Below are 140,967 nucleotides of genomic sequence, written 5' to 3' on the forward strand. Positions count from 1 at the left end.
CTAGCTGATCAGGAGGCAACGAGCATAGGGAATAGCGAAGAATTGGAACTTTATTAGATGAGGACTGGTCTGCGCCGCCAGGGACCTTCCCTGCCGTCTCCAGATCGAAGAAGTGCAGCCCTACACGGGAAACAGTTTGTCCTTCGATAACCCCTCCTGATACAAGCTCTGGCCTTTATAAGATTAGGCCTCTTTCCTAATCAAACTCTCGAATTAACTCACAACATTTAAGGAAAAACAATATCTCTTTCCTAAAGTCTATTTCCCAGGTGCAGGAGACTTCCTGACTCTTTCTTGCGCCTGCTGAATACCTTGCCCACAAATGCATCGGTAACATTTCCCCCCTCGTCAAGAAACAGCGCGTCCTCGAGCTGAACTTCAAGGTAAGCTGCAACAAAAGTCGGCAAGGACTCCCAAGTAGCATCCGCAGCATTGCAACCTTTCCAATGGACCAGCAACTCCCACACACCCCAGTTGAGACAAGCACGAAAAATGTGCTCCGGAACTGGCACTACGCGGCCGCGAGTAATAGGGGGAAGATGCACCACTTCTGACGGAGGAGTCCCTACAAACTTCTTGAGAAGACTGACATGGAAGACATCATGAATCTTGGCACTCGCTGGAAGATGGAGGCGATAAGTGTTATCGCCATAAATTAACAGGGTTAATTAATGGGCCGAGAGCAAGTTGGGCTTAGTGCGGAAATTAAAGAAGGCTTGTGAATCGGCTGTGTTACCACCAGAATTTGGTCGAGAAGGATATGGGCCGAAGCTGCCGATGGGCCTATACAGATTGTCCAGGGAAGAGGCGATTGTGGTCCATGCCAAGAGCCGATGGGCTCTTCTTATCTGTGTGCGTCGGGAGCCAATGGGCTCTCTTTATCTGTAATCATTAGAGATAGATTAGTTTTCGTATTGGACTAGGTTTTGTTTAACTTGGTCGTCAAGTCTACAAGACTATAAATATGTACCCTCTGACATTCGTAAAAGGGAGAACGACATCACGTCTCGCAACAACAATTCTCGGCGCACCGCCACCCCTAATCTTAGGGTTTCATCCAAGTAAGCGCCATGCTGCCCTGATCACTTCTTGTGATCAGGGCGGCATTGTTCTTGCTTTTACCTTGGTATTACTCGTACTGAAGCGTTTTTGATGGCGAGTAGTGCTAGTTGTCCTGATGTTCGTAGCATGACCTTTAGTAGATCTATCATGCTCTTGTTGTTTATCATCTACGAATATCATGTTATCTCTGCGTGACCACGTATTAATCTTACGCTAATTCTCGTTGCATAGAGTTAGTCGTGTAGAGATATCACCCTACTTCTTTTCTATCTAGTAGATCTAATATGTTATGGTTTGTTCTTATACTTAAGAATCGGTTTAATATCTGATAGGTTAGGCCTTGCAATGTATTAGATGCTTTGGTTTGATCTTAATAGGGATTGATTCGGGAATTGGCTTTCGCTTATTCTTAGGCCTCTTTTTTGGTGAAGGTTTGGTTATCTATTACGCTCGTTAGGCCTAATTACGCGTAGGATGTTCCGATCTAACAGTGAAGCTTTTACCGTCGTGGATTGGATTAACTAGATCTAACTGAAGCAGTTTTTATAGTTATTTGCCTTATCTATTAACATCCAGATATGCAGATATGATCTGACACCGGGACTCGATCGGCTCTTTAAAGCCGATGCAAGAGTCGTCCCGGGGAGCCAACCATGGCTTGGACTAATGTTTACACGTGTTTGTGCATGTAGGCAAATCGTCGAAAGCACGTTTGCACCTTCCTGGTCGGGTATAGGTCAGGTGGCACACCCTGCATCTCCAAAAGCATCGGCGTGTGCTAGGATATGGGCCGTTGACCGAGGGACTGGTGCTAGCCAGTGCCCCGGCAGCCTCTCGGCTCTTCGTGTTGCCTGTCGCTACTCGCCGGTGGGTTTTGACCGACAACACATTCTGGCACACCCGGTGGGACCTTCATCTGCAACAACGTCCACCGCCGGGATGACTGGACCTCAGAATCAAGCGCCGGTTCCGCCGACCACCAACCCTGTCACGTATGAAGAGCTGACCCCCGAACACCAGCAGAAGTATGATGAGGTCAAAGCTCAGTTCGAAGCCGATCTCATCGGCTTTTTCAAGAGGACCCGCAACCACGGCATCAGGTGGAAGGGGTTCTCACACGAAGGCGCTCTTGACAACGTCGACCTGTCCGTACCATCAGAGGAGCGCACCAGAGCCCTGCGCCAGGAGATGAACTACATGGTGGCTCACTCGCTTCATCGGCACTCAGAAAGCCTGGTGAACGAGCTCGAGCGTGTGGCACATCGCGTCGTCCAGGAGGTGATCAGGAACCAGTACACCCCATCAGGACCAATCCTGGGGAGTCACAGGGGAGAAGCCCCACTTCAATCTAGGCCGCCATTGCCATACTCGCTCACAACTCCAGGGCCATAGAGTTCACCGATCTACGTCGTCTACAAGATCGGCGGAGATCCCGGGGAGGGCCAGTTCCTGAGCGATCCGCCTAAGGAGATCCCACATGGCTACACGTGCGTATACATACCTGACAACATCAACCCAACACGCGCGGGACAGTTGGTGAGTATAGGAGCTTCAGGGACAGATGCGGAGAAACAAGCATGGCTAGCGAAGTACGCTACCGGGCCGAATTCTGAGCCCTCGGCCCCAGGAGTTCTTAGTGTGGAGCAGATCAGCCCAATACTAAGGGACCAGTTCGGCATTCTGCCCAACAAAAAGGCAATCGGCTATTCCAAGCCGTACCCAAGCGACTACGACTTGATCCCGTTGCCACCCAAGTATCGGCTCCCGGAGTTCACCAAGTTCAGCGGGTCAGAAGGGGCCAGCTCCATCGAGCATGTGAGCCGATACCTAACGCAGCTCGGGATGATTTTAGTATCGGATCCTCTGAGGGTCCGATTCTTCTGCCAGTCTCTCACGGGCTCAGCCTTTGGATGGTACACATCATTGGCCCCAGATTCGATCCGCACTTGGAGGCAGCTGGAAGATCAGTTCCACACCCAGTATCACTCAGAGGCTGCTGAAGCCGGGATTGCCGACCTCGCCCAAGTCAAGCAGAAGCGAGGGGAAAGTGTGTCGGAGTACGTGCAGCGCTTCAGAGAGGTTAAGAATCGATGCTACTCATCGCGCATCACAGAAAAGGAGGCAGTCGATTTGGCAGTTCTGGGGCTCGCTAAGCTGATCAAGGATCTGGCTTTTCAGTTAGAATTCACCTCTCTGGCGCACATGGTACAGAAGCTCACGACGTATGAACACTATCACCCTGAGCTGTACCAGGAAAAATTCAAGTGCCATGTGAATATGGCCCAAGCAGATTATTCTGATGATTCTAGCGGGAAACAAGAAGTGGCTGTGGCAGAATGGACCCGGGGGGCAAATTCCATCCCGTGCAAGTGGGTCAAACAGAAGGGGCTTGTGAAGGGCTTTGACTTTGACGTGGCCAAGGCAGAGTAGATATTTGACTTACTGCTCAAGGAAAAGCTGTTGAAGCTCCCAGAGAATCACAAGCTGCCAACGACGCAAGAGCTACAGGGGAGGCCGTACTGCAAATGGCACCACTTGTTCACCCATGCCACGAATGACTGCAAGGAGCTGCGTTGGCAGATACAATCGGCTATTGAGCAAGGCCGATTAATTCTGGCCCAACACACGATGAAGGTTGACAGTCAACCGTTCCCACAGGCTAACGTGGTGGAGCTGTCGGATCTTAGACCTGAGGGCCAGAATTGTGCATTCCAGATTAACATGGCGGGACCCATACGCCGCCGTGACGAGCAGAGGTTTAGAGAGGCCGATTCTGGCAAACGGCCCCAGGATGAAGATGAGTCGGAGCAGCAACATATTACTGAAGAACAAGTGCATCACATCCGCAATCAACTCCCAGCTTCCAATCGGCTTCTTGAAAAATATGAGTATCAGTACAGGCTGCGTCGCCGGTATGAATCGGAAGAGGAGGAGTACGAGCACCGCACGGGGAGAACGCTGGGGAGGCGCCAGGCTGTGCGCGACCACTGGCATTGCCCGTTCTTCAGGTACTGTTGGAATTCCGGCATGAGCCGATTGCCTACTATTGATGATTGCCTGGAGTGCAGGCCTCGGAGACGCCAATCAGGCGAGACGTTGGTGTTCCGGCGCTTGGGGCCCAAAGCACGTCACGATGACCATGTTGAGCGGCCATCCAGGGATGATCTTGAGCTCGAAGGAGAGGGTAAGTATCATCATCCACGATGGTGTCCTGATGGACTCAGTCACTCGCAGAAGCGCAGAGTGCAGCGCTTACGCAATCTCGAAGAGGCGGAAGTAAGGTACCTCGACGTGCTGAGGAAGGCGAGTCTGGATCTCGCGGAGCAAGTCAGGCACCCGTGAAGGGTGGAAAGGCGCCCTCCAATGAGGGAGTGGTGCCCCCAAGCAGCCAAAAGCCGATGAGAAGCCATCGGCTGATGTGAATATGGTGTTCGTGCTCCCATCAGAGTTTCGGGCGCCCCAACCGGAGGAATTGGCCGTCGCACAGCTCGATCTTGGCCCCCAGCCGATCATCTTCGAGAAGCCCAAGGAGAAAAGCTACAAACACATGAAGGGGTTATATCTCAAGGGCCTCATCGACGGCAAGCCTGTGAACAGGATGTTGGTCGATACTGGTGCCGTAGTTAATTTGATGCCGTATTCAGTGCTGCGCTGATTGGGTCGTTCTGCTGCTGACCTTATCATAACCAACATAATGCTCAATGATTTCAATGGGCAGCCATCGGAGGCAAAGGGTGTCCTCAATGTGGAGTTGACAGTTGGCCGCAAGACTGTCCCAACTTCGTTCTTCATCGTCAACAGTAAGAGTACGTACACAGTGTTGCTTGGGTGGGATTGAATTTACGCTAATTGTTGTGTTCCTTCCACAATGCACCAGTGTTTGGTTCAATGGGATGGCGACAAAGTGGAGGTGGTCCGTGCAGATGACTCCAGCGAGGTTTCGCTTGCAGACATGAACGCCTGGGACGCGGAAGGACAAGAGCCGATCTCAGGGATTGTGCTAGAAGACTGTGATTGGATCGAAGTGACAAAAAACAGATTGAGGCTGGTCTTATCCACTGGCCTCACAGAATAAACACATCCTGGCACGCTATGGAATTCAGCTGGTTTAGAGAGGCTGGTCCCAGCAACCGGCCCCAAAAAGTAGATAATTCTTATTTGGAGTTGAAACTGTTGCATTATGAACAAACAATAGCCTGCTCTGGCAGTTGGTTAGTTGATGAGCATTCAGTTTCAAATGGTAATACAGAAACAGCCAGCCCATGCGGTCGGCCGAAAAATTTCTTTTGTTATCTCTCCGTGTTTGCTGTCGATGTGGTAGGTGACGACGAGTTGCCTACATGCACAGTTGATTTTATAGGCGATGGCAAGTTGGGGTATGGGTTTACATCAGCTGACGAGTTGGAGGAAGTTGATATCGGTCCCGGGGATAAGCCGCGACCAACATTTATCAGCAAAAAGTTAGACTCGAGCCTGCGTGAGCCGATGATAGCACTATTGAGAGAATACCGGGACTGTTTCGCGTGGGATTATACTGAAATGCCTGGTCTGGATAGAAGTATCGTCGAACATCGGCTCCCGCTTAAGAAAGGATTTCGGCCGTTTCAACAACGAGCACGAGAGATGAAGGCCGAAATCCTGGAGGAGGTTAAGAAAGAGGTGCAAAAGATGTTGGATGCAGGGTTCATCAGGCCATGTCGGTATGCAGAATGGATCTCCAGTGTGGTCCCTGTACAAAAGAAGGATGGCCGATGGCGAGTCTGCGTGGACTTCAGAGACCTCAACAGAGCAATGCCAAAGGACGAGTATCCGATGCCCGTCACGGAAACATTGATCAACGCAGCTGCCTGTCACAAAATGCTGAGCTTTATGGATGGTAATGCCGGCTACAACCAGATCTTCATGGCCCCAGAGGATATATGCAAGACCGCGTTCAGAGTACCAGGCGCGGTCGGCTTGTTCGAGTACTTGGTTATGACCTTTGGATTGAAAAATGCCGGTTCGACATATCAACGCACCATGAATTACATTTTTCATGATCTCATCGGCAAACTGGTAGAAATCTACATTGATGATGTCGTGGTCAAGTCCACATCGGCTTGGGGACATCTGGAAGATTTGCGTAAGGTATTGGAGCGGACTCGGAGGTTTGGGCTCAGAATGAATCCGAAGAAATGAGCCTTTGGTGTATCGGCCGGTCAGTTCTTAGGATTCCTGGTACATGAGCGAGGGATCGAGATCGGCCTAAAAAGTCAAGAAGCTGTAAGGACGATGAGGCCGCCTACTACGAAGAAGGAGTTGCAGAAGCTCATCGACAAAATCAACTTTGTCAGACGATTCATCTCCAATCTGTCTGGACATATCGAGCCATTCATGGATCTCGTGAAAATCAAGTCCGATGATGAATTTCACTGGGGGCAGAGCAGTAGCAAGCTTTTGACGAAATCATGGAATACTTGTCGAAGCTTCCAGTTTTGGTTCCTCCACAGCAAGACAGGCCCTTCTACGTATACTTATCCGTAGGCGACACCTCCATCGCCTCGGTGCTGGTTCAGAAGCATGACGGACAGGAAAGGGTTGTGTTCTACCTTAGTAGGCGCATGTTGGACGCTGAGACCAGGTACCCTAAGATTGAAAAGCTTTGTCTCTGTTTATTCTTTACATGTACAAAGCTTCGTCATATTTTGCTCTCGACGGAAACAATCGTTATTTGCAAATCGGATGTCATAAAGTATATGTTGTCGGCTCCTGTTCTGAAAGGCCGACTCGGAAAGTGGATGTTCGCGCTATCAGAGTTCGATATCCGATATCAACCAGCAAAGGCAGTCAAGGGATAGGCACTGGCGGATCTCATTGCAGACAGGATCAGCACTGATGTGGCTGCACTTTTCATACGTCCATGGGCCATGTTTTTCGACGGATCGACGTGTGATGATGGGTGTGGTGTAGGAATTCTTTGGGTATCGCCTCGAGGGGTGACTTATTCCTTTTCCATCAGGGTGACTACTCCATGCACCAATAATTTAGTAGAATATGAGGCTGTTCGCAAAGGGATGGAATTACTCCTGGAAGCTGGTGCAGAAGCGGTGGAAATATTTGAGGATTCAAAGCTGTTGATTTCTCAGCTCACGGAAGAATATAGATGTGAGAGCGAGGCTCTTTTTCCGATATGGATGCAGTGCCGTGAGTTGATGTCACGATTTAGGTACATTAATTTCCACTGGATACGCATGACTTTGAACAATGAAGCCAATGACTTGGCATAGATGGCTTCCGGATATAAGGAAACAGCCGATTGGGTCGATGTAGAGGTTCAGTTTCTAGAACCTGGAGATTGGAGAGCCGATATCTTCAATTATTTGAAGGATTCGGCTCGGGGGGCACCCAGAAGGATAAGACTCAAAGCTATGAAGTATGTTCTGATAGGGGACGATATATTCTACAGGACTTTGGAAGGACTACTGCTTAAATGTCTGGGGCCTTCGGAGTTGAATCGGCTCATGCATGAGGTTCATGAGGGAGCCTGCGGTACTCATCAATTGGCTCATAAGATGAAGTGGCTGATTAGGCGATCGGGATATTACTGGCCTACCATGCTTGAGGACTGCTTTAAATATTACAAGGGGTGTCAGGCATGTTAGAGATTCGGCAAGATTCAGATGGTGCCGGCATCAGTAATGAATCCTATCATTAAGTCATGGCCGTTCAGGGGTTGGGCCATGGATATGATTGGCCAGATCAACCCGCCATCCAGCAAAGGTCACCAATGGGTGTTGGCTGTCACGGATTATTTCACGAAATGGGTGGAGGCGGTACCCATGAGGTCGGTGGCATCGAAAGATGTGATCAGTTTCGTTAAAGAGCACATCATTCATAGGTTCGGGATTCCCAGACCATTACGACCGATGGAGGATCGGTCTTTATATCGGAGGAATTTAGGAAGTTCGCTGATGACACAGGGTTCAAGCTGATCAGATCATCCCCATATTATGCCCAGGCTAATGGACAGGCTAAAGCATCCAACCAGAGCCTTATCAAGCTGATCAAAAGGAAGATCTATGAATATCCTAGGCGCTGGCACGAGGTGTTGTCAGAGGCTTTGTGGGCATATCGTATTTCGTGTCACGGATCCATCAAGACATCACCATACCATCTGGTCTACGATCAAGACGCTGTGTTGCCATGGGAGATCACAGCCGGATCGAGGCATGTTGAGTTCCAGAATGATCTGTCGACTGAGGAGTATGCAGCCTTGATGAGCGACAATGTGGAGGATCTCACGGAGCTAAGACTTTGGTCACTTGAGAAGATCAAGAAAAACAAGGCTAAAGTCGCTCGTGCATACAACAGAAAGGTCAAGCCAAAAGATTTCCAGGTCGGAGACCTGGTTTGGGAGGCAGTGCTACCATTGGGAACTAAAGATAGGAAGTATGGTAAATGGTCTCCAACTTGGCATGGGCCGTACAAGGTTGATCAGGTCCTGCCTGGAAATGTGTACATGCTTGAAGAATTAGACGGTGTCAAGTTTCCTGTAGCCGTCAATGGCTAACACCTCAAGAAATATTTCCCGAGCATGTGGGAAGGTGAATAACAAGAGCCGATGAAATCCATCTGGCTGTATTATAAAAGGCGAATAACAAGAGCCGATGAAATCCATCACCTCCAGGAACAGTGTGGGGAGCTGATATGTTGCCATCGCCTCAAGGGATAGTGAGGAAAGCCGATGTGTTGCCATCACCTCCAGGAATAGTAACATTAAGGAAAGCCGATGCATTGCATCACCTCCAGCATATAAAAAAAGAGCAGGATCTATTCTATCGACCAATTGTTGAGAGCATCGGGAAGCTACAGGAGATCACCAACAAATTGCCGATGCCGCCAACACTACTGAATACTGGTATGACGAGCAAACTTTATTTCTTACTGCAAAATACTTGGGAATTTTGAATTTAAATAGCTTAGCTCCTCAGTGGTATGCTAAATTCCTACCAGAGCCATATATACACATTTAAAACCTTTATACATATGCTGCTTGTATTTGCATTGAGCATTGTCAAATTCTTTGTGATCCTTGTGAGATTCGCTTCATATTTTTAAGATCAAGATCACGTACACTCCATGTACTCAACCACTCATATGCTGACTTCTACACTGGAAGTTACGCAAGTATATGCCTTCCATCCATAAAAATGCTCCATTCCTTTTTTGACAGAACTCTTTATATTCATCATGTAGAAAGATTTGGGCTATGTAAAAAAAAGAAGAGAAAAAATATAAATGTTCATGCCCCAAAAAGCATGAGAAGAAAAAAAAGAAGAAATAAAAATGAAAGATAGCTCATATCTCAGCAAAAGATAAAAGGGAGAGTTCTGCAAAAGGGGGATGCGAGTTCCAGCCAAAAAAATTCCACACACATGCACATCTTGATCTGATTGTAAGACTTGCTTTCTCTATTGGATCCGGTCTTTGACTTTACAACATGTGCGGCCCGAGTATGCTACCTCTTCATTCCCTACCCTGAACTCCACAAAAAGCCATACTAGAGATAGGGAGAAAGGAGGCAATATAATGCTTTGGTGAGGAATCATACACATTGAGCGATTTGAGAGAATCATTTGAGGAGTAAAGTTATTTTCTGTTCAAAAGATCCAAGTTATTTAGTAGGAGGAGTAAAGTCGATTCGTCTCTTTGCGTCGGCTATCAGTAAAGCATCAGCTATCAGAAGAGCAGCATCAGAAGAGCCGAGGCGCTGAGTCTATCATGCAGATTGAGGCGTCGACTATACAAAGTTTCAAAGCATTCATACTTTGAAACTTGGGGGGCATGTGTTATCACCATAAATTAACAGGTTTAATTAATGGGCCGAGAGCAAGTTGGGCTTAGTGCAGAAATTAAAGAAGGCTTGTGAATCGGCTGTGTTACCACCAGAATTTGGTCGAGAAGGATATGGGCCGAAGCTGCCGATGGGCCTATACAGATTGTCCAGGGAAGAGGCGATTGTGGTCCATGCCAAGAGCCGATGGGCTCTTCTTATCTGTGTGCGTCGGGAGCCAATGGGCTCTCTTTATCTGTAATCATTAGAGATAGATTAGTTTTCGTATTGGACTAGGTTTTGTTTAACTTGGTCGTCAAGTCTACAAGACTATAAATATGTACCCTCTGACATTCGTAAAAGGGAGAACGACATCACGTCTCGCAACAACAATTCTCGGCGCACCGCCACCCCTAATCTTAGGGTTTCATCCAAGTAAGCGCCATGCTGCCCTGATCACTTCTTGTGATCAGGGCGGCATTGTTCTTGCTTTTACCTTGGTATTACTCGTACTGAAGCGTTTTTCATGGCGAGTAGTGCTAGTTATCCTGATGTTCGTAGCATGACCTTTAGTAGATCTATCATGCTCTTGTTGTTTATCATCTACGAATATCAAGTTATCTCTGCATGACCACGTATTAATCTTACGCTAATTCTCGTTGCATAGAGTTAGTCGCGTAGAGATATCACCCTACTTCTTTTCTATCTAGTAGATCTAATCTGTTATGGTTTGTTCTTATACTTAAGAATCGGCTTAATATCTGCTAGGTTAGGCCTTGCAAACGGGTTGGATGATCCGACGACGTATTAGATGCTTATTCTTAGGCCTCTTTTCTGGTTAAGGTTTGGTTATCTATTACGCTCGTTAGGCCTAATTACGCGTAGGATGTTCTGATCTAGCAGTGAAGCTTTTACCGTCGTGGATTGGATTAACTAGATCTAATTGAAGCAGTTTTTGCAGTTATTTGCCTTATCTATTAACATCCAGATATGAAGATCTGATCTGACACCGGGTTTGTGCATGTAGGCAAATCGTCGAAAGCACGTTTGCACCTTCCTGATCGGGTATAGGTCAGGTGGCACGCCCTGCATCTCCGGAAACATCGGCGTGTGCCAGGATCTGGGCCGTTGACCGAGGGACCGGTGCCAGCCAGCGCCCCGGCAGCCTCCCGGCTCTTCGTGTTGCCTGTCGCTACTCGCCGGTGGGTTTTGACCGACAACAATAAGCCACAACACCAACCGCGCGGTCACCTGAAATGGCCCATAGAAACGAGGTGCCAACTTGGATGGGGAGGACTGAGTAATGCCAGCAGCAGAACGGTGATATAACCTGAGCCAAACCCAATCATCAACAGCAAATTCTTGCGCACGCCGAGACTGATCCTGGTAATCTTTCATCAATTCCTGAGCCAACTGGAGACGTTCTCGCACTTTGGCCAGAAATTCATCCCGATCTTGGAGCTGATGATCAACAACGGCAACACGAGCTGAAATAGACCGGGTTCTCGAAAGGTGAACTCGACCCTCTATATCGTCGTGATAGTCCCTGGATCAGTAGCTATCACATACAGAACTCATTTCAATTGGACATCACAGACATGACTCACGTTTACAACATCACATGGGTTTATTTATTACATAATCCAAAGGATTGTAATACGAATCTCAGAGTACAAGCCCTTTGGTCTAAAAGAAAACAAACAGAAAGTGGAAACGATATCTAGTCTTCTGGGCAAACTTTGTCTTCACGAATCTTCTCGATCCTTCTCCACAGGCAGCTCGGAGTGTAGCTCGGGCCATCCTTAACTCCTTCCACATTTGTCGTCCTGTCGACTCCTTCTCTCGGATCCTGCATCTATCAGGCTATCCCCAAGGATGGGATAGGTTCACGTCACCATCCGTATGCAAGCTTTATGTGGATGCAGACGGTATAAAAGTAATGCCAAGGATAGGCTATGTCTTCCTATGCAAGCAGTATATGTATAAGTCATCCAAACACCTTTCAACACGGGCAGCTCCGGCAACCCGGACTCCCGGTCTCCTATCTTCCTCTACCAAGTGTCTCAACCCTGTTTCGGTGCGGGAACTCCCTCTCCCCGCACCTCAGCTGCTATTCAAGCAGGAAAAGTAGACTAGAGGGAGGTAGAAAAGTATATGTGGTTCTACCTACATTTGTGGGGCCAGATCCAGAGTTGTACATGACCGAGTACGCAGCTATACGTATAGTTTTCACCCTGCAGGGGTTGTACACCTGTACCCACTCGCCCCATCGCTAGCCGGGGATCAGCCGACCAACTCCGAGGCACCAGTCAACGAAACTAACGGCTACGGCACCATCCTACTCCCGGTCTGGGGTGCGTCCTCCCGCAGTAGGTCGCCCGGGGCTGTGAAGCTATCTAGAATGAAATCTCCATGGATCCTGCGATCGGAGGTGATAGCGTCCTGCCCTCTCCCCCTGACACTGAAACACTATCCTCCTGCAGTAATGGTGCCGCGCATAGCTAGCTCGGGCTGGGTCCCCGCTCATAAAGGATAAGTGGTGTGCACGTTTGACATAGTTCCGTCACTAGGGCCACAAAGTCAAGTCCTTCATCCAGCCGAGGCGAGCATCTTCATCCAAGTTGGCATTCCATCAACACGGTCTGCAATCAATACCCATTACAAGTATCTCCTCCAAAACTACACCTCTACTATGTTCCCACAGGAACGGTCTAGCACCCGCCACAGGTGCCCGTCACCCATTACAGGTGCTCACAGGATCGTGCCCAACACACAATCCCCGGCTCTCGATCCGAAGATCAGAGAAAAGGGTCCGCTCGCCCCCGCTGTAACCTAATCACCAACTCCCATATATGTGGAGGCAACTTCCAGCAAACAAGGACTATCATATCATATATTCCCATACCCCAAATCTCACTCATAGTAGCAATAGCATACATCAATCAAAGCTAAGTATGGGAAACAAGGAATACGGAAAGTAAATGGCCATGCAAGCTCATCTCATCACACTCAATTTGGGAGCGTAGCGTATCTAGCAAGCAATGCCTAATAGGTATTCAATCTCGAATGGGTGTGAACCTGATAGGTCTTCGTAGTCTTCCTGGTCCTCCGGGGGCTTCTTGTAACATCCCGAAAACTCACTAAATTAAATCATGCTCTAAAACCATTTTTCGTCGTTGAGCTCGACTCCCCCTTGAACCCTGAACCCTAGTCCCAGAATTTCTCCTGAACAACCCGACACCCGAATTCAATTCGCGTCCCATCTTTTCCCATCCAACGCGACGCGTCGCGTCCGGCCGCCGCGAATCTCACCCCCTCTTTTTCCCTCTCTCCTTTTTCCTCCCTCCCCTCCTGGCCGCGTGCCCCATCCCCCATGGCCCGCACTCTCGTGGCGATGCCATGCGTGGCCGACCGCGGCCGCGGTCGTCGCTGGCGCGCACCGCCCCCTTCCTTTTCCTTTCCCTCTTTCCCCTTTTTCCCCATTTTCTTTTTCTTTATTCCTTTTTTCTATTTTCTTTTTTTTCTTCCCTCACCCCTCTTCTTTTCTTTCTTTTCCTTTCTTCCTTCTCCTCTCTTCCTTCTTCCCCATCGCGCGCATGAGCCGCTCCCAGCCCGACCCGCCTGCCCCGCGCGCACGCCCGCGCACACGCCTCGGCTCGCCGCCTGGCCGCGCTCGCGCGCGCCCGCGCCGGCCGCACCACGCAGCCCCGGCCCCGGCCTCACCCAGCTCGCTCGCCCCGCCCCTATGCGCGCGCCTGCCCATGCGCACGCGCACGCGCGCACACACGCGGCGCCCGGCGTCCGGGCCAACCGCGCCACGCCGCGGCCGCCTGCCAGCGCCGGCCCTGCTCCTCGCCCCGCTGCCCCGCACGCCGCGACACCAGCCTTGCCAAGCCGCCGCCCACTCGCACGCCCGCACGCGCCTGCTCCCACCGCGCGCTGCGCGCATCCACGCGGCCGCCATCACCGCCGCGCCGCTCGCCGAGCCGCGTCCCGCCTTCGCCGCTTGCGCCGATGCCCTGTGCCCGCATAGCACCCCTGGGGCCCTCCACGTGCACGCTCTCCTCCTGCACACTGTGCCGCTGCCCGAGCCTTCGTTTTGCCCCAGCCTCGCCGTCCGCGCCACCGCCGCGTCGCGACGCCGGGCGCCATTAAAGAGCCCCGTGCCGCTCGCCGGCCTCCTCACCGACCCGCACCGCCCACGACCCTCCCCACCGACCTACATCGGCTATAAAAGGATGCCCAGCGCCGCTCCTCCGCTCCACGACCGCTTCCACCACAGGCCGCACCTCCTCCCAAGCTCCAGTGCCGCCGCCGCACACAACCTTGGCCGCCGCTCGCCGGCCACCGCGGAGCCGCCTACTCGCTCCACCTCCGCCCAAGGTGAGGGGAGCAATAGCTTCCCCTAACTCTCCTCCCCGTTTCCCCCTTCTCCTTGGCCACCGCCAAGTCCCGCAGCGCCGCCGCTGCGCCGGTCAGAGCCGGCCGCCGCCCCCGCCTTGGTGCCGCCCCTCCAGGACACCTCCACCCGAATCGAGAGGGGGAATCACTTCCTCACGTCACCCTCTCTTTTCCCCCCTCCTCCCGGCCGCCGCCGCGCCCTGGCTCGCCGGCGCAGGACACCACCGCCGCCCCCTCCCCCTTCCTCTGTTTTGGCCACGGGAGAGGGGAGGGAGGAAGACCATTTTACCTTTAGCCCCCCTCTCCTCCCATTTTAGTAAAGACACCTTTCCCCCTTTTTGCCATCTTACAAAAAGAACCCTGCCCTTTGTTCTAATTTCAAGTAAACCCTTCCACATAAAAACATAATTCTAAGTATACCCTTGACCCTTCCAGTTTAGTCCAAAGGTTTCTAGAAATTGCAAATAGGCCCCTGCCTTCTCGAGAAATAGTTACAACTAGGCCCCTGACCCCTTATCCGATCCCCGAACCTTTACTAAACCTATTATTTCATACACTAAACGAACTCTGACCGACCCAAAACTTTACCACGCCTCTTATAACTTAGTTTCAGCCATGCCATTAGAAAACCACTCGAAAATATTACTCTGTACTCTATATTTTATGTGTTTCCATTTCGAGCTCAACGATAAATCTTTAAGTTTTGTGTCTTGATTGAGTACTTGTTTGTGTGCGCTGTAGACCACGGAGTGAACGAAGGAGAGCCCGTCAACGAGCAGTACTGTGAGCAGGAGAACGAGGACCCGTTCCGCGACCCCGAGCCCGAAGGACAGGACCTCCCAGAAGGCTTTGAAGATGGCAAGTTCAATCCCATCCTTTGATGCATGTTTCTGTCCTAGTTTTTATAAACACATCCCAATGGTCTGCTTTATAAAATTGCATATGTTTTGCTTGCATGAAAACACGGTTGGATAGCCACCCCTTGATTTGTGATAACCGTTCCTTGACCACCTAGATTAATGTCTGATTTTGCTTGGACGTTAATCGATATTAGAACGCTTAGGACTTTACTCATAATACTATTTATTTTATAAAGAAAATGTGTGCTTATGGGATGGGATAAATGTGGTGTTTTTTTTGTAAAGAAAGTTTAGACGGGATGGATGGCATTTCTATGGATTTGCCATTTGGTGTGCTCGCGCCAATGTGGCAGGGCAGAGAAGGGAGATATCCATCTTGTCATGTCTAAGGACCGAGTTGGTGTGTCATCTCACCTAACTCCACTATCGTGCAAACCACTCGACCGTTGAATGGGCAACGGCGTAGCATAAATTCCACTAGTTGGTGTGATAGCCATCAGGAGGGCTGAGAGCAACGGGTGACCAAGGAGAAGGGATATGCTCAGTGTGACTTATATCCCGGTTATACCTCAGAGTTGGGTCGACGACCCCTTGGTGAATCCCGTGATGGCTAGTCAGGCTTAGCTAAGGTGGGTAATGGCTATGTTGGGATCTACACCGACACGACGGTGTTCGAGTTGTGGTATCCTACTTGTGGGTAAAGTTGCACACCTCTGCAGAGTTAAAAACTATTCGAATAGCCGTGCCCACGGTATTGGGCGAGTTACGGTGTGGTCACATAACTAGTGTTTCATTGGGATGGGTTGGTGTGAGTTGTTTTGGAATTGTGTCCAGCAGTTGTGCCGTGTGCTACGACGGACGGGGAGTCCGGCAGCAGTTTTAAACTTGAACTCCGTGTTACTAAAAAAATGTTTTTTTTTCTAAAAAGGTTTTCTGTTAAATGAACCCCTGCATAAAGTATCGTTTTACTGTAAATTAAAACCGTAACCTTATCCTTGATTTACCTATGCATATTATTCTGATATAACCCCCTCCGTGGGTGTGGTTGGACTTGCTGAGTACGTTTGTACTCACCCCACTCTTACTTTTTACAGAAGAAGACCCAGACTTCGTGCCAGACGACGCTGAGTAGGGTTATCGTTCTACACCCAACCTTGCCTGTGGAATCGGCCCTGTTCGAGATGCCTTCACTGTCGCAATACTCTGAGCCCGTGCTAAACCCCATGTGGTTTGCGGTCTGGTGTTATGTCGTAGCTTGGTTACTTATTATTATTATCTGTATCGAGTGTCCTCCAAGGTTTATACGGTTTTGAACCATCTGATGTAATAAATGTGACATCAGCCTCCTGGGACTGGTGTTTTGTATCACATTTAAGTCTTCTCTTATGAGGGGACGCTTCACTTCTGGTCTCAAGGTACGTCCTTCTGGGTCCTCCGGGTGTCGGGGTAGTCCTTCTGGATCTTCTGGTCGTCCGGGACGTCGGTCAACTCCTCCACATCAGGACCTAATTGTAATTACATATAAATACAGGGGCCAAAGTGCAAGAATGCACAAAATAGGTTCAAAAGAGATCCAACTCACAACAAAACCTATTCTAACATGTAGATCATGATTTTAGAAGAATTATGAAACTGGTTTCATATTTTCCAGAGCTCCAGTTGAATTACTATGATTTTTCTAAGAATAAAGCATTTTCTGGAATTAATAAATAATTATCGAAAAGGAAAAACACAGAGGTGACATGTGGCAGCACCAGAGCATGCCACGTGGCACGATGACGTCAGCATGACGTCATCATGACGTCACCTTGGGGTCAGCTCTGCTGACGTTAGCAGTGGGCCCTGCTGACGTCAGCGTTGACCAAGTCAATGTTGACCATTGACTGGTCAACCGGGTTAGCGGGTCCGCAAGTCAGTGGGGCCACGGGTCAGTCTCTCACCAGAGGCTTACATGTGGGGCCCGCGTGTCAGGTTAAACCAGAAAAAGGAAAAGGAAAATGGTCCAAGGTTTGCTGGGCCGGAAGTCAAACAGGTGGCCCAACAAGGGTTGGCTCGGGCTCGCGGATCGGCTTGGGCGTTGGCTTGCAGGCCGGCTCGGCCTTCGGCTCCGGCTTGACGGGCTGGTTCGGCATCGGCTCGACAGACTTGGGCTGATAGGGCAGTGGCTGCCCAATCCTCCTTTCTTCTTTTCTTGTCTTTCTCTTTTCTTCTTTCTTTACTGTCTGACGGAACTGGCCCACCCGTCAGTGTCTCCTCCCTTCCTTTCCCTTCTCTTTTCCTCCTCTGCTCTATCTCATCGGCGGACGAGTTCGCCGGCTCGGTGTCGACGGCGAGGCTGCTCGGGGTGGCTTGGCAGAGCTCCAACGGCGGCAAGGCGATGACGATTCGGGCAGAGGTCCCCAGCGAGCTTCACGGCGGAGGAGTGCAGCTCACCTTGGCGGCGACGAGCTTCTTCCAGGGCGGTGGCAGCACGAAGAAAAGGACGGAGGCAAGGGCGACAAGACAGGGCTGCAAACGGCTCAAGCCCACGGCGACGAGGCCGGCGTGGCGGTCTCGCGTCCCGCGGCGAGGACAGGGGCGAAGCAAGGCGGCGGCAGAGGTTTGGGCGGCTAGGGCCGCGGCAGCGGAACGGAGAAGCTTGGTCGCGGCGAGATGTGTGGGCGCGTGTGGCACGGGCAGGTGCACATGTGCGTCGAACTTGCGAAGCAGAACAGGGGCGGCGACGGCGACCTGGTTCCTGGGACAAGGCAAGGCGAGGTCGAGGATTTGGCGTCGAGGAAGGGCAAAGGTCCTCCTTTGAGCGCTAGTGCGTGCGTCCGCTTGCGGCGCATGCATGGCGTGAGCCAAAGGGCTCGGCCTTCCGGCTGGCAGGGTGTCCGCGCGCGCGGTACGCGGCGCGTGCGTGTGTACCAGTGCGGCACGACTCTCTGGTGGTCAAGGCAGAGCCAGGCTCGTGCGTGCCAAGGTTTGGCGCTGGGGCTCGGCCTAGGGCAGGCCGGTGCACAGGTCAGGGTGTCCAGGTGGGCTATGGTGCACGCTCGCAGGTGGAACGCGGGAGTTCCTGGCCGCGGTCGTGCGACGGGGTCGACAGTGATGCAAAACAGGGCCAGAATACGGCAAGGGTCACAAGGCGGGGGTGGAACGCGACGGCGGCATGGCGAAAGCCAACAGCGTCGAGCGAGGTGTCTGTGAAAGAGGCTTAGCGACCGCCCACAAAGTGCTTGGCAGAATGCCAGCGGTATTCGTGGACACTCGGCCGCGACAGGGAAGATCGGTGCGCGTGCAGCAGCACCAGGACGGCATTCCAGGTGATAGTTCACAGCGACGTGCGCTCGTGTGCGTGTAAGGGCTCAGAAGGTGTATGCCCAGCGACTGCTCGATGAAATGCCCGAAAGGACTGGTCATGGGCGAACACTGCGACGTGGCTGGGTTTGTGCCCAAGCGAGGTAGCAGCGTGGCGTGTGTGTGAAGGGGACAGAAAAACACAGGCTTTAGGAGCTGGGTAAGCGCACGTGCAAGGTCAAGTAGCGGCACGGCGAGGCGAGGCCAAGGCTTTGGTCTGGCAGCCGGCCGAGAGGGCGACGACGGTTTGCAAGGTGCAGAACGCGGCGCGTCGGGCTACTGTAGGAAACGGGGACAGGGGGGACCTATGGCTTGCTACACTGAGGTTTCATCGACAGCGAACGCGCTCGTCGAACAGCAAGGAGGGTGAACGGGAGCGGGTCACCGGCACTCACTGTGGGTCGACGGTGTAGGCGTGGCTGGCGCGGTGAGGACTCGCGGATCGGCGACGACGACAGCATTGATGGCCGGCACACAGTTCCTCCTTCCTCGTGTGCACGGCGTCGCGTCCTCCTCCTGGTTCGGCGGCGCGTCCTCCTCCTAGTTCGGCGGCGCCTCAGGTTTGGGCGACGTTTCGGGGTAGCAGCTCCTTCACCGCGGCGCGGAGGCGACGTCGAGGCCGGTGGCTACGGTGCTCCTCCTTCCCGGCGCCCTCCCCTTCCTTTCCTCCTCCTCCTTCTTCCTCTTCCCTTGGCTCTCTCTCTCTCTCCTTCTCTGCTACATGGTGGCGGCGCGCAGGGGGAGAGCCCCTAGGGTTTGCTAGGGTTGCGGCGGCTGTAGGGTGGTTTTATAGGTGAGGCGCGGCTAGGGTTCCGAGGGCACAGACATCAGAAATCGACTGGGCTGGCTCGGCGCGGGCATCCAGGGCGCGTGGCGGCATCACAGCGGCTGCGGGGCTAGGATGCGCGCGCGGTGGTCAAAAGCGAGAAAAGGAGGCGCGGCGGGGCAGAGCGCGGGTGGCCGTTTCGTCGATTTGTCGCGAAGCGGGGGCGGAGAGGGAGGGCACGTGCGGCGCTGGCAAAAAAGCAGAGCAGAGCGGTGCGTGAGGGGTGGCGTCGCTGGGAAGGGGAAAGGGGAATAGGAGCGCCTGACAGGGCGGCCCCACTCGTCGGTGGCACAAAGGAAAGGTGGGGGGTGGAGTGGTGCTGGGCTGGGGAACTAGGCCGCGTGTTCATGTTGGCGGGCCGGGGCGTGGAGCAGGCTGGCAGGGTTGGTAAGGGTGATGGGTTAGGCCGGAAAGAAAGGGGCAAGCTGGGCTGGTCCAAGTTGGATTGGGTTAACAGGCTAGATGGCTAGCTGAGGTTCAACTGGGTTTAGGTGGGTTTGGGCCAGGCTGAGCTGGGTCGGATCTGGGCCAAGGTTTGGAGCTTGGGTTACGGGCTGGACTGAGTCAACGGGTCTGGTCCGGGTTAGGGTTAGAGTTTGGATTTAATTTGAATGGCTCAATTCAAATTAAATCCCACACGAGTGTTAGCGGGTGAAATTAAATTGAGGGGCACACCTCGATTTAATTTCCACACAAGTTCACACATTAAAATAAATCCAAATCTAATTCGAATTAAACAAGGTGGAGCCAAATAAAATCCAATAACTCCAAATATTTTCAAACTAGCAAAAATAATTCCTTAATTCAAATCAAAGTTTTAAGTTACTAGGAATCTAGAGAGGTAGAATTCCTACTTAGATGAATTATTTACAGCACCAACAAAAAAAAATTGAAATCCACATTTTTCGACTTTATAACATTCCGGAAAAATCCGGGATGTTACACGAGCTGTCCCAAACATATAGCGCAGCAAGGTGGGAGGATGGCGACCATAGACCACTCTGAAGGGGTATCCTTGAGAGAAGTCTGGTATGATGTATTGAAGCAAAATTCCGCCCAGGGCAGCCACTGTAACCATGAGCGAGGACGGTCACCCACCAAGCAACGGAGATACATAACAATAATCCGGTTACTGACCTCAGATTGGCCATCCGTTTGGGGATGAAAGGCTGAACTCATCAACAATTTCAATCCTGCCAATCGGAACAATTCTGACCAAAAATTACTAGTGAAGATCGGGTCACGATCACTCACAATAGAACAGGGAAAACCATGAAGCCGAACAATATTCTCGAAGAAAGCTCGAGCCACAGAACTTGCTAAGTAAGGGTGACTGAGAGGAATGAAGTGAGAAAACTTCGAGAACCGATCAACCACTGTGAGAATAACTAACTTGCCACCAACTTTAGGGAGCCCCTCCACAAAATCCATAGATATATCACTCCAAACACCCTGAGGAACCGGTAGGGGTTGCAGTAGCCCCGCTGGATGTAGATGTTCTGATTTATGTCGCTGACAAGTCGAACATCCCTTAACAAATTCTCGCACCCGACGAGTCATATGTGCATTGTAGAAGGATGCGTGCAATCGATGCAGTGTTTTCTCCACGCCTTCATGCCCCATCTCATGAGCATCAGCCAACACTTGTGACCAGTACGCTGAGTCATCAGGGAGAAACACCCAACCCTGGAATAAAAGCAGCCCATCGACCTCCGACCAACCTGTCGGCGCTGCACCCGCCTGTAGCTGTTCCCGCAGCCCTTGATCCTTTGGATGGACTGCCATTTCTGCGCGAAGATCATCAAATAGAGAAAACTAAGGAACTAAAAGAGCATGGACTGCCAATACTTCTTCATCTCGGCGGGAAAGTGCATCTGCTGCGACATTTTGTTTACCTGGCTGATATTCCACAGAGAAATCATACCCAAAGAGCTTGCTGACCCACGTATGTTGAGGTATGGTAGTCAAGCGCTGATCTAGTAGGAATTTGAGGCTCCAATGATCAGTGCGCACAGCAAAAGAGTGCCCCCACAAGTATGGACACCAGTGGCGCACGACCTTGACCAACCCAATTAAATCCCTCTCATAAGCTGGAAGCTTTGCATGATGAGGAGCTACTACCCGGCTGAAGAAAGCAATAGCCCCATCACCTTGATGAAGAACCACCCCGAAGCCTGAACCGGAAGCATCACAGTCCACCACAAAACGCTGAGAAAAATTTGGAAGTTGTAATACAGGGGCTGTCATGAGGGCGCGTTTGAGATCCAGAAAGGCGCGCTCTGCCGCTTCGGACCAAGAGAAAGCCTCCTTCTTCAAGAGAGCGGTCAGGGGCCCTGCCACTGCACCATAGGATGCAATAAATTTTCGATAGTAACCTGTCAACCCCAAAAATCCTCGGAGGGCACGCACGGTGCGAGGCCGAGGCCAAGAATCAACAGTGGACACCTTAGAAGGGTCCAGCGCCACACCTTCAGCAGAAATAACATGGCCGAGGTACGCCACCGATGGGGCACCAAAGAAGCATTTTGAGCGCTTCACACTCAACTTATGTTGGCGAAGGAGCTGGAATACTGCCTTAACATGTTTCAAATGGTCAGCCCAAGAAGTGCTATATATGAGTATGTCATCGAAAAATACCAACACAAATCTGCAAAGAAACGGACCCAAGACCTCATTCATAAGCGCCTGAAATGTAGCAGGGGCATTTGTGAGACCAAAGGGCATTACCAGAAATTCAAAGAGCCCTCGATGAGTGCGAAAAGCTGTTTTAGCAATGTCATCCACATGCATCCACACTTGATGATACCCGCTACGAAGATCAATCTTGGTAAAAAATTTGGCCCCTTTTAATTCATCCAAGAGCTCATCAACCACCGGGATCGGGAACTTGTCCTTGATGGTTTGATCATTTAAAGCCCGGTAATCCACACAAAAATGTCGAGTCTCATCTGGCTTCTTGATAAGGAGGACCGGTGAAGGAAAAGGGGAAGTGGAGGGGCGTATAATGCCCTGGGACAGCATATCCGCACACTGTTTTTCCAACTCATCCTTGAGTAATTGGGGGTAACGATAAGGACGAGCTGCTGCAGGCACCAAATTCGGAAAGAGATGGATGCGGTGGTCATGCCTGCGCTGTGGGGGGAGGCCGCGGGACGCAGCAAGCAAATCTGCAAATTCAGTCAATAAAACCTCCATCAAGTTTTCAGTTGTGGCTGTTGTAATACTGGGCTGCTCTGGACTACCAATACCGTGCCAACAAATAGGCTTCCTGTCCCTCCAGAAAGCCATCCAACGATCCCCCAAAATCAAAGCTAACATGGCCAAGGGTCTTCAGCCATTTCATACCTAAGACCATATCAAATCCATCCAAGCTGAGGGCGAAACAGTCCACCACAAAGGTGTCCTTGCCAACCTGTAGAGGAGTGGCACAGCAGACACCCGGACTCGTCACGCGTTCCCCATTGGCCACCTTAACTGAGAGGCTGGGCCGATGGGTGAGGGGTAGTCCAAGCTTGCGAGCAAGATCATCATGTATGAAAGTGTGTGTGGAGCCGGTATCTACTAAAGCATGCAACTGAACACCTTGGACATTCACCTGCAGCCGCAGCGTGTCATCTGTATTGATCCCAGTGAGTGCAGACAGAGATATGCCAATCTCGTCATCGGTTGGTTCAGCATCATCATTCTCATCCATAGCCAATAAGAAAACCCCCTTTGTGGCGCATTTGTGGTCTTTAGAGAATTTCTCCGAATAGAAGTAACACTGGCCATTAGCTCTTTTCTCTGCAATCTCCTCCGGTGTGAGGCGACGAAAGCGAGGGTGGGGTAACCCATCTGCTTTGGCACCGTCGGCTGCAGGGCCAGCCGGTGCTCCCACGGTTACTGCAGATGGTACGCTGTACAGGCCACACCGGCTGTTCAGTTGCCTTGTAGCGGTGCTCATACGCCCGAGCGAGGTTCATGGCCGCCTGCAAGGTAGATGGTCGCTGCATCTCAACATCAGAAGCCAAAGGCTGACCCAGTCCTGTAGTAAACAAATCAATCTAGTGTTGGGGGTACAAGTCTTCACAGCGGCACAACAAAGCCGAGAAACGGCGCTGGTATTCCTCCACAGATGCAGTCTTCTTCAATTCTTTCAATTCACCCAAGGAGTTGGAGCGAATTGGTGGCCCAAAGCGCAAGTTCAAGAAGTGGCCAAACCTTGCCCATGAGACAATGCCATGCTCCTTTTCCAGCTGGAAGTACCACTCGGCCGCCACCCCATCCAGGTGGAGTGACGTTGTCCGGACCTTCTCTTCCTCCATGGTGCTGGCACCGCGGAAGTACAAATCACACTTGTTCAGCCATGTGATTGGATCAGACTCACCATCATAGTAGGGGAAGGACAACTTGGGCCATCGTGGGCGCTTCCAGTAGGTGTCCTCGTGGTGATCATGGCGATCACGGTAGTAGCCGCCGCCGCCAAATCCATCGCCACTGCCACCACCGCCGCCCCTGCAGGCACCGCCGCCGCCGCCATAGTAACGACGATTGCGCTGGTCGTGAGGGAAACCGCCGCCACCATAAGTGCCGCCATAACCATCACCATAGCCGCCGCCGCCGCCATAATCACCACCCAAGCCGCCGCCACCGCGCTCATTCTGCGGGGGTTCCTCCACATAGCCGTCTTTGAGATCTGAGCCAGCCTGGAACTTCTCCGTGCGGGCAATGCGTCGGTCATGGAGTCCAGCCGGTTGTTGACGGTAGAAAGTTGGCCGAGCACGCGATCCAGTTTGGCGCCAAGGTCCTGCATGCCGGCGCCCAGTTCACACAGTGTGGGCTCAGGATCTTGGGGGCCGGTCATGGTCGCCGATGACGATGACGATGCCCCAGCAGCTGTCCTTGATACCAAATTGATACTGCCTCGCCTTGGATGATGGGGAGTGCGCATTGGAGAAACTAGTACTTGCGGATCAGGAGGCAACGAGCGTAGGGAATAGCGAGGAATTGGAACTTTATTAGATGGGGACTGATCTGCGCCGCCAGGGACCTTCCCTGCCATCGCCAGATCGAAGAAGTGTAGTCCTACACGGGAAACCTTTGTCCTTCGATAACCCCTCCTGATACAATCTCTGGCCTTTATAAGATTATGCCTCTTTCCTGAACAAACTCTCGAATTGACTCACAATATTTAAGGAAAACAATATCTCTTTCCTAAAGTCTATTTCCCAGGCGCAGGAGACTTCCTAGACTCCTTCTTGCGCCTGCTGAATACCTTGCCCACAAATGCATCGGTAACAGTCCAAATCTGGACAATCAGGGACAGCGCCCAAACAAAAATCAATAACTGATGATATACTCCACCAAAAAATGTGCAATTTTGACCGCAACTAGATCTAATAAGCCTATACAAATTTTGTATAATCCACCTTTGGAGGAAAAATCGTTTAGATTGACAAAACTGCAAGAACAACACCACTACCTGAGCTATAGAACAACAGACCTCAGATCGGCCTTCAAACTGTGTTTTCCCCACTAATCCACTAATCCCCGTGACCAAGAACCATCTAAAAACAATAATTAGCATGGATAAAAATGGATTCGCCTCACCTTGATCGTTCCTCAAACCTAGGGCTGCGGGATCGGGGTGGGAAAGAGCAAGTCTACTCCAAAGATGCACCACATCTTGATCCTCCTGTGATATCCCAACCAAGAGCTTAATAGGATTAATAGGATACTTATACAAACAAGTTGTAACTTTTTTTCCGGAAGCCGATCTCCAAAGAACACCGAGGTTAAGCGTGCTTGGCCCGGAGCAATTTGGGGAAGGGTGACCAATCGGGAAGTTCTTCCCGGGTGCGCACGAGTGAGGACAAAGTGTTTAGAAAAGACATGTGTTGGTCTGTGAGGGCAGTCTATGTCCTAGTTAAGCTGCCAGATGTAAATGGGCCCGGCCTTGGGGAGCCAGGATGTTACAGAATGGTATCAGAACCGACTCTCGCGGTTTCACGGGCACGTACAGACGTAAGTGCGCGGGCATGAGCACCGGCGCGTGGGGGTGTAGATGCCACCAGCATGTGGACGGGCGTGTGGCGGGTCAGTGCGCGGGCATCTGGGATGCGCCGTTGGCATTGGACGCGCGGACGTGGTGGCATGTGGACGGGCGTGTGGCGGGTCAGTGCGCGGGCATCTGGGATGCGCCGTTGGCATTGGACGCGCGGACGTGGCACAGGAACCGTTGGCACTGGACGCACGGACGTGGCACATGGGCCGTTGGCACTAGACGTACGGGACGTGGCCAAGAGAGGACGTTCCTAGCTTAGGATTGACCGACGAGGACGTCGGTCTCTAAGGGGGTGAGTATGCGACATCCCGACCCAGGGCTTAATATGATTAATAGGATACTCATACCAACAAGTTGCAACTTCTTTTCCAGAAACCGACCTCCAAAGAATTCTGAGGTTAAGCGTGCTTGGCCCGGAGCAATTTGAGGATGGGTGACCGACTGGGAAGTTCTTTCCGGGTGCGCACGAGTGAGGACGAAGTGTGCAAAAAAGACATGTGTTGGTCTGTGAGGGCAGTCTATGTCCTAGTTAAGCTGCCAGATGTAAGCGGGCCTGGCCTCGGGAGGCGGGACGTTACACCTCCCCTCTTCCTCAATCCATTTTTCTCCTTTTCCCTTGCTTATTGCTGCTGTCGTGGAGGTTTTAGATAGGAGGGAGGTACTGAGGAGAGGGAGAGAGGCGTTACTTGAGGAAGAACAACAAAAGGGGGAGGAGACGGCGCTGGGAAGGGGCTCGGCCCCCCTAAGGTTATGGGGAAAAGGGTTTGGACTTGGGCCAAGGAGTGGGCTGGTTGGATGGCTCTTGGCCCAATTTAGTTTGAACCTCTACTAAGTTTTTTTTTCTCTTCAAAATATTTTGGTATTACACATATGCTCCCCTTCTTTAGGTTTAACTTATTTCCCAAAAGCAAAGTTAGAGAAAGTTGTCATATTAATTTTATAATCCCCTAATTGATCATGATGTTGCTCAACAAAAGAAAAATTCAGATTTGTACAAATATAAGCTCGATGTACCATAAATTGTCATTTGTTGTCATATTTACCAATAACATGATATGTGTGTCTACAAAATCAAGACAAATCAGCATATCGAACAAGTCTATCTTTCAAACTATTTAGATTATAGAAAACCTCTAATTCAATGTAACCCAAAGAATTTAAAGAAGACAACAGTTTGAGCTCATCACTTGCACTAGCAATAGAAATAACATGTTTATTAATTTCAGAACAAGCGTGTGGTTTTAAAGCATATATAGCAGAAGCATTATCACGCAATCATCTTTATCACAAGAAACGTCGAGCAAGTCGTCTTGTGATAATGGGAGATCAAGAGTCAGTTTCACTAATAGTACTCTATAAAAGCATGACTGGTGGAAAAACTTAGCACATCAAGAGAAGTCTCACCATCCGTGAGTGTAGTTTTGCTCTCATTACCTTTGCTCTCATTTTCAACAAGAGTAATAGGTGCGGTATGAAAGGATAATTCTGAATTTTGACATAAAGTTGTGAGCTCCTCATTTTCTTTCACGTCATCCTCTCTCTTATGTATATTATCCTAGAAAAGGTTAGTCATAGAAAGTGGAATAACAACATATTCTTCCTCATATGATGCACCTAATCATTTGAATTAATTACAAGAGATGGATTAATAAAATTTTCTCTCATAACAATTTTCATGTCATCCCAAGTTTGAGGTTTATCTAATGGACTTAAGCTCTTCCATCAAATTAAAGCAGAAAGTCGTAATACATTAGCTGCATTGTTTACCTTTCTCCTTGGGCACATAAAATGATTTGCATATATGTTGTCTATTATAATTTTTCACTCAATGTACTCATCAGCCCTGATGCCATCATAAATTGGTGGATATGAAGAACCTGTCATCATTAGAAGATAGTAAAAGACAACACAAAAGTACTATCCCTATCAACTAGTAACTACCAGGATAGGAAGGTGGAAAAATATATTGCAATATCTCAAGCGGCTGACCACCGTCATACAAGTGTTCTTACCAAAGCTAACAGGGTGGTACAATCTGTTGTCAAGTTTGAGTGTAACAGTTACAAGATGAACCTGTGCTGATAGAAGTATATGTGTAGCTTTGGGTAAGCATAATATGGTAGCAAGGAATACAATTCTTCAAATCAGAATTGCAAGACTGAAAAGTTGTCCCAAGATGGTCTATGTCGCCAGCCTAAACTCGTCATGTACCTAGTTCAAGCAAGCAACAATACAACTCACCAAGAGAACACAAAATGATGCAAGCACTTCTAATTTTTTTTCGTCATTGTCTTTTCTTTCTTTTTTTCTTATTGGGCGGCCTTTTCTTTTATTTTTTGAGCACCTCTCTGCCTTTTTCTTTATGTTTTTTTAGAATTACGGTAAGACACAAAAATATATCTATTGCATGGAACTTTTTGTTTTGTCTATGATGAACAAAGCAAACCAAATACAAATGATTCAAACTGTCCTTCTCTCCAATAAATGCAGCGAACAAATCTGGTGGTGGGAAACAAATTCTTTTCTCTCACCCTTAGTAACTTCTGTTGTGTAACAATCACATGCACCAGCAAACCGAAAACAAGAGTTGACACTAAAGACCAAGAACAAGATCTATACATGACGAACACAACGACACAACGAGGGACTAAGATTCAGCAAAGCAAAGTAAACTGAAAAATTGTAGGGCACAAAGGGGTTATAGGACAGCGGAAAGTGTAATTTTTTTGAGTTCTTTGTGGACTCTAGGTAAAGGAACCAGATGAGTATAAAGGGGAATCTGATAATATACTTCATGGTAAACTTGAAGCTCTGATACCATTTGACAGTAACGTGGCCCGATCTTTCGAGAGGTAGGGGTAAATTTATTTGGTGGAGACTCTATATTGGCGATTTGGGCTTCTAATCAGACACGATTCGAAGTCCTACAAACATTATACCACTGCTTTGTTGGTTATCAACCAAGCACAACTTGATTGGCCTCGCCAAAAAGGCTTTTTCTGTAAGCGAATCGAAGAACACAAGCAATAAAGCGTAAACACGCAATCTGAAATTGCAGATGTTTATGAAGCAAAGATGAATATGGGGTTCAAGCTTTAAACACAAAAGTACTAATCGCCACAGTGGTGTAGAACAAGAACGAGAACCCTATATCACTGTAAAAGGACTAATCGACCCAGTTACAATGAACGATTCAGTTTCTCGATAAAAACTAAACTTAAACAAAACCATAACCCTAATATGGTGACGGCTACTGATTATATGAGGGTTGGGGGCGTGCATAACCCCCTAGCCACATCCATAATATTAATGGATCCCAACTCGATACACGGGACACGGCCCAACAGCCCAAAAGATAGTGTCGCAGCACCGTGACAGATTCTAGACGTCTCATTATTTCGATGATTCTTGTCGACTCCGAATGAATTTTGACCCGAAACGGACTCCGTGTGTGACCTAGGTGTTGTTTTCGGCGCAGGCTGCTTCTGGACTCCGAGGTGGACTCGAACTTAAGTTATTTTTTGCCTCCATCTTGGCGACTCGAACTGAATTAATCTTGGAGCTCTTTCATGACTTGGACATCCTTGTCGGACTCTTTTTCTGTGCCATGCACCAATCATGGTCATATGCATGGGTATAATGTTCTCATCATGTCCGCCCCAGAAGCCCAGCTTTGAGGCCCATGTACATGACATTCCCCACTCCTTAAAAGGCAGCTTACCCTCAAGCTGATGTATGGAACCACCTAGATCCCATGGTCCTTTGACACCTCTGATCATGGTTGTTGCCATATCAATGTAACTGATGCTGAGCTCCAAGCAACATGCCAGAGAAGTAAATGAGGCTTCTCCAAAAGCATGCACCCAATTGGAAATCTTCAACACCTTTATATCTGAATGTCTTGATCTTTGTTTGTCGCACCCACATTGATTTGAATCTTGTGACTCCACAAAATCGAAGTCACCTTGAGGCCAAGACATATCAGCTCTAGGACTACTCATGCCATTAACAAAATATGTGCAGACGAATTTGCAGAAAGTAGCTTCAAAACATTGCATGAAATTACTTCTGACCACAATAGCAATTTCTCTGAATTTCTCCATAACCAGTGAGCATTCAATGCTTGTTCAAATGCATCAAGAGGACTAGAGATGACTGCACATACCTTCATAAGTTTTGCATATAGGATGGCAAAATGCATGATTTGAGTGCTGACCAATGAACTGGTAGGAGCTGAAATACTAGTAAGAGCTGAAATGTGCTTGATTTGTAAAGAATTCTGAAGCACAATATCAAATGCCAGTTATAATCATAGATGCCTACTCTCCATAAGTATGTTGCCATATTGTCAGATACCCAGCCAACGATTTGCATAATCAAAAAGATTTTCATCAGCTTCATATGAGAGCAATGCTTCCTTTTATAAGTTGTGCTTGACCATTTCACTTCACTTAATTTGATTGCTTTTGTAATCAAATTGTTGCTCTTCAGTTTGATATTAGGTAACTCAAGACTTTGATGTGAATTTTCTTTCATCCACAGTAAGCAACTTGAAATAATATGAATGACTTGTAACAGAAATCTTGACAGCAAGCTGAAACTTATCAACATCATTTCTCTGGTTCAAATCATTAATTTGCAGACCTCCAGACGAAGTGAACTTCACAATAGAATCTGAGTAGTAAGTGAGGTCTCTCCAAAAGCATTCACCCCAAAGACCTTGACATATCAGCTCACTAGGCTTCATATTGTGTGATGCTGCAGTTTTCACACCTTACAAAACTCAAAGGATGGCCATGGTATTGGCCGCAGATTAGCTCCTTTTCTAGCAATCTTTACCAACATTGGTGGGGGCCATGGTACCGGTATCATATCAAGTCCACAAACTGCAAGATCAGAGTGTACAAATGGATACCAAGGATTTTGAGTGACTCTGCTGCCCATAGATTTCAGATGTACTCCTAATGCATAGCACCAAGGGAACAACCTCAATAATTTCCACGGCAATGCAACGGACAAGTCAAGCCCATAACACTCTGCCTAGGTGACTGAATGCACAACAGTTGCTTAACCTTTTTCTTGTCTAGTGTTTCCACAAACACTTCACGTGCAAAAAAACCCTCGAATCTATCATCACCATTAGTGGAGAATTTTGTGCTAACTTCTCACTGATGAAACTATTGTGACTGTAGGTGTTAAGCACAGAGTGATGAGTGAAGCGCTTGAACTTGTTAAGGTATTTGGGGCGCTTTGCTGATGACTTGTCGATGCAGACGTCTCGGACGCGCAAGAAAGCCCGCAACATGCAGTTGTCCTTTTCTACTATGTTCCCGGACACCATAGAGGTAGCAGGGGTGGATGTCACAGTGATGTGGTCATGCTCCGTGGTGTCAAGAACACTAGCAATGGCCACTTGCTGTTGAGGCGCCATTTCATCAAACACTTTATGCGCGCTAGGGGATGAGTTGGGTGTCTTGCTGGAGACCGCAACAGTGCTTGCTAAGGGCGCACTCTGAGATGGAGAGGATGTCGGCGGGGTCACCGTAGACTTGCAGTAGGACGTGTTGGTTCTTGAGGTCAACTAGCCCATGGCATGGCCTGTGTCAGCCAAGGCGGTGGATGGTGTCGGTGAGGGTGAGTTGATGCCGATGGCGTTGCTGGTCGTAGCGGCCGTGGGTGTAGGCCCCGTGATGCTTGCTACAGGCTTGCAAGTAATTGCCTCAAACATCCGAACATCGCGTTAAGACAGTGCCGTGATAGATGGCCACATCCCGAGATGCCCACAAGAGGAGACCCCGAGTGGACTGAGGTCCCGAAGTAGCATAAAAGCTATCCCGGAGTCCCACATGGGACGACCACGAGAGACGTTAGGCCTGCCCCATAGGCCAGGCCTATCCGCCCAGTCTGCCTGATAGATTTGGGCCCTAGGAGCTGACACAGGTAACAACGCCCACCTCACGGGGCGCTGAGTTCACACCTGAGGCGGTAGAGGAGCCTTCCGCCAAAGCCCCACGGGGAGGCCATAAATAGAGAGGAAGGGCAATATGTAAAGGATCGACTCTTTTTGAGGACCTATATCACTAAGACGAGAAGCCCATCTCTATATCTAAACCAGATAACACGCAAGACGTAGGGTGTTATACTTCCGAGCGGTCCGAACCTGTCTGGATCACCATGTCCACTGAACCCTGCCAAGAACAGGTTTCTATTGCGTATTACATTCTTGGTTGAATATTTAAATAGGGATTCTCACGAATCCCTGCCAGTGGTACTCACCCACCGTCAGTGGCCGGCCGGCGATAGCCAGCAGTGAGAGCTGAAAGCCTGGGCAGAGGTGGCCGGTCGGCGTAGGAGCTAGACCGCGGGTCTTAGGCAAAGGTGGCCGACTGGCGAAGGAGTTTGAAGCGATGGGGACGTGCCGGCTGGTAGTAGGAGCTCGACGCGGGGGCCGAAGGTGGCCGGTCACGGCGTAAGCGTGATGCTCGGGTAGGGGCGGCCGGCCAGCGCGAGAGCTCGAGGTCGCGGCGTGTGAGATCAAGGCGTGCGGTGGACTGCTGGAGCTCGAGGCGGTAGCGGGAATGGGTGCAGGCTCTCGCAACAGTGGCTTGGAGCTCGAGATGGTCGGAGAGAGAGAGTTGCGACGAGAGAGGCAAGTAGTGCTCAATGCTATGCAAAACAGTTTTAGCTCCATTAGAGAAGCCGCTCCACAAGAGAAGCCAGAGTCATTTTTGAGGGAGAACGTATCAGGTGCAAACCAACCTCTCCGTGTAAACTATAGAAACTTCAATCTGAGTCATTGGATCAACATCTAAGAGGTATGGGAGATTGTGTAATTTTACAACCTGAACCCGCTCTTGGATTGGATAATCATATTTTTGCAAATCTCCCCTCCCACCTCTCTGCGCCCCTCTCCTTGGATGTTGATCTGATAGCTCAAATTGAAGTTTCCATAGTTTGCACGAAGAGGTTGGTTTGCACCCGATATGTTCCTTTATTTAGAGCCTGGCTATGCGAAAAGGTCACAGTGTCAAATGTGAAAAGACCATTTTACCCTTCTCCTCACCCGTCCCATTTCCCAAACGCTTCATCTCGTCTCTCTCCCCCACCACCATTGTTCCTCCTCTCCTCGAAACCCTAGATCGAGTTTCAGCGGCGGTGGCTGCGGCGGTGCACGGCCACGCTCGGCCTGCGTTGCGCGGCATAAGAGACGGCTGGCGACGTGCTGGCCCCCCGCGGGACCGGCGGAAGCACAGCCCCTGCGCGACGGGCGGCGGCGCAGGCGCGGCCTCCCCGCGCTACGGGCGGCGGTGTTGGGAGCTCCGGCGAACAGGAGGAGTTCGACGGAGAATTCGGAATCGATTCGATCGACTCTGTGATTTGGATCAGGTAAGTTCCCTTGGGCCTTCACCTATTGGCTGCTGCTCAGCTGCCTCGGAAACACCACCAGACCAGCCGGCAGCCGCACATCATCTTCTTTCTCACGCCCGCAGCTCGCTTGTCCTCGGCAATCCATGGTGGCGCCTGATGCCTGTGGCTCAGCAGAAACGGAGGGGCAGGGGCTGCCGGAGCATGAGGTGCGAGCACGCCGGTAGGTCCTGTCTAATGGTGGCTCTGCCCCTGAGGTCTTATTTGGAAGCAAGGGAAGCTAAACCCAGGGAAGGAAAACCTCCCATCGAGAACTAAGTTTTATTCAAATGACATGCCCATGGATTGCTCACCCTGGGAAAAGTCAGGGATCCCAAAGGGATTTGAGTTTCCAAACTAGCCCCGAGACTGAGAGTAGGCAGCTGGAGCGTTCGCCAGCGGCGGTGGCGAACAACTCTGACTCGTCGGGCGGTGGACCGCTGCGAAATTTTATTTTGCGGATGGACCCCTCGTTTGGATAGCGCTATCTGCTTGCTGTTTTTACTTCATCAAAATATATCTTGTTCATTGTCTTGTTGGTGCGGCAGTAGGGATTTTGGAAATCGCTTTCAGAATCCTCTTCGAAATTGGTCTAATACACTATAGATTCTTGGGGACGTCTATTCCTAACGCGCGCGACTAGCGGCGCTGCCATCGCAGAAGCCTCTTGGCCGCTGCGCCCCCGCCTTCCCCCGCCTCCCCCGGCTCCGGCGCCGCCGCTGGCGCCTCCGCCGCCGCCCTCCGCCGCCGCCGACACTAATCAGCTCGAATCCGCGCTCCCCCGCCCGGTGCCTGGCCCACCACTTGTCTCCCCGCCGCCCCCGGCCGGCGGCGTCCCCGCCGCCGACCGCCACCGCCCGCAACCCGCCTCCGCCGCCTGGCTTCCCTACCACCCCACCCCCTCTTCTAAGGTCGGTGGTGACCACCGGACCCCGGCAACCCGGACCCCGAAGGCCCAACCTCCGGCCGCCGCCGCAGCCTGCTCGAGGAAGATGAACAACGGCCTTCTTCTGCGACCCGAGCGATCCTATTCACGCGCGCGATAAATAGATTCCCCGTAGATTCTTCCCCCTAAGAAGTAAAATGTTTCAGTAGGCAAAAGGTTCCCAGATTTTCGTCGCAATTGTTTAACCTTTTCTATTTCATTCCATATGTTTCTGATATGTCTTGTTCATTATCTGTGCTGTTGCAATAGTATACTGGGTTTGCCTCTGTTTCCAACTTTTTTGTAAGTTTCAAAATTTTAGGTAACATTTGATTCCCTTTGCACAGGGTTTGGAATCTTCTTGTATGCTCACGTGTTCGGCGCTGATTGTTGCAAATAGTTTGGGTGCTCCGAGGACCGAAATTCTGTGAATCAATTGTAAAAAGGTGTGGCTATTTGTACTATCTGAGGTGCGAAGAAATGGAATGCAACAGGGATGAGGCCCAAAGGGCAAAGGATATTGCAAAGAAGAAGTTTGAAATGAGGGACCTCCCAGGTGCCATGAAATTCGCTCTCAAGGCTCGGGCGCTCTTTCCTGATCTTGAAGGCATTGCTCAGATGATTGCCACCTTTGATATCTATCTTGCTTCGGAGGTGAAGGTTGCTGGGGAGAAGGACTGGTACTCTATCCTCTCTGTTGCCACGTCAGCAGATGATGAAGTGATCAAGAAACAGTACAGGAGGTTGGTTCTTCAGCTCCACCCTGACAAGAACAAGCAAGTGGGTGCTGAGGGTGCTTTTCAGATGGTCCAAGAGGCATATACACTGCTATCCGATAAAGCCAAGAGAGCAGTATACGACCAAAAGAGGAATGTAAGGGTATTCCAACAGAGGACGGCTCAATCAAGTAAGGCAAGTGTGGCTTCTGGTGTATCTAATGGCTTCTATAATTTCGCTGCCAGTGCTGCTGCCACCTCCAAGCCGACAGTAAAAAAGCAAACAGTGGGGCCAACAGCACCTGCCGTGCGCCCACCTCAACCTCCACCGCCATCTGCCACGCCCCCTCATGCATCATCCCCTCCTATACCTGCACCTGGGTCAAAACCTCCTACATTTTGGACCTCATGCAACAAATGCAAGATGAACTATGAGTACCTCAGGGTGTATCTGAACCACCATCTTCGTTGCTCTAGCTGCCGTGAGCCATTCCTAGCAAAAGAGGTACCAATACCGCCAAATAAGACTGTGGGACAGGATTCAAACATTGGTGGTGCAAAACAAAATACAAGCACTATGCAGTGGGGTCCATTTTCAAGGGCTGCTGGTGCAGCTAGCGCCACTGCATCGTCTGCTGCTGCTGCTCAAGCTGCTAATGTAGTTCACCAGACTTATGAAAAAGTTAAGAGGGAGAGGGAGGAGGCACAAGCAGCGGCAAGAAGGGAAGAGGCTCTTCGGCGGAAGTACAATCCTCTAAAAAGTTATGCAAGCATGAACATTAATCTTGGAACAGGTGATGTTGCATCTGGAAAGAAGATGAAGACTATGGTTAAAGATGCTGGAGTTGGTTCTTCATCGGTCATATCAGGTCCTGGAGCAAATTGTTTTAGAGTGCCTGGTGTGAATATATCTTTTTCAAGCAACATTGGGCCCTATGAGTTTCAAGGTGTTAATGGTGGACCCAATTGGAAATCCAAGCCTCCAATCCACATAAGTTTAGCCAAAACCTTCTCCCAGTTGGATGTTAGGGGTCTTTTGCTGGAAAAAGCGAAAAGTGATCTGAAAAACAAGCTAACAGAAATGAAAAGTAAAACATCCCAAGTTGTTGCTAGTGGAAAAACAACCAAAAAACATGTGGTTAAGGAAAATGGAGGGGATAATGAAGCTGCAGCATCAGATGATCCTACTACCAATAAAGATGTTCATGCTGATCCAAATGCGATTGATTCAAATACTAGCTCAGATGCTGAAAATGAAGATGATGACCCCTTGTCATATAATGTTCCTGATCCTGATTTCCATGATTTTGACAAGGATCGCACTGAGGAATCTTTTCAAATTGATCAAATTTGGGCTACATATGATGATGAGGATGGTATGCCTCGTTATTATGCATTTATTCAGAAAGTTTTCTCTTTGAAACCATTCAAGCTCAAAATAAGCTATCTCGAAACAAAGACAAATAGTGAATTTGGGCCTTTGAATTGGGTTTCTTCTGGCTTCACAAAGACATGTGGCGATTTCAGAACTGGTAAATCTGAAACTTGTGATATAGTCAACATGTTCTCTCACCAGATGAAATGGGAGAAAGGGCTGCGTGGGATTATCAAAATTTATCCACAAAAAGGTGACATCTGGGCTATTTATCGAAATTGGTCCCCTGAATGGAATGAAGACACTCCAGATAATGTGCTCCATGTCTATGATGTGGTTGAGGTACTAGATGGTTATGATGAAAATGATGGCATCTCCGTTATTCCCTTAGTTAAAGTTTCCGGGTTTCGAACAGTATTTGAGCACCATCAGGATGTGAATGCTGCCATGAAGATTCCCAAAGAAGAGATGTTTCGGTTTTCACATCAAGTGCCTTTTTACAAGATGTCAGGCAAAGAAGCTCCAAATGTCCCCAAAGATAGCTATGAGCTTGACCCAGCTGCTATTTCTAAAGAACTTCTTCAAGAGACCACAGAAACAGTGGAGGCAAATGGAACCTCCTAATGTTGATTAAGACAGTTAACAATGGTCTGCCTTGTTTGACCTTCCATTTTGATGCAATAGTTCTCCCCAATCACCATGATGATAGTATGCTTTTGACAAGTGTTCCTTCTTATGGTACCTGTTATCCTTCCTGAATCCTGTGTGCATATGTGATTATTTCAAATTATCAAATCACACACCTGCATCTACTATGATAAATAGCCTGTTCTTTGATCCATAGTTTTATATTATGGCATTATGCAGTCAAAGAGTGGATGTCTGTACTACTACCATTGGCTTTTGAACGGAAAGTTTGCATAATAACTAACATGGGTGCAAGTTAGGTGTTGCTCACTGTAGTGTAACTTATCACGAGTAACTTGTGTTTTTCTTTTTCACTTCTTTTCTCTGTTTTTTCCTGTTGTGTTAGTGGATTTTTTGGAGCACAGAAAGAACTACTGAACCTGGCTTCTATTTTGGGGCTGGAGATAACAGTAGCTGTAGCTTATGAATCATCCTTTAAAACTCAAGGTTGCTATATCTCTGTGCTGCTTAAAAATTATGATTGGTTTATCTACAATGTAGATATCAACAATCAAGATCAGACTGGTATCTAAAAAACCATTGTGGCCACTAGTTTCACTTGTATGGCTGAAAGGTCCAAGTTAGAAAACGTAACAGTCAGTGTGTTCTGTGAGCAAAATGTAAATAGTCATTATTGCGGTAGGAGACAGTAGAGAATTTGGATTACTTCAAGTATTGTAGTCTGGGCTATGTATGTGACCAAGGCCCCATTTGGCCTATGTATGTTGATATATTTGTATATCCATGAGTACAGAAAGATCGTGATTTGAAACCGAAAACATCCTAAAAAAGATGGAGAGCATAAATGAAATCTGCAGCATTGTGATTTACTGATTTTAATTGCTTTGATCAAATGAGAGTTGCACATCTAAACCAAAGTACATGGATTGCACACACAGTAGCAAGCCAATCTCATTAGCAACCAACCAAACCTAGACCTAGAGTTAGGTATTCCATGAATATGAACAACTCATATGCCGCTTGATACAACTATGTGTTACGATATTGTACCCACATGTTACCTTGTCACTTCACATTAATAATACTGATATAGTAATGAGTTACTATTAAGTATGCTTGTAACCACTTTCCAGTAAAGTACAAAATCAGTGAGCTTATGCCTGGTATTTATTTTTCTGAGTGAGTTTGTGCCACCTAGGCCCGATCTAGCATTCATCCACTGATATCGCACCAACATGATTTTACACGGTGCCCCTCACGTTGCTGGAGTTTCGGCAGAAGGGTTAAATTTGAGCCCTTATTTAGTATCAAGTGCATAGGGAGAGGACAGAGGAGGCATGAAAGACTTATTTTTGACATGTATTAGGATTGTGGGGGGGGGGATGGTTTGTGACGTGCACCGTGGTAGAGGATATTATGTCCTGTGGATTAGGTGGCCGGATATGATGCCGCCAGGTGTTGTGACGAAAAATCTTGTGACAACGTTAGACTTAGGTTAACCAAGAGTGGTTCTTGCTGAGTGGTTGAAAGATATTCATGAAGCGATATCAGGGCGACCTTTGTGGGTGCGTCTGTAGCCACATGACTGCTCATGGATAAATTTCATGGACCTAAAAATGCACTTTCTGAATTAAATGATACAAATTACAAGTTTATGGACCAAAAATGCACTATTAGAGTTTATGGACCTATGTTTTCAAGTTTATGGGCGTAAGTGACAAATCACAAGTGATGGACCTAAAAATGCACTTTTCGGGTTCATTGACCTAAATGTCACACCCTTACAGGTTGGTGGACATCTGGTGCATTTTACTCTTTATTTTATCTTACTGTTTCCTTCATCTGTTTTGGCTATTTTGAGCTTTTTATTAGTACCTTTTGGTTGCCTTGTTTTTATGCCTGCATTTTTTTTCAGACATTTTAATAAGTGAACAGATTTTGGGATTTATAACCTTTATTAACTGTTTCCTTTTGTATGTGATGTAGGGAAGAAGCACATACCTGGGGTCAACATCCATTGTACATTGCTTGGGAAACTATAAGCCACTTGTGTTGTCATTACTTCTTGTGTTGCTGATGCTGTGCTCTTCCTAGCACCTATGGTACGATGTTCATGCTTTTATAGCTCTTATGTTTGCTAATAGTGATGTTCTTTGTTGTTTGATACTCTTAATGTGCGATGAACCTGGATAAATTTGTATGCTGAGATATAAGGCTACCTTTAACTTTCTTGGTCCATGAGTTATATGACTTGATTTCAGTTGGTGATAATCTCAAATTTCTTCGGACAGACTGTCTTATTCATTGAACAAGGGCCATTTGTGTATCAACTTATTTATTTAGGTGGGAATAAGTGGTCAGTGTGAACTTTACATGTTTTTTCAGGAAAGTGGATGGAAAGGCTGGGCCGCTGGGGTGAAAAATCTTATGGGGGGCATCAATGTTTAAAGCAAGCTCAAGCAACAGAATGGCTTGTAAGTTAAGGAAGTAGTGTTGACCTGCTATTTCTTTCATCTCAAGTCCTCTTAAGCAAAGTGACGAATAGATTGTTTCTATTTAAACCTTTTCATCTGACATTAGGTTAGGTTGTAGATGGGTGAAAGATATCCTGACATCGATGAAAAAATTGTTTCATACATCATGGGCTATGATAGTTTGAAAGCTATAGGAAGTGATAAGGATAGTTACTCGTCCAAGCAAGTAATAGATGCTAGACTTCGGATGGATGTGGCCTCTTTGAGCTTGAAGAGCATGCTGTTCAGTTTGTTGAAGAATTTATTGCACAATATACAAGTGGTCCAGCTGGTGGTGGTGGCATCAGGTATTGACAAGTAATTTTGGTGCTCCTTTTGTTTAGCAATCCAAACTGTTGTGGCTAATTATTATACAGATGATAACCTGCGTTATTTTTTTTTTTTTGCATTTATAGTAAAGTCAGGACTGGTGTCAATTCCAATGAACTATGACACATGGTATTTCATTATTTCGTCCAATGAAAGATATATGCATGCATTCTTGATTCTGGGGTCACTTTGCCTGTTTAATGCATCTGTTGGACACTTGCAGCACTGGACAGAGGAAAAGATGCTGGTATGGATGATCATGACGAATCATCCCGTGAGTGATTGGAACATATTTTGCTTTTTGTGACATGTGGACAGGTTGACAGGGAAAACATCTTATGGTGAGCTCATTGCAAAGAAGGCAAGCATTCCTTGGCTGCAGAATCAGGCCACGGATTCTGAAATGTTTCAGATGCATGTTTTAAAATCACAAAAGAACCCAATAAATCGCGCAATGGGCAGCCAGCACATTGAGACAAGCATGGGACACAACCATCCCCTGTTCGTGCTTCACCTTGGAAAAAGATTGCCTTTTACCATATAGCCTACAGCAGAGTGAATGATATTATCATCATTCACTCCCCTGGTGAGTGGTTACACTGGTCGGCTCAGGGCTGGCGTGCTTCATTCCTCGCATACGCGGGCGCATCTTTCCATCCGTGCTGCCCTCAAACATGCTTTGCCTTCCGTCCCAAGCTGTCGTGTTGGCGGTGCCACCGCCTTTGTAGTAGCTACTCCAGTTGGGTTGGTGAGTGGAGGGACGGTAACCACTGGTTGGCTTACCTGACGCGCCATTCCTTTTCCTTGCGCCTCCCATGTTTTGCCGTCTTCCCAGCTGCCGTGCGGGACAGGATTTGTACAAAAGCCTTGTAGCGTACCCGATGACACTTGACATTTGAACATCCGCAGGTCCAACTCGTTTCGAGCATGATCCATGATTTTTTACGAAATAAATAATCGCTTTATTCGCTCACACTCCTATCTCCCTAGCAGTATTAGCTTAAACAGGAAATGCTAAGCAATCGGTTGTCTACCATTTAGCTATTTATTCAGATTAAATGGTCGTTAAACAGACACGGCTGATTAAACATGGCTAAACGGCCGTGTAGATCAATAGTGCTCTCCCGTGAATATCATCAAAAATTTGCAGCTTGCTGGGTAAAGAAGTTGACCATCAGCAGTGGTGGGCCTGCAGCCTATGCCGCTCAAAAGCATGCCCTCCGTGTACATATGATCGTCCAACAAACGAGAAAAATTTTCTATTTGGCACTACTAAATTGCTAATTCCTTTCCTTCCTTGATCTTCTAATGTTCAAAATTTTCTACTATTTGATACTAGTTTAAAGTTTCATTCCTAAATTGATTCTACCGTCTACTCTATCAGTATTGTTCTCTTAACATGTGAGTCAATCTTGTAGTTTTTATGTAAACAGACTAAATTGCCCTTGGTGGCAGAAGAGGAAAAGACGCCCGTGCCTATCCCCTCATTCCCTCCCTATCGTTATCCTCCTCTCCCCCAGTCCCGTACTTTCCCCTTCCCGAACTTTAGATCAGGTGCGGCAGCGGCGGCTCCAGGCGCACACGCAGGGGCGGCGGCCTCGCACGGTGCGTCCCCGCCATTGATCGGCTCGACTGGCAGCTGATGCTCCCGTTCCAACTACCAGCAGCGGCAGCAGCTTGACCAGCCCCGGCAGCGACACCAAACCAGCATAGAGAATGGGAAGGGAAGGGGAAGGAGAAGGAGAAGGGTGAGGTCAAAGCAGCTATTAATACCACCACTAGCAGCCCTGCGCTTTCTTTTCGTTTTCGTTTTTTTTATCAAGAAAAAACACTGTTACGGCAGCGGCAGCCTGCAATTACTTTTCGTTTTTTTTCCACTAATTAGATTTTGGGGTAAAATGGTCTTTCCATATGCCACCTAACACTGTTTCAAAGAACGGTAAGGGTTGTTCCGTTGATTTAAAAGCCGGCTGATTTAATAATATTATATAAAAAAAATAAACTAAAATAAGCCGAAATAAATCCGAAAAGAAAAGCGAACAAAAAGCCTGCTTCGACTCGTGTCGCTTCTGACACTCGGATCCCATTCCCACTGACGGAGCTACTCCTACGTGGCAACCCGAGCTCGAGCACTCGGGGGCCGACGGCTTCGCTCCCGTGCTCCTCCTCCGCCCCCAAAACAGCCGCGTCTGCCGGCGATCCGCCCAGCCTCCTGTCCGGCCGGGGACTTCTTCGTGGGGGCGGCTACCTTCTTAAGGGGTACGTCAGCCGCACACCATCCCGCGAGCCCAATCGATTAGGGCGCCACCGCGCTTCCCCACGCCGCGGAATTTGCGGCCCCGCGAGGGATTCACGCCCTCTCCGATACTGCTACTATCCGCCTGCTGTGTTTACTAAATCCATGGCTGTAGCGTTGTAGGTAGTTGGTGCGGCAGTAGGGAATTTGGAAATCGCTTCCAAAATCCTCTTCAAATTGGCCTAATACACTATAGCTTTCCGCACTAAGAAGTGAAATATTTCAGTAGGCAAAAGGTTCTCAGCGTTTCATCACAATTATTGAAGAAAAACCTTCTCTATTTCGTTCCATATGTTGCCAATATGTCTGGTTCATTGTCTATGACGTGCAAAACTGGTGAATTGGAAGTGACCAACTTGAACCTTTGCCTGCAGATACTCTAGTGTTGTGAGTTGAAATATCTAAAATTAGTGCAGAGCTGCTGGTTTCCATGTGATACCCGCTTCTACCGATCGTCTTTGTGCTGAAAGCTGAATAATTGAACGAAGCGGTAACAATGGAAGAGGTTCAAAACTGTGTGGTGAAGCTGGTTAGTACATTGTGGAACTTATTAATTCATATCTGAAATACAACTTGGTGAAACGAGGGCTTCCATCTGATTACCACTACTTTAACTGGACAGCGGAGCAATCCTAGGCGGCACAAGGATAAAGTGTATGTTGGCTGTGGGGCTGGATTTGGAGGAGACAGGCCAATGGCTGCTTTAAAATTACTGCAGAGAGTCAAGGAGCTTAACTACCTAGTGCTCGAGTGTTTGGCAGAGCGGACTCTTGCAGATCGTTTCCGAATTATGGTGTCGGGAGGCAAAGGATATGATCCTCGAGGTATGCTTTTGAGAAGTATCCCTTCTTATGGTACCTGCTATCTTCTTGAGTGCATACATGATTATTTCAAATTATCAAATCACACACCTGTTTTACTTGTAATGGTGATTTCTCTCCCTAAAATTTATGCACTTTTCTTTATGCTTTCCTGCATCTACTATGATAAATAAGCTGTTCTTTGATCCATAGTTTCATTTTATGGCATTATGCAGTCAAAGAGTGGATGTCTGTACTACTACCATTGGCTTTTGAACGGAAAGTTTGCATAATAACTAACATGGGTGCAAGTAAGACGCTGCTGACTGTAGTGTAACTTATTGCAAGTAACTTGAGTTTTTCTTTTTCACTTCTTTTGCCTGTTTCTTCCTGTTATGTTAGTGGATCCTCTTGGAGCACAGAAAGAAGTACTGAACCTGGCATCTATTTTGGGACTGGAGATAACAGTAGCTGTAGCTTATGAATCATCCTTTAAAACTCAAGGTGCTATATCTCTGTGCTGCTTGAAAATCATGATCGGTTGAAAATCAAGAGTTGTTGTATTCTTACTGCTATTCTTAATTTTGCCTATTTTTGTAGGAATCCCTCTATCATCTGATGAATCAACAGGTGCTGGTGGGGTAATTTATTGATCACTTGAGACCTCTCAACAGCGATTACCATTCACATGTCTTCCTTCAATTTAATCTAATTCAAGGACTATTCTTAACCCCCCCCCCCCCCCAATCAGAGAAATATCTCTATGCTGTTGTCCTGATTCTGAAAAAAAAAGCTGTCTTGTTTTTAAAACCATTGTGGCCACTAGTTTCACTTGTTCTGCTGAAAGGTCCAAGTTAGAAAATGTAGCAGTCAATGTGTTTTTTTGAGCAAAATGCAATGGTCATTGTTGCAGACTTGCAGTATGAGATAATGTTGCAGTAGGAGACAGTAGAGAATTTGAATTATGTATGTGACTAAGGCCCCATTTGGCCCATGCATGTTGATATATTTGTATATCCATGAGGAGTAGAGAAGGATCTTGATTCCAAACCCAAAATATCCTAAACAAATGGACAGCATAAATGAAATCTGCAGGATTGCAGTAGCGGAACCAGGATTTCAGCTTAGGGTAGTCCTAACTAGTATATGTGTCCATATGGTCTTTATTTTGTGCTAAAGTTTATTAAATTGTTCATTAGTGAAAGAGAAAATCACAAAACTTTGGGTAGTCCAAGGCATATAGTGCTACCTAGCTGGTTCCGCCACTGGCAGGATTGTGATTTTATTTGCTTCAAACAAATGAGTTCTGCACCTAAACCTATGTACATGGATTCCACACACAATAGCAACCAAACTGATTAGCAACCAACCAAACCTTGACCTAGAGTTAGGTACTCACGAATGTGAACTACTCATATGACACTTGATACAACTATTTGTTACCATATTGTACCCACATGTTACCTTGTCACTTCACATTAATAATACTGATATAGTAATGTGGTACTAATAAGTATGCCTGTAACCACTTTCCAGTGAAGTACAAATGAGTAAGCTTTGTTACTCGATGCCTGGTATCTGTTTTTCTAAGTGAGGTTTTTCCAAGGCAAAATTGGCTGGCGGACACTGTTCGAAGCTGGCTTTTGCCACAAGACACTAAAAAATGATGTCTTTGCTGGAAGACACCACACAAGAGTGGTTATTTGCTGTAGAACATTGGACCAATTATTGATGTGAGGTGTTCAAATACATAGTTATTACAGTAGTATGTAACCTACTTTGCATTCCGTATTCCGATTTGCTATTGCTGTTCTGCTGTTCCATTCCTATTCTTTTCTTCCAAATCCTAATCCTGGAAACAACATCAAATAAAAATTGTCTCAAGAAAGGATCAAATGAAGATCTAATTACATGTCAGGGCTCTGGACAAGCTATTGTACCTCATTTATGACTAGTTTGATCTTTTTATGAATACTTCTTGGTCGCTTTGTTTTGATAGCCTGAATTTTTCCAGACATTTTACTAAGCACACAATTTTTGGGATTTATAACCTACGCTATTTTATCTTACTGTTTCCTTCATCTGTTATGGCTATTTTGAGCTTTTTATTAGTACCTTTTGGTTGCCTTGTTTTGATGCCTACATTTTTTCAGACAGTTTACTAAGTGAACAGAATTTGGGATTGATAACCTTTGTTAAATCTGACTGATTTCTTTTGTATGTGATGTAGGGAAGAAGCACATACCTTGGGGCAGCATCCATTGTACATTGTTTGGAAAACTATAAGCCACATGTTGTCATTACTTCTCGTGTTGCTGATGCTGCGCTCTTCCTAGCACCTATGGTACGATATTCATACTTCATAGATCTTAGGTTTGGCTGTTTGCTATTGGTGTGATGTCCTTTGCTGTTTGATACTCTTAATGTGTGATGAACTTGGATAAATTTGTGTGATGAGATATAAGGCTACCTTTAACTTTCTTGGTTTGTTTGTCATGAGTTACCTTTTCGCCCCTCATCTTTTGATTTATTGACTTCTGCTCAATGTTCTGAGCATGTACTGTTTAAGGATCATATGCATATTTGTACTAGCAAAGCTCGATGAGATGATATAACTGCAGGATGTACCCAAATATCTGTTTTATATGTCTGCATTAGAAGTTAAGTGACTAGGCAATCGTTGAGCCATACTTATTAGCATGCTTAATTTGCTGTCTTCCTGATTCTTTGCAAAACAATCATTTGCTTGCTAAGAATATCCAGCTCATATTATATCACTTTTGATTGTCAGAATTAGATGTGTTAGGTTGGAACATGTACTCAAACTCAAATTTGTACTACTTCTATTATTAACAGCTTTGGGATATTATTGTTGTTTCTATTGATTGCACACTATAATGAAGTTCATCCAGAATGTCCTGACAATTTTTTCCTATGGTAGTTCATGATTTATCCTTTGCTTTCAAAATAGATCTATGAATTAGGTTGGAACTGGAATGACATGGAGGAGTTGGCACAAGGGACATTAGCTAGCCATCTTTTAGAATGTGGCTGCCAACTCACTGGAGGATATTTCATGCACCCTGGTACATTTCTTTATTTTCCTTTCAAAATAAATTAGGGCATTTTTTTAGCTGTAAGAGTAATTTTATTTTTTATGTGGTTTATTTGTGACGTCATAATGAGCAGGAGATGAGTATAGGGATTTTTCTTTTGAACAACTTGTGGATTTGTCCCTTCCATATGCCGAAGTTAGTTATGGAGGAGAAGTTATTGTCGGTAAGGCAGTTGGCAGCGGTGGTCTTTTGAGCCACAGTACTTGTTCAGAACAGCTTCTTTATGAAGTTGGAGACCCAGCAAACTACATTACTCCTGATCTGGTGAAGCAAAAAGCAAAATACAGTTAAAATTATAGCCTGCTGATTCAAACATTTATTATATTTTTGTGGAGCAGGTTGTAGATTTCTGTAATGTGCAGTTTCACCAAATATCAAAAGACAAGGTCCAATGTGAAGGGGCGAAACCATCTGATGCTTGTCGCCCTGAGAAACTCCTCCAGTTATCTCCTACTGTATGTAAATTAATGTACTAAGTTGATAATCTCAACTTTCTTCAGACAGATACAGTGTCTTATTCGTTGAACAAGGGCCGTTTGTGTATCAACTTATTTATTTAGGTGGGAATAAGTTCTGATCAGTGTGAACTTTACATGTTTTTTCAGGAAGGTGGATGGAAAGGCTGGGGTGAAATATCTTATGGGGGGCATCAATGCTTAAAGCGAGCTCAAGCCGCAGAATACCTTGTAAGTTAAGGAAGTAGTGTTGACCTGCTATTTCTTTCATCTCAAGTCCTCTTAAACAAAGTAATGAAAAGATTGTTTCTATTTAAATCTTTTCATCTGACATTAGGTTAGGTCGTGGATGGGTGAAACATATGCTGACATTGATGAAAAAATTGTTTCATACATCATGGGCTATGATAGTTTGAAAGCTATAGGAAGTGATAAGGATAGTTACTTGTGCAAGCAAGTAATAGATGCTAGACTTCGGATGGATGGCCTCTTTGAGCTTGAAGAGCATGCTGTTCAGTTTGTTGAAGAATTTATTGCACTATATACAAATGGTCCAGCTGGTGGTGGCGGCATCAGGTATTCACAAGTAATTTTGGTGCTCCTTTTGTTTTAACAATCCAAACTGTTGGCGCTGAGGCATTATATTATACAGATGATAACCTGTGTCAGTTTTTTGTTTGCATTTATAGTAAAGTCAGGACTGGTATTAATTCCAATGAACCAATGAACTATGACACATGGTATTTTTATTATTTCGTCCAATGAAAGATACATGCAGCATTCTTGGTTCTGGGGTCACCTTACCCATTTAATGCATCTGTTTGACACTTACAGCACTGGACAGAGGAAGGAACTAATTCTACAAAAGATGCTGGTATGGATAATCACGATGAATCATCCCATGAGTGATTGCCTGATTGGAACATACGTAGCTTTCAATGACATGTGGTGGTTTGGACAGGTTGACAGGGAAAACATCTTCTGGCAAGCGCATGCAAAGAAGGCTAGCATTCGTTGCCTGCAGAATCAGGCCATGGATTCTGAAACGGTTCAGATGCATATCTTACAGACACAAAAGAACCCAACAAGTCGCGCAATGTGCAGTCAACACATTAACACAAGCATGGGGACACAACCATCCCCTGTCCGCGCTTCACCTGGGAAAAAGATCGCCCTTTACCATATAGCCCACAGCAGAGTTGGTGATAAAGGGAATGATATTAACTTTTCTATCATTCCTCACTTCCCTGGTGACATTGGTCGGCTTAGGGCAGTGATTACTCCGGATTGGGTGAAGAATGTTGTTTCACCTCTACTTGATTTGTCGTCTTTTCCTGATGACCGAGTGATTCAGCGTCGAATCAATCTGCTTGAGCTTGTGAGCGTTGAGATTTACGACGTCCCAGGCATAAGCTCTATGAATGTTGTGGTGAGGAACATCCTGGATGGTGGCGTGAACTGTTCGAGAAGGATTGATCGGCATGGAAAGACCCTGTCAGATCTCATATTATGCCAAGAAGTTGTCTTACCCCCATGATTGAGTGCCCCACCTGATATAGACTCGTGTGAAGACTTTTAGACCTTGTGAAATAAACTTAGAATACTAGTGGCACAGGTGAGGCCGATCAATGCAGTTGTTTTACTTATTCGTGTATTGATTTGATGACATGCGATAAATCAACTCATAAACTAAAGTTTGACCTAGCTTCTCTAATCAATATTCAGCTGGATCTCAGCAGCTTGGTTGAACCTTTTAGTACAGATGAAATTGATCTGATAATCAGGCAACTCCTGTCAGATAAAAGCCCCTGGAACTGATGGTTTTAATGGATGCTTTCTAAAAAAATGTTGGCTTTAATCAAATCTGAGTTCTATGGTCTTTGTGCTGAATTTTACAGCTGTGAACTTAATCTAGAGAGCATCAATAATTCTTATATCACTCTGGTTGCAACAATTAACAACCCAGAAGGTGCGAGCAGCGGCGCACCTTGCAGCGCCGCAGCACCAGTGTTCTACAGCAAGGCATTGGTTCCACCTCGCCAATCAATTTCATCACTGGTGCATGAGTAAGCTAAGCAAGCCTTGGGATAGTGGGCAGGTAGCTATTCTTGAGCTCGTCCTTTGGGTATACTACAAAACACTAGACTAGTCATCGAATTCGTGAGGTTGGTGGATCAATGGTTGGACCAACAGGCTAACCTGTTCAATATCGGTTCAAATTGATTGTATACAACGTCAGTTCACACAAAAAAACGCAGATGAGGTAGCTAGTGCGTGCAATCTCAACCTTCTGAATGGTTCGAATCACCTCTCTCCCCTTGGTTTATTTTACACTTCGGGCCTACACTTGCTATATTTAGTTAGGACAACACTTCCGGTGTTTTCAATCCAAGTTTCTATGAATTTTCTTAAACTCTTCCCATGAATGTGAAATTCGATCAGTTTATGTTGTGTACTGCCGGTAAGGTATCTTTCAATTCCTACTTTCATCCCTACACGTAGCGACATTATGTTGCACCCACACATTATTTTTCTTCTTCTAGAATACTTTTCCTGTGTGAAACATTTTTCCCTTCTGCTAGAATAAGTAACTGTAAGAACCGCGAAATGTATTCTACCCTAGTGATGGTTGATATTTGATAATAATTGAGCAAGTGATGTTTGTTCTGCTCGTCCAAAAAAAAGTGGTCTGCTAGTGAAAAGTTTGATTTCACTCATGGGCCTTCACCTTTTATAGGCAACACATAGTCATGCCCTAAACTTGGCTTTTTTAATTGCTCACCTCGAGAAGATCCACAACTTTTATATAAACACATTGGTTGGAGCTTCTTGGCCTGCCTTTCTTCAATTCGAGTACTGAAGCCACTAGATGAAAGCATGATATGCTTAGGCCACTCCCAATGGAGGTTTCATGAGAGTTTTATGCACATTTAATAGGATGTCATGTCACCATTTTAAATGATGTGGCACTAGATTAATGAGGAGAGAGATGAGATGAGTTTCATCTAGATGAAACTATGTATGCACGGTTACCAACTGTTGATGAGTCTTGGAATTATGTGATGAGAGCCTATGAAATATCAAATATGAAACAATGCATTGTGGAGTGAGTTTCATCCATGGTTTCATTTGTGTTTTGGTGACATAGCATTCTTGGAAACAACAAAATGAAACTGCCCATTGGGACTAGCCTTAGGGAACTTGTCCCGACCCTTCACCTAGAAGAAATCCCAGCGTACATAGATTTGTATAACATGTATAAATACATCTCGATCATCTAAATAAGGGGATGGGAAATTCTACCAAACCATAGCCATCATAAGATAGGAGACAGAGAGAATAGATTATATAACCACAAGAACTAATGCCGGTGACCTCAAGAAGGTAGAGAACCACCTTATGCCAATCAACAAACGGCTTCCGACCTCCCCCTCACTTCTATCTTTGGTGATGATATTCTTCGAAGTTTGAAATGTCGTATTTGTATCAATACGCGTAAGATCGCGAAGTATATATATTGTTCTTCCCTATGATTTGGGGGGGGGGGGGGGTTCTTGATCTTTTATGTTGTTGTGGTTGTTCTATATGCTTATGATCATCTTATGAATCTCGGTATGGTTATCTTAATCTCTATGGATGCATCATTATAGTGCCAATGAGCGAGGTGATTGATTACCATTGTGTTGTAGTGCCCAGTGGGGAAAAAGGAACGAGTGAGTACGTAGCCAATGCATAATGCTTAGGACATATCCATTTGTGTGTGGAAGAGGATTTGAGTCGACCTACATCCTTGAGAAGAGTGTCGTTCATTCTATCATTTGACAAACCTTGGGAGAATACTCCTAGAAAAATCTACAACTGCACCATGTGCTTGTGGTGTACAAATTACTCCTCTGCTGAAGCCGCCCTCGCTTCCCGAACCCTACACCGCCTCTGCCAGAGCTACCCGAAACCAAAAAGGGGCTGAGCGAGAAGCTGCGGCATCCCGTGAGGCCGGGTCAAGGGCACTCCGGTGGGCCCAACCGACAGGCGAGGCAAGGCGGTGCGGCACGCCGGCGGACGCGCCGTCCCGCGAAGGTTTTTTTTGGGGGGTGGGGGGCCGGCGGTGCCGTTCCGCTGCAGTCGCGGCACGTGGGCGCTACAAAACCATGGGCCGCGTCGCGCGTCTCTCTTCACGGACGGTCTCACCTTTTCAACGCAGCAGGGGCACGTGGCGGTCCAGGGGTGGCCGGTTCCTCACAAGCATCCCTCTCCACGGTGTATAGTATTTAGAGTATGTGCATTTGAGGCATCAACACCTAGATTCTCACTACTATAAAAACACCACCATGTTGGATTCTAACCCTCATCTGTACCCTTTCAAGGATGATAGTGACTTAATGACGCGGATAAGAGCTATCCATGCCATTGCCAGCACAGATAGTTAGCATATATATATATCAATACTAGCCCTAATAGCCATAGTAGGATAATAGCGTTATAGTTGTTCAACTAGCCATGCAACACAATATTTGTCAAAAGGAAAACGGAAAACCTATGGTTTCATAAGAGATACAACTATTTCAAATAATAGCTCTGTGGGGACAATGTAACACATGTAACATGGGATTCAGTTTTGTATAACCTCACGGATGGTGTGACATGACCTCAAAAAGCTGCTTTTCTATCAGTAGAAGATATGCCACCAACTAGATGACAATTTACATAAGCACCCCTATTTTTAGATTTATTACATGAGTCCAATCTCTTCTCCAAAATAAATGGTTGCCTTGGGCTATGAGAAGTGGGAATTCTCCATCCTATTGTAGAGAAATTTATTTCTTCACTTCTCTTGACATTTCGGCTGCTTTGCGGATCCAATCGAATATCAAGTTCTAGCACTTGATCCTTTTTTTCCTTCATCCTTAAGGAATCCAACTCATAAGTTTGCGCGCCTAGGGCTCGTTGCTATGGCGTCCGCCATGACCTAATTCGAAACTCGAGCAATCTTGCTCTGATATATCGGCGCATCTGTTTGGTAAGTAACAGCTTCTTCACTTTTTCATGTATAGATGTGTGATAATGTTTATTACAAGCAATAGCAACGCAGGCGGTTCGGAGAGTTGAAAATAGCAGATCTAGGTGCTAGTGGGGACAGCCCATTTGAGCACTATATTTGTGGGTCTAGGTTACTAGTAATTTTGGAAGGGAAAGCGATAGATGGGAACTTGAGGAAGAAGGTAAAAAGAGACGTCCTTTTCTTTTCTTTTTATAATTCGCTTGGTGAGAACATGGGTCCAATTGCTGTTCCCTACACTGTGCATCTCATGTGTGGTCGAGTGAGGATGGGATGGGTTAATAATCCTGTGCGTTAAGCTAGCAATGTGTTGTCATCGTGATTCCAGAAGTTCAAGAGCCCTGCTAGAATTGGATGTGCACAGCCAGCATGTTTATTGGGTATATATTTCCCATCATTTATGAGGAATTATTTCCTTTGTTTGCACAAGTTCTAATGTTTTTGTGCATTGTTGTTTCTATCTAATTATTAGAAATAACTCATCCACTAAATTGGTATCTGATAATGGTCAGCTTGCTCTGATAGTTTTGTTAATCTGTACATCCTTATTAGCAATGTTCTTATTGCTGCATTCTTTTACCTGTTACTATGATAGCATTGATCCTTGGAGTCGATTTTATTTTAAGTTTCATAAAATTGATGACTATGAAAATAACGCCATAATATTGCTTGTCAAAACTGAAAATTGTTAGTTATCATAATCATGGCATTTATGGTAGTGTAAATTAGATGCCATGTTATCATAATCATGCCATTTTACTACTCCCTTTACCGTGAAAAACTATGCCAGATTTCTGCATTGACTATATCTGCAAAATGTAGCTCTGGCAAAAAAAATCATATTTTTGCTACTTATAAAACATAACGATTTCAAAAAGTATGTATTTGAGAAAAATCTTTACATTTTGTTGTGCTGGAACTAGAAGTTTATCATACTGTTTTGTAATTTAATTTCCTCTTTACATTGTATTATATCGCTTCCTTTACTTTGTAGTGAAGATTTGAAATAAGCTGCTGAAAACAAAGAACAATGAAGGTTCGAAGTGGTTGGGGAAGGAATTTCTTGGAAAAATTCTACACAGGAGGTTAGTATACTGAAAGAACCTTTTTTTTTGAAAGGCTGCAAAAGAACCCATGTCTCCAGCCCGAGTCATCGTCAAATCTTTTCTATCCTAGGAACGCCTAAGGCCACTAGGGTCATAACCCTAGGCGTTGGGCTGGATTTTATATACTGTAGATGCAGATGCTCAGTTCATCTAGCCCATCATCTCTACTGAGTGGCCTTAGACTTTGCCAGGCCCAGCTACGCCCCTGTATCCCATGATATCATGTGCCTATATTTCTTTAATTGTGAAATAATAGTTTCTTTCACTATAAAAAAAATAATAGTTTCTTTCTGTTTGTGAATAAGAGGATAATATATGTTTATCTGAAACGGCAGTTTTTGCATTTCTTATCTATGTTTAAGGTCGATCACTGCCACGGATTTCTATCTAGGTGTGTACCTCTAGATTTACATGAACCCATTTTGTCAGCATACCTTTTCTGCATGTGACCTCTTTTTTTCTGGCAGGAGCAGTGAAAGGCTCTGAATCTGATGCGAATCTAACACCAGCCACAAAAGTATCTAGCGGGCCTGTAGAATCAGCAAATAAATCGGTTCAGACAGCTCCTAGATGCTCGTCAGAGCGGTTGAGTCAAGAAACCGCAGACAGCATTTTGAGCGAGAAATCAGACAAGCAGAAAGAAAATGAGGTGGACATGGAAACTGCAGGTGCCTATTCACTGGGAGCAGAAATAGACATCACCAACATTTTGCACTCCATGGAACGCCGTAAGCGTTCAGCCCGACCAATGGTAAAGAGTTCTGAACCATGGGCACAGCAGCTTGAGGCTTTAAACTCCCGAGTAAACGTGGCAAGAGATCGCCGGAATTATCAGGGTGTTGGTTCAAAGAAGATGAAAAGAACTCGTAGAGGCCGGGGTCGCAGGACGACGGCGCGCCGCGCGACGCCGGCGGCCAAGGGAAAGAAGCATGTTGCAGGTGAAGCCGATGCGAGCAACCAGCCCATTGCAGCTAGTTCAGACGAGGCAAAGGGCCGTGCAGCAGATGCAGATGCTGCGCCCAAATCTGATCCATCATCCGTGTCTAAGGAGCAGTGTGGTACAGATGCGGATGCTTCTAAGCTGACAGGTGTCCCGACGGCTCACGTATCATCTGAACTCAAAGATAGCAATGGCCCGAGTGAGATCTCCATTGGGCAGGCTGCCATCCTCATGGACAACACTTTTCTTGGCTTCACGAAGAGCAAAGGTGCAGCTGCCGATGACCTCATGGCGACAACCGATGTTATCAGCCTGTACCAGGACAGGGAGAAGCGTGCTAGGTTTGGCCCTGCAATCATCCCAGGCTTGGATCTGAGCCATGGGGCTGAAAAATTCGACACCTCGACGGCAGAGTCTGCTCTGGCATCGCTCTGCTCGCTCTGTGCCGCCCCCGTGCCGGACCCGTGCGTCGAGTTCGCCGTCAAGGTCCTAAAGGACGAAACACCACTGCCAGCAGAAGCTTCACAAGTTTTGAGGGGATCTTCCGGCAAATGACGTGCCGTCGGAGGAGTTTTCTACAACTAAAAGGCCTTCACAGTCTTCTCAGACCAGGAAGGTCTGAAAGAGCAGGTGGCATCCGCTCAGGTAAGGGAACCTGATAAGAGGTGGCAGTTTGGTGTCTACAGACCATCAATAATGTAAACTGTTTGCCATTAGAGTGAAAAACTTTGCTATTTGGGGATGAACAACATTTCGTGATGTTTCTAAACCGTACCGTTTCTTTCTTCTCTCTCTTTTTCTAGAAAATCTTTTTTTAGATAAGAGAAAACCGGCCTCAGCTACCACAAATTGGTAGCAAGCAGACATAAGTTTGAAAATAAAAGCAGCACATACTCTGCAGCACGTCACACGCATTACAAAAGACAAACAGACTGGAAATAGGATAGTAGACTATCCACTAATCCTATTTCTAATCTTCCATCCAAAGTTGTTGAAAAACTCCATGACGGTGATCTCCGGTTGCTAGAAGACCTGATCCAATATGTCGCCCTGAAGATTACCCACAAAGGAGAGTTAGTGGTGAAGTTTCTGAGAATCAAATTGTTCCGACTAATCCATAGGGCACAGCAAAGAGCTGAGGCGGCAACCAAGATTGTTTTTTTTTTTTAAACTGTGAGGGGAAACTCCTCCTGCATGAACCAAACAAATCAGCCACACAGGTAGGAGGGTTAATACCAAAGGCAAAGCAAAGAGTATTCCACATGAGCTTAGCAACGTGACATTCAAAGAAAAGGTGCTGAATACACTCTTCTAAACATAAGAAATAGCACCTAGTACATCCCTTCCAGTTTCTTTTAGCCAGGTTATTTTTAGTTAAAATGACTCTTCTTAAGTTCCATACTATAAGATTATATATATGAGAAGTGATTTTCTAAGAACTTAAGAAGCTAGCTGCCCTGAAATTCTGAAAATCTCCCGTACCATGTTTCTCAATCCGCTTACGGCTTACACGCCACGTATCTTGAGGCCCTCAAGTTGAGGGGCTAGGCCCACATATAGATCAGGCGCTCAGGAGTCAGGAGGCTCCAAGCCTCCAACGAGGGGACTCCGGTGCACGCGACATCGAGGGATGCTCCTCGTTGCGTCAACCGCAGCTTCCCGTCCGCTCCCACTCCTCGCCAGAAGCGGAGGCCGAGGAGCTCCTCCTTGTATCCGCACGGCTAGACGCGAAGCTCTGACCGCGCTGCAGCTGCGCTCTTCGTCCTCCACTCTCAGCTGCGCCTGCTCTCCGTCTCCGTCCCCCGCTCCCTCTCCTGGGGACGGTGGCAAGGGCAGCGCCCGCCACCTGTTCGACGTAACTTCTTTAATAGCACGTTCTGTTGCGATCCAAGAAAAGAATCTTTTGCCCTTCCCTCCGTCCATCCTGAAATGTGTTAAGGCGTTTTTGCTTATTCTAAGTCAAAGTAGTCTAAATTTGACCAAATTTATAGAGAATAATATTAACATTTAACACAGCAAATAAGTAAATTATGAAATATATTTCATAATGGATCTAATCATTCTCATTTGACATTCAAAAGATTATTACTCTTTTGTATAAATTTGGTCAAACTTCAAACATTTGACTTAGGACAAACAAAAATACATTATATTTCGAGATGGAGGGAGTGGTTGCTTTAATTCCGATACCAACCTTACATACTGCTCCAATATTTAACACAAAGTTGCTCATTTACCAAGCTCATTGTAAATTGGCGTATATCCTATCAAAGATTTCGGATTTCCCCGACTATTCCTATGTCGAATTGGCTAGTACAGTTGCTGTTTTCAAGATTTTGTGGTGCAAGTTGAATCCTTCGCCTACCTTGTTTTCAGTTCTAATTATCCATGACGGCTACCAAATCTTCGGTTCTAATTTGGTGTTTTGTATTGACAAACAGGACTTCTCCATTCTCTCCCCTGTTGTTCCATGGGAGCCTGATGATATATGGAGAATATACGCAGGGTATTTCTTCGTCTTGCATATCCCCTTGAGCTTTGGAGGGCTTGGTGCGGTGGCCAAAGTGCTAAAATGCTCCTCACTCGACCCAATGACAACAGTAGTGACGAATTTTTGTTAAATAATCATTCCAATTCACTATGCAAGTGTACCTTTTTCTATGGACAATAAAATGGCATAATCTGTCAATGCAATGCAGGTTATTTCTACAGTCTTGCTTCAACTAGTGGAGCTCTCTTTGGCCTTAGCACTACTTCAGTACACTGCAATGGCAGGCAATGATGTTCAGGCTTTCTTTGCCAGTAAGGTTTCTACACGGAATTGGATAAAAGAAACCATAATAGGCTTCACGGTTTTGATGATCTTGGTATGGATCACATCTATCTTGGCTGACAAGCTGGTAGGATCTGAGGTAAGATGGCTATCCCACTTTATCCCGCTTATACTGCACATCGGTCTTGCTCTATCACAGTTTTAGTTTTAGTTTTTTTTAAGGGGATTCAGTTTTTAATTTTCAGTGACTAGGGCCCAAATTCTTCGTCATTCAATTTGAAATTTTGCAGGATGCATATGATCCTATATTGAAAGGAATCCTTTCTGACAGTCCAACTTCTAAGCTACTGTGTTTCTTTCTCTACTGTGTTATTGCTCCACTGTCGGAAGAAACAATCTACCGTGGGTTCCTTCTAACAGCCCTGTCTTCTTCCATGAAATGGCGGGATGCTGTCGTGATGAGTTCACTTGCCTTCAGTGTAGCACACCTCTCCGGTGAAAGTTTCGTTCAGCTGTTTGTCATAGGGTGCATTACTGGGTTAACTTATTGTCGAACTGGAACTTTGGTGGCTTCTTTCACTATCCATTCTCTGTACAATGCGGTCACATTGTATATGGCTTTAGCATCATGAACATTGCGGGCTAAATGAAAATGCAGATTTCTTTTACAACAGCTTCATGGAGTTTCATTGCAACGTGCTAAGCTTTCAAAGAATTTTAGGTTCCCTGTAGTCCATGTATATGTAAAATTATCACCAAGCACAAACCAGAAGTTCACGAATCAAATAGAGGGAACTGGTTTCATAGTGCTGGTTTGTCTTCATATCAGGAAGCATCAAGAGTGAGACTGACTCTTGAGCAGTTATAGAAGGCTGAAACAACCAATTCTGAGCACTTGCCCATATTAAGCACATTCTAGAATTTCAGAAGATCATGTGAGCATGAACGCTTCAGAGAGGGAATACCAATTTGTGTAAATGACTGTAGTCATTTCATCAGCGGGTGGAGCAGGAACACAAAAAAAGTCACATGATTTTTGGACGGGATGAATCAGCACCAGCTTCGAGACGCCATAATAAAACACTGGGACCATAGAAAAAGAAAAACTGCAAATATGAACTGCTCCTAAAGCGTATCTTTCTTGTCCAAGTAATTCAGAAATCTCGACATACAAAGCCAGAATGTTTCTGGAATCTTGTAACTGGAATGGCTTGCCAGGGACAAAAACACATCAAGAACAAATTTTTGTGATTCAGGTTTCAACAAGGTACGGATTAGCATGGCACTCCAAGCATCTGGAGCTAAATTGATGGCTTGACGGAATGATTGAACAGCATTCACCAGCCTCCTGATCATCTTGCTTCTCTGCATGGTGAAGGAAACCTTCAGCATTACAAGCTAAAGCGGCAATAACATGTAAAACAGCACCATGTGCTAAACTCCTGCACACAACTTGTGTGATACAGCTCTGAGGATCATCATCCTTCTTTTGGAAGAATGGGGAGGGACAAAAACGGACTAAATGACAGCTATGTTATGGTAAAACTTAACAATCTGTGGTGCCAGTGCACATGTTTGAGTACCCTGTGGCTCAAAGGACTATCTTTTTTGAGGGGACAGACAAAATGCACCATTAAATTTCATTACGAATAAGGTTCTGAAAGAAACAACCAGCTTGAATGATCAATGATCATGTCCAATTTGTTTAACCAACCTGTGGTATCACCTACACCCTCTGGTCTAGATATCTGTCTGTCTTTTTGGGCAGCTGTTTTTTGCTAGGAACTAGAGGTCATCGTGTTGTACTGTTGTTTGAAAGGAACACTTTCTACCAGGCATTGATTTCTTGTTTTTATCTTGATTTCTTGAATATCAGTGTTTGGCAATGGATTACAGGAGTGGGCACCCAGTGGTGTCAGGGGATGAGGATTTCTAGACAGCCTTACCCTTGCAAAATTTGCAAAGAGGCTGGTTGGAACCCAGGACCTCCAACACAAGTGAAGGGACACTAGCAGACTGCACCAGGCCCGCTCTCAAATAGGGAAGCTATACCAAATACCAAGGTATTAACTCTGCCATTGTTATGTATAGATGAGTAGAATAAGTAACTCAAGACTGGTGGAAGTAATGCAGTAATGCACAATTAAAAGGAATTGAGGCACCAAACTCCTCTTTTTTCCCCCCAGAAATTACAAATTGCAGAGAAAAGGATACCGTGGGACATAATTATAGCAGGTGAATGTCCTACGTTGTCGATATCTGGTAATTGGAAATGGATAAAGAACATGTGCCTCTGATAGAGAGTAAAACCATTCGCATGCCTGTAACTACATTATGAACAAATTTGCTTCGAAAGCCAAATGAAAGCACTATTTGAGAGTCCTCAGAAACATATGCAGTACTCAAAAAATAAAAAAAGAGGGATGCAAATCTAAAATGAAGGAAGATTTTTGTTGGGGAAGCTAACATGGGATACAACTGCACATTACTGTCATCAAGCCATCACAAGCAAATGTATGGGAAGTGATGATGAACATCAACTAACCTCTGGATTTAGCTCTCCCATCTTTCCCTCCTTGTCAAATATATATGGGAATGTTGCTTCTTGGAGGAACGCGTCTGAAGCTTTAATGATGTCCTGAACAAGGAAAACACGAACCTGCCATCCTTTCCTCGATAAAATGAAGTCAAAAAGGTCTTCTGTAGCTGCAACTACTGAATGCATATCAAATGATCTCCACTTAGAACTTCCATTGGCATCCTCAGCAGAGCCAGCTCCAGATGCATTTGAAGACTCTGCGGATTGTGCAGATATAGCTGCAATCTGAACACCAAATGGTATTAGAAGGAACAAATAAGAAAAACTAGATTACACAAGATCAAACAGATATCTGCCAAATTGTTCATGGCACCCATACAAAAGAAACACCAGAGTTGAAGACACTCACTACACAAGAGAGACTGATACCAGTTTTCAGAAAAGATCGCCTGATCAATACGTTAAATTTTTTAGAATATTGAATAATTTTTTCTATTACAAGACTATTACCAAATTAGCTAAGATATAATTTCACACATTAAAACGCTTTGCACCTATCAATAAACTACATTGGTCCTAGAACAGTTTCAAAAAACTATAGCTCTTTGCTCCCCTAGTAAGACAGGAACTGCAACTTTTTCAACACCGTAGTATTGACAGCAAGAAAGGTCAGTTTATGTGCTTGTCTGGCTAATGGGTGGGACCAATCACATTAGGGTGGTGAAAAAGTTGTTGGTTTGTGTTAATAGTGGTACAGATAGTTGAGAGTTCTATTAAACTGATCCTATAAGTTGTAATGTTCTTATAGTTGGCACAAATAGTTGTAGTTTCGTGAAATCTACTCAAGTGAACTAAAAAGGGGCTCACAGCATGAACAATTTTAGGTACCAGACCTGGACCTGGCTGGTTGCTTTGGTTTTGCCTGAGCAATGCTACAGCACCGGCTGAAAATAAACTGCAGGACTCGCCCAAACATAAGATGGCCAGCACTAAAAGTTGTCCATAATTCCACATTTATGTAACAAGAGGGCTACCAAATTAGTAATAACCTTAAATGGAAAGAATAGATCCATTAATTTGCTGCCATGTGTTGCGTACAATAAGAAATCAAGACTGTACATCCTACCATCCTAACAAACAAAGCCCCCCAGCATGTGCTTGTTAGAGTTCTGATACTTCTATGACAGAATCACGGTACCCCTTTTGTACGAAATTATAAAAGAAACAGCAAGAAAGTGCATAAAAAGTTCAGAACTCTGTACCAGCCTCTCCAGCCGATTCCATCGGATGGATCCATCATCGCATATAAGAAGCTCCCTCAATATTTTCCTCATATCTGGGCTGGGGTCTGCCAGGAGTCTCCCAATGACAAATGGGTATGCACTCTCAATAACTTTAAAATCAGGATCCAGTGCTTTTGCAGTCCCTTCTAGAGAACCCAGAGCTCTTATCACCAGTGCATAATCAGGAGGGAGAGAGAAATTGAACTCGAACTCATACATGACATCATACAGATGGTTCATTAGGCCCTGTGAGGTAAGGAAAGAATGAACTCAGAATGATTACAATTTGAAATGATACTATATTGGTGAGATCAGGCACAAGAAAATAGCAGCAGGCAGACAAGAGCAAATGTCATACACAGCATAAGAAATTTGAGCCAAAATAATGATGATTTTGAGTAGGAGAAACAAGATAGAAAACCAAGTCAACCAAGAGTGTAAATGCCAGACATCAGAACCCGATTAGATTTGATGGGAGGGCAGGGGCATGGCTATCATTTGGGAATTACGCTAATAGAATATATTTTCAGAAATAAATCAGAAAACTATCCTGTGAAACATAAATCTTGACTGTATCCATCATTGAAGTGTCACCTTCAGATCTGTTTCAGCATTTACTAAGTTTTGTAACAATGATTTGGTTGTGCCATTTTGTTTGTTAGCCCATGTTAATGCTAGCCACTGCAAACCTTAATTGCATCTAACATGTTAGCATTTGCAGATTTTGAATCCACTCTAGAAAAGAACAATCACCCTAAATAGCACATGCACTGGAAAGGAAAATATCAACAAACCTGAAAATCATTCGATTGCCTCCTGGCATCACCAAAAGAAAGGCGCAATGTATCTGCAACAGCATGTAAATCTGTTCCTTCAGGGACAAATCCTAGTGAATGGAAGTCGTTTGCCAAGCCCAAGGAGTCACGATTAACATAGTGTACAAGCTGAAAAAATACACTCAGTTCGTCATAAATCAGTTTCTTGATTGGAACCAAATAACATCAATGAAACCAACATAGAGTAGACAACCATGAAAAATGAAGTTGCTATGCTACTCATTTCACAAAAGGAAGTTTACAGTTACATGCTTGTATGGTAATAGAAGATTATTTTTAGCACAAATTTCATACATCAAAAAAAAGTAATCCAACAATGCTCACAAACATGGGTGAACAAGGCTACAAGTATAATTTTTCATAACACTGATGGTAAAACAGGACTATTTTGTATTTTTTTGTGACTCACGTATCAAAGTTCTGTGTTGTTTATCCGAAACCGCTAGTGTTGTGAACAGTACGGTCCTTCAGCAAACTACTCCTTGATGCACTTCCTATTTAAGTTTCTACACAATGTGATTTGGAGCAGGAAATAAGACTAGTCACATTTAACCAACTAATGAAAATCAAGGGCCAGCATTGCTATCATAACTTTGTTGCACTCAGAGGACCACATCAATAGTGCTTAGCCTGTTAAAACTGAAATTACCGAAATAGAGAACTAAGCAGAGTCTAATACTTCACAGTAGCAGTGAAAAATCAACACTATTTGTAAGTCAGCTGAATGTAGAACAAACATGTAAAATTCCACATCAGCTGAATGTAGAACAAACAAAGAACAGAGTCACATGTACCATTTGTATAAGCCCCACACGATAATGCCTTGGAATATCTCCCATCATACCGAAGTCAAAATATGCTAGAGATCCACCTTCAGTTGCAACTAGATTACCAGGATGAGGGTCTGCATGGAAAAAGCCTTCTTCAAGCAGCTGTCTCAATGAGCAATAGAGACCCTGTGAAGTTTGTGTTGAAAATTAGTAAACAAAAGCAATAGATTACCAGGATTCTCTACTAAGCAAGAGCAAGAACATATACTCATTACCTAACACAGTAAAACATCTTCACAGAGGGGTTTCAATTTTGCTCTAACCAAAAATCTCAAGCTAGTAGTTTTTTAAGAAAAGGATAAAACAGGATATGGTCATACAAATTTCAATTAGAATCATAAGAGAGACAAGGACAGTGTAGAAGACAATCTAAATAAAACTAACACTAGTATCCAATTTACAGCTACGCAACAATTTAGCAATACCTCATCAATCATCCTTTTCCTGTTCAAGTTGGCTTTGCTGATGCCCTCAGCATCAGTTAGCTTAATTCCATCAATCCATTCGAGTGTCAATATGCTTTTACGTGTATAACTCCAATATACTTTGGGGACCTTGATACTTGTACTGCCTTCAGAAGTATCCCCACCTGAACATCCCAGAAAATCAACAGTGTTTATGAGTTGTCAGCATGCAAAAGGTCCATATGCTTGAGAGGAACAAGTATTGTAAGACCACATCTGAGGGAAGAGATGGTATGGAGATGCTTGGGAGGTGGAGTGTGCAGGGGGGAGAAACAAGCAAAAGAGCAGATTGAGAGGATGAACGGATGGGATGGCGAAACGCTGGACGTGGACTGCCCTTGCCGGCAGCAAGATGCGCAAGAGCGATCGAGGAACAGACCCAGTCCGGGACTCTATTCCTTCGATAACCTGTTTACAAGTTCCTAAGCTGCCTTTATAGATCAGGCGCCTAACAATCTCTTCTTTCCTTTAACTAATACAATTATCAGGAATTGAATAAAAGAAGTGTTTCAAAACTCACCATGAGAATAAAGAGTAGCAAATCTTTCAGCATTTTTTCCTTCTAAAACATAATCAATTTCATCAAACATGTGCCTGACCTGTTGAACCAAAGATAAAATAAAATGCACAGAATGATCAGAAATTTAAAGTAGAGCATGACAATGGCAAAAAGAAAAGATCATAAGAAAATGCTACTACAGCTACCATTACGGTCATGTGTTTAACCTTTTATATAGCTTCATTTTCTGGAAACAGGCATCTCTGAAGCCATAAAGATGTGTGCGTGTGCATGTGGTGGTAATTTCTAGACAGCCTTGCCCTTGCTTAATTGCGTGAGGGCCGGCCATCTAGAACAAGCATTAACCTAAACCAAAAGTACTGTAATCACAATAATTGCTATGTAGAGGGTAGGGCCATAACAACGAGGCAGGAACCGCCCAATAGCAGCATGCAATTTTTTAGACAGCTATAAACATAGTACAGTCCTGCCAATTAAACACTTCTAAAATTATATGCAACAACAGCCAGCACATGGTCCAAAGACAATCCACCATGCATTGTGTGTACTGAGGAAAATAGTAAAAATAGGATTTACTCATGTTATGATTGCATACGAAGCTAATGATAATATGGTGTGGAAAACATTATAGTCCATTCTGATTGAGATGTTAATAAATTATAGTAGACAGTGGGCAACAGCAAAGGTAATTAGTTCCCTCTGTTTGAATGTATGGTGGTTTATGACAAGTTAATTAGCTCAAATGATATGATTAGCTTGTCCTAAACATCATGCATTTAAAAACGGAGGGAGTATAAGAGCAAGAAATCAGATCAGAGCATCATGTTGAAATCAACAAGTTTGGTTCAGAAAGTAGAAGCTCACAATCTCATTCACTGCCACCAGTAGATCTTTACGAGCCTTAGCAAACCGTTTCAGTTGCCCTCCAATCATATGAAACAAAAGTGCGTCTAGAGTCAGCAAGGGCGCCATTCCAGGCCTTTGAACTTTGACTGCGACAAGCTCTCCTGAGCGTAGATGAGCTGCATGACTTGAAGTATCAAAGAAATGCATTTCAACTTGGAGAACTCAGGTCTGAAATATATGCTAAGGTAAATAACAATTAGTACAGAAGTATAATCACCAGTTATTAGCAAAAGTCTTATCAGACGTGTCTAACCTTTGTAAACTTGACCCAGTGATGCTGCTGCAATCGGCTCGGGGCTGATATCCACAAACAAATCAGAAATTCGGGAACCCAACTGAGACTCGATGGTCTTGAGGGCAATGCGGGTTGGAAATGGTGGTATTTGATCCTAGAATAGAAGTAGTCAGCAAAAACACTAAAATGTAATAAAAAATAGTGAATACTTTAGTACAAGTTCCTCGGACTTTAGATTTTGAACGGAGCATTACTAATGGCTGAAGCACCCATTTTGGGCCCAACTTTGACCTTGATCCCTTCTACAAGTTCTTATATCTAACAGTTCGTTTTCACCATTAAGAAAAAGCATACAATGCACAAGAGTTACCTGTAGCTTTGCAAGCTCTTGACAGTATGCACTGGGAAGTATATCAGGACGTGTGCTCAGTGCCTGTCCAAGCTGCAAGGTGCAAGATGGCAAAGGAACATATTACACCTAAGGCAAGATTAAATAATGAAGTATTGTAATTCAAAAACAAGATGTGGACATAAGGGCATATTAAGATGCAGTTGGCACATCCACCACCTTTATTTTGTCTGAATGCTTTAAGGTTGATACTAATCATGTTACTAAGCCATAGTAATAATTGTAGTAATCCTGACAATCATAAGACATTTTACAATGATGTAGTTTCCAAATTACCTAGGAGATATTCACCATATTAAAATGTTGTGCCAAAAATTATTAATCGAATAGATTGGTGTCACATTCTACAGATCTATAGATGCCAATTCTTAAGGTACTATATGGCATACCTTGATGTAAAAAGGACCCAATCGTATCAAGGTCTCTCGGAACTGAAATAAGGAAAATGATAATCAGACACATGATGCTCATTTCCTCCACCAGCAACGAACAAGAAAACTACCTTTTCTGCCCTTTTGCGCATGTCGTTCAGCAATAAATGCCAAATAGTGAGCTTCACAACATGAAAAGAGATAGTAGCAGCCCTGTAAAGCGCGAGGAATGGACCAAAGCCTCGGTCAGCAAAGAGCCTGCGCGAACTTGACCCCAAGATTCTTCCAAACTGGGTTTCTAGTGATTCCTTTCTGATCTTTGCATATTCTGATGATGGCCTCTCTCCATGCACACTGGTGAATGCATTTGAGTAGCTACAAAATAGAAAATGAACCATATGAACATAATGTCTATAGCCAAGTAACACTCGAATCATTCAACCTACATGCACGGAGAAACCTTTGCAAAATTCATGGAACTAAATAGTTTCTCCAAAATTATCCAATATCATAGACAAGTTAGGTCGTATTATCCGAATAGCTTTCTAACTAGACAGTATGAATAATTTCAGCAAGATTAGTTCAGTACTGGGGAGAAGTTTATTTTGCAGCATTGATTAAGCCAGGCATTGTCCTTTCAAAGATATGCATGAAACCCTATACCATGGTAGGCACACTTAGGCCGACCTGGCCTTGTATGCTGTTCTCTCAGATCATAAACCTTCTTCGCCTTCACAGTTGATAATTGAGATAAGTGAATGAGTAGCACAACTGCAAAATTTTTCACTCCAATCGCATATCCTCTAAATCTTAAAGTGGCGAACACGGCACTAATCCAATCCCAGCATTCCTTCTCGAGTGCTGAGACGAGCCATGCTGACTCGGAATTTCCCGTAAAAGTAAAACGGAACAGCGACCTAGGGATACGATACGACGCGGTGACCGTAGCTGAGATAGGCCAGTCGATACCATACCTCCTCACCGGGCTTGAGGCTGGGAGGCGAGGCGGCGGCGCCGTCGGAGAGGGCGCCCACGCCGCGGCCGCGGCGTGGACGGCGCGGGGGAGGAGCAGGGGCAGGCTTCTACATCGGTCGGCGCGGCGTGCGAGGAGGAGCAGCCGCGAGGTGGGGCCCGCCATGGCCGCGATCTCATGAGCTTCCGACCCGCCCGCGTCGGGAGGAAGCGATGCGGACGGGATCAGGGTGCGGCCGGCGGCGGGGTTTAGGGGAGGAGAGAGATGCGCTCGCTCGCTCCTCGGGAAGCGGAGAGGGAGAGTCGGAGAGGGAGGGAGGGAGGAAGCGGCGCCGCGTGGCTGGGGCCGGGTGCGAGCTGGCGCTCGAGCCCGCGCGGCACGCATGCGCGGTGGGGCGGCGTAGCTCGGCACTGCGCTGCCATCCCCGCCGCCACCCAGAGACTGGGCCCTGCACATGTACGGCCCACTACTTTTTGGCCCATCTCAGTGACGATGGGAGTGAGTCTTTTTTTTTTTTTAAGATTTGAGACCAAGAGCCGATGGGAATGACCGAATGAGCCTTGAAATGTTAATCGAACATTATTTATTATAGTCCCACCATATCAAATTATAATTCATTTGACTTTTATAACCTCAAATTTGACCACTTTTATTAATTAAACACTTTATTATACAGCCACATCACATAAATGGACATCATTCTTTCTTTTTACCCACACAAGATATGGACATTTGCTCTTACTAGGCCCTGTTTAGTTTCCAAAAAAAATTCTGCAGTACCCGTCACATCGAATTTTTGGACACATGTATATAGCATTAAATGCAGTTGAAATAAATAACTAATTACAAAGTATAGCTGATTAGGACGAGATGAATCTTTTAAGTCTAATTAGTCCATAATTAGATATTAATTGTCAAATAACAACGAAATGTACTACTGTACCAAAATCCAAACCTTTTCGCGAACTAAACTCAACCATACAACAAATAATTGGTGAGCCCTGAGCGCTTCCTTCATCCACAGAACCTCACTCGAGCTTCGACTTTGTGCCGTGCCCTGCCATTTTCTCGTTGGAGTGCAGCCAAATAGTTGGCGGGAGAAGCAAACAGAAGCCAGAGTGTATTGGCATAAATTTTGAAAGAGTTCATCTGGGCAACAAATCAAATGTGCCCTCAATAGTATGTTGGACGAGTTATACAGTTGGTGTCCACGCCTGATACTAAGGTTCAAAGTGAAGTGCAAAGCAAATCTTTTTGAGGTGATGCACCACGTCATCGTATAATTCCAACTTGATTAGTATAGATTCTTAAGATCAAGAATAGTGCCCTGGTGGCCTAGTCCATTTTGCAAATAGATTCTGCCTTTGTGATCCACCAATTATCACATAATAGCATGTACAATTTTGTCTTCCAAAAGGTACTCAAAAATTAGGGGCGAACAAAAAAAGTTGTAATCCTCATGTCAAGGAAAAAAAAACTTGTGCACATTAATTCGAAGTCGATTACGGTGGCATCAAGAAGTTCTCGTCGCCTGCTACTCACACCTCTTCTAGTGCACCCTTTCGCCTGCCCTCACCTTGATCTTATTTCACCCATCCACCTGATACCAGGTGGCTCATCTCCAAATCGAGTCTTTTAGGGCTTAGATCGAGCTTCTTCCGTACTAGTTGGCCACTTGATCAGGGCAAGCGGCACCCTCGCTGCTAAGCCAATTTATAAGAACAAAAAGGACAAATATGTTGACTTAGGGATGCAAGTTCTACCTCATCGCTACGAGATATGCTATCTTTTCACAGTTTTGTACTAGTATAATTTGCTGACTTTCGTTTATTAAATCTCCGATTACATAAATTTCCCAAAAAAAACCATTTTCACTAATTATGAAAGATAGTTATCTCGATATATCGAAAAATGAAAATTGCTAGAAAATATCTTATAGGTCAACCTAAAATAAATGTAGAGAAGAGAAACGAAGTAAAACAGCATGCATTTTAACGATTTCACATAATACTTCCATTCTCTCAACAGGTAGTTCCATTTTCTTGTTTTCAAGAGTGTCACATCACTAAAACTCAAATAAAACCATAAATAAAACTCACTCCAAAATGTACTGTTTCATGTTTGCTATTTCATATGCTTTCGTCACATTTAATTTTAAAACTCATTAAAAATTGACAATCATGCACCAAACCTTGTTTAACATGCACCAAACCTCCACTGGAGTGGTATAAGAATGACATCCGACGTGATAAAGTGCGTGCACCTAACACCTTTATCCAAATTAACGAAAGGTGAAAGGTTGATTGATCCGTGACACGCCTGTCAAAGACCAGCGGGGATCCCACGTGCAACTGTTGATTCTTTTCGCTCCGCCCCCTCTGCGCGGTGGGCCCGCTTCGCCGTCGTCACATCCTCCCCCACGCATCGAGCCCGCACATGGGCGTACGAGAGGCACAACAGCACAGCACAGGGCACCGCAACCCCAGCGGCGCTGTGACATCGCCTTGTTTGGGTGTGAGTTTTCTAGCACGCACACTTCTCGAAAAAAGAATCTCGCATGCATGAAGTACTAAATGAAGTCTGTTTGCAAATTTTTTTAGGGATGAGTATAACTGTTCGCGACGAATCTAATGACGGTAATTAATCGATGATTTGCTACAGTGATGCTACAGTAACCATCCTCTAAATCGCGCGGTCAAAGACCTCACTAGATTATTCAGGTCACTAGCGCGGGGTTCTGAAGTTGATTTTGTAAACTGATTTTGTTTGACATCATAATTAGTGGTCAAAATTGTTTACTATTCACTAGTGCTACTTTTCTTACCAAACCAAACCAGGCCCAGCTGAGCTCGCTCGCTCGCTCCCTGGGGGGCGGGCCAGCGCCGCTCGTGGTCCTCCCGCGTTCCTCCCGGAAAGCCGCCGAATCGACGGCGGCCGGGCCGGGCCGGCCGGCCAGCGCCGCGCACCGCCCGGAGGCCGGAGCGCGGAGAGACCACCCATCCCCGTCCCACTTGTGGCCTCTCGCGCCGCCCGCGGCACATCCTCCGCCAGTCCGCCTGAGGCGATGGTGGCCGCCACGTCCGAAGCCGTCGCTGCCGCCACGTCCTTCTCCTCCTCCTCCCTGCCCAAGTGCCCCACGGGGACGCAGGCACACCCACCGACACCCGGGCCCCGCCCGCCTCCTCCTCGGCCCCGCCACGTCAGGCTCAGCCACCAGCCAGCCCCGATGCCGCCCGCCCGGGCCCGCGAGCAGCTGCTCCCCCGCTCCACGCGCCTGGTGGGTGGCGGGCGGAGGCGCACGCTGCGCTGGTGGATGGATACACTTGCGGCGGCACCTGCCCGGCCCGGCCGCCATCACTCGCGTCGCGTCCCTCTCTTTCCCTCTCCTCCATACCCTTCGCGTGCGCAGAAGAATTCCCTTGGTGCTAGAGGGCGCGGCTGCTCTCCTCCCTCTCCTCTCGCCTTCGTCTTCGTCTTCCCCCTTTCGGCTCCCCCCGCGGCGTAGCTTTTCGAGTCTCCGTTCGTCCGTCCGTGCGCGTGAGATCGCGTGCGAGCGCACGCACGCGTGCGCGCCGATTTTCGAAGAGTTCGGGGGGCAAGGAATCCCCCGAATAGGAAAGATTCCCCGCTCCCACGCCTCAAATCCCATCCCCTGATCCCCCCACCACGACCGCCCTCGATTCGCTTCCGGTTGCTGCTGCCGAGGTCGGGATTGGTGCTGGAATTCGGTGCGGGGGAGCTGTTCGGCGCCCGGCCCCCTCCGCGCGATTCGATTCGATTCGATTCGATTGGTTCCCACCGGGGCTTGCTGCTTCCGCCGCCGGGGTGCTCCGAGCTGCTCGAGCTGGGCGGCGGAGTCTCCGGGTGATACCCTCCGCTGCTCGATCTAATTCGGTCCCCAGTCGCCGCAGCTCCCCCGCCGCCGCCGCCGCTGATTCCGGCGCCATTTCGATCCGCGCGGCCGGATCCTTGGATGATTCCGATCGATCCGGGACCAAGAGGACCAGGGCTTCGTCACCTCACCAGGGCCCCGGCGGCGGTGGATCCATGGCGGGGGAGAAGGCGTCGCGTGCGTTCTCCATCGAGGAGCTCCCGGGCCACCTCGTCGGGGAGGTCCTGACCTCCGGCAGGCTCGCGGCCGCCGACCTAGCCAGGCTCGAGGCCACCTGCCGCGCGCTCAGGCCGCTCGCGGAGTTCGCCGCGTCCAAGCTCTGCGTCGCGCGGCCGGCGTTCGCGGCCATGGGGCCCGCGGCGAGGGGGGAGCTGCTGGAGCGGTGCGGGGGCAGCTGGAAGAAGGTGCTCAGGTTCCTGCAGTCCGTCGAGCAGTCGTCAGGCGCCGTCGCGACATCATCGGGCAGCGTGAGCGTCCTTCCTTTCTTCCTTCACTTACGTGGACTAAAATAATTTCAATCTTTGATAGCGCTTGTATGGCCATGAGACTGCACTGTTGTGTAGAAATGCTTATCTCACATGTTACCCACTTTGGAACAGTTTGCAAGACATTTTAATCTTGCATGGTTTGTATTTGTCTTAAACTTTTGTCTTAAACTGGATATTTATTATTGCATTAGTTACATGCTTTTGCTCAGCTGGTAGAGATAATTTTTCTAGTTTTGAGCTGGAGGGCTGTTAACCACTTATCTCTGTTTGGCAATCATGGTAACATCCTGAAATTATAAGCTGGTATGCTCTCGTTAGAAACAATACTAACATGAACATGGAGGCATGGAGCACACACACACACACACACACACACTATAAAGCCTTCTGGATGTGATTAATTGTTATGGAGAAATCTTGGTAAATTGTATTGCTAAGTTATACCTTCAATTCCTATATCTTGATGCAGCTGTAACCTCTCATAGTAAATATAGATGGCACACAATTCCTGGTTATAAGTCTAGCATTATGTCCAGGACATTGCTAATAATCATGTTCATGTTGTTTACGATTCTCGTTATATATAGTTTTCAGAAAGAAACAAAATACCAAGTCGAAATGAGGAAAATGTAGTTGTCTTGTTTCTTGGACATAGGTTTCCCTGATGTTGGATGACGTTGAAGTTTAGTAGTATGTTGAGGGCATTGCTAATTGTCAGGCTTGCGTTTATTATTTTCTTTATATATGTTTGCCACAAAGAAACCAGAATACCAGATGAGAAAAAAATATGAGTTAAATGCACGGTAGGCCCATAAACTTGCACAGCTGTGTCAAATAGGTCCGTCAACTACCAAACCAGGTATCTGGCCCCTCAAACTTGCGAACCCGTTTACTCCAGGTCCAAATACCAAAACCAGGCTGGTTTTGTCGACGACGTGGCATGTCCACCGTGGACGTCCCGCGCAAGGCAAGGAAGGCAAGCTAAAATTAAATTATATGTGTGTGCGTTCGTTCCATACAACAAGGAATGCAACAAGCAAGCTAAGAAACTAATAAGGCTTCTACCTGCTGCAGCCGTATATGCGTATACGTGCCTGTGCACAGGGCCATGCACACACACATGCACCTGAATATCCAAGCAAGCAATAAACAAGCTAGCAAGTAAAGTTACCAGATGTATGTGCATATACATATAGAATTGGCCGTAGATGAACTTGTATATATGCCGATTTATATCACGTATTTCTCTCGTATAATTATATATCAGCTGGTCGGGTCGACTCGGCGCGAGTATATGACTCGATATATGGTCTGGAATATTCTGGAACGCTTGTGTACATATGTTCGGGAGATATATACTTGAGTTGATCACTAGTTGAGTACATGCGTGCCTATGTTGCGAACTGCCGAGCTTGGTGTATAAGCGTATATACATATCCTGTTTGCTTATGTTATTCAATAACATTCCTCCTCGTCGGCTCCAGATTGGCCTGGGTGGGGGTCCTGCTTCTAGTTAGCTTTCTATTCTACTCACTGGCATAAGGGAATGAGCTATGAAGCTCGAGCTCGGCGATTTGGGACTATGAAGCTCGAGCTCGGCGATTTGGGATGAAGGAGTGGCAGCTCTGCTCACGGTGCGGCCATGGGGAGAACGCAAGCGCACCAGATGCTAGATGGTGCAGCGAGACATGCGCGGCACAGCAGGTTGAGTTCTCGGCATGCAGAGCATGCAGCAACTCTCTCTCTCGGTCGAGCTTGGCTGCAACGAGCATCAGCAGCCAGCAGTATGGCTGGTAGCAGTAGCGCATGAGGCGAGATGGTCAAGGGCAGAGACGCCTCGCACGCGAGCAGCAGCGGCCAGCGGCCAGCAAACGTGCAAGCAGTGTTGCAGCAAACGTGCAAGCCAGCGGCTAGCAAACGTGCAAGCAAACGTGCCAGCAGCGGCCAGCGGCTCATGAGCAGCAGCGGCCACGGTGGACAAGCCACGTCAGCAAAACCGGGCTGATTTGGCATTTGGACCTGAAGTGAACGGGTTCACAAGTTTAAGGAGCCAGATACCTGGTTTTGTAGTTGATGGACCTATTTGGCACTGCTGTGCAAGTTCGTGGACCTACGGTGCATTTAACTATGTTGTTGCTTGGATATAGGTTTACCTGATGGTAGATGTCATTGAAATAGCTACAAGTTTTTTGATATGTCCAAATTGTTTTCTTATACATGTGAACCTGCTGTATGTTTCCAGATGCAAGTAGCCACAGGAAGATATCACACACTTTTGGTCCATGACTCTTCTCTCTATTCTTGTGGGTCCAGCTTGTGTGGTGTGCTAGGTCATGGCCCAGATACTACACAGTGTGCAGCATTCAGTCGGGTTTCCTTTCCATCACTTTCCCGTGTTATCAACATCTCTGCCTCACACAATCATGCTGCTTTTGTTACAGAGTCTGGTGAGGTAATTGACGCTCTCCTTAATGGAAGCTAATAATGCATATTGTGTATTACTACTTTATTTGTCGCCTTTCTGTCCTGAAGAGTTTGTTCTAAATAGGTTTTCACCTGTGGTGATAATTCATCATTATGCTGTGGTCATGGTGAAGTGGGGAGGACAATATTTCGACCAACGCGAGTAGAAGCACTTAAAGGGGTTTCTTGCAAGCAGGTGGGACCACAAATCTTCTTTCATCCTTTTGTGTTCTGTCTCCAAGTGCACCTCTGATTATCTGACGTAGCAGATTTTCATTTCATGACATAATGTACATTTTTTTCACTTAATAGTGATGCTTCTGTACTTATTTCCATGTCTGGTCTGCTAAGTTTTGATAAAAATGTATTGTGTGCTGTCATTCTCTTGTAATTTTTTATGAGAAGTTGCTAACTTAGTGCTGAGATTTGCATTGACTAGGAAGCTAACAGGAATGCAGCATGGTAAACAATGGTTTCTAGGGGGTTGATATTTTCACATGTTTCTCCCTTATTCTATTTCTTGTTGAGACACATGCTACTCATTATGACTCACATGTTGAAGATTTGATCAGTAAATGTTGGTGTATATTGAGCCCATGTATAGAGGCCCGTCTAGAGGCCCATGTATAGGAATTATATATCCCACCTTTCTAGGGTTTGGAGGAATACAAGCCATTATTCTCTCCTATTCTCTCTCTTACATGGTATCAGCCTAGCATCGCCGCCGCCGCCGCCTCCATGGCCGGCCGGCCGCCGGCGCCGCACCTCCCTTCCCTCTCTTCCTTTCCCTCTGCTCTGGGCGCGAGCTCCACTGCTTTGGGCACGGGCTCCTCCCCTGCTCTGGGTGCGGGCTCCTCTGCCTGGGTGCCATGCGGGACTCCCCTGCTGTGGGCGCGACCTCCCGTGCTGTGGGCGCCGCCGCCGCCTGGACCAGGCTTGCCGCCGCCGCCCTTGTTGCCCTGCCCGATTCCTCTGCCTCCGCCGCCCTCCTGGGCAGGGCGCGGGCGCCACGGGATCCGCCGCCACAGGGGATGCTGCCGCTGCCCTTGCCGCCATCCGCGTGCAGGGCGCGGGCGCGGGTGTGGCCCCTGTACCAGGCGCGGGCCCTGCCCCCGACGCCCCCCTGTAGCCGGTCCTGCAGGGCGCCGCTGGCGCTGCCGCCGCGGTTACTCCCCTGGCGCCGGCCGCTGCTCTGCTACCCGCCTTGGCGCCGCCCGCTGCTCCTCTAGCGCCGGTTGCTGGCTCTGTCCTAGGCGCGGGAGCCGCGCCCTCCTTTGCTGCTGCTTGGGCGTGGTCCTAGGGGGCCGCCGCAGCCCCCACTTCTGCGCGCGCGTGGCCCGACGCCGCCTCCTCTGCGCGCGCGTGGCTCGCCACCACCATCGCCGCCGCCGCGGCCCCTGGCGCGCCCAATCCGCCCGTCCTGGCCCAGTTGGCCGTGGGCGCGGGCCCAGCTCTTGCGCGCGCGTGGCCCGCCACCGCCCCGGCCTGGCGCGCCCCTGCCGGCGCAGGCGTTGCAGCCCCCGCGGCCCATGCTGCCACGGCCGGCGTTGGCCCTGCTGCTATCGCCCATCCTCCTGCGCCGAGCACGTGGAGCCCTCCCGTGGCTGCTGCCGGCGTGGGTGGCTCTAGCGCACCACTGCGGCCCATGCCCCTGCGCCCGGGATGCCCGCGCCCACGGCGCCCATGGCCGCGCCCGCGGCACCTCTGCCCGCGCCCGCATGGCCTGGGTTCAGTATGCCCCACGGATGCGCCGTTCGCCGCCGCCGCTTTCCGCGGGCACAAGACCGGAGGCCTCGGGCGTCGTCGGCGGGGTGGACATCGTGGTGGTGGTGCTGACGGCACTACTCCGGCTCCGAGTGGTATTTGTGGAGGTCGTCGAGACACTACGACCCCGACTCCTGCCCCTGGAGGTACGCCCTGGCCATCCTTCAGCGCCCCATGGCCAGGGCGCCTCCCGATGTGGTCGTTCCAGGGTCGGGGGGGGGGCACCAAGTCCTTTGCCCCAGCCGGCGGCCATGCTCGCCGCTGCTGCTCCCTTGTTCGCGCCGTTTTGGAACCCGCCTGCTCAGCCCAGCCAGCAGCCGACCTGGTCTGGGGGTGGGACCAGGCCGCACTGGCGCAGTCCTTCAGCGCCATGGGGCGGACGCCGCTTGTCAGCATCGAGTGGATCGCCGATTCGGGTGCCTCCTTCCACACCACCCCACATGTCGGTATCCTCTCTTCTGTCCGACTCCAACACTCCTCTTGTCCTTCTTCCATCATGGTTGGTGACGGGTCTTGTCTTCCTGTCACCGCCGTGGGTTCTACTCCTGGCTCCTTTCGTCTTTCTAATGTTCTTGTTGCTCCTCAGATGATTCATAATCTTCTTTCCATTCGTCAGTTTACAGCTGACAATTCTTGTTCCATCGAGTTTGATTCTTCTGGCCTCATTGTAAAGGATTCGGCTTCCCGGCGTCCGCTACTTCGGTGTGACAGCACGGGGCCCCTTTACACCCTTCGTCTTCCTTCTTCCGCTGCACCACTCTCGCCTTCTTCGCCCTGGCCGTCTTGGTCTTCCACCACCTGGCACCGCCGTCTTGGTCACCCTGGCCGCGACGTTCTAGCTCAGCTCAGTCGTAGTACCGATGTTCCTGGTACTAGGGCTCCTGCTGAGTACCTCTGCCATGCGTGCCAGCTCGGTCGTCATGTTCGGCTTTTTTTTTCCTCTTCCTCTTCGCATGCGACGCATGTCTTCGATCTTGTTCACTGTGACCTGTGGACTTCTCCTGTTCTTAGCCTCTCTGGCTACAAATACTATCTGGTGGTGGTCGATGATTTCTCACACTACTCTTGGACTTTTCCTTTACGCGCCAAGTCTGAGACCTTCCCCACCCTCCTCCATTTCTTTGCCTGGGTGTCCACTTAGTTCGGCCTCACCATTAAGGCTGTCCAGTGTGACAACGGGCGTGAGTTCGATAACTCCACCTCCCGTTCTTTCTTCCTCTCTCGGGGTGTTCAGCTGCGTATGTCTTGTCCGTATACCTCTCCTCAGAACGACAAGGCTTAGCGGATGATTCGCACGACGAACGACGTCGTGCGCACCCTTCTGATCCAGGCCTCTCTGCCCCCGCGCTTCTGGGCCGAGAGCCTCCACACCGCCATGTACTTGATTATCCGCCTTCCGTCCACTACTTCTCTTGCTCCCACTTCACACCACGCCCTCTTCGGTACCCCTCATCGCTACGACCACCTTCGGATCTTCGGGTGTGCGGGTTACCCTAACACCTCCGCCACCGCTTCTCACAAGCTGGCGCCCCGCTTGTCTCGTGTGTTTCTTGGGTACTCCACTGACCACAAGGGGTACCGATGCTTTGACCTCACCTCTCGCCGCGTCCTGATCTCCCGACACGTCGTCTTTGACGAGTCAGATTTCCCCTACTCCACCTCCACACCTTCTCCTGACTCCGAGTTGGAGTCCCTGTTTCCGACTGACCCGGTGGTTTAGCCACCGTTACCTGTCTGCCCTTTCCCTGTAGGTTTTCCCAGTGCACCGGCACCGCTTCCGGAGACCCCTGCTGCGCCACGCGCGTCCCCCGGACCTCCTGTCGTGCCGTGCGCGGCCCCGGGGTCCCCTGCTGCGCCACGCGCGGCACCGGGTCTCCCCTTGCACCTGAGCGGTACGCACAGCCGGTGCAGGTGTATCGACGTCGTTCGGCGCCGACACCGGCGCCGCCTCCGGCTTCGGAGGCTCCTGCGACGCCTACACCAGAGCCGTCGCCGCCTCCCTCTCGAGCCGAGCCGGCGGTGTACCACCCGCCAGTCATCCATCGGGATGCTCGGCATATCCATCCCATGGTGACTCGGCGGATGGTGTCTCAGGCCGCGACTCTCTCCGCCACAGAGGGCGAGCCGCGGGTCTCTCCGGTACCCTCCTCTGTCCGCGACGCCTTGGCGGATCCTCACTGGCGTCGCGCGTTGGAAGAGGAGTACGCGGCTCTTCTTGTCAACCAGACGTGGGACCTCGTGCCACGTCTGTCTGGTTGCAATGTCTTGACTGGCAAGTGGATTTGGACGCATAATCGTCGGGCTGATGGCACACTGGAGCGATACAAGGCTCGCTGGGTTCTCTGAGGGTTTACATAGCGGCCTGGTGTGGACTATGACGAGACCTTCAGTCCAGTCGTGAAGCCCGCTACGGTGCGCACGGTCCTCGCTTGCGCTCTCGCGCTCTTGGCCTGTGCACCAGCTAGACGTGAAGAATGCGTTTCTTCACGGCACTCTGTCAAAGACAGTCTACTGCTCTCAGCCCGCGGGATTTGTGGACTCGAGTCGTCCGGATATGGTCTGTCGGCTCAACAAGTCTCTATGGTCTGAAGCAGGCTCCTCGGGCTTGGTACTCTCGGTTTGCCATGTTTTTGCTGACATTGGGGTTCACCGAGGCCAAGTCTGACACGTCTCTTTTCATCTACCGCCGTGGGGATGAGACTGTCTATCTGCTGCTATATGTCAATGACATTGTGCTCACAGCCTCCAGTCAGCGATTGCTTCAGAGTGTCATCTCCTCTCTGCAGTAGTAATTTGCTATGAAGGACCTGGGTCAGCTCCACCACTTCTTGGGCGTCACTGTTGAGCCTCGTCTGTCTGGTCTTCTCCTTCACCAGCAGCAGTATGCACTTGATATTCTGGAGCGGGTTGGGATGATTGATTGCAAGGCCTGCTCCACTCCTGTCGACACTCAGGTGAAACTGTCTGCTGATCTGGGTGATCCGGTGGCTGATCCTACTGCCTACCGGAGTCTGGACGGCGCTTTGCAGTATCTCACCTTCACCAGGCCGGACCTCACCTACGCGGTTCAGCAGGTCTGTCTCCATATGCATGATCCCCGGGAGTCACATCTTGCTGCGCTGAAGCGTCTCCTCCGCTACGTCCGTGGCACTGTGGACCTCGGCCTGGTTCTTCACCGCTCGTCCTCTGCTGAGCTGGTTGTCTACGCCGACGCTGATTGGGCTGGCTGTCCGGACACTCATCGATCCACTTCCGGCTACGCCGTCTTCCTCGGCAGCAACTTGGTCTTCTGGTCGTCCAAGTGGCAGCCGGTTATCTCCCGCTCTAGTGCCGAGGCGGAGTACCGTGCTGTCGCTAACGGCGTGGCGGAGGCGTCCTGGCTACGACAGCTCTTGGCGGAGCTCCACAGCCTGCTCACCAAGAGCACGCTCGTCTACTGCGACAACGTCAGCGCAGTGTATCTCTCCACCAACCCCGTCCAGCATCAGCGGACGAAGCACGTAGAGATTGACTTGCACGTCGTGCGCGACAGGGTCGCAATCGGCGATGTTCGGGTATTCCATGTCCTGACCACCTCCCAGTTTGCTGACATCTTCACCAAGGGACTACCCTCCTCGACCTTCTCGGAGTTTCGCTACAGCCTCAACGTAGCAGGTGGCTAGTTGTGGCTGGGGGGGTATTTGCCCTTTGAACTTTCTTCTTGTCCAGTCACCGCTGCGTCGGTAGCTCAGACTACGGGGGGTGTTAGCTTTCTTGTTGTCCAGTCTTGAACACCGTTGCGCCGATAGTTCAGACTGCGGGGGGGTGTTGGTGTATATTGAGCCTATGTATAGAGGTCCGTCTAGAGGCTCATGTATAGGAACTATATATCCCACCCTTCTAGGGTTTGGAGGAATACAAGTCATTATTCTCTCATATTCTCTCTCTTACAGTAATTGCTCCACATTGTGATTTTTTTATATATGCCATCAGTATAATATTGATTTGACCAATGTTAATGATCCCTTCTTCGCGAAATCATGTGCATATGCACATATCTTTGGGAAGTCTCTCTGACAGCTCAGGCCATCAGGGAAAACCACCTAATTCTCTTACTTTTTTTCTTGAGCAAGAGATTCTCATCTTTTCATCTTTTGCTAGTTCATTTTTATTACGTATCAAATCAGCACTTCTACTGAACACGTCACTCATCATTTTACATGTATCTAGTTCATATTTGCTCTTATGATAAGATTTCTAAGGCTCTTAATTTCTGCACTTGCACCTATTATTTCTTTGTAGAAGCAATTGTTTGTTCTTAAATTTTACCATGGGTTCACTAATCTGCTAGCTTTTTTTCCCAAGTGGTTAAGATCTTTCGCTTTGTTTCTGCATTTCAATTTTCCCATTCTGATGCTATCTTGTTAACATTTCACAGGTTGCTACTGGTCTAAGTTTTACTGTTATTCTTACAAGGGATGGCCAAGTATATACATGTGGAAGTAACACACACGGCCAACTTGGCCATGGTGACACCATAGACAGGGCCATTCCAAAGATTATTGAATTAATTGAAGGCCCCACTCAAGTGGTGCAGATAGCAGCTGGGGCAAGCTACACATTTGCTGTAACAGACGATGGAACAGTTCATTCCTTTGGGTCTTGCACTAATTTCTGCCTTGGACACGGTGATCAGCATGATGAACTTCGTCCACGTGCCATCCAATCATTTAAGAGGAGGAACATTCATGTAGTTCGTGTTTCTGCTGGAGATGAGCATGCTGTGGCTCTCGATGCTCTGGGACACGTGAGTATATATTGTATTGTGTCGATTCGGTTATATATTCTAAATTTAATTGCTCCCCAGACAGAAGTTTAAAAAAAATCTGAACTTTGCAGGTTTATACATGGGGCAGAGGATACTGTGGAGCCTTGGGCCATGGTGATGAGAACGATAAAACTAGCCCAGAATTGATCAGCAGTCTGAAGAACCAAGTTGCTGTGCAGGTCTGTTTAACAAGCTTGCATCACCTAGGGTCATACGCCCTGTCGATAGCTAGAGAAGAATGAAGCTGCAAAGTTTTTTTTAAACAGTTTGAAACAATTCTTCTTTACAGTGATATAGGATGCAAATTGTTTGTTCTAATTAAAATGCTGCTCGTAGCAGTGTAGGACCAATGGACCATGCCTATCAGTTTCATGTGTAAAGTCGTTCACTTTTTCTTGAATTAGGTATGCGCAAGGAAGAGAAAGACCTTTGTTCTCACAGATGAGGGCTCAGTTTATGCGTTTGGATGGATGGGCTTTGGGAGTTTAGGGTTTCCTGACCGAGGATCGTCTGACAAAGTAATGAAGCCCCGCGTTCTCGAGAGCCTGCGGGATCACTACGTCTCCCAAATAAGTACTGGACTGTATCACACTGTTGCTGTGACAAATAAAGGCATTGTATTTGGGTTTGGGGACAATGAACGAGCGCAACTTGGGCATGAGTACATTCGTGTGTGCTTGAAACCTACTGAGATAGTGTTCCAGAAGAGTATAGAAGATATAGCGATCGCGGCACCTAGTGGTTGAATTAAAGACCAAAAACTGCCATTTTGGACACTGTTGCCTGCATATGTTGTATTTATAAGCTATTCTTCTCAGCAACTGTATTTTATACTGTGATTTGTGAGTAATTGGGTGAACAGTAGAAGATCAAGGTTGGACGACAATGTAGTGTAGCTAAAGAAGCATATAGTCTAGTAATGTGTGATGTATTGAATAATTTAACCCACCATTTTTCCTCTGTATAAAAAATATTGGTGTGTTTTTTTTTTGTCTCCATTGTTTCATGGCTGCGCCCTGTCAAGTGTTGAGTAAATAGTGTTTGCTGACCCTGCTGTTTATTGTAGCTTAAATTTGCTAGTTTCTCCATCACCTTGAGCATTGTGCTCCCTCTGTTTTCAATTATCCAGATCATCATGCGCACCTATTAGCTGGAAAACAGCGACATACAATTGGAAATTACTTGGGTGCTTAGCCAAATGATATGTTATTAAGCTGTCTCATCTATTAATTCATGTGCACGTCCTGCACATGCTAGAAGATAGCTCTGGATGCCTAACCACAGCATGGGATGGGCGGATGGCTGGCATGTGTTTGTTCCAATAGGCAACGCATTCCAGAGACAGTACCCAGGAAAGGACGTGGTTTGCTCAAATTAACGAAGCATTTGAATTTGTCACCGTGTTTTCCTGTTGTGACAATAATCGTCAGCCCAACAGAAGGAATGTAAAAAAAAAACATGAAAGATATACGTCATGCAACACTGGAAACAGCTATATTTGTTCTAAGTCAGTCAATTTTATCTTTGCTCGCAAATTTTTTTTATCTTTGATCAACAATATATCTAAAATATAATTTATTTTATAATTTGTCACATTAACTTTACTTTAGTGTAGGATTTCGCTGCATGGGAAGATCTTGCCCTCTCACCCAGATGGAAGGAAAACACCCTGTACATGGCTTTTAACCATCTGTATTGACCTTTTAATTCGTAGTGAATGACGTGTATGTTGTATTTCTTTTCATTTGCAATATACTCCAACATAAGAAATATATAAAAAAATGACCAAGCATGTAGTTTCATTTGTATCTAATTATGCGATTATCCGAAAAGGCTTCAAATGGTCCCACGGATGGGAGATAAGATGAGCTCTCCAGTGATTGGATCATTGGTTGCTATCTTGACTGACCCCTGCTGAATAAAGTGCAATTTATTAGTATTAAAAGAGAACAAAGTGTAGCCCAGTCACCTACCCTCAAGAGTCAAGAAGACAGAATATCTCAACACAATAGCCATCGTCTTCGTCTCTTCGAGCAACACAGATTGAGCGATCTTTCAGTTTCAGTTTGGGAGATGGCTGCCGGCCCGGGTAGCGCAACGGTGGAGCGGTTCATCGTCGGAGCCCAGAAGTCAGCCAACCAGCTCAAGGTTGTGCTGGCCAAGCTACTGCCGGGTGCCGGATTAGGCGCTCGCGCCGGAGCAGGATCCCCTGGCAGCGCCGACGCCGTGGAGGCCCTCCTGTCAGACATCACGGATTCGCTTTCTCAAGCGCTCGCGTCTCTGCGGCTCGGCGCGCTGGACACTCAGCGATCGCCATGGCAGAGTTCTACTGGTGCTGCCGAGGCCGCCGCCGGCGGCGGCGGCGGCGGCGGCGGCGGCAGGAGATCTGCGCCGAGGAGAAGTGGTCAACGGGTCAGGTACCTGCCTTTAATTTGCTCCAGATCCAGCATCATTTTTCAGCTAATTGACTACGTTGTTTTTTTGGTAATACGCCCTTTGTTTAACCTTGATTGTATAAAATTTAACTAGGCCGGTTGACGCGCGATGCGCGTCTATTTGAAAGATATTAACTTGAAAAGAATGATGAAACATAAATTTATATTTTGTTGTACTCAATCCAATATTAAATTTAGATATTTTATGCTATTATAATGGTCATCTAAGCACAGCATAATTTTTTTTTTAGAAATTCGTTGACTTTTAGGTGTGAATAAAAATAGCTGACAGAGTAACATATAAAATTAGTGATGAAAGAATAATTGATCATATTTTTTGAATTTATGTATGGGAAACAAATTATAAAAAGTTTTAGAGCTATCGTAGATGAACGTGGTGTACTAAGTTATTATTTTCATATATATATGAAAAGTTAAATTTATTTTATATTTTGTATACGAAATCATCATTGATGTTTTTTTCAAATGATAGAGGCACCTAATAGTACCGTGAGTCCATTAAGTGGGGCACATTAAATATGCATGTGTCGCAAATGGTGTGGCTCCCACTTTGTAGTATACAAACAGTAGAGCTACTACATGTGAACGCAGTATACAAAATCATATTATTTTTTATATAAAAAATTAAATATATTTTATACGCGGGCCCACTTGAATAGTATGCGGGACTCACTTAAACAGTACGCGTGGGCCCACTTAAACAGTACCCGGGGTCCACACGGGCCCCACTTAAACAGTACACATTGGCCCATGAACAGTACCAGGCCCCGCATGAACAGTGCCCCCGGGCCCCACGTGGGGCCAGAGCGAACGGGAGCACTCCAAATCTTGGAGTTTAGTATAGTACTCAATTCAGAAAAAATCCACAGGAGAGCTGTTTTGTTCCTTGACGCCTTGAGGTTTATCTTGGTTTGGTCCAATTTTTCTGAATTGGGTCACCAGTTGTGGTGTTCTTAAGTTTTGACCTCGTCGTCGTCGTGATCTAGGAGGGATGGAGCGTGCCGAATGATTGTACTACAAAATGGAGTTCAAGATTCCTACACATGGAGGAAGTACGGGCAGAAGGAAATTCTCGGCGCTAGATTTCCAAGGTATTTCTCATGCCGTCACGCGCCTAATCTAAATGACTGATTCAGATAGACCAAAAGCATGTTTGGATGAGCTCACCTATTAGCACTACTTTTTGCTAAAGTTTTTGAATCTTGGCTAAAGTTTAGCTCACCCTATTAGCTAAAGGCCTCCCCTTTGGATATAATACTGCTAAATTTTTGCACTTTGGCGTATGGATCCGACCGAACGGATTACAAAGGGGCACTTTCTGCTGACATTCATATATGAGTCCATGAACCACATCATATATTCAGAAAAAAGAATAAAGTACTGACCATTTGCATCATCTAATTTATACGGCCATTACCTATTACTAAAGCATCATGTTAATAACATGTTTGGAAAATGAACCAGATCATGTATACACATCGATTTTCCGATTCGTATATGAGAAAATTCTGGAGGATTAGAGCATTCATGAATACTGAGGCCCGGATATTCTTCCTTTTTATCATTATTTGTTGGGATTACCTATTGAAATTCCAGTCGAGGGACGTGCGTGCCGCAGCCTTTGCGCCAGACATCTATTTTCCCTTCTGAAACCATGTTGCACTGCACGGCAATCGCAGGAGTTACTTCAGATGTGGCCGCAAGCCCGGCTGCCCTGCGCGGAAGCACGTTCAGCAATCCGGCGCCGATCCCTCCAAGCTCGAGATCGCCTACTTCGCCGCGCACACCTGCGACGACCCGCCACGGTCGCCGTCGTCACCACGCATTGCGCCGGCGGACCCGGTGCCCATCTCCGGCGCGCGGGTGGAGAACACGGCGGCTCGGCTTGCGCCCGTCGCGGCCGCAGCTCCGTCAGCTCATCAGCGTTGCGCCGGCCAACCGTCACCGATGGCCGGCCACAGCGTCGTCCCGATCAGGACCGCCGGTGTTCTTCTGCCAGCAGCTGCCGCCGCTCCGGCAGCTGCTCCGTCGTCTAGCACACAGCATGATCCCGTTGCTGATGACGACACGGCCTTCACACCGTCGATGGTGGAGGAGGAGCGAGCCGAGCTGCTCTTCATACCTTCGCCGGCGTGCTCACAGTCGGAGCTGCTGCCCGTGGAGAGAGCCAACAAGGTCGAACCGCAAGGTCCGCCGGTGTGGATGGAGCATGACGACGAGCCTGTCATTGTTTCCGACTTTGTGGTGCCTTTTTTTGAGCAATCTGGTTTGCGAGAGGAAGTAGGTGGTGTGCCGGCCTTCTTTACGGTGCCTGAGATGTAGCGTTCGTGTAGTATAAAAGGACTGAAAGCACATCACCTTATTAAGATATCATCTATATGTGTAACTTTATCTAGTCACAAGTGCCATCGATCTTATTACAGAATACAACTAAAAAAATCTGATGAATAATCCACCCTTTTCAGTGATCAGACAGGAAAAGGATCTTCTGAATCTACAGCAATACCAGCCTCTAATAATCCTTAAGGACTAAACTGAAACTAGTGGAAACCCGATAGCTACTTCTAGCTCAGAAAACTGCACAAAACAAATGCAACAGATGTCCACGGCTCAAGAACATTATTTCCAGGCGGATGTTGTTATTAACACGATACGAGCGACTAGCTAGGTAGATAGCAATCTTCATCGGCACAGCACATGGCGATCACTTCTTTACCGGTTGCTCTGGTTCCTTGCTTACCGGCGCTCCAGTTGCCACCGGTGGAGCACCGGCAGCAGCATTGGCGCTCGCGGCCGCCTTCTCGCCGGCGTCTCCGGCTACCTGCTTACCATCCTTGTTACCGTCTTTCTTGGCATCCTTATCGCCATCCGTGTTCTTGCCCTCCCCCTCCTTGTTGGCCGGCGGCGGGGGCGGCGCCATGTGAGCCGGTGGGTTCTGCTTGAGCTTCATGAGCACCTGGCGCATGCGGGAGAGGTCGGTGGCCTTGCCGGGCTTGGGGCCCTGCACCACCACGATGCCGGGCTTCCGCTCCTGCTCCTGCTTATTCTTCTTGCCCCTCTTCTCCAGCCCCGGGATCTCGTGCGGCACCAGCTCCGCGATCGCCTTCCAGCAGTTCTGCCGGTCCGCCTCCTTGTGGAACCTCTCCTGGTTCGCCAGGGACAACTGTTGTTCCCATTGGTTGGTGCAACACAAAGCATCGTCAGGATTTATTTATTTATTTATATATATTTTATATAATATATAAAATATTGCGTTCATTTCACTTTGATTGTTCATGGCGGTGCATGTACCTTCTCCCTGTCTCTGTTCTGCGCTCGCTTCGTGTCGCAGTTCATCCTGCGCTTGTCCAGGAAGGACTTCTTGAACTCATCTGCTTCCGCGATGATCGCGTCGCGCCGCTTCCTCTCCTTCCGCTCCTTCTCCTCCAGCATCAGCGTGTTCTGGCTGCAAAATTGAATCAAGCCCTCCATTTGCAGTTTGCAACAATCTAGCTCGGATTCAGAAATCACCCTGATCGTCGCGCTACGGCGGCAGAACGGAACGGATCACTCACCGGCGCCACTCCCGGCGGAGGATGCCCTCCTCCCTCATGGCCTCCGGCGGCGGCAGGACGGGCCCGTGGTCGGCAGCTGCGCCGAACAGGTCATCTTCGAGGAGGCCGCCGCTGCCGCCACCGATGCCCCCTCCCGCGTGGCCGTGCGCGGCGCCGTCCATCACGTCCTGGGCGCCCATGACATGCTCCACGCCGCTCGCCGCGTCGTCGGCGTACCCGTACGCGCCGTGGGCGGCGCCGCCGTTGGAATCCAGGGGCATGCCGAGGCCGAAGCCGCCGCCGTACCCGCCGCCATCGCCTGCGATGCCGCCCAGGTCGTCCTCGGAGACGGCAGTGCCGAACGACGAGTAGGACGCGGCGAAGCGGTGGCCGCGGCGCATGCCGAGCTCCGCCTGCTGCTCGCCGCCGTCCAGGACGACGGCAGGGTCGAAGGGGGCTGGCGGTAGCCCGTCGTCATCGCCTACGACGGCCGCGACGGAGTCGAAGGAGGACATGATCGCCCGTCGTGTCTTGGTTTGGGGAGGTTTTGGATCCGACAAGAATGGAGTGGAGCTGGAGGCATGGTGCACCACATGCTGCCAAGTACACAAGTATATGACGACCCTTATTTTCTCGCACCCGCAAGTGGCGACAAACTTTCTTCCCCTCGTTTCCTTATTTTCTCCTGAGCTTCAGAAATTTCTTTCACAAAAAGTCTTTCTTTTCAAAGCTCAGTACAAGTACATACTCTTACATTCACATACACACTACAATACTTGACATTATTGACAGCTTAGGCAAACTCTGCATTCACCTCTATCAATGAGCCTCATGATTTTACTTTGCTGGGTTACGAGGACTATATTGGTCTATCTGAAAGTTGAGAGATGAAGTTGTCCTTTAGATCAAAGTTGAGGGACCAAAATGTCTATCTTTCTTTTATTTTCAAGGATTTGATGGGTTAGGTTTTGATTTGGAGTGTGTTTGGGTGGGTTGAAATGTGTTGTATTAGATAATGGGGTGGGGCGGAGCAGGTTCTATATAAATGTGGGTTGGAGTTGGTTGAAATGGATCATTTGTGCAGAGTCGGACCCTGAAAACAAAACCTCGCATTCATACTATAAAATTTTATCGAAATTGACAGAAATTTGTTAGAGATCACTCAGTATGACTGACAGCTACTCTGTGCAAAGCAAGTCCCGTTTCAAGAGCCGAACCCTGGAATTAAAACTTCGTGTTCACACTATAAATTTTTATCGAAATTGACCGAAATTTGTTGGAGATGACTCAATTTGACTGACAGCTACTTTGTGCAAAACAGTGTGGCTAGACTTGCACGTGGATCCCATGTTAAGAGCCGGACCCTGAAATTAAAACTTCACGTTCACACTATAATTTTTTATCAAAATTGACCAAAATTTATTGGAGATGACTCAGTATTACTGACATCTACTCTATGCAAAACAGTGTGGCTAGACCTACATGTGGGCCCATGTCAAGAGCTGGACCCTGGAATTAAAACCTCGCGTTCACACTATAAAATTTTATTAAAATTTACCGAAATTTTTTTGAGATGAATCAGTATAATTGATAGCTACTCGTTGCAAAACAGTGTGACATGATCTATATTATAATTTTTTTTGAGAAACTGGTTATCATAACCATAGTTTGACTAATAGTTTATTATATTATGAGCTCAAATGTTTGAATTGGATTGGATTGGTGTGTGATGGTGGTGGTGGTGGTTTGGAGTGGAGTGTGGTTATATAATTTCCCTCCTGAGAATGGAGTGGTATGGATATAGTTTAATTTTTAACCTATTTGTAGGGTGATCTGCACACAAAAGTAGTATTGCCTATCACCTGATAACTATATATTTTTGTTGAGTGCAAATTTTGTACAATGCTCAAAAGAGATTTTGAGGGGGGTAGTGATCTATCAAGCCAAATGTCTTCCCCAAATTTACGTTTTTGGCATCCCCAACCAAGAATTCTACTCCTCGTGTATAGAAAATGCTAGACAACATGTAGCCTATTTTCCAGAAATGTGATTAGTTTATATTTCTACCGCTTGATATTTTTTTTCCTTAGGAATGAACTGATTGATCATATTGAACTTTGAATATCCATTTTACTAGTCAAGTCTCCTGGGTAGTTAGTTGGATCCCTTGGTGCACAACATACTCGGTCCAACTATCTTTCTATCCCAACCCAAGTGCCCAAGAGCGAAAGGGACTGTAGCCTAGTGGTTACAAGAGCCTCGGTAGCACCTGAGGTCCTGGATTCGACTCCCCATGGGACCGAATATTCTGGGATTTAACGGCGTTGTGCATTCAGTGGTAGGCGACGTTCCCGTCGACGACGAGGCGCCTGTGGTGACTTCGTCAATCTCGAGGATTTGCCGGCTCAGTCTTCGAAGATGCTCATAGGAGTAGGGTTTGCGTATGTGTGTTCATAGGGGTGTGAGTGTGTGTGCGTTATGCGTGTCTTAGTTGTACTGTGTAATCTAAAAAAAACTAGCTTCCCACGACATCGAGAGGCATGCATTACTAAGTTAGAGTTTGTTTGCCATGGGTCCAACTTCAAACTCCAGCTTAATGAAAAGTGAAGCCAGCCAAACAACTCAGCTCCACCAATTTTTGGAGCAGCCCAACTCCATGGAGCAGGTGGAGATGTGGTGTATTTTTTTTTGGAACACCTCTTTTGCATCTCCAACGCCCCCCAAAATGAACTTACAGGTGGTGTTAAGAGATAATTACTCACCACTGCTACCGGTTACACAAATACCTCATCATTCTATTTTCCTCCTGCTGCGCTTGCGTATCCAACATTGAGAGCAATAGCAACAGGTTTCTAGAATAAGAGGTTGGAGTAGTTATTTATAAGGATTTGTTGGGAATTTGTTCAAGTTTGTTGGAATTAGAGGTTGTTCGGTGCACAAATTGAATTGGATAAATAACTTCATGGTGAACAAGGGCAAGATGGGAATTCATTATCAAAACCATCTTTTCTAGAGCCGAGGACTCCCTCCTAACCAAATATTCCCTTCGGATAGCTCCAACTCTACATGAAGCGTTTTGGAGTGGGGTAGAAACTAGTGGAGTTGAAGCCATACCAATCAGACCATAGATAGTATCTGGAAAACCCATACCTCCATATGATTTATGGGAAGCTAGAAATTTCCTTATTGTCATTCCAGAAAAATTGGCCCTTCCTGCATTTAATTTATGATGAAAGTACGTTGTTTTATTTCCTATGGTAACGTTTTATAGATTCATAGTTATTACAGAGAAAACAGAGGAAGCCAATGCTTCCGTACCGACTGACACCTTTCGTTTCCACCCAAATTATACGACTGACGCCTTTCACGCTCGTAATCTCTCGCTCACCAGGGTACGTTTTTCTTAACACAAAGGGGGAACCATTAAAATCCCTAGAGCCGGAAACATGAAGCAGCCATGAGAATAAAGTACGTATGAACAGCATAGCATACTACGATACGTGTATTCCATGTCCAGAATCCAACCCAATAATCCAAACAGTATACAGCCCAACCGTGACCTCATACAAGAACCTAGCAAAGAAACAGCGAATCCAATAACCAATTACACCGCGTCACTACTAAGGTGATGTTAACAAGAACATTGCATTCCTCCACCACGAAATCAGCTGAAAATACCGTGGCTGGTCTTCAGCAAGCTCCTTTAGTTGTAAGTGCCCATGCCGATGCTGGAGCCGCCATAGGGTGCACCACCAGCAGCATCACGCGACTTTGAGTAGCTGAGGTAGTAGACCTCACCCAGAATGGCCGTGAAGAAGGTGAAGGCTGCACCAGCAGCGAAGACACCCTTGCGCACTGTCTCGCAGGAGAGGGGCTCGCCGTAGAAGTTGCCCCTATAGCGGGTGTGGTACGCGTTGCGGACTGATCCCGCCAGCAAGCACACCTCCGCGATGAGGAAGGTCACCCTGTCAAGGGGGATGAGACATGTTACTGGTGAAGTGGTGGAAACTTGAAGTTCTGGATATGCTGAATCAATGTGTTGGATACCCAAATCTGTTTGACATATGACATACGTGCACCAAAATATAGTATAGCTCCAATTGTAGGTACTGAATTAAGAAAATCTGTTAATATCATAACAGCTCGAAGCTGGCAGTGACGGTGCATCCAGTTCAGGTTTCATTTAGATGATGAATTGAGGAAGGGAAGCAAGCAAGCAGCACCCATAAAAGAGAGATTTTTGGGTTTTGACACTGTAGCACTTTCGTTGTTATTTAGCAATTAATGTCCAATTATGGACTAATTATGTTTAAAAGATTCATCTCGTGCTAATTAGTTAGACTGTGTCGTTAGTTATTTTTTCAATTGCATTTAATGCTCCATGCATGTGTCCGAACATTCGATATGACGGGTATTGTAGAAATTTTTTTGAGAACTAAACAGGGCCTGAGGTAGATTCCAAACAAAATTTAATTGTGGCAGACTGGCAGTGGCACTAGTTTTTGTGAATAAGATCATTGCAGATGCTTCCACCAGAAGGCTTGCTAGGCAAGGATACAAAAGAAAGCAAGGCTATTAATTGATGTTGACTTAGGAACTGCTACTGTCACATGGTGATCCCAAGAGAAACAGATAAAGAAATCGATGGCAGACTATTTAAAAATCTAATGTGGTTCAACAGGTTCATCGAAAAACTTAACAGAAGTCAACTAGTGTGCAAACAAATAATCATAAGCTATCGGTACTAAGTTTAATCAGGCCTGTTTAGTTCCCACCCCATAAACCCCGTAAACACAAAAAAACGTCACATCCAATATTTCGACACATGCATGGAGTACTAAATGAAGTCTATTTACAAAACTTTTTACATAGATGGGCTGTAAATCGCGAGTCGAATCTAATGAGCCTACTTAATCCATGATTTGCAACAGTGGTGCTACAGTAACCATCCGCTAATTATTAATTAATCATGGATTAATTAGCATCATTAGATTCATCTCGCGATTTACAACCCATCTGTGCAAAAAGTTTTATAAATAAACTTCATTTAGTACTTCAAATTAGCAAGATTCCATCGCAATTTTTTTTGCAAAACATCTAAACACGGCCTCAGTTAGGATATCAAGGCATAGGTGGTGAGCTGTACCAAGGTACTCCCACCGAACATTATGGTCATGTTGGGCTTTCTAATAAGCCCATAATAGTGAAAGTAGTTTCTTGGAGGCTGTGGTTTGTATTAAAAAAACACTCACTTGAGACTGGAAAGGCTTTCAACATCTCCATGAGATCACAGAAAAATATATTCAATAACTGTTACACAAAAACTCTGCGAGACACTAAATGCTACAAAGTGACCCATATACACTAGGAGCAGTTGGACACCATCACCAACATAGAAATCTAGCAGATCTATGGCTTGTACTGGAGTCCACTACTAATAGCTTCGTACCAAGAATTAGTTAGATTCCTAACAGGACATAGCTTGAATATCTGAAAGACGAGCTTAGTTTGCACGAGGCTACAGAATTGTCAAAAGCGAAGGACACGACTGTTATCAGCTTGCATGAGGTTCAGAGTATTGAGCCTTGGCGTGCAAGTGCAGCTCCTGCAATGAAAGCAGAAGCCAGATGCCAGCAGCGGACTAAACCGAGAGAGTTTTGAGGTGGGACTAATACCTTGCATCTGGATAGAGAAGTAGCACTAACTGATGGATCTCAGAACCTCACCCAAAACCAATAGAGAGGAGCACTGGTTAAGTACCTGAATTTTGATTCTGTATAGACAGGAAAGCAACATTTTACCGCTAGAGCACGATTCGAATTAGAAGAGGGGAGAAAATGCCCCAGCGCAAAGATTCAGTTCAAATTTGCAAGATCCAGCTTCAGACCACCCTGCGACAAACGGATCTTAGGCTCGCCGTGCGGCAGCAGCTCAGACCACACGAAACACACTTTGCAGATCCTAATTCAATCCGCTCCCAGAACCACCCCCGGGATTCGATCTGATCGGGGAGCAGAGCACGGGATCACCCCGCCCAATCTAGCGTTGCCGGTTAGCACTAGGCCCCCCGGCCGCAGCGGAGACAAGCAGCAATCGAATCGAGCTCGCGAATCGCTTACCATGTGAAGAGGAAGAGGATGAGCGCGCAGGCGCGGGAGCCCCCGGGCTTGAGGCCGCGGCCGCAGCAGAAGCAGCGGCTGGCGGCCATGAGCACGACCTGCGCGGCGGCGAGCAGGAGCAGCGCGCCGACGCCGTAGCCCGTGGCGATGTCGGAGTCGTAGACGCAGTAGTCGTACTCCTTGGCGGCGTCCGGGGTGACGGTTGCCCGGCTCCGGCGCTGCTCCGCGGCGACGCCCAACCCGAAGGCGACCACGTCCAGCAGGATCACCACCGCCTGCACGATGATGGACGCCATCTCAGCTCGCTACTGCCTGGCGGCGTGGTGGTGTCGTCCTGGGTCTGGGGGTGGTGGTGGTGCGCCTCCTTAAGGTGTGAGCTAGCTGGGGGTGGGCGGAGGTGGGCGTAGTTAAAGGCGGTGCGGTGGCGTGTCGGTGTAGAGTGCGGCGCGGAGCAGAGCGGGGCAGAGCCGCGCAGAGGGGAGGGGGGGGGGGCTAGTGGAGTGAGACGGGGACTCGGGAGCCTCTGCTTTTGGGTGGGTAGTCACGCCTCCCGCGGCGGATCTGGTGCTGTGCGGAAGGGGGACCGCGACGGGCCACCGAATGCGTGAGGTGGGTGGGGGGGCCCGCGCGTCAGCCGCTACCGGATGGGCGTTGCGTTGCTCTCCCCTGCCGGGTCCCGCTGTGCTGTCGGGGTTGGTTTTTTTTTTGTGAGATACCGCTGTCGGGGTTGGTGGTGTGTGGGGCTTATCGCCGACGGCCCGGTCGAGCGCCGCGGGCCGCGGGCTGCACGAGAGCTCGAGCACGCACCCGGCACGAAGCGTACACACCGCTAGCGATCCAGGCTTTTCCGCTCCGCCGTGTGCCCGTCAGCGGTGTGTGTATCATATATACTGTAGAGAAAATTTCCTGTAAAGCCCTAACACAAATAGTACTTCCTTCTTTGACTCTGAAAAATTGAAACTTCCTTCTTTAACCTTGTTTGTATCTTCTATGCCTTCTATGGCCTTGCCGTGACCCTACCGTGAGTTTTGTTAGAACATTCCGTTAAGACTATGGAGGCCGGCGCTGCAGCCATGAAAGCCGTGAAGTTCTCACCCGGCCTCCACCGCTTACTCTTCCTCCGCACGCCTGCCATCCGCCGCCGCCCCGCGCTAGCCTCGACGCGCCTGCTGGGCGCGCGCCCGCCGCCGTCTCGCGCTACGCTGGCCTCCACGCGCCTGCCGCAGCCACCCCACGATGGCCTCGGCGCACCTGCTGTGCGGCAGGCCGGCCGCCGCCACCGCCCCGTGCTAGCCTCCGCACGCCTGATGCGCCCCCGGCCACCCACTGCCGTCCCGCCCGGCACGGCAGCTCGCCGTCTTCTTCTTCCCTTGGCTATCGTCTCGCAGGAAGAAGGGTCCGCCGGTGAGCCATGTCCTCCAGGCGCCTCTGCTTTGTGTCAGCTGGGCTGGGGGGATCGTTTGGGCTCTGGGATGGTGTTGTCGCCGCTCGTCCGCCCGTTCCGTGCCCGGCGCGGCCGGAACACGTGCTGCTACCGTGGCCATGGACACCGCCGTCGAGCCACAAACTCCATCCCGTCCCGCGGCTTGGCTTGGGGTGGGATCATGTTCAGCACTTCAGCCGTGTCTCCCTGGTCATCGTTTTGGGGGCCTAGGGCCCTGGGGTCGCCGGTCGTCGAAGGTCGAGTTTCAGCTGGCTACCGGCCATGGCGTTCACTGTCGTCGTTGGGGTAGCGTTAGGGCTGGGGGTGTCTCGAGGGAGCGCTGGGAAGAGGGGGTGTTTGGGGGCTGGCTCTTGCCGCTGGTGACGTCACCGCCGGCGAGCCAACAGCCCTACCCGCACTACTAGAAAACGGGCCATCGGTCCTGGCCAAAAGTACGGGCCATCGGTCCTGGCCAAAAGTACCGGCTGCAACTGTAGCTGGTACCTTTGGCCATCGACCGATCTAGTGGAGGGCAATTGGCACCAGGTGGTGATTCCAACCGGTTCCCATGCATCACCATAGGAACCGGTCTGAACCACCACCCGGTACCAAATGAAGGCGGCGCTAAAGTCACCGGTTTATAGGAATAACCGGTTCCTATGGAAATGAAACATGGCAGCTGCCAGGAGCTCGGGCCTAACGCACCGGTTGGTGCCTTGACCCGGTGCTATTGAATTAATTTTAGCACCGGGTCATTGAAATCAACCGGTGCTTTTGGCCCGAGCCTATAAATACCCCAGCCCCTCCCCCTCTCAAGCTGCCGTGAACTCACTGTTCATGGCAGCTGAGTGAGGTGAGGGGAGGCGAATTTTTGTTTTTTTTTTGAAAAAAAAGGTTAGTTATTTTTCTTTATAACTTAGCAATTAATTTTTAGAAATAGTTATTACTTGATTTAGTTTATATATGTGATAATTATTTTTATTTGTAGTATCTTATTGTAGTTATATACGTTATCAATTTATTTGATATTTGAATACTATCAAATTATTGTATTTATATGTTTTTTCAATTTATTTGATAAGTGAATAGCATCTATTTATTATAGTTATATGTATTATCAATTATATAAATATATTGTTATAAATGGGTAGTATGAATGAACTATTTGTACAGTACAATGATGTATATAAATGTATTGGGGACCCAGATGAGTCGGCAATGGATGTACATGGCCGACCAGCGTTCAAAGGAGTTCATGGATGGCGTGCATGAATTCATAGAAGCGGCCGAGAAACACAAGTATGACGGTTTCGTTCGTCGTCCATGCAAATTCTGTAAGAATGAGAAGGATTACTCATCATCAAGAACCATCCATAATCACTTGTTCAATAGTGGTTTCATGCCGAACTACTATGTTTGGACCAAGCATGGCGAAAGAGGAATTGTGCTGGATAATAATGTAGAAGAAGAGGACAGGATTCCTGACTTTGCAGCCAATTATAATTCCTTTTTCAATGACACTGCAATGTGTGAGCCTGAAGAAGATACTGAAGGATACGGTGTAGAAGATGATCTTGGTCAGATGCTGTGCGAAGCTGAGGAAGGTTGCGAAACAGAAAAGGAATCGAGAGATCTGAAGCGTATGTTGGAGGACTACAGAACATTGTTGTACTCTGATTGCAAACAAGACCAAAAGAAGTTGGGTACCACATTGGAATTATTGCAATGGAAGGCATCAAATGGTTTGTCTAACAAGGGATTCGAGGAGTTGCCGAAACTTATAAAAAACTTACTCCCTGAGGGTAACACCTTGCCGGAGACAACATACGAGGCAAAAAAAGTTGTTTGTCCTTTAGGATTAGAGGCACAGAAGATACATGCTTGTCCTAATGACTGAATCCTATATCGAGGTGAGTATGAAAATTTGGATTCATGCCCTGTATGCAACGCATGCCGGTATAAGATCCCTCGAGATGATCCAGGCGACGTTGAGGGATGCGTGTCAAGAAGAGGGTGCCTGCCAAGGTGATGTGGTATTTTCCTCTAATACCACATCTGAAACGTTTGTTCATGAACAAAACGAATGCTAAATTGATGTGATGGCACAAAGAAGAACATAAGCAAGACAATATATTGAGACACCCCGCTGATGGGTCGCAGTGGAGAAAAGTGGACAGAACATTCCCAACATTTGCAAATGATGCGAGGAATATAAGGTTCGGCTTAAGTACGGATGGCATGAATCCTTTCGGTGAGCAGAGCAGTGGCCATAGTACCTGGCCTGTGACACTCTGTATATACAATCTTTCTCCTTGGTTGTGTATGAAGCGGAAATTCATTATGATGCCGGTGCTTATCCCCGGCCCGAAGCAACCCGGTAACGATATAGATGTGTATCTGAAACCACTGATTGAGGATCTTCTATTGTTGTGGAAAGATGAGGGTGTTCGTATGTGGGATGCGCACGCAGATGATCATTTTAACCTGCGTGCATTGCTTTTCGTAACCACCAACGATTGGCCAGCACTAAGTAACCTCTCCGGACAATCCAATAAGGGTTATAGGGCATGCAGCCATTGTTTAGAAGAAACCGACAGCATGTACCTCAAGCACTGTAGGAAGATCGTGTATATGGGTCATCATCGATTTCTTCCGATCAAGCACCCATTAAGGAGGAGGCATGCTCACTACGATGGAAAGGCAGATCATCGTACCAAGCCTAGGCACCATTGTGGGAAAATGGTGTTTGAAATGGTCAAAGATATAAAAGTAGTATTCGGAAAAGGACCCAATAGCAGATCAGTGCAGAGTGATGACGGACGTGCACCTATGTGGAAGAAGAAGTGTATTTTTTGGGACTTACCTTATTGGGAAGTCTTAGATGTCCGCCACGCAATTGATGTGATGCACCTAATAAAAAATCTTTGTGTGAACCTTCTAGGCTTCCTTGGTGTCTACGGTAAGCCAAAGGATACATTGGAAGCGCGGCAAGATCTTCAACGTATGAAACAACGGGCCGCCCTACATCCAGAAAAAAGGGATAAATGACGTCATTATCTAGGTCCTGCGTGCTACACTCTTAGTAAGGAAGAGAAGCAAAGTATGTTCGACTGTTTGAACAGTATCAAGGTCCCATCAGGCTACTCTTTGAATATAAAGAGGCTACTGAACTTGAAAGAGAAGAAATTCGCACACGTAAAGTCCCATGACTGTCACGTGTTGATGACGCAATTGATTCCAGTTGCACTTAGAGGTATTCTACCAGCTAATGTTCGTGCAACAATCATAAAGCTATGTGCATTTCTCAACACAATTTCTCAGAAGGCAATCGATCCATCGAGTTTAAGCAGGCCACAAGAGGATGTTGTCCAAAGTTTAGTCAGTCTTGAAATGATATTTCCTCTATCATTCTTCAATTTTATGACGCATCTTCTAGTTCACCTGGTCAAAGAGATTGGTATTCTCGGTCCTGTTTTCCTTCATAATATGTTCCCTTTTGAACGATACTTTGCAGTCCTAAAGAAATACGTTCATAATCGGGCTCATCCAGAAGGAAGCATTGCGAAGGGTTATGTCACAGAGGAGGTCATTGAATTTTGTGTTGACTATGTGGAAGAACTCTGCCCAATTGGGATTCCAGTATCACGTCATGAGGGGCGGCTGATTGGAAAGGGCACACTTGGAAGAAAATCAGTAAATGCCACAGATCATGCCACGTTGAACAAAGCACATCTCACAGTTCTGCAACAATCAGCCTTGGTGGCTCCATACATGGAGGAGCACATGCAAATTGTGCGAAGTATATACCCTTTGAAGTCTGAGACATGGATTACAAAACATCATAACGATACATTCGCCACCTGGTTGCAGAAGGAAATCATGGCCAACGATCAAATTCATGAGCAGCTAGCTTGGCTGGCTAGGGGTCCGGCAAATTCAATCCTGATATACCAAGGATATGAAATTAATGGTTACACATTTTATACAAGAGCCCAAGATAACAAGAGCACCAATCAAAATAGTGGTGTCCGTATAGATGCCACCGACTCTAGTGGCCAAACGAACTCATATTTTGGTTACATTGAAGAGATCTGGGAACTCAACTATGGGCCGTTGAAGATACCTCTATTTCGTTGTCAATGGGTTAAACTCACAGGAAAAGGTGTCGATATTGACGAGTACGGAATGACAACGGTAGACCTCAAAGAGCTTGTCTATCGAGACGAACCATTCGTCCTAGCTAAAGATGTAACTCAAGTTTTCTATGTGCAGGACATGTCTAGCAAAACGAGAAATGACAAGTCCAGGAATAAATCAAGTTTTGTAGGTGCCGGAGATGAGGCAAAACGCCATATTGTTCTGGCAGGAAAAAGAAAAATTGTGGGAGTCGACAATGTCACAGATGAAGAAGAATACAACAAGGTTGGAGATATGACTCCGTTCGCAGTGGAGGTTGACACAAGTATTCTTTTAGCCGAAGAGGAGGCTCTGTACGCATGTCATGATCATAATGAAGGGACGATTTTTAAAGCGAACCATCGTTAATATTCCCTTAGTTGAATGATTATGTCTTGTAATATTTTCTGTGAACATTATTAGATTTCTAATGCAATGAATTGATTTATTGGACAATTAAATGATTTATTATGCAATTATTTGATTTATTATGCAACTAAAATGATTAGTTATGCACCTAAATGATTTATCATGTAGTATTTAGAATTATTTTGCATTTAAATAATTTATTATGCAATTATTTGATTTATTATGTAATTAAAATAATTAGTTATGCACCTAAATGATTTATTATGTAGTAATTAAAATTATTGTGCATTTAAACGATTTATTATTGTGCACCTAAAACCATAGTTAATATTTTCTTAGTTGAATGATTTACTAGGCAGTTAATAAATATGTTGAGCAAATAACAAATTTATTAGACAATTATTTTAACTATTAGACAATTATTTAAATTATTAGATAATTATCAGATTTTCTAGGCAATTATCAGATTTATTATGCAAATATCAGATTTATTATGAATTATGAGGCAATTAATAGATTTACAAGAGAAAAAGAAAAGGAAAAAGAAAAGAGAACCTTTGGTACCGGTTGGACAATCCAACCGGTACCTTACGGTCATATTTGGGTAAAAAAAAGTGGGCCGTCGCGCGGGAGTCGAACAGTGGCCGCGGAGCCCAAATTACCGAGCGTTACCATTGAGATACTGAAGAATTCCGTTCAAACTAGGTCAAAGATTTGTGAAAAGTGAACTTTAAATGGCCTAAGATACCGGTTTTGGATATCCACCCGGTACCATAGGGTCTTTTCATTTCCCGCCCGTTGGGCCCTTAGGCACCGGTTGTGCGGAGACCCGGTACCTACGGCCTCGCCTAAGGCACCGGTTGGAGATACAACCGGTACCTAAGGCCTACATAGGTACCGGTTGAATTTTTGACCCGGTACCCTTGGCCAAGGGTATAAATCCGTTACCTTCTTCCTCCATTCTCCACTGCTCACCAGCGCACTCCTCCGGTCGACCGCCGCCACCCTCCATCTCCGCGCGCGCACCGTTCCATAGTCAATGCGCACCACCTCTTCTCCTCTGCGCTCGGCCCGTTGCGTCGTCCGCCCGCTTCTCCCCCGCAACGCCACCTCCGCGAGCTCCGCCGCGCACGCCGCCGCCGGACCTCGACGCCGTCGACCCTGCACAGCCTCCCCGTTTGAATCCAAGTCTCAGTGAGCAACCCTCTCTACCCCCTGCACTCACGTACGCGTTTGAACCCACGCTCTTGCCCAGAACCGCCGGAACCCGTGTGCGCTGGCGAGCCCCGTGAAGCAGAGCCGCCCCTCGCCGTGGCAAGCCTCGGCCAAACCCTAATCCGCCGCCCTGTTTGCCCAGACGAGTTCGCCGTCGCACGAACTCACTCCCAGGCCAAGCCCCGCTCATCTAGACCCCCGGAGGGCCGAGTTCGGCCATCTCCGGCGAGCCCCGCTCCGCGCCGCCGCGGACAGAGCCGCCGGCAGAGTAGGTCCGGGCCGTTCGATCGGCAACGGACGTGCCAGATTAGACCCAGCGTAACGCTTCGCTGGTCTTTTTGCTAAAGAGCCCTCGGGTTTTCCCGAATTAACCCGCGGTCCACACCGCAGTTCAAAAATTCCAGAGAGGCCCTTTTTCTTCTGTTTAGGACCCTAAGCTTTCTAGGTTTTGAACCCGCCGTCCAGCCCTCTTTTTTTTTCAATCTAGTCCTCAAATCTAAGGTTTAATTATGATCTAGCCCCTGGTTTCTTGCAAATAAGCCCTTAGAACCTTGTTTTAGCCATATCTTTAACATTTTGACTCATGTATTTAGTTATTAGAGAGACTTTATTAGAGAGACTTGTATTTAGCCATATCTTTAACATTTTGACCTATGTTTCATCTTGCAAATAGTGTATAATGTTTTCATTATATATAGTGTATAATTTAGTTATAGAATTTAGTTATTAGAGAGACTTTATTTAATCATGTATTTAAATAGAGAGTGAATAATGCTTATATTTATGTATTTATCATGTATTTCTGTAACTCATGTATTTATCATGTAACTCGTGTAACGACGACGAGTAACGACGAGTAACGACGACGAGTAATTTCGTATTCGCTCTCTAACTCACGCATTCGCCATCCCTCGACCCTCAACTCTAGACCTCGACCCTCAACCCCGTTCCTCGACCCGGTTCCTCGACCCCAACTCTCAACCCCGTTCCTCGACCCGGTTCATCGACCCCGTTCCACGACACACACACACACACACACACACACACACACACACACACACACACACACACACACACACACACACACTAACACACACACACACACACACACACACACACACACACACACACACACACACACACACACACACACACACACACACTATCTAATACTGTCGAGTACCACGATTAGGGACACCCTAATCGGGGTACTACGATCACTCTGAAAAACGCAAACACATGTTAAGCGACTGAGCCCACGAAGGCCCACGGCCTGCTTCCCATCCGGAAGAAAGGAAAGGACTCAAAGAAGCCCAGCGTACGGCCCATTCGCATCCCCCTCGAACCCGCGGAACGATCTCCGCCTCGCTCGAGGGTCCCTCTCGGGCCTGCTGGACAATCTCCGCCTCGCTCGAGGGTAGCGGATCTACCCTCGAGCGGGTGACTCATCTCCGCCTCGCTCGAGGGCTCCCCTCGGGACCCTCGACCGCGCAACACATCTCCGTCTCGCTCGAGGGTAGCGAACCTACCCTCGAGGGGGTGACTCATCTCCGCCTCGCTCGAGGCCATCTCTCAGCATAAGGGACAAACGGCCCTGCCGCTCACCCGCCCGTCGTATGAAGGCATTAAAGGCCAGCCACTCCGCCACGGCACCCAGGACAGGCGGCGTTGGGCCGCCATTCCCACAGTGGATGTGACCGGGGTCCCATCCGCTGACTCCGGTCACCGCTCTGGATGCTGTAGCAGCGCTGTGGGACTTACGACGCGGGACAAGATAGGCTCGGCACTGCTCCCATTACTATTCTGCCTACACCGACCGTCCGGACCCGCCACCTGCTGGGGAAGGGGTCCGGCGACGTCACGTGTCCTTCAGAGAGGGGCGCTCAGCACGCACGGATGGAGTCCCCCGGACCTCCCCCTTCAAGGAGTCCGGGACCTCCGCGTGTCCCCCGGACCTCATAGTGTGCACGCCCGCACTCCGACCAGGGGGTCCGGGGCCGCCGCGCGTCCTGCTACCGCTACCGCTGGTGCATGCAGGACCCTAGTCCGCAGGGCGCACCGAACGCCACCGCGCCGTATATAGAAGACCATACATCAGCGACGACCACGCCGCCTGCAGGGGCTGGCAGGACGTCCGACACGATCTTCGCAGGACCAAGGACGATATCCAGGATGACTGTGACACACGCCGCCATGCCCTACAATGTACTTCCTACAGTGTCCGACCACTATACTCCCGCGATTCGGGGGAAAACGACGACTTCCACGCCCCCACTCATGTACACCGCCCCTCCTTGTAACTATAAATGGAGGAGGCGGGCTTCCTTTAGACTCTCTCGCGCTCTCACTCCCTGGTCTCGCTTCTCTCTCAGAGAACGCTCAGGACTACTGAGCACTCATCCCTATTCGCCACTGTAGCGCATCTAGGCCGATAGATGCTAATGGTAAGTTTCGGTGATTAATGACAACCGTATGCGACTAACATGTGTTTTAAAGGAAAACTCAATGACTGGTTTAGTCTCATATGAAATATGAAAGGAGACCCCTCAATTCGAGACAATCATGCGTACCAAGGACTCAATTTGAAAGATTAAGGACCTTTCTAGTCTCAAGTGTCACAAGGAGATGAAGGACACTTGATTTAGCTAGGTTTTATAGTTTCTAGTTCTTGATCGTACTATTAAGAGGGGTTCATGAGTTGGTAGCTTGATCAAAATTGAGTTGGCCTTAGGAATCTTGCACTCACTCAAAAACAGCAAAATATGGTCAATAGAAGTTAACACAACTCTTGGAAGAAGAAACAATCAAAGTCACATTCGAATCCAAGTCAATTCAGCTGAAAACAAAGAAAAATAGCAGCACCGGTTGAACCGGTGCCCTAGCGTCAGAGCATCCGATGCATGGCGGAAGGACCGATGCCCTGTCGTTCTATCTTCTCTGGAAGCAGGCAGGAATCAAGTCAAAAACTCTATAGCACCGGTTGAACCGATAGTCCCAAGAAAAGCACCGGTGCATTAGATGTACTTTGTTCCAGAGAGCATGTTTTGGTGGACTTCAACTTCTCTTCAGCACCGGTTGAACCGACGCTTCAGAATCAAAGCACCGGTGCATTGGATGTACTTTGTTCCAGAACGCTTGTTTGAGTTGATCAGTGAACCTCTTCAGCACCGGTTGAACCGATGCCCCTACGGAGCATGCACCGGTGCAATGACGCAAGCATGGATACTGTGTCAGAACTCCAATGGCTACTAATTGGACACAGAGAGACCGGTTGAACCGATGCTTATACTTTCTATCCCGTCGGTTCTTCCGGTGGTCACGGTTTTTCTGCAGAAAACTTCCAACGGCTATGTGATCTCCTTCACTCTATATAAGGGTACCCCCTAGCTCATTTTAGTTGCCTTTGACACCTTGAATACCTGAGGCCACCCTTGAGAAGAAGAGAAAGAGCTTTGAGCAAAAAGAGAGAAGATCTAGTGCTTTGTTTGTGCTTCAACCTTGAAGAATTCATCCTTTGCAAGTGTAGCAAGTGTGCTTGAGCTAGGGCCAACTGAGTGTAGGTCAAGTGAAGGCTTAGGAGCTTGTTACTCTTGGTGATTGGCAGCACCTAGACGATCTTGGTGATTGAAGGTGATTCTTCCGGAGCTTGCCAAGGTTTGTGGGAGCCCGAAGAAGTTTGTACGTGGCTTGAGCTCCACCACGCCGGGATGGTGAACGGAGACTCTTAGTGAGCGCCCAAGTCTCGGTGACATGGGAGGTGACAAGACTCTTAGTGAGTGTCACAACGTGGATTAGGGGTGTGTGCCAACACATCGACACCACGGGAAAAAAATCCGGTTGGCTCTTGCCCACTCTTTCATTTCAAGCATTTACTTTTATGCAACTTTTCATGTGCTTGACCTTAGAGATCATAACTTAGCTCTACCTTACTTAGTTTCTTTTCTTTAGTAGCTTGTGTAGTTTACTTAGTTAGCCGGTTGGTGAATTGAGCCTTACTAGCATTGCATAGGTTAAGGTTGTTTTAATTGCTATAGAAATTTGAAAAAGGCCCAATTCACCCCCCTCTTGGTCCATCGATCCTTACAATTGGTATCAGAGCCTCGTTGCTCATTTGGATCATTAGGCTTCACCACCTAGAGCTATGGCCAAGATGGGTGGTTCGCCGCCTCACTTCGAGGGCAAGAACTTTGCCTATTGGAAAGTTCGCATGGCCGCATACCTTGATGCGATTGCCCCCGAAGTGTGGTTGGCAACAAAGACCGGGTTCACGGAACTCCCACCACGGAGCAATTAAAATGGAACGCTAAGGCTAGAAATGCAATTTTTGAAGCCATTAATGAGGAAGTCTTTGCTAGAGTAAATGGCATGGACTTAGCAAGTGATATATGGAAAGAACTATTTGAAATTCATGAAGGCTCTACAAAAGTTCGTGAACAAAAATATCACTTGTTTAGAGCTAAGTATGATTCCTTTAAAATGCTAGCTCATGAAAATTGCAATGATATGTATTCTCACTTGAATGTCATTGTCAAGGACATTAATGCTCTTGAAGTTTCTAAAATTGACAGTGGCTCCATCAACCGCAAGATTCTCATGCTCCTTCCGAAGCCCAAATACAACATTATCAATGCTATGCTTCAAAAGGAGAATCTTGATACGATGGAAGTGGGAGAGCTTGTGGGTGAAATTCGCGCTCATGAAATGGGGATCCTTGGTATGTCCGAAGAGCCAACTACAAGCAAAACAATTGCTCTCAAAACTAAGGCCAACAAGCACCGCAAGCTCAAGATGGTCAAGCAAGAATCAAGCTCAAGCAATGAAGAAGAAGATCATCATGAAAGCTCAAGCGATGATGAAGAAGATGGAGAACTTGCTCTTATGATGAGAAAGTTCACACGCTTGAGCGACAAGATAAACAAGAAGGGTTACAACTTTGACCCTAAAAGAAGAATGTTCCGGCCAAGGGAAGACGTCAAGTACAAAACATGCTACAATTGTGGAGAAAAAGGCCACATCTATCCCGATTGCCCCAAGCCGGACAAGAGAAAGAAGGAAAACAAAAGGAAACATCGCCATGATTCAAGCGATGATGAAGAGGATGAAAAGAAGAACAAGAACAAGAAGCTTGGGAAGAAGAAGAGTCATGACAAGAAGACCAAGCTCTTCCCAAAGAAGAAAGGGCACACCAAGAGAAGCTTCTTGGTGGAAAAACAAGAATGGGTGACCGATATCTCATCAAGCGAAGATTCAAGTGATGAAGAAGATATCGTCACCATCGCCCTCACCAATGAAGAACCACCACTACCTCCTCCTCCCATGTGCCTCATGGCAAAAGGAAACACAAAGGTATGTGAGGTAAATAGTGAAGATGATAGTGATGAAGAGCTTGACCCTTATGAATTCACTAACCTCATTAATGAGTATACATCCGTCATCAAGAGGGAAAAGGGAAAAGTCAAGACTCTTGAGAGCACTCATGCCAAGTTAGAGCTTGCCCACTCCGACATCGTTATCTGCTGCAGCACCAGTGCCTCCCAGGAGGGGTTCGACCTCGCCATCACCTTTCCCCTTCGGGATGCGCAACGCTGCCGCCTACGTCTCTTCAACCAGCACTAACTTCGCCTAGCATGAGGATCTGCCGGGTCATCATCTTCTATCGATCCGCAGCCTCGTCGCGTCGTCTCCTGACGAATCCTACCCCGAGACGGCGAGCTCGATCGCCGACGACATCAACTTCTTCATGAACAACTTCACAGCCGAGGAGGCCGAGGACTACTCCGGGGTCCGCAACCCCGACAATCTCCGCTCGTTCTAGCTGGCGACGGCTTACTGCCTCACCTGCTCTGAAGACTCCAGCGAGTGAGTCACCGCAGCCTCCGGGCACCCGGGTGTTCAGCCGGGAGATCCGAACTGCATCTTTTCCCCCGCGCTTTCAACAACCCAACACCCTCGTCAAGTACTCGGGCGAGACTGATCCTGCAGTCTGGCTCAATGACTACCGCCTAGTGTGCCAGCTAGGCGGTGTGGCAGAGGACGCGGTCATCATCCGCAACCTTCCTCTTCATCTTGCTGATGCCACACGAACGTGGCTCGAGCACCTGCCTGCAGATCGGATCCACAACTGGGCCAACTTGGTCCATATCTTCATGGGCAATTTTTAGGGCACGTTCGTGCGCCCTAGGAACTCCTGGGACCTCAAAGGGTTTCGCCAAAAGCCCCGCGAGTCCCTGCGTGACTACGTACGACGCTTCTCCAAGCAATGCACCGAGCTCCCCAGCATCACCCATGTCGAGGTCATCAACGCTTTCCTCGAGGGTACGACGTGCAGGAACCTGGTGCACGAACTTGCGAGAAGCCGACCCGTCAACACCAATGAGTTGTTCGACGCTGCCACCAACTATGCCACCGGTGAGGAGGCTGTTGGTGCTATCTTCGACGACAAGTCGAGCAAGCGCAAGGACGATGCGCCCGCGGAGGGCAGCAACCCCAAGCCCAACGCCCCCGCTAAGAAACAGAAGCGGGGGAGGAAGGGAAAGAAGCCGGTCCCACCGAACCAGCGCAGGTCGGGGCAGGCAGAGGACTCTGAGGAGGCCTTCGCTGCCGCCCCAGACTGCAAAGGACCTCGAGGCCCCCCTCGAGGTGGTGGTGGCCAGTTCGACGACATGCTTAAGAAGCCGCGCCCTTACCACAAGGGCCCGGTCAATCATACCCTCGAGCAGTGCGAAATGCTCAAGAAGTACTACAACCGCGTCGCACATCGCGACGAAGACAAGAAGAAGGATGCCGACGACAAAGGTGGAGACGACGAGTTCCCCCTAGTGGAGAACACCCTCTTCATCTTTGGAGGAGCAATGACGAACATGACTTCTCGGCAGCGCAAGCGTGAGCGCCAGGAAGTTTTCTCTGTCACCAAAGCCACACCATCCTACCTCGATTGGTCAATGGATACCATTACCTTTGGCCGCGAGGACCACCCCGACTACGTCCCACATCCGGGACGGTATCCGCTCGTTGTCGACCCCATCATCGGCAACACCCGCTTCTCCAAGGTGGTCATGGACGGAGGCAGCAGCCTCAACATCATGTACGCCCACACCTTGGAGCTCATGGGGATCAGACTGGACAAGCTTCGGCCCAGCAAGTCGCCATTCCATGGCGTTGTGCCGGGGAAGCGAGTCCAACCCCTCGGCCAGATCGATCTGCCTGTGTGCTTCGGCACAACAGCCAACTTCCGCAAGGAGGTACTCACTTTCGAGGTGGTGGGGTTTCGAGGATCCTATCTTGCCATCCTTGGTCATCTTTGCTACGCCAAGTTCATGGCCGTCCCCAACTACACCTACCTCAAGCTAAAGATGCCGGGTCCAAAGGGCGTCATCACCATCGGCTCTTCGTTCGAGCACGTCTACGAGTGCGACGTTGAGTTCGTCGAGCACGCGGAGGCTCAAGCGGAGGACGAGGCCCTCGCAGCCACCCTCGACAAAATGTCAAGCGAGGCCTCGGACTCCACGCACCGGCACGCCGGGAGCTTCGAACCCGCCGAGGGTATCAAGAAGGTGCCCTTCGACCCGAGCCAACACGACGACAAGGCATTGCAGATCAGCACCACCCTCGACAGCAAGTAGGAAGTGGTGCTCGTCGATTTACTCCGCGCCAACGCTGACATCTTCGCGTGGAGCCCCTCGGATATGCCTGGCATACCGAGGGAGGTCGCCGAGCACTCCCTTGATGTCCGACCCAACTCTAAGCCGGTGAAGCAGCGCCTGCGACGCTTTAACGAGCTCAAGTGCCGGGCGATCGGCGAGGAGTTGCAGAAACTTCTGGCGGCCGGATTCATCAAAGAGGTATTCCATCCCGAGTGGCTAGTTAATCTAGTATTAGTAAAGAAAAAGAGTGGAAACTGGAGGATGTGTGTAGATTACACTAGTTTAAATAAGACATGTCCGAAGGTTCCCTTTCCTTTGCCACGAATTGATCAGATTGTAGATTCTACTGCGGGGTGTGAGCTTTTATCCTTTCTTGATGCTTACTCCGGTTACCACCAAATCAAGATGAAAGGGTCCGACCAGCTCGCGACTTCTTTTATCACACCTTTCGGCATGTACTACTACGTTACGATGCCCTTCGGCCTCAGAAACGCTGGAGCTTCCTATCAACGGTGCATGCTCCACGTTTTCGGAGACCATCTCGGGCGCAGCGTAGAGGCATATGTCGACGACATCGTTTTAAAATCCAGGAAGGCGGACGACCTGGTTGCCGATCTCAGGATCGCATTCGATTGCCTACGGGCGCCAAAGGGGTGAAACTCAACCCCGAGAAGTGCGTGTTTGGGGTGCCTCGAGGCATGCTCTTGGGCTTCATTGTCTCCCAGCGGGGCATCGAACCCAACCCTGACAAAGTCTCGGCCATCACTCGGATGGGACCGATCCGAGACCTAAAGGGGGTACAGAGGGTCATGGGATGCCTAGCGTCCCTTAGCCGTTTCGTCTCGCGTCTCGGCGAGAAAGGCTTACCCCTGTATTGACTCTTGAGGAAAACCGAGCGCTTCACGTGGACCCCCGAAGCTCAAGTAGCCCTCAAAAGGCTGAAGGCGTCGCTCACTCACGCTCCCATTCTCACACCACCCACGGACGGCGAGCCCCTCTATCTGTACGTAGCTGCGATGACCCAAGTGGTCAGCGCGGTGATCGTGGTCGAAAGACATGAGGAGGGCCATGCTCTGCCCGTCCAGCGGCCGGTGTACTACATCAGCGAGGTGTTGTCTGAAACTAAGACACGCTATCCGCAGATTCAGAAGCTGCTCTACGCAGTGGTTTTGGCTCGGCGCAAGCTGCGCCACTACTTCGAGGCCCATCCCGTCACCGTGGTCTCGTCTTTCCCCTTGGGAGAGATAGCCCGCAACCGGGAATCCGAGGGTAGAATTGCCAAATGGTCTGTGGAGCTGATGGGAGAAACTCTCACCTACGCCCCCTGCAAAGCGATCAAGTCTCAAATCTTGGCCGACTTCGTGGCTGAATGGACGGACACTTAGCTACCCCCACCACAAATCTAGGGCGAATGCTGGACTATGTACTTCGACGGGTCGGTGATGAAAACCGGCGCCGGTGCCGGCCTCCTCTTCATCTCACCCCTCGGAGAACACATGCGGTACATTATACGCTTACATTTCCCTGCGTCAAACAACATGGCGGAGTACGAGACCCTCCTCAGCGGCCTCCGTATCGCCATCGAGCTCGGCGTCAAGCGCCTCGATGCGTGCGGTGACTCTCAACTCGTCGTCGACCAAGTGATGAAGGAGTCTAGCTGTCACGACCCAAAGATGGAGGCGTACTGCAATGCAGTGCGCCGCCTCTAAGACAAGTTCGACGGCCTAGAGCTCAATCACATCCCGCGCAAGTACAATGAGGACACCGACGAACTGGCCAAGATCGCTTCGAGGCGGACCACCGATCCCCCGAATATTTCGCCCGCGACATCACCAAGCCCTCCGTTGAATTCAAGGATCCGACGGAGCCAGGCCTCTCGCCCGCTGGGCCCTCCGGCGGGAACTTCCTGGCCGACGAGGTCGAGCCCATGGACATTGACTTCGGGACTACCTCCGCGGACGAGGCCGAGGCAATGGAAATTGACGAGGCCCCCACTTCGCGAGATTGGCGCGTCCAGTACCTCGACTGGATGATTCGAGGGGTCTTACCCTCGAACCGTGCTCAGGCGCGGCGCCTCGCCAGGCGGGCCAAGTCCTTCACCTTAATCGACAACGAGCTATACAAACACAGTCCCTCGGGTATCCTGCAACGATGCATCCCTATCCCCGAGGGCAAGGAGCTGATCCGCGACATCCATGCCGGCATCTGCGGCCATCACGCCGCGCCGCGCACCCTCGTGGTTAACGCATTTCGGCAAGGTTTTTATTGGCCCACCGCGGTCGCCGACGCCACCGACGTTGTGCGGACCTACGAGGGTTGCCAGTTCTGTGCTCGAAAAACACACCTCCCGGCCCATGCTCTGCAGACCATCCCCATCACATGGCCTTTCGCTGTGTGGGGACTGGACCTCGTCGGTCCGCTGAAGAGGGCGCCCGGGGGCTTCACCCACTTGTTGGTTGCGGTCGACAAATTCTCCAAGTGGATCGAGGCTCGACCCATCGGCAAGATCAAATCCGAGCAAGCAGTTCTATTCTTCAACGACATCGTCTTCAGGTTCGGGGTCCCGAACTCGATCATCACCGACAACGGCACCTAGTTCACAGGCAAGAAGTTCTTGGCATTCTGCGACAGTTTCCACATACGTGTGGACTGGTCGGCTGTGGCACACCCACAGACGAACGGGCAAGTGGAGCGTGCCAATGGCATGATCCTCCAAGGACTGAAGCCAAGGATCTTCAACAAGCTGAACAAGTTTGGCCGGAGGTGGCTCACGGAGCTGCCCTCGGTCATCTGGAGCCTAAGGACGACCCCAAGCAGTGCCACGGGCTTTTCTCCGTTCTTCCTCGTCTATGGCGCCGAGGCCATACTCCCCACTGACTTGGAGTACGGATCGCCAAGGCTCAAGGCATACCAAGAGCAACAAAACCAGCGAGCTCGCGAAGACTTGCTGGACCAAGTGGACGAGACTCGAGACGTGGCGCTCCTCCACTCTGCGCGCTACCAGCAGTCCTTACGAAGGTATCAAGCGCAGAGGGTCCGACACCGAGACCTAAACGAAGGGGACTTGGTGCTAAGGCTTCGACAGGACAATAGGGGCCGCCACAAGCTCTCACCACCATGGGAAGGACCGTAGATAATCGCCGAGGTGCTCAAACCTGGCACGTACAAGCTGGCGAACGAAAACGGCGAAGTCCTCACCAATGCTTGGAACATTCAACAGCTACGTCGCTTCTATCCTTAATATTCCAAGCTATTTGTAAATTGTTTGTACTCGGATTTTCAATTCCCCGAAATAATAAGGAAGTACGCTTTACTTATTGATTTTTGGGAACCTTCCAGACCCTCGAAGGCTCGGATGTGCACGAACACTAAGGTACTCTCGGCTTTACCCTCGGCAAAGCCGAGCCTCCCTCGGTGGCTACTACGGGGGGAACCCCCGAACATCCCAAAAAATCACCAATGTTTTTTCGAAATATTTCCGTCTCGCTCCTAAGCTTCTCGTATCCTTGGAAGAAACGGACGCGAGGCGTAAGTAACTACGGTACGGGGCCGGCTGAGTCCCGGGGCCGCCTACGCCTCCGGGATACGGCACCCCCTCACCATCCCATGCCTACGTTGCTTATGAACGCGAAATTCCTCATAGACGTTAATCTAAGTCGCATACAACAACACGGAAATAAAGTAAAGAAACATAGGCTCGAACGTACAAGGCCTCGATGGGCCACGCAATCAATTCAACGAAAATAAATCTCTTATATTCATAAGATGCGATTACAAAGTGCGACTACAATAATCACTAATCTATTTAGATAGGCTTCAAGGCCTAGACTTCCTACAGGCTACCATCCCCCCTTGCGGGTCTTCAGGGGCATCGAATTCAGCAATGGGAGGGATGTCGGCTTCGAGCTTCTCAGCAAGGATGGTGGCGAACTCCTCTGCGGCTGCGTCCGCTTTGTCCATGATGGCCGACGCAGCGTCCGCATCAGCATCATCGGGAACGACGTACCCCGATGACACCCTCTGGAGATCCATGAGGTAATGCGTCGAGGCCACGGCGAGAGCCCGCAGGACACCGAGACGGAAAGTGCTCTTGGCGTGTTCGGCAATCCGGCCGCCTAGCGCGCGCAGGCGGCTGATCACCGAACTGCCCGAGACGGCACCCTCCCCCTCGAGCTCTTGACACACGCTCATGGCAGTTTGCTCCAGCTCAGCAAATTCCGCCTGTGCCGCCGTGAGCGCGGTGTGGACCGCTTCCTTCACCGCGGTCTTGTCTGCCACCTTCTGCCTCAGCTCTGCACAAAGGAAATCAACGTCAACTACGAAAAGAAACAAATCGACGAAAACTCGAAGGTACTCACCCATGATGTTCCTCTGTGCCTCATCCCTCTGGGTCCGGGCGGCCTCTTCGAGCGAGGACAAGGAGGCTTCCTTCTCCTTAAGGGTAGCCCCCATGTTTTGGAGGGCCATCTCCTTCCCCTCGAGGGCCTCGCCCTTTTCCCGGAGGGTCCCGGTGAGCGCAACCACGGCCACCTGCTTGTGGAGGAGCTCGGCCTTCTGCTGCTCGAGCGCTATGCTGAGGCGCTACAGCTCAGCGCTTTGCGCCTCAGCCTCCCGAGCCCTCTCCTCGAGCGCCGTCCGGAGGCGTTGCAGCTCGGCAGCTTGCGCCTCGGCCTCTCGGGCCTTCTGCTCCGCCGCCACCTTCTGAACGTCCCGCTCATCGGTAACCCGCGCCAGCTCCTCCTCCAGCGCCTGCTGACGTGCTCCCAGATCCGCCATTTTCGTGTTGGCGTCGATGTTCTTGAGCACCAGCTCGGTGTTGTGCTGCCCGAGCTGGCTCATCTGGGAATACATCCGGGTCATCTCGGCGCTCTTTTCGCGTGAGATGTCCCTCAGCCGCTGCAAGAGGAAAGATGTGGGTAAAGACACATTAAACTTAAACCGAATCCGAGCAATTTTTGGGGGGAAATATTTACCTGGCTGACCTGGTAATCCGCATTCTGATGGAGCTGGAAGGCGCGGTCGAGGGCTTGCAAGATCTCGCGACTGACGCGCATCTGCGCGTTCCAGGCCTCCTCCTCCTCTTGCTCCTTGCGGAGAAACTCCGAGTGGGGCCCAGACGGGACGATCGCCCCGTGATGGGCCTCCTCGGACGTCCCCGCCTCGAGCACCCCCGCGCTGGCCGACGCGAACTCGGCGATGTGCGCGGCAGCGCTTGCCGCAGCAGCGGGGTCGATGTCCATCGAGTCCCCATATTCTTCGCTGCTGTCCGGCAGCTCCACCACCGCCACCGCGCTCTCTTGCGCCGTTGGCGCGGACACCACCGCGACGGTACCCTCGTCCCGGGCCTCGGTGGGCTCCGAGACGGGGGCTCCATCCACCCCCGGCGCCCCTTGCGCCATCTCTTCCTCTGCGATGCCCTCGCCCTCGGCCCTCAGGGGCTCGAGGACGAGGGCCTCCTCCTCCACATGGTTGGCGGGGCGCTCCTGCGCTCCCCCACCAGCTTCTCCTTCTGTAACCGGCCAGGCGGCGCTAGCCGCGCCGCCCCAGCCGGCCTCGACTTCAATGACGGCCCGCACGGCGCCACCGACACCGCCCCGGCCGGTCTCCTCGGCTTTGTCAGCCTGAACGGCTGCCTCGGCACCGCTCTGGCCGGCGTCGCCCTCCTCCTGTACTCGGGCTTGCTGGGCTGCCTGGGCCCCTCGGGCCACGGCGGCCCGCAGTTTCGCTACCTCCGCCACGAGGTCCACGACAGGCAGGGGCTGTGACACCGTGTGCTGCGTGCTGCGTGCCCCGGTCTTGAGTGCCTTAGTCGGGGCAAGCTGCACTGCATCCTTGGGAACGGCCCCGGGGCTGAAAATCGAGGAACACAAGTTGAGGACAACAAGATCGAGAAATCGACCAAACATGCAACAAAAACGAAACCGAAGTTTACTTACCCAGATCGAGCACTCATGCTCCGCTTCCTCGTGGTGCTTCTTCGGGCCCGAGTCACCGTGCCGCCCCTCGAAGACTGCCCCGAGGGCGCCCCCTCGTGTCGGCTTGGTGACTCGAGGCTGCCCGCACGGACGACTCCTCACCCGCCGCAGCCTCGTCACCACGGATCAGCACCTGGGGCGCGGGTGTCTCCTCACCGGCTGCTGGCGGGGATGATTCCCGCTCCGCACCCTCGAGGGAGGGGTTCGCCGATGACTCCGCCACGGCCCTCGTCTCTTCTGGCGCCACGGGCGCCCCCTCGTCATCGTCCCACTGGTAGAACGGAGGGGGCTCGCACCCGCTGCCGCCCCGTCGCTCCTCAGAGCATGGTGTGGCGGGACACGGCTTCCCCTCCGCACGAGCAAGCTTGCACGCCTTGTCGTGCCTCGCCTTCGTTTTCCTCTTCCTCTCCACCTTTGCCTCCACCGCGTCCTTCCGCCTTTTCATCTTCTCCGCATGGAGACGGTTGATCTGGCGTTGTTCCGGGACCGGGGCTTCGAGGTGCTGCACCTCAACCCCTGCAAAGCACGCCCGAGATGGAGTCAGGAAAAGGGGGCAACACAACACACAGCGGATTCGAAATCAAAACTTACCAGAGAAATGTACCCCGGCTCGGGGCGCATCTTGATCCTCCAGAGATCCTCGGGATTTTGGGGGAACTCCGCCACCACGTACTTCGCCCTCCGGGCGGCGGCGGAGTGGGAAAGCAGCTTGTTCGACGTCCTCGAGCCTTCAACCTGGCTCCCGAGAGTGAGCTGGAAGATCGGCAGGGCCCTTTCCACGAGAGGAATCACCCTCTGCCGATGGAAGTTCGCGATGATGGCCGCCGCCGTCAACCCCTTCTTCGCCAGACGCACCAGCGCGTCGGTGAGGCCCTCGAGCTTGGCTTGTTGCGCTGGGGGCGACACCCCCCAGTCCCACTTCGGCAGTCGCTCCTGGAGAACTTTGTTAGTGAACGCCGGGAGCGCGCCCCTATAGTTCCGAAGGTAGAACCACCCTCGACTCCACCCGGCATTGTTCGTCGTCATCTTGCTCAAGATGTAAAAATTCCTCCGGGTCGGACGGACGTGGAGCATCTGGCCACCGGCGCGCGCGAACCGCCTCGGTTGGCCCCGCGCGTTCTCGACGAAGAGTTTGCCGCGGAACAGATGGATCCAGAGGTCCCTGTGGGCTTTGATGCCAAGGTACCCCTCGCAGACGGCGACGAAGACCGCCGCCTGCGAGATGGAGTTGGGGCTGATGTTGTGCAGCTCCACTCCGTAGTACTCACACAAAGCCCTCATGAACCTGCTGATGGGGACACCGAAGCCTCGCTCATGGAGGCGCACGAAACTCACGACGTAGCCTTGCGGGGGCTTCGGCTCGGTCTCGTCCGGGTGCGGGGAAATCCACGCCGGCGCCCCCGAGTCGGAGTTCCGCGGTAGCAGCCGGTCGGCGACCAGCTGCTCCAGAACCGCCACGGTGGCGGAGGACTTGCCCCACGACAAAGGCTCCTGGATGTCCGACATCTCTGCGAGTCGAAGGGGGATGCGGGAGTAAAGGCTCCGAAATGGCTAAGGTGCTCTCTCTCTTTCTCCCTTTTTTCTCTCTCTCTCCTTCCTCTTCCTCCTTCCGCTCTTGGCTGCGGGCTCAGGATGCAGGGGAGGCGGAGAAGGCGAAGTAGGATGAAGGCAAATGGCCAGGTGAGCCCAAACACCCCCTTTCTTTTCGTTTTTATTCATCGTGATGGGCGCAGCCGCAGCCACGTCCCAAATCTACCGCATTGAATGTGGTAGATTTCGTTATCGCTGACGGCTGGGCCCCACGACCGCGGAGTCTCCCACGCGCGCACGCAGCAATAACTGCGGCACGGTAACCGGCGGGCGCGGCGCGACTGTTGCGCTTTCCCATCCGTCAGCCGCCGCCCACGCCACTTCGTCTGCCCGAGGCTGCCTCCTGAAAAGGCGCGCCCGCACCGCACCGCATGAATTGGGCCACGTCGCCCACTACCAGCGGAAGACCCACGCGCGTGACTTGCGACTCTGCGTCGTTTTCGAATCAAGATGGAATATTCCTTCGGGAGTCCCTTCACCCCCGAAGGAATCGCATTCTGAGGCCTTACTGATCAGGGGTTCGAAGCCTGGCCCTTCGGGGGGTTCGACAGGCGCCCCAGATCGCCAGAGTCAGGGACTGTAGGGATGTGCCGTACAAGCGACCCTCAAACGCGGAGTTCGAGACATCCTACGCAGTGTTCAAGGCCAGTCGAGGGTGCCTAGAAGGGGGATCCCGTCGAGGTAGAGCATCGGGCCCTCGGACCCTATCGAATGGGTCCGGGTGTAACACCCGAGTGTTAAACTTGGGATTTAATTAGCTGATTAGTGACTTAAGACGTTCTGTTACGAATCGAGTCGGAAATGGATCCAAGCCTAGTTTTCAAAATCTGGAGCTAGACAAAACCGGAACTTCCGGATTTGGACCCGGAACTTCCGGAAATATCCGGATACTCCGGGTATTAGACCAGAAACTCCAGATTAACCCGGATACTCCGGGTATTCTTCCGGATACTCCGGACTTGGAGTGGTATATCATGTGTTTGTGTTTGGTGACTGTTCCCAAACGTTATAAACCGTTTTTACTCTCTCCCGTGCCCTCTCTCACTCTCTCCCGTGCTCTCTCTCACCCCAAACCCTAGGGATTCAAAACCCTCCCTCTACTCTTGATCCAAGGCCCAAGGGAGCTTCAATTGGGTGGGGGATCCTCTCTCCCGCGTACTCCTTCCCTGGGCGGCTTGGATTCAAGCTCTTGGTGCAAGGAAGAGCTCACCCCAAGGTAAAGGAGCTAGGGTTTGGCAAGTCCCTTGTTCTAGGGAGTTTAAATCGATTTCCTCCGGTAAATCTTCTTCTTATGAATCTGTTATCGCCATAAATTAACAGGATTAATTTATGGGCCGAAAGTAAGATGGGCTTAAAGCAGAAGATTAAGAAGACTTGTAAATCGGCTCCTGCGTGAGCATCTGGGCTACATGGGCCATGTATCTTAGATTTAGTTCAAGATTAGAGATAGAGTCCGATCGGGACAAGATTAGCTTAGATTGTTTCCCAAGTCTCCGGACTATAAATATGTACCCTTTGTTATTCGTAAAGAGAGAGCGTCATCACGTCTCGCAAACAACAACTCTCGGCGCATCGCCATCCCTAATCCTAGGGTTTCATCCAAGTAAGCGCCATGCTGCCCTGATCGCTTCTTGTGATCAGGGCAGCGTTGTTCTTGCTTTTACCTTGGTATTATTCGTACTGAAGTGTTTTTTTATGGCGAGTAATGCTAGTTATCCTGATGTTCGTAGCATGGTCTTTAGTTGATCTGTCGTGCTTTATTGTTTATCATCTACGAATATCATGTTGTCTCTGTGCAGTCACGTTTCAATCTCATGCTAGTTCTTGTTGCATAGAATTAGTTGCACAGAGGCAACACCCTGCTTCTTTTAAGTTTAATAGATCTGATCTGTTATGGTTTGCTCTTATCTTAAGAGTTTGCGTAATATCTGCTAGGTTAGGCCTTGTAAACGGATTGGACAATCCGGTGGCGTAGTAGATGCTTTATCTTAGCCTTGATAGGGATTGTTCCGGGAATCGGCTCTTACTAGTTCTTAGGCCTCTGTTTTGGGTTATGGTTTAGTTATCTGTTACGTTCATTAGGCCTAGCCATGTGTAGGATGTTCCGATCTAGCAGTGAAGCTTTTACCATCGTGGATTAGATTAGTTAGATTTAATTGAAGCAGTTTTATAGTTATTTGCTTATCTTATCATATCTGGATACGATCAGATCCAATCTAACACCGGGACTCGATCGGCTCTTTAAAGCCGATGCAAGAGTCGTCCCGGGGTGCCGACCACGGCTCGGACTTATATCTACATGTGTCTTTGTACGCAGGAAACTGTTCGGAGCACGTTCGCACCCTCCTGATCGGGTATAGGTCAGGTGGCACGCCCGGCTTTCCACACATTCTCCGAGCGCGTGACGGAATTGCGGGTCGTCGACGAGGGAGCAGTGCCTGCCAGCACTCCAGCAACCTCCCGGCTCTTCATGTTGCCCGTCGCTGCTCGCCGGTGGGTTTCGACCGACAACACATTCTGTTGTTTCGCCATTCGCTTCATCGGCACTCTCAGAGCCTGATGAACGAGCTTGAGCGCATGGCGAAACAACAGAATTATTCTTCTGCTTTAAGCCCCTCTTGCTTTCAGCCCATAAATTAATCCTGTTAATTTATGGCGATAACACATGCCCCCCTGGTTTTTGGCAATGATAGTTCCAAAACCAATCCGTCGCTTCATCTTCCCGTTAATGCTCATTAAACACACTGCAACCACCAAGGAAGACGCAATGTCTCTGCAACTGGCTCCTCGTAGAATGTGAAACTGCCGATCCGTCTTCCATCTTTTCGCTATTTAATCTCACTCCGAATCGGCACTTCTTCACAGCGAACTCCTTCTTCCTCCCAAAGCCAGTAGCGCAGAAACCCCAATCCTTCACCAGCCATGGCCATCTCTTCTTCCTCTGGCTCCAACTCCTTTGGAGATTCCTCTTCTTCCTCTTCTCCCTCTTTTTCTTCTTCCCTTTCCGCCTCCTCCATTGATCCTATCTCAGAGACCCGAGAGCCGACCCCCGAATGGGACCCAACGGCAGCCTATGAGGTGCTGGCTCCTCTGCACTGGGACGCAGAGGAGTTCGACTTCGGGGTCACTTCCGAGGAAGACGAACCCACGACTGAGGGAGAGGAAGACCTCCAGTTCCTGTTCCAAGAGGAACTGGAGAGCAACGAAGACGACGCCTTCTCTTGGGAAGGAGCCGACTCCTTCGAAGAGATCGGCTCCTCTTCCAGCGACGACACGGCGGCAGGAGGAAACCCCCACCAATTCCTCAAAGCCCCCACGGAGGGGAGTGAAGAAGGAAGCAGTAGCGGCGGCAGACAAAGCAGCAGCAGCGGCGATGGCAGCGGCAATGGCAGCAGCGACGACGACGACGACGACGACGATGATGACGATGGCGGAGACGCACCGTCGCGAAGCCCGAAGCGCCGTAGGTACTCAGATACCTACGACTGGTAGATGTAGGTAGCGTCGTAGGGGTAGGATCACAAAGCCGAAGGATTAATTCCTTTGTAAAAATCGGCTTTCCTTGTAATGATCTCGTATCAATGAAATCAATTTCCTTTAATTCCATGTGTCTTCATTTACTTTCCAAAAAGCCGATGGCAACGCATCAGGCTTCTATAAATATCCAAGAGCCGACGGAATTCAAACTAGAAGCAACCCGCAGAAGAATAGAGTAATACCTCCAGCCTGAACTGAACTTGACGTACTCTCGAATTCGAGCGTAATTCGAAAACCAAGTTCTACAAATCCGAGCAAGAATTCTCCAAACAGCCGGTAATTCGAATCAGAGCCTACAACAATCAAACCCTAAGTCAACAGATCTGAACCATGGCAGATTCTGCAGCTCAGACGACAAGCCCTGCGATCGATGATGCGACAATCTGTGGCCTGAACGTAATATTCGGCCTAATCCTTTAGTTTTCTTCAGCTTACTAAGCTTCTAAAACTGAAACTCTGAAACATGACACCATACACATATTTATGAATTTCTGAACTTCAGGTGTCAGACATCCTTCTGCCGCATCCCTCCAATCCAAAATCTTTCTGTCTTGGCCCACAAACCCATGAAAACCCCATAGATTTGATCTCTTGTGAAGCAAATAGGAACCCTTTTGTGAGTCAAAACATCGATCTGAACCTCTGGGCCGACTTCTTAAGAGCCTGGCCTAATCCCCCTGAGAGTTGGATTACATGGTACAGCAGAGTAGCAAAACCTCACATGCCATTATGGCAGGATTTGAACATAGCCGATGCACTTAGCTTATCACTGTCACCCCTTGACAAAGATGAAAATCTTCTGAAAACCATCGGCTATTTCTGGTCTGATACTCTGAATTGTTTCCTCTTTGGTCATGGACCCATGACCCCTACTCTGCTGGATGTCACCATGATCACTGGCCTAGACATTAGCTCTCCTAATCCTGCTGCTCACAAAATGGCAGAAGTCCCCTTCAAACTTTCTTCCAAGGTTAACTGCACAAACTGGGGCACTTACATGAGTCAGCACATGAAAACAAAAGGTCCAGTGACTGAGAAGGAACACACAACCTTCTTAAATCTTTGGCTAGAGCATTTCATCTTCTGTGGCCCTTCTTTAGCTCCAACTAAGAACTATCTCCCCTTGGCCTATCACCTGGCCCATGGTAATCACACCGGCCTAGGCAAACTCTTCCTTGGAGAAACCTACAGATATCTCCATTTAATGACATCTAACCTGCTTAACCACAAGAAACTGAGAACTGGAGGCCCTTGGTGGTTTATTCAGTTGTGGGCACAACTGTACTTCCAGCACCATATTCCCAACTTCCAAGGCCTGACCAAGAACTCTTTCCCTGATGAGAGTGGCAAACCAATTAGATGTACAAGCTATGGCCAAGCTTTATTCAGTCTCCCTGGCAGTAAACTAAATTCAGCAGATGTAGCAAACTGGTTCAGAGTCTTCTACAAAGGACTAGATAATCCCCTTTATTTCCCATTTACTGAATCTGAAACCTTTGAAAACCCAACTGCCTTCAGATTAGATAACTTTGCCGATGACGACAGCACTCGGCATCTGTATTCTTTAATGATCCGACCTGGCTTCCTTCCTGTTGGCATTAGCACCTCTAATAGAATCATCAAGCCAGGTTATGAATCTTACCAACCAGTTATAACAGCTCGGCAATTTGGCCTAGGACAGGTCCCTCCCCACTTCCATATTCACCACTTGGTGGAGAGCAGAGCCGATCTGCCCGATGGTCTCACCAGCTCGAGATGCTACATCATGTTTGATAATCTCCACATTCCAATACCAGCTGATCTGTCCTACACCTCTTCATCAATCGGCTTTGATACTTGGTGGAATATATGGAAAACTCATGTCTTCAGAAAAGCTCTAGGTCCTCGACTGCAGCAAATAGACCTTGAATATGTAATCCCCGAGGAAGAGGTACTGAATTTATGCACTTTATTCCTTCCAAACCTTCCATCCCTTTTTCTTGGCTAATCCTGCTCTCCTTGTTAGCAGCAACAAGATGGTCCAGAACCTACGACCAGCACTGGGGAGCCATTCCACTTTCTTCCAACTACTCCTGATGTACTCTTCTGCAAAGGGTCACCACCAATGAAGAAAGTGATAATGACTGTTCAGCCAGACTTACTTCAGTTGGCTTCCAAGCGAAGACAAACTTCCGCAAGCGTTGCCCCCCGAGTCTTGACCAAGAAAAGGAAGATGATCACAAGGCGAGTGATCAAGAAACCAGCACCATCTTCCCCAAGTCCATCAGAGTCCAACACCAACCAGGTAACTCATCATTCAAAAACTTTCTCTTTATTTCACACATATGTACCCTAGTTGACTGTAATTTTATTCCCAGGACGCAGCTGAAGACATCCCCAATGTAGAAAGCCTGGAACAACATGAGATGGCTACAACTCCTGATGCACTGATGGATGCAAACGAGGAGCAAGCCGATACAGTCGATGTTCTTGATGTCAACACAAGCTCTAACAGGACGATTGCTCCTGAACCGCCCAACACTTCCTCAGAACAGGTAACATTACAAAACCAATTCTGAACCAGCCGATAGCTCCATAAATGCATCTTGCTCTAACTCCAGATACGTCCATAGGATTTTGACATTTCAGGTTTACTTTCCTTCGACCCGGCATCAATGGGTCTGACTACCCCTGGAGCAGAAACATCTTCTCTGCAACAATCGGCTAACTTGGCACATCAGCTTCAACTCATCATGGATCTTCTATCTGCTCCGATCACTGCTCTAGTTAATGATTCCAGCAAGACAAAGAACATCTTCGAGCAAATAGAATCCCAACTCCCGGAGCCATTGCAAATCAAGCTCTGGCCAGCCAGCAACCTTCCATTCTTTCGGATAGAAGTGAGTAAAGCACAACAAAGGATGGAAGCACGTCGCTCTCAAGCTTCTCTGAAAGCTGACATTACCCAAAAGTGCAAGGCCCTCAACCAGAAGAAGACAACTCTAGATATCAAAGCTGACGTGTCTGCCAACATGAACCGACTCAACCTCCGAAGAAAGAACTGGCGGAAATCGAAGAAAAGGTCCGCACCACCAAGGAACTCATCCAGGACGAGGAAGCTTCCATTGCAAACTCCAAACAAGAAACCCAGAAAATAGCCGAGCAGATACAAGTAGAGTTTGCAGAGATCAGTACCTTGAGTCGGCAGATAGTTACAGGCGATGACAAGGATGACGAAGGGATTGTAGCACGAGCAGATGCCGTCCGTACTGAAGCCATCCATGCCATAGAAGAATTCCTGAACCAGTAGATAGGCTCAAGAGATAATTAGTACTGCCTGTTAACCTGAAACTTGCAACTGTTTTTAAAAATACCTTAAGTCGATGGTTACACATCGGCTGTTTCGCTCCTCATATGTATTTCTACTATTATTTTTTTTACTAGCCAACTCAACGTGTTGGCCTATCTATTTTCTTTTTTTTTTCTTTTTTTTTACTGGCCAACTCAACGTGTTGGCCTGTCATGCTTTTTTTTTTTGCGGCCAACTCAACGTGTTGGCCTATTACACTGCAGCCAGATGGATCTCATCGGCTTTTGTCACTCACTCTCCCACATGCTCGGGAAGTACTTCTTGAGGTGCTGACCATTGACAGCAACAGGAAACTTGACACCGTCCAATTCCTCGAGCATGTATGCATTCCCAGGCAAAACCTGATCAACCTTGTACGGCCCATGCCAAGTTGGAGACCACTTGCCATACTTTTTATCTTTAGTTCCTAATGGCAATACTGCCTCCCAAACCAAGTCTCCAACCTGAAAATTCTTTGGCTTGACCTTCTTGTTGTACGCACGGGCAACTTTAGCCTTATTTTCCTTGATCTTCTCCAACGACCAAAGTCTTAGCTCTGTCAGGTCCTCCACATTATCGTTCATCAAGGCTGCATACTTTGGCCAACCGGCCATCTTCCTTTCTTTCGGGCGGAGGTGAAGGCAGCACAACAGAGAATAGAACTGTGTCATTCTCGAATCCCTCTGAAAGCCGACATCGCTCAGAAGTGCAAACTACTCAACCAAAAGAAGGCAACTCCGGATGCTAAAGCTGATATCTCCGAGAGCACAAGACGACTCAACCTCTTGGAAAAGGAATTGATGGAACTTGAAGAAAAGGTCCGCAATACCCAAAGACTAATCCAAGAGGAGAAAGCTTCGATCGCAAACTCCAAGCAGGAAGCCCAAGAAATGACTGAACAAATACATGCAGAGTTTGCAGAGACAAGCACCTTGAGTCGACAGATAATTTCAGGCGATGACAAGGACGACGAAAAAATCATTGCAAGAGCTGATGTTGTACGTGCAGACGCCATCCATGCCATAGAAAAATTCCTGGACTAGTAGAACTATTCAGAAAACATTTGATGTTGCCTGTTAAAACCTGAAACCTGTACTCATTTAAAACATCTTAAGTCGATGGTCACACATCGGCTGTCTTGCTTCTCATATGTATTTTTACTAGCCAACTCAACGTGTTGACCTCTCATTCATTTTTTTTATGGCCAACTCAACGTGTTGGCCTTTCTCTCTTTTTTTTTACTGGCCAACTCAATGTGTTGGCCTACAATGCAGCCAGATGGATCTCATCGGCTCTTGTCACTCGCCTTCCCACGTGCTCAGAAAATATTTCTTGAGGTGTTGGCCATTAACCGCGACGGGAAACTTGACACCATCCAACTCTTCAAGCATGTAGGCATTTCCAGGCAAAACCTGATCAACCTTTTATGGCCCGTGCCAAGTTGGAGACCACTTGCCATATTTTCTATCTTTGGTTCCCAATGGCAATAGTGCCTCCCAAACCAAGTCTCCAACCTGAAAATTCTTTGGCTTGACCTTCTTGTTGTACGCACGGGCAACTTTAGCCTTATTTTCCTTGATCTTCTCCAACGACCAAAGTCTTAGCTCTGTCAGGTCCTCCACATTATCGTTCATCAAGGCTGCATACTGTTCAGCAGATAAATCATTCTGAAATTCAACACGCCTTGATCCAGCCGTGATCTCCCATGGTAGCATAGCGTCTTGACCGTAGACTAAATGGTACGACGATGTCTTGGTGGACCCATGACATGAAATACGATACGCCCACAAAGCTTCTGACAACACCTCATGCCAGCGCCTAGGATATTCATCGATCTTTCTCTTTATGAGCTTGATGAGGCTCTGGTCAGATGCTTCAGCCTGTCCATTAGCTTGGGCATAATACGGAGATGAACTGATCAGCTTAATCCCCATGTCATCGGCAAACTTTCTGAACTCCTCCGATATAAAGACCGATCCTCCATCGGTCGTAATAGTCTGAGGGATCCCAAATCTGTGAATGATGTGCTCTTTGACAAAGCTGATCACATCTCTCGATGCTACTGACCTCATGGGCACTGCCTCTACCCATTTTGTGAAATAATCCGTAGCAGCTAAGACCCATTGGTGACCTTTGCTGGATGACGGGTTGATCTGACCAATCATGTCCATGGCTCAACCTCTGAATGGCCATGGTTTGATGATAGGATTCATTACTGATGCTGGCACTATCTGAATTTTGCCAAATCTCTGACACGCTTGACATCCCTTGTAATATTTGAAACAATCTTCAAGCATAGTGGGCCAGTAATAACCCGATCGCCTAATCAGCCACTTCATCTTATGAGCCGATTGGTGAGTACCGCATACTCCTTCATGAACCTCATGCAAAAGCCGATTTGACTCTGAAGGTCCCAGACATTTAAGCAGTAGTCCTTACAAGGTCCTGTAGAACATGTTATCCCCTATCAGAACGTACTTCATGGCCTTGAGTCTTATCCTTCTGGGTGCCCCCCGAGCCGAATCCTTCAAGTAATTGAAGATATCGGCTCTCTAGTCTCCGGGTTCTAGAAACTGAACCTCCACGTCAACTCCATTGGCTATCTCCTTGTAGCCAGAAGCCATCTGTGCCAAATCATTGGCTTCATTGTTCAGAGTCCTGCGTATCTAGTGGAAATTGATGTACCTGAATCGTGACATCAACTCACGGCACTGCACCCAAATCGGGAAAAGAGCCTCGCTCTCACATCTATATTCTTCCGTGAGCTGAGAAATCACCAACTTTGAATCTCCAAAAATTTCCACCGCTTCTGCACCGGCTTCGAGGAGTAGTTTCATCCCTTTGCGAACGGCTTCATATTCCACTAAATTATTGGTGCATGGGGCAGTCATTCTGATGGAAAAGGAGTAAGTCGCTCCACGAGGCGGGACCAACAGAATTCCCACACCCCACCCATCATCACAAGCCGATCCGTCAAAGAACATAGCCCAAGCACGCATAAACAATGCAGCAATATCAGTGATGATCCTGTCTGCAACAAGATCCGCCAATGCTTGTCCTTTGACTGCCTTTTGCAGGCTGATACCGAATATCAAACTCTGACAATGCAAACATCCATTTTCCAAGTCGGCCTTTCAGAACAGGAGTCGATAGCATGTGCTTTATGACATCCGATTTGCATATGACAATTGTTTCCGCCGAGAGGAAAATATGACGAAGCTTTGTACATGTAAAGTATAAGCAAAGGCAAAGCTTCTCGATTTCAGGATACCTGGTCTTGGCGTCTAACATGCGTCTGCTAAGGTAGAAGACCACCCTCTCTTGGCCGTCGTGCTTCTGAACCAATACTGAAGCGACAGAAGTGTCACCCACGGATAGGTACACGTAAAACGGCCAATCTTGCTGAGGAGGAACCAACACTGGAGGCTTTGACAAATATTCTTTGATTTCATCGAAAGCTTGCTGCTGTTCTGCCCCCCAGCGAAACTCATCATTGAATTTGATCTTCACTAAACCCATGAACGGCTCAATGCGTCCAGACAGATTAGAAATAAATCGTCCGACAAAGTTAATTTTACCGATGAGCTTCTGCAACTCTTTCTTTGTAGTAGGTGGCTTCATCATTTTCACAGCTTCTTGACTCTTTAGGCCGATCTCGATTCCCCGTTCATGCACCAGGAATCCCAGAAATTGACCGGCCGATACACCGAAAGCGCACTTATTTGGGTTCATTTTGAGCCCAAACCTTCGAGTCCGCTCCAAAACTTGACGCAGATCTTCTAGATGCCCCCCAGCTAATTTGGACTTGACCACAACATCATCAATATAGATCTCTACCAGTTTGCCGATGAGATCATGAAAAATGTAATTCATGGCACGTTGGTACGTTGCACCGGCATTTTTCAGTCCAAAGGTCATAACCAAATATTCGAAAAAGCCGACCGCGCCTGGTACTCTGAACGCGGTCTTGTTCACATCTTCCGGGGCCACGAAGATCTGGTAGTAGCCGGCACTGCCATCCATAAAACTCATCATTTTGTGGCCCGCAGCTGCGTTGATCAATGTCTCTGCAACAGGCATCGGGTATTCATCCTTTGGTGTGGCTCTGCTGAGATCTCTAAAATCGACGCAGACGCGCCATCGGCCGTCCTTATTTTGTACCGGTACCATGCTAGAGATCCATTCTGCATACCGGTACGGCCTGATGAACCCAGCATCCAGCATTTTCTCCACCTCTTTCTTGACTTCTTCTAGGACTTCGGCCTTCATCTGACGTGCTCGTTGCTGAAATGGCCGAAACCCTTTCTTGAGCAGGAGCCGATGCTCGACGATGCTTCTATCCAGTCCGGGCATCTCAGTGTAATCCCATGCGAAGCAATCCCGGTACTCTTTTAGCAGTGCAATCATCTCCTCTCACAAGGCCGGATCCAATTTTTTGCTGATAAATGTCGGCCGTGGCTTATCCCCAGGACCGATGTCAACTTCTTCCAAATCGTCAGCTGACGTGAACCCGTATCCTAGCTTGCCATCGTCTGAAAAACCAGCTGCGAACGCAGGCGAGTCTTCGTTATCCACAAGATCAGCGGCAAACACAGGGAGATGACAAGAAAAATTATATGGCCAACCGCACGGGCTGGCCGCTTCTTTACTTCTATCATTATTCGACACCACATAGTTGATGAGTGGCCAACTGCCAGAGCAGGCCATTGTGTGCACATGATGTAGCAATTCCGACCACAAACATGATTTTTCTATTTTTTGGGGCCGGATGCTGGGACCGGCCTCCCTATCTCTATTACATCCCGCAGCATGCCAGGACGCGTCTACTCTGTGAGGCCAGTGGATAAGACCAGCCTCAGTCCGTTTTTTGTCACTTCGATCCGATCACAATCTTCTAGGGCGATCCCTGAGATCGGCTCTTGCCCATCCGCATCCCAGGCATTCATGTCTGCGAGTGAGACCTCGCTGGAGTCATCTGCATGGACTACCTCCACTTCATCGCCATCCCATTGGACGAGATACTGATGCATTGTGGAAGGGATACAACAGTTGGCGTGGATCCAATCCCTCCCAAGCAGTACCGTGTCAACTCCACATTAAGAACCCCCATTGCCTCTGATGGTTGTCCGTTGAAGTCATTGAGCATCACGTTGGTCTTGATCAGGTCAGCAGAAGAACGACCCAATCGGCGTAGCACAGAGTATGGCATCAGGTTGACTGCGGCGCCAGTGTCGACCAACATCCTGTTTACAGGCTTGCCATTGATGAAGCCCTTGAGATACAATCCCTTCAGGTGCTTGTAGGTTTTCTCCTTGGGCTTCTCGAAGATGATCGGTCGTGGGCCGAGATCCAGCTGAGCGATGGCCAATTCTTCCGGTTGGGGTGCCCGAAACTCCGATGGGAGCACGAACACCATGTTCACATCAGCCGATGGCTTCTCATCAGCTTTTGTCTGCTTGGGGCGCCACTCTTTTCTTGGAGGGTGCCTTTCCTCCCTTCGCGGTCGCCTGACTTGCTCCGCGAGATCCGAACGCGCCTTCCTCAGCACGTTGAGGTACTTTGCTTCCGCTTCTTCTAGATTGCGCAAGCGCTGCACTCTGCGCTTCTGCGAGCGATTAAGCCCGTCAGGACACCACCGTGGGCGATGGTACCTGTCTTCTTCTTCTGGCTCGGAATCACTCCTGGATGGGCGCCTGACATGGTCATCTTGACGTGTTCTGGGCCCTAAGCGCTGGGACACCGATGTCTCGTCCTGCTGGCGTCCTTGAGGCTTGCACTCCAAGCAATCATCTATAGTAGGCAATCGGCTCATGCCGGAATTCCAACAGTACCTGAAGAACGGGCAGTGCCAGTGGTCGCGTATAGCCTGGCGTCTCCCCAGTGTCCTCCCTGTGTGGTGCTCATACTCATCTTCTTTCGATTCGTACCGGCGGCGCAACTTGTACTGGTACTTTTCTAGAAGCCGATTAGAAGCTGGAAGCTGGTTGCGGATGTGACACACTTGCTCTTCGGTCACATGCCGCTGCTCTGGCTTGTGTTCATCCTGCGGCCGTTTGCCAGAAGCGGCCTCTCTCCTCTGCTTGTCATGGCGGCGTACGGGTCCCACCATGTTGATCTGGAATGCCAAATCCTGGCCCTTGGATCCGAAGTCTGACAGCTCCACGACATTAGCTTGCGGGAAGGGCTTTGTGTCAACCTTCATTGTGTGTTGAGCTAGGATTAATCGGCCTTGCTCGATAGCCGATTGGATCTGACGACGTAGCTCCTTGCATTCACCAGTGGAATGAGTGAACGAGTGGTGCCATTTGCAGTACAGCCTCCCCTGCAGCTCTTGTGCCGTCGGTAGCTTTTGATTCTCTGGGAGCTTCAGCTATTTTTCTTTGAGGAGCAGATCAAATATCTGCTCTGCCTTGGTCACGTCGAAGTCGAAGCCCTTCACAAGCCCTTGCTGCTTGATCCATTTGCACGGGACGGGGTTTGCCCCCCCGAGTCCACTCTGCTACGGCGACTTCCTGCTCCTCGCCAGAGTCATCAAATTCATCCGGCTGAGCCATGTTTATATGGCACTTGAACTTGTCCTGGTACAACTCAGGATGGTAATGCTCATATACCGTAAGCTTCTACACCAGGTGCGCCAGAGATGTGAACTCCAACTGGAAAGCCAGATCCTTGATCGGCTTAGCGAGTCCCAGAACAGCCAGATTGACTGCCTCCTTCTCTGTGATGCGCGATGAGTAGCATCGGTTCTTGACTTCTCTGAAGCGCTGTATGTACTCCGACATAGTCTCTCCTCGCTTTTGCCTGACCTGGGCGAGGTCGGCAATTCCAGCTTCAGCAGCCTCTGAGTGGTACTGGGTATGGAATTGATCTTCAAGCTGCCTCCAAGTTCGAATTGAATCCGGAGCCAGTGATGCATACCATCCAAAAGCTGGGCCTGTAAGGGACTGGCCGAAGAACCGGACCCTTAGAGGATCCGATACTGAGATCATCCCAAGCTGCATTAAGTATCGGCTCACGTGCTCTATAGAGCTGGCTCCTTCTGACCCGTTGAATTTGGTGAACTCAGGGAGCCGATACTTAGTTGGCAATGGGATCAAGTCATAATCACTTGGGTACGGCTTGGAATAGCCGATCGCTTTCCTCTTGGGCAGGATGCCGAACTGGTCCCTCAGTATTGCACTGACCTGCTCCACACTAAGAACTCCTGGGGCCGATGGCTCAGCACTCGGCCCAGTAGCGTACTTTGCCAGCCACGCTTGTTTCTCCGCGTCTGCTCCAGAAGCTCCTGGGTTTACCATCTGCACCGAGCGTGTTGGATTGACACTGTCAGGGATGTAGGCGCACATGTAACCATGCGGGATCTCCTTGGGTGGCTCAGTGAGGAATTGGCCTTCTCCAGGATCACCGCCGATCTTGTGGACGACGTAGATCGGCGAATTTTGTGGTTTTGGGGCCGCAAATGAGAACGGCAATTGCGGCCTAGAATGCAGTGCAGCTTCCTCTGTGTGACTCCCCAGGGTCGGTCCCGATGGAGAGTACTGATTCTTGATTATCTCCTGGATGACGTGGTGCGCCATGCGCTCAAGCTCGTTCATCAGGCTCTGAGAGTGCCGATGAAGCGAATGGGCCACCATATAGTTCATCTCCTGATGCAGGGCCCTGGTGCGCTCCTCTGATGGTACAGACAAATCCACGTTGTCGAGAGCGCCTTCAGGCGAGAACCCCTTCCACCTGATGCCATGGTTGCGGGTCCTCTCAAAAGAGCCGATGAGATCGGCTTCCAGCAGAGCTTTGATCTCATCATACTTCTTCTTGTGTTCAGGAGTGAGCTCTTCATACGTGACGGGCTTGGGAGCGGGTTCTTGATCTTGAGCTCCAGTCATTGTTGCAGTGGACGTTGTTGACGAGAAGGGTCCCACCGAGCGTGCCAGAATGTGTTGTCGGTCGAAACCCACCGGCGAGCAGCGACGGGCAACACGAAGAGCCGGGAGGTTGCTGGGGCGCTGGCAGGCACTGCTCCCTCGTCGACGGCCCGCAATTCCATCACGCGCCCGAGGAATGTGTGGAAAGCCGGGCGTGCCACCTGACCTATACCCGATTAGGAGGGTGCGAACGTGCTTCGAACAGTTTCCTGCGTACAAAGACACGTGTAGATATAAGTCCGAGCCATGGTCGGCTCCCCGGGACGACTCTTGCATTGGCTTTAAAGAGCCGATCGAGTCCCGGTGTCAGATTGGATCTGATCATATCCAGATATGATAAGATAAGAAAATAACTATAAAACTGCTTCAATTAAATCTAACTAATCTAATCCATGATGGTAAAAGCTTCACTGCTAGATCGGAACATCCTACACGTGACTAGGCCTAATGAACGTAACAGATAACTAAACCATAACCCAAAACAGAGGCCTAAGAACTAGCAAGAGCCGATTCCCGGAACAATCCCTATCAAGGCTAAGATAAAGCATCTACTACGCCACCGGATCGTCCAATCCGTTTGCAAGGCCTAACCTAGCAGATATTACGCAAACTCTTAAGATAAGAGCAAACCATAACAGATCAGATCTATTAAACTTAAAAGAAGCAGGGTGTTGCCTCTGTGCAACTAATTATGTGCAACAAGAACTAGCATGATATTGAAACGCGACTGCACAGAGACAACATGATATTCGTAGATGATAAACAATAAAGCATGACAGATCTACTAAAGACCATGCTACGAACATTAGGATAACTAGCATTACTCGCCATAAAAAAATGCTTCAGTATGAGTAATACCAAGGTAAAAGCAAGAACAACGCTGCCCTAATCGCAAGAAGCGATCAGGGCAGCATGGCGCTTACTTGGATGAAACCCTAGGATTAGGGATGGCGATGCGCCGAGAGTTGTTGTTTGCGAGACGTGATGACGCTCTCTCTTTACGAATAACAAAGGGTACATATTTATAGTCCGGAGACTTGGGAAACAATCTAAGCTAATCTTGTCCCGATCGGACTCTATCTCTAATCTTGAACTAAATCTAAGATACATGGCCCATGTAGCCCAGATGCTCACGCAGGAGCCGATTTACAAGTCTTCTTAATCTTCTGCTTTAAGCCCATCTTGCTTTCGGCCCATAAATTAATCCTGTTAATTTATGGCGATAATAGAATCACTCTACTAGGGTCTAGAAGGGGTTCAAATTTTGTGGGTTGGTTTTCCCTCAATCAAAGTTTCAGTTTGGGGGGCGAAAGTTGTGCCAACCCCGGATACTCCGGGTATTATCCCGGATACTCCGGAAATGTCGTCCCGGAAACTCCGGGTTTAGGCCCGGAGACTCCGGATTTGGGAACTCGGAAACTCCGGGTATTAATCCGGATATTCCGGGTTATGCAGAGTTATGGATGTTGAGTTATTCGGGTAGTAGTAATTATGGTAGATTGGGGTTTGTTTCAAAGTTTCAAATTATTTTTGCATACATTCTCATATCATTGCATACGTATAGACGCCGCCGCTGAAGGAGTCGTGTATGAGGTGGTTGCGGAGCCACAGGGGCAAGCCCCGCAGCAGGATGGTCGCGAGGAGTCGGCCTAAGGCCCATCTCACCCTAGTACTGAGCAGCAGACGCAAGGCAAGCCCCGGTGCATGTCCTATTATTTTAAATTATGATTCATTATGTATATGTTTTTATCTACTACTTGTGCATTATGTATTAGGAATTGAATGTAACCTTAGCTGCATGATCCCTAGGTTTCCCTGAGTTTTTACTAGTATGTCTAGGTCGATAGCGGTGCTAGGCTAAATAAGTCCGGTAGAAGTCAGGTGATTTCGTGTCACTCGTGAGACACAGGGAACTTTAAAAGTCGAGTAATTGCTGGTTACTCGCAAGATACATTATTATATTTGTACTTCAATATTTGAGAAATGGATTGAAATGGATATGGAGATGTGAGACCGGGCGGGGATGATGGTATTAGGTTTGGCAGCAGGACAGGGTTCCTGGGTGTCTTAGGCCCGTCCGTGTCGATTAAGGACCGGTCGTTGTGGCAGTGCTGATCGGGGATTGAATTGTACTAACCGCATACCGGGAGTAGGAGGTAGTCGAAACCGGTAAGCCGAGTACTGCTTTGCTTCGAAAGTACAGAACTTCATCACCACCCCTTAGGGCGAGTCGAGTAGTCGCAGAGAAATGGGATGCATATGTTTACTTTTGGTGGTCTCACGTTGAGCTCGACTGACTATATGTAGGTGGGGCGGTTCTGTAGTTCGAGGCTGGGAGGGGAAAGGTTGGTGCGTGGGGTCCGACAGGGCTTTTGCGTGCCGTGTTGGTTAGGTCCACCTTGCAAGGTTAAATCGGATCGATTCGCCGTGTCTCGCGGATATGAGGGCCTTGATCTCTTTGTCACCTTGTAGCAAATGAGTTAGGACATTAGAGATATAAAAATGGATACAAATCTTGAATCTTATTGGATGCTTCACAGGTGTGTGTAGATAGGAAAATATTAGCGAGAGTCTAGCTATATAAAATATGCGGCTAAAACATTGAAAGTAAGGATATACCTCTAGATGCTATTTCTGCAAAATAACCACCAGCCAAATGCCGTGCATGTCTAGGTAGGTGGGCTATGTTATACCCACTGGTCGGGTAAGCCTTGCTGAGTATTAGAATACTCAGGGTTTGTTGCCACATTTATTATTACAGGACACCCGGATGTCGACTTCTGCCCCTGTTGTGTCAAGTTCATCCGCCGGGATGCAGAGGGGTGGCAGGTCGAGGAGCGAGACCCTTAGGTTAGGAAATCGTCGGGTTGTACACTCGAGGGCAGAGTGTTCAGTTTCCCTGTTTTGCGCAGGCTGGTCCGACCGGCCATGGTTAGTCAGGGCTTTTAAAGGCTAGTGTAGTTGTAGGATCTAGTCTTTTTTTGAATTTCAGTATATCGGGTGAAAAATTTGTAAATTATTTAACTTTTGTAAATTATGTGTATATTTGAACTCGGGTTGTAAAACCTAATGTTTCGAACTCCTTTGGTGTTTATAATTTCAAGTATCCTGTTGTGCTTGTACCATCTGCGCCTTCCTTCGCGGGGGACTACCGGTGTTGTTTCGATCGGGCCGTGGGTTGAGAAAGGATCGCCAAATTAAGCTGTTAAGCTAATGCGCCCGATGTGTTCAAATGACGGCCATTACGCTTAATTAGAATTTTAATTTGGCGATTCCGTCACAGCTGGTATCAGAGCCGAAATGCACTGGGGGTGGTACGAGTACGACTATTTTGTTAAAAAAATTCTTAAGTTAAAAGTGAGTTTCTGATTTAAAGTAAAATTGGGTGGGGTTATTCGTACTAAGCCCTATAGAGTTAGTATTAGAGTCGCATGTAGATGGTGGATTTGTGCTGAGAGGTTACCGTAGGACGATCATGCATTGTGCATCATACCATTCATTGATTTAAAAGGATTCTTGCATTTAGTGGGTGGGAATAATGTGAACGTGACATGAATACCCGGATACTCCGGATATAGTTCCGGATATTCCGGATGGGGGTACCCGGATATTCCGGGTGAAAATCCGGATATTCCGGATTTGGTTGCAAAAGATTCCTAGCGTTTTGATTTAATTTACGCTTCCTGCGTTCTTCCATGGTTGATTGTTTTATAATCGAAATTATGGGGCTAATCCAACCATGGCTGGGTGCAGAATGGGGGAACCACCGAACCCTCCGGATTTGGCTCAGTCCATTGCGGCCATGTTGACTGGGCGCGACAAGCAGATGGCACTCCTTTGTCGGCTCATGGAGCAAGGGGCAGCGCCACGGCCAGGACACCACCCACCACCTGTTCCTGGGTACCAAGAGTTCCTGGGGACCCAGCCGCCGCTCTTTCACAAAGCGGACGAGCCATTGGAAGCCGACAGTTGGCTTAAGACCATCGAGTCCAAATTCATGCTATACCCATATAATGATGGGGACAAAACTGCCTTTGCAGCACAGCAGCTCCGAGGTCCCGCACGTACGTGGTGGGACAACCACGTGGCTATGTTTCCTGCTGGCACTCAATTCACGTGGGCAGAGTTCAAGGAAGCCTTCAGGGCACATCATGTTCCAGCAGGGGTAATTAGAAGAAAATTGACTGAGTTCTTGGCCCTAAAGCTAGGCAACAACAGTGTGATGCAGTATGCCCAGACGTTCAACACCCTATCCCAATATGCTGGTTATCATGTAGACACTGATGTGAAGAAACAGGCGTGCTTCAGGCAGGGGCTTAGCAGCAAGCTCCAGGATCGCCTGGCAATGTTCAAGTTCAACACGTTCAGTGAGCTGGTGAATGGGGCTATCATTCAGGAGGACGCCCACCTGGCTCACAAGGCAGAGAAGAAGAGAAAGGCACCGGCAGTGGGCTCTTCGAGCAGCGCCCCACCGCGGTTTCGCCTTGTCCAGTCGGGCCCGCAGAGAGCCCCCTTTCAGCATCAGCCACAGCAGCAGTGGGGGTATCGGCCACCCCAGTATACACAACCTCAGGGGACGGTCAGGCCTCCTGTTCCTTAGCAGAGGGAGCAGAAGGTCTAGGTGCAGCAGCCGGGGGTATGCCTCAATCTGTTTCCGTGTTACAACTGCGGGCAGCCGGGTCACTTTGTACGGAACTGCCCGATGCCACCAAAGCAGGGCCAGCAGTCCGGTCATGTAACACCCTAATTTAAATTTCCTATTTAATAACAAATTTAATTGGTTTTATTTAATTTTCTAAGGATTTAATTTGTTTAGTCTTGCATATAATCTAAATTTTGTTCCTCAAGTAATTAAAATTTGTCTAAGTTTAAATTGTGTTGTTGCATTCATGCTGGAGCATCTCTTTTATTTCTTTGAGTGTTAGGGTTGAATTCGAATTTGTTTTTGAATTCAAATAGTTGAGTGGGTTGAGTTAGAAAAACAAAGGAAATAGAAAAGGAAAGAAACCCAAAACCAAAACCCAGCCCAACCCCAAGAACTGGCCCAACCCGCTCCCCTCCTTTTCCCGCTCGGCCCGATCCAGTCAGCCCCTCCTCGCGCACAGCCCAGCCACTGCGAACGCCTGCAGCCCATGCTCTGCACGCTCGCATCCCTCTTAGACGTCGCGGCCCCACCAGCCAGCCGCTCGGCCTTGGCTCATCCACCCCGGCTCCCGCTCAACCCGAGCGCTCGCGCGCCGCGTCCCACTGACTGAGGTGGCCCATGTGTCATCCGCACTCAGCAGCCCCGCACGCCAGATCGTCTCCCCCGAGCTGCGCCGCGCACGTGCAGGCCCACCCGCCAGCAGCACACGCTCCACCCACCTCCTTCCCTCGGGCCCACCCTCCAGCGAAAGCGGCAGCGCCCGCACCTGCACGCGTCCCCCCTCCCCTCACAGACGGAGCGACCCCACGCGTCAGCTCTTTCTTCCCCACGCGACTCTGCTCCACCCACTCCGCCGTGAAACCCCGGTCATCCCGCCTGCCAGTGGACCGCCCGACCCCGTAGGACACACCGGCCAGCCTCACCGGAGCCCCTCCCTTCTAGAAGCCTCCTCAACCGAGCCCGGAATCACGCGGAGCAATGGCTCGATCCGTTTTCCCCGCGCAGAGTCATCCTCGCAGCGATTCTCGCTGGTTTCCAAATCCGCGGCAAGCATGCCCAAATCCCTGGATCCCCCCTTTAAACGCCAGCCCGGGCCTTCTCTATCTCCCCATCCTCCACGCCAGCCACGCCTTCCGTTCTTCCTCGCCGGCGCAGAAGCTCTGCGCCACCACGGACCAGCCCCTCCACCGCACTCCGAGTCTCCGCGACCCCCGCTTTAGCTTCGCCCTCATCCGGTGGAACTCCTCGAGACCCCGGCACCGAGCCTGCGCTGCTACATCACCGGAATTGCGCCCGAACCACCGCAGCAGGTAGTTCGGTCCGCCGCCGCGATTTCACGCCGCCGGCGAAGCCCAGGCCCTTTTGACCCCTGGACCACCTTCACAGGACCCGTGCGGACCAGATCACGAGTTCCAGGAGCCGGAGCACGCCCTGCCGCGCCACCTCCCCGAGCTCCGCCCGTGCGCCGCCACAGGACTTCGTCGCCGACGCCTCTACACGACTGCACTGCTCGAACTTGAGCCTCGGTGAGCAAACCTGTGACTCCCTTCACCTTCTGCGCTAGTTACCTTGGCACATAGGCCATCCCAGGGGCAGGAACATCACCGCCGGTGCTTCCCCCGCCGCAGCTTCGCCATGGCGGGATCGCTGCAGCACAACACAGTCGCGCGTGGCCCTTGTTTTGGCTTGCGTTAGCCTTGCGCACGCACACGAACTCTTTTGCGCCCAGAAATTACCCCAGCACGACACAAACGCGTGCATGCCAGCGAGCACCACCGCGCAGAGCCGTCGCCGCCATTGCTCTCACCGCTCAGATCCTCCCCGAGGCCCGCAAAGGCGCAGGTGGACTACACGTGCCGCGTAGGCCTCCCCGGACCCAAGTTCGGGTCGATTTGACCCCCGGACGACCAAGTTTGGCCAAGTCCGGTGAGCCACCGCCGCGGGAGCACGTCGCTGGCACGTTCCGCCGCCGCTCCGCGCCCAAACCCTCTTGAGCCGTCCGATCCAGAACCCGTGGTCAAGATTAGATCACCCCCCATTTAGATCCAAACCACCCGATCGCGATCCAACGACCGATATCAAAACATACCGGTTCGCTGTGGTCTTTTTGCTAAAGAGCCCCCCAATTTCCTAGGATTCAACCCGCGGTCCAGCTGTGTTCAAAAGTAATTACAGATGGGCCCAAAACTTTGCACGGACCCCCCTGGCTTTTCTCAGAATAGAACCCGCCGTCCAGGCTTAGTCTTTTTGCGAGTTAGACCCCAGAGTTTTAGTTTAATTACGTTTAGGCCCTCAGTTTTTGCAGAAAACCCACTGGAACCTTAGTTTTCTTGCAGTTTAGTCCCTGAACCTTGTTTTTAGCCTAGAATATGCGTTTTAGCTCCGTTTTAGGTGTTCTTTATATCCACGCGATCGTTGTAATTCGTAGAATAGTTTTAGACTAGATTTGTGTGCTGTTTCTATGTATTGATGTACTGTTTCTTAGCTTTTGTTAGTGTTTGCTTGTATGCTTATTGTTGTGCCTTGTTTTGGCCATGTGTTCGTGAGTAGACGCTGATCCATCTGAGGAGTCCCAGTATCAGTACCAGGAACAGCCATCTTCCGAGCACTTTGAGCAGCAGCAGGAGCAGTACGAGAAAGGCAAGTATAACATGAACAACCTATCACTTTAAATACATTTTCATACTGCATTTTAATACTGTATGCCAATAGGGATTTCCTAGCCACTTTATATCCTTTATATATCCTTTGGGTTGCATTTTGGTTAGTTGTGCTAGGTGCCGCGCTATAACACGTAATGGTCCTTTTTAATTAATTTGATTAATGGTATATGCAACTTAATTCTGAGAGTGACCCTCTGTGTGGCTTGAGTGGTTCACGTCTCATTAAAATTGGTTTTGTTAGAAACATGGTTTAGGGGGCCAGCACGGTGCTTACTGCCTGGTTGGCCACTCTCCATAAGGACCGGTTCATAGAGCGACAACCTGGGACAACAGCGCTACCACAAGGCTGGAATGGGACGGTCTTGGCTTACTAATTAGGTCATTTTGGTTCGGGAGTAACTTACCGACGGGGCATGGGGGTGGTGAGCTTCAATGGTGGCCAGGCTACGAGGCTTGGTGTGCGTACCCTTCGAGGTGGTTACCATCGTTGCGGAGCCTGATTCCTTAGCGGTTACACCTTACCAACGTGTCCTTTGTAACGGCCTCGTAGTGAGTTTGCTAGTCATCTCACCTAAGGAAGTGTGATGAACAACTGGCTTAGCTCACGACTTGTGGGTAAAGATGTGCAACCTCTGCAGAGTGTAAAACTGGTATACTAACCATGCTCACGGTTATGAGTGGCCCAGATCCTCCTTTTGATTAGTGGGGTTGTCTCCTTCCGACGAGGGAGGTGCCTCTCGGGGTTACCTTGGTGGTTTCGGTTTGGTTCTCAGTAGTAACATGATTAATTTTGATTAATTACTATGTAACCGGGTTTTATGGTAAATCATCAACTTGTAGTAAATAGCTTTAATAAAATTTTGCCAAGACTTAAAAGCTATGCAGTCAGTCAGCCAACCTAGAGCCTCATAGTTTGTGTTATACTTGTTGAGTACAAGTTGTGTACTCACTCTTGCCTCTTCTCTACTTTTTCCTCTTGGACACTCTACTGCTGCTCAGTTCCTGCCGATGCGAGGGAGTTCGCTCAGCGCTACCAGGACTACGAGGACTTCTAGGCGTTCGTCTCCCAGTCGACGTCCCTGTGGCGCCCTGCTTCCGAGAGCTTCTCGTATATGTTTTTTTTACGCTTCCGCTTACTCTGTATCAGACATTTTTGTCATTAATGTAATAAATGACATTCGTATTCGTTTTATTATCTCTTTTTTGTGATATGTGCTATGATATATTGTTCATTCTATTGTATATACGTGTGACTTGATCCTGGCACGTATATGATTGCTCGGTTTATGTCCTTTTATAAACCGGGTGTTACAGAGTGGTATCAGAGCTATATCGACTGTAGGATGAAGCCTAGATAGAACTGGTCGAGTTTTAAATCTTCTTCCCTCTCAGCCTTGTCTGCTGAAATTATTTTGCTATTATACTCCTTGAATTCTGAATTTCGTACTAGTCTTCCCTTGTTTTTTCTCTATAGAATTAGTTTCCGTAGCTTTGGCCCTGAAGTATCTCTTCGACCCTTTTCAGTCTAGGATTCCCTGACCTCAGCACGATAGAACGTTCTGCGACGCGTTGTGTTAGTCGAGTTGTGCGTTAAACTCGGCTGAAGTATAAATTTGTATGCTTGTTTTTATGCAACATGTTTGATTTGGATTTTTGGTTGATTTCATAGTTTAGTTGTTGAACTTGTTCAAATGAAAATCAGTTTTAAGTTAAAGTTAATTAATCAATAAAATGAGTTAGATCGTTGGGGGTAAAACCATCCACTCTATCCTCTCCACCTTATCGTGCCTTGGATTTCTGTCTTGTTGAGAAGAAGGGTAGCGCGAAGAAAAGGTGATATCCAGAGATTCACCGACGAGGACGTCGGTTTCTGTAAGGGGGTAGGGATGTGACACCCCGGCCTACAGATAGTACAGGAGAATTTGAGAGTCTCTCAGACGAGGCAGAAGAGTTATGCTACAGTTCCCTTTTTCCCGGATTTATGTAACACCTATCTGGAGTTTTTCTCTCTTCCTTGACCTTACCAATCTGTGTTTCCTCTTTGCCCAGCTCAGATGTCGGCAGAACAAAAAGACCTTGGAGACAATGCAATGGGTGATGGTGAGAAAACTTGCCCGTGTTGCCAATTCTATGGCATCCCTTGTCGTCAAGTTCGTGCGACTGAAGATGAAGCCACAACTAGGAGGAACCAGAGGTTGTTCTCCGGTACAAAAAGAAAGATGTCTCATCAAGAGTAGCTAGCAGAGGATTCCCTTTTCCTTGACGGTCCATCGGTCGAAGAGCTACAGACCATCCAGAAGAGAAAGGATCCTAAGTGCTCTAGAGATACACAGGTCGAGAATCAAGCTCTCCATGATTATGTTGATGGGTTGACTATCACTATGAATGTGATTCAGCCACGCGATCGCAAGGAGTCCAAAGAACAGGCAGCAGAAATGATGCAAGATGTGATGCTAAGTTCACATGGAGGTCAACCAAGTAGTGCCATTTACCACCACCGCATGTGCTACCAATGCGGGCAAAAAGGTCATTATGCCAAAAGTTGTCCACAGAAACGCCTTCCACCGGCTCCACGGCAGGCAGGACAGCAGGGGCGCCCAGCCCAACCCAGAGCACCACGACAGGGGAAGGTGAACCATGTGACGGCCGAGTCAGCGGCCGAGTCTCCGAACGTTGTTATTGGTACGTCCATGGTCAACTCATATCCAGCTACGGTGTTGTTCGATACTGGTGCTATGTATTCCTTTATTTCACAGTCTTTTGTCGAGCATCATGGTATTCGTACTAACACTTTAAAGAAGTGCATATTAGTATCTTCACCTGGAGGACAATTGAGGTCTCATATCTCCTGCCCCAGAGTCATTGTTTCCATAGGGAGAGTAAAGTTCAGTACAAATCTGATGGTGATGGACACCAAGGGTATTGATGTGATTATGGGAATGGATACTCTTGCCAAGTGGGGAGTCAGAATTGATTGTGCTCAGTGGTCAGTTCACTTGTTAGCATCTAATGGCCAAGAGGTGACAGTCAGTGCTATAGAGCCTTCTGGTTTTCTGCATCAGATGGGGCTATACCCACGGATGGTATTCGCGTGGTGTCTGAATTCCCGGATGTCTTTTCGGAGGATTTGCCAGAAGAAGGAAGAAGAGTTGATGAAGACCTATCCTAATCTCTTTGCTAGCCAGCCCAGAATCTCGGGACGAGATTCCTGTAAGGGGGTAGGATTTGTAACACCCTAATTTAAATTTCCTATTTAATAACAAATTTAATTGGTTTTATTTAATTTTCTAAGGATTTAATTTGTTTAGTCTTGCATATAATCTAATTTTTGTTCCTCAAGTAATTAAAATTTGTCTAAGTTTAAATTGTGTTGTTGCATTCATGCTGGAGCATCTCTTTTATTTGTTTGAGTGTTAGGGTTGAATTCGAATTTGTTTTTGAATTCAAATAGTTGAGTGGGTTGAGTTAGAAAAACAAAGGAAATAGAAAAGGAAAGAAACCCGAAACCAAAACCCAGCCCAACCCCAAGAACTGGCCCAACCCGCTCCCCTCCTTTTCCCACTCGGCCCGATCCAGTCAGCCCCTCCTCGCGCACAGCCCAGCCACTGCGAACGCCTGTAGCCCACGCTCCGCACGCTCGCATCCCTCTCCGACGTCGCGGCCCCACCAGCCAGCCGCTCGGCCTTCGCTCATCCACCCCGGCTCCCGCTCAACCCGAGCGCTCGCGCGCCGCATCCCACTGACTGAGGTGGCCCATGTGTCATCCGCTCTCAGCAGCCCCGCACGCCAGATCGTCTCCCTCGCGCTGCGCCACGCACACGCAGGCCCACCCGCCAGCAGCACACGCTCCACCCACCTCCTTCCCTCGGGCCCACCCTCCAGCGAAAGCGGCAGCGCCCGCACCTGCACGCGTCCCCCCTCCCCTCGCTGACCGAGCGACCCCACGCGTCAGCTCTTTCTTCCCCGCGCGACTCTGCTCCACCCACTCCGCCGTGAAACCCTGGTCATCCCGCCTGCCAGTGGACCGCCCTACCCCGTAGGACACACCGGCCAGCCTCACCGGAGCCCCTCTCTTCTAGAAGCTTCCTCACTTGAGCCCGGAATCACGCGGAGCAACGGCTCGATCCATTTTCCCCGCGCGGAGTCATCCTCGCCGCGATTCTCGCTGGTTTCCAAATCCGCGGCAAGCATGCCCAAATCCCTGGCTCCCCCCTTTAAACGCCAGCCCGGGCCTTCTCTATCTCCCCATCCTCCACGCCAGCCACGCCTGAAACCTAGCCACGCCTTCCGCTCTTCCTCGCCGGCGCAGAAGCTCTGCGCCACCACGGACCAGCCCCTCCACCGCACTCCGAGTCTCCGCGACCCCCGCTTTAGCTTCGCCCTCGTCTGGTGGAACTCCTCGAGACCCCGGCACCGAGCCTACGCCGCTACATCACCGGAATTGAACCCGAACCGCCGCAGCAGGTAGTTCAGTTCGCCGCCGCGATTTCACGCCGCCGGCGAAGCCCAGGCCCTTTTGACCCCTGGACCACCTTCACAGGACCCGTGCGGACCGGATCACGAGTTCCAGGAGCCGGAGCACGCCCTGCCACGCCACCTCCCTGAGCTCCGCCCATGCGCCGCTGCAGGGCTTCGTCGCCGACGCCTCTACACGACTGCACTGCTCGAACTTGAGCCTCGATGAGCAAACCTGTGACTCCCTTCACCATCTGCGCTAGATGCCTTGGCACATAGGCCATCCCAGGGGCAGGAACATCACCGCCGGTGCTTCCCCCGCCGCAGCTTCGCCATGGCGGGATCGCTGCAGCACAACACAGTCGCGCGTGGCCCTTGTTTTGGCTCGTGTTAGCCTTGCGCATGCACACGAACTCTTTCACGCCCAGAAATTACCCCAGCACGACACGAACGCGTGCGTGCCGGCGAGCGCCACCGCGCAGAGCTGCCGCCGCCGCCATCGCTCTCACCGCTCAGATCCTCCCCGAGGCCCGCAAAGGCCCCAGGTGGACAACACGTGCCGCGTAGGCCACCCCGGACCCAAGTTCGGGTCGATTTGACCCCCGGACGGCCAAGTTTGGCCAAGTCCGGTGAGCCACCGCCGCGGGAGCACGTCGCCGGCGTGTTCCGCCGCCGCCCCGCGCCCAAACCCTCTTGAGCCGTCCGATCCAGAACTCGTGGTCAAGATTAGATCACCCCCCATTTAGATGCAAACCACCCGATCGCGATCCAACGGCCGATATCAAGACATACCGGTTCGCTGTGGTCTTTTTGCTAAAGAGCCCCCCAGTTTCCTAGGATTCAACCCGCGGTCCAGCTGTGTTCAAAAGTAATTACAGATGGGCCCAAAACTTTGCACGGACGCCCTTGGCTTTTCTCAGAATAGAACCCGCCGTCCAGGCTTAGTCTTTTTGCGAGTTAGACCCTAGAGTTTTAGTTTAATTATGTTTAGGCCCTCGGTTTTTGCAGAAAACCCCCTGAAACCTTAGTTTTCTTGCAGTTTAGTCCCTGAACCTTGTTTTTAGCCTAGAATATGCGTTTTAGCTCCGTTTTAGGTGTTCTTTATATCCACGCGATCGTTGTAACACGTAGAATAGTTTTAGACTAGTTTAGTGTGCTGTTTCTATGTATTGATGTACTGTTTCTTAGCTTTTGTTAGTGTTTGCTTGTATGCTTATTGTTGTACCTTGTTTTGGCCATGTGTTCGTGAGTAGACACTGATCCATCTGAGGAGTCCCAGTATCAGTACCAGGAGCAGCCGTCTTCTGAGCACTTTGAGCAACAGCAGGAGCAGTACGAG

General features: G+C 48.6%; 8 protein-coding genes across 21 annotated transcripts; 5 read left to right on the plus strand and 3 right to left on the minus strand.

The window, feature by feature from the left end:
• Positions 1-32,428: 32,428 nt before the first annotated feature.
• On the plus strand, positions 32,429-40,230 carry LOC120670554. Of its 8 annotated transcripts, none has more exons than XM_039950714.1 (7): positions 32,431-32,732; positions 32,837-32,934; positions 34,023-36,504; positions 38,401-38,516; positions 38,800-39,235; positions 39,344-39,386; positions 39,481-39,661. In XM_039950714.1, the coding sequence occupies exon 3, from the start codon at positions 34,156-34,158 to the stop codon at positions 36,388-36,390; it is 2,235 nt and encodes a 744-aa protein (XP_039806648.1). In that variant the 5' UTR covers positions 32,431-32,732; positions 32,837-32,934; positions 34,023-34,155; the 3' UTR covers positions 36,391-36,504; positions 38,401-38,516; positions 38,800-39,235; positions 39,344-39,386; positions 39,481-39,661. The 8 variants fall into 8 exon arrangements, with proteins under 8 accessions (XP_039806661.1, XP_039806631.1, XP_039806648.1 ...); XM_039950736.1 differs by having other exon boundaries at positions 38,800-38,888; positions 39,000-39,235; positions 39,344-39,622; XM_039950720.1 differs by lacking the exon at positions 39,344-39,386.
• Positions 40,231-40,808: 578 nt separating this feature from the next.
• LOC120670598 lies at positions 40,809-47,680 on the plus strand. 6 transcript variants are annotated; one of them, XM_039950743.1, is made up of 16 exons: positions 41,332-41,516; positions 41,677-41,915; positions 42,041-42,082; positions 42,176-42,377; positions 42,590-42,664; positions 42,756-42,857; positions 42,954-42,994; positions 44,584-44,697; positions 45,325-45,439; positions 45,543-45,733; positions 45,808-45,924; positions 46,075-46,155; positions 46,262-46,500; positions 46,614-46,664; positions 46,759-46,798; positions 46,886-47,680. In XM_039950743.1, the coding sequence occupies exons 2-16, from the start codon at positions 41,856-41,858 to the stop codon at positions 47,459-47,461; spliced, it is 2,046 nt and encodes a 681-aa protein (XP_039806677.1). In that variant the 5' UTR covers positions 41,332-41,516; positions 41,677-41,855; the 3' UTR covers positions 47,462-47,680. The 6 variants fall into 6 exon arrangements, with proteins under 6 accessions (XP_039806697.1, XP_039806677.1, XP_039806690.1 ...); XM_039950775.1 differs by having other exon boundaries at positions 41,354-41,516; positions 41,902-41,915; XM_039950763.1 differs by lacking the exons at positions 41,332-41,516; positions 41,677-41,915 and adding an exon at positions 40,809-41,005 and having other exon boundaries at positions 41,928-42,082.
• Positions 47,681-54,465: 6,785 nt separating this feature from the next.
• Positions 54,466-56,472, plus strand: LOC120670645. 2 transcript variants are annotated; one of them, XM_039950798.1, is made up of 4 exons: positions 54,466-54,959; positions 55,468-55,626; positions 55,726-55,938; positions 56,090-56,472. In XM_039950798.1, exons 1-4 carry the CDS (start codon positions 54,657-54,659, stop codon positions 56,429-56,431), a joined length of 1,017 nt encoding a protein of 338 aa, XP_039806732.1. In that variant the 5' UTR covers positions 54,466-54,656; the 3' UTR covers positions 56,432-56,472. The 2 variants fall into 2 exon arrangements, with proteins under 2 accessions (XP_039806732.1, XP_039806740.1); XM_039950806.1 differs by having other exon boundaries at positions 54,466-54,881.
• Positions 56,473-56,891: 419 nt separating this feature from the next.
• On the minus strand, positions 56,892-65,533 carry LOC120670637 (uncharacterized protein slr1919-like). The gene is made up of 13 exons (XM_039950785.1): positions 65,167-65,533; positions 64,324-64,567; positions 64,211-64,252; positions 63,783-63,854; positions 63,431-63,566; positions 63,136-63,293; positions 62,272-62,350; positions 61,713-61,876; positions 61,252-61,413; positions 60,416-60,565; positions 59,601-59,867; positions 58,345-58,623; positions 56,892-57,164 (listed from the first exon to the last, which is right to left on the minus strand). The coding sequence occupies exons 1-13, from the start codon at positions 65,328-65,330 to the stop codon at positions 56,925-56,927; spliced, it is 2,157 nt and encodes a 718-aa protein (XP_039806719.1). The 5' UTR covers positions 65,331-65,533; the 3' UTR covers positions 56,892-56,924.
• A 2,971-nt stretch (positions 65,534-68,504) lies between these two features.
• LOC120670656 (ultraviolet-B receptor UVR8-like) lies at positions 68,505-79,570 on the plus strand. Its single transcript, XM_039950816.1, has 6 exons — positions 68,505-69,524; positions 71,788-71,997; positions 72,094-72,204; positions 78,190-78,558; positions 78,651-78,758; positions 78,984-79,570. The coding sequence occupies exons 1-6, from the start codon at positions 69,213-69,215 to the stop codon at positions 79,323-79,325; spliced, it is 1,452 nt and encodes a 483-aa protein (XP_039806750.1). The 5' UTR covers positions 68,505-69,212; the 3' UTR covers positions 79,326-79,570.
• A 959-nt stretch (positions 79,571-80,529) lies between these two features.
• Positions 80,530-83,476, plus strand: LOC120670677 (WRKY transcription factor WRKY51-like). The gene is made up of 3 exons (XM_039950833.1): positions 80,530-80,996; positions 82,022-82,126; positions 82,715-83,476. The coding sequence occupies exons 1-3, from the start codon at positions 80,653-80,655 to the stop codon at positions 83,355-83,357; spliced, it is 1,092 nt and encodes a 363-aa protein (XP_039806767.1). The 5' UTR covers positions 80,530-80,652; the 3' UTR covers positions 83,358-83,476.
• Positions 83,477-83,590: 114 nt separating this feature from the next.
• LOC120670667 (clathrin light chain 3-like) lies at positions 83,591-85,133 on the minus strand. Its single transcript, XM_039950826.1, has 3 exons — positions 84,590-85,133; positions 84,327-84,480; positions 83,591-84,198 (listed from the first exon to the last, which is right to left on the minus strand). The coding sequence occupies exons 1-3, from the start codon at positions 85,081-85,083 to the stop codon at positions 83,740-83,742; spliced, it is 1,107 nt and encodes a 368-aa protein (XP_039806760.1). The 5' UTR covers positions 85,084-85,133; the 3' UTR covers positions 83,591-83,739.
• Positions 85,134-88,028: 2,895 nt separating this feature from the next.
• Positions 88,029-91,222, minus strand: LOC120670687 (protein MODIFYING WALL LIGNIN-1-like). The gene is made up of 2 exons (XM_039950844.1): positions 90,688-91,222; positions 88,029-88,533 (listed from the first exon to the last, which is right to left on the minus strand). Exons 1-2 carry the CDS (start codon positions 90,981-90,983, stop codon positions 88,272-88,274), a joined length of 558 nt encoding a protein of 185 aa, XP_039806778.1. The 5' UTR covers positions 90,984-91,222; the 3' UTR covers positions 88,029-88,271.
• Between the last annotated feature and the right edge of the window lie 49,745 nt (positions 91,223-140,967).

The sequence above is a fragment of the Panicum virgatum genome, chromosome 2K (assembly GCF_016808335.1).
Source record: "Panicum virgatum strain AP13 chromosome 2K, P.virgatum_v5, whole genome shotgun sequence".
Lineage (NCBI taxonomy): Eukaryota > Viridiplantae > Streptophyta > Magnoliopsida > Poales > Poaceae > Panicum > Panicum virgatum.

What these genes read in the sequence shown, in the direction of transcription:
- LOC120670554 (XM_039950727.1), top strand. Translation starts at nt 34,156, where the DNA reads ATGGAATGCAACAGGGATGAGGCCCAAAGGGCAAAGGATATTGCAAAG.
- LOC120670598 (XM_039950743.1), top strand. Translation starts at nt 41,856, where the DNA reads ATGTCTGGTTCATTGTCTATGACGTGCAAAACTGGTGAATTGGAAGTG. An exon ending in TCCTCCAGTTATCTCCTACT is followed by an intron (nt 45,925 to 46,074) that starts GTATGTAAATTA and finishes ATGTTTTTTCAG; the next exon opens with GAAGGTGGATGGAAAGGCTG. An exon ending in GCTGGTGGTGGCGGCATCAG is followed by an intron (nt 46,501 to 46,613) that starts GTATTCACAAGT and finishes TTGCATTTATAG; the next exon opens with TAAAGTCAGGACTGGTATTA.
- LOC120670645 (XM_039950798.1), top strand. Translation starts at nt 54,657, where the DNA reads ATGCTCCTCGTTGCGTCAACCGCAGCTTCCCGTCCGCTCCCACTCCTC. An exon ending in CACTCGACCCAATGACAACA is followed by an intron (nt 55,627 to 55,725) that starts GTAGTGACGAAT and finishes AATGCAATGCAG; the next exon opens with GTTATTTCTACAGTCTTGCT. An exon ending in ACAAGCTGGTAGGATCTGAG is followed by an intron (nt 55,939 to 56,089) that starts GTAAGATGGCTA and finishes GAAATTTTGCAG; the next exon opens with GATGCATATGATCCTATATT.
- LOC120670637 (XM_039950785.1), bottom strand. Translation starts at nt 65,330, where the DNA reads ATGGCGGGCCCCACCTCGCGGCTGCTCCTCCTCGCACGCCGCGCCGAC. An exon ending in GCCTCAAGCCCGGTGAGGAG is followed by an intron (nt 64,568 to 65,166) that starts GTATGGTATCGA and finishes TCTATTTTGTAG; the next exon opens with CTACTCAAATGCATTCACCA. An exon ending in TGCTACTCTTTATTCTCATG is followed by an intron (nt 61,877 to 62,271) that starts GTGAGTTTTGAA and finishes TGGGATGTTCAG; the next exon opens with GTGGGGATACTTCTGAAGGC.
- LOC120670656 (XM_039950816.1), top strand. Translation starts at nt 69,213, where the DNA reads ATGGCGGGGGAGAAGGCGTCGCGTGCGTTCTCCATCGAGGAGCTCCCG. An exon ending in TTGTTACAGAGTCTGGTGAG is followed by an intron (nt 71,998 to 72,093) that starts GTAATTGACGCT and finishes TGTTCTAAATAG; the next exon opens with GTTTTCACCTGTGGTGATAA. An exon ending in AGAACCAAGTTGCTGTGCAG is followed by an intron (nt 78,759 to 78,983) that starts GTCTGTTTAACA and finishes TTCTTGAATTAG; the next exon opens with GTATGCGCAAGGAAGAGAAA.
- LOC120670677 (XM_039950833.1), top strand. Translation starts at nt 80,653, where the DNA reads ATGGCTGCCGGCCCGGGTAGCGCAACGGTGGAGCGGTTCATCGTCGGA. An exon ending in AGAAGTGGTCAACGGGTCAG is followed by an intron (nt 80,997 to 82,021) that starts GTACCTGCCTTT and finishes GTCGTGATCTAG; the next exon opens with GAGGGATGGAGCGTGCCGAA. An exon ending in CTCGGCGCTAGATTTCCAAG is followed by an intron (nt 82,127 to 82,714) that starts GTATTTCTCATG and finishes CGGCAATCGCAG; the next exon opens with GAGTTACTTCAGATGTGGCC.
- LOC120670667 (XM_039950826.1), bottom strand. Translation starts at nt 85,083, where the DNA reads ATGTCCTCCTTCGACTCCGTCGCGGCCGTCGTAGGCGATGACGACGGG. An exon ending in CTCCGCCGGGAGTGGCGCCG is followed by an intron (nt 84,481 to 84,589) that starts GTGAGTGATCCG and finishes TCAATTTTGCAG; the next exon opens with CCAGAACACGCTGATGCTGG. An exon ending in AGAACAGAGACAGGGAGAAG is followed by an intron (nt 84,199 to 84,326) that starts GTACATGCACCG and finishes TGGGAACAACAG; the next exon opens with TTGTCCCTGGCGAACCAGGA.
- LOC120670687 (XM_039950844.1), bottom strand. Translation starts at nt 90,983, where the DNA reads ATGGCGTCCATCATCGTGCAGGCGGTGGTGATCCTGCTGGACGTGGTC. An exon ending in ATCCTCTTCCTCTTCACATG is followed by an intron (nt 88,534 to 90,687) that starts GTAAGCGATTCG and finishes CCCCCTTGACAG; the next exon opens with GGTGACCTTCCTCATCGCGG.